Source organism: Asterias rubens, chromosome 6 (genome assembly GCF_902459465.1).
Source record: "Asterias rubens chromosome 6, eAstRub1.3, whole genome shotgun sequence".
Classification (NCBI taxonomy): domain Eukaryota; kingdom Metazoa; phylum Echinodermata; class Asteroidea; order Forcipulatida; family Asteriidae; genus Asterias; species Asterias rubens.
The window spans coordinates 17,993,199-18,115,759 of record NC_047067.1 but is presented as its reverse complement, the minus strand read 5'-3'; the positions used below and the strand labels follow the sequence as shown (position 1 = coordinate 18,115,759).

General features: G+C 39.1%; 2 protein-coding genes and 1 long non-coding RNA gene across 5 annotated transcripts; 2 read left to right on the top strand and 1 right to left on the bottom strand.

The window, feature by feature from the left end:
- The first annotated feature begins 35,366 nt into the window (after window positions 1-35,366).
- On the top strand, window positions 35,367-46,594 carry LOC117291533. The gene is made up of 3 exons (XR_004519161.1): window positions 35,367-35,386; window positions 40,011-40,013; window positions 45,991-46,594. It is a non-coding gene; the product is annotated as an uncharacterized LOC117291533 (long non-coding RNA).
- Window positions 39,612-44,222, top strand: LOC117291532. 2 transcript variants are annotated; one of them, XM_033773311.1, is made up of 4 exons: window positions 39,612-39,694; window positions 41,183-41,352; window positions 42,026-42,219; window positions 42,812-44,222. In XM_033773311.1, exons 2-4 carry the CDS (start codon window positions 41,203-41,205, stop codon window positions 44,100-44,102), a joined length of 1,635 nt encoding a protein of 544 aa, XP_033629202.1. In that variant the 5' UTR covers window positions 39,612-39,694; window positions 41,183-41,202; the 3' UTR covers window positions 44,103-44,222. The 2 variants fall into 2 exon arrangements, with proteins under 2 accessions (XP_033629202.1, XP_033629203.1); XM_033773312.1 differs by lacking the exon at window positions 39,612-39,694 and adding an exon at window positions 39,701-39,814.
- A 5,530-nt stretch (window positions 46,595-52,124) lies between the features above and the next one.
- LOC117291921 (disco-interacting protein 2 homolog C-like) lies at window positions 52,125-114,506 on the bottom strand. 2 transcript variants are annotated; one of them, XM_033773927.1, is made up of 38 exons: window positions 114,315-114,506; window positions 102,502-102,573; window positions 99,798-99,887; window positions 96,744-96,863; window positions 87,086-87,289; window positions 85,697-85,807; window positions 84,162-84,278; window positions 82,272-82,345; window positions 80,610-80,733; window positions 79,966-80,057; window positions 79,208-79,318; window positions 77,923-78,046; window positions 77,373-77,476; window positions 76,267-76,434; window positions 75,086-75,179; window positions 74,468-74,587; window positions 73,433-73,547; window positions 73,072-73,211; window positions 72,521-72,657; window positions 71,223-71,303; window positions 70,588-70,715; window positions 69,864-69,948; window positions 68,922-69,020; window positions 68,132-68,223; window positions 67,508-67,661; window positions 66,414-66,494; window positions 65,259-65,424; window positions 63,624-63,763; window positions 62,426-62,587; window positions 61,737-61,867; window positions 61,374-61,465; window positions 60,551-60,627; window positions 59,003-59,173; window positions 58,201-58,320; window positions 56,812-56,886; window positions 56,146-56,320; window positions 54,767-54,890; window positions 52,125-54,576 (listed from the first exon to the last, which is right to left on the bottom strand). In XM_033773927.1, exons 1-38 carry the CDS (start codon window positions 114,382-114,384, stop codon window positions 54,324-54,326), a joined length of 4,593 nt encoding a protein of 1,530 aa, XP_033629818.1. In that variant the 5' UTR covers window positions 114,385-114,506; the 3' UTR covers window positions 52,125-54,323. The 2 variants fall into 2 exon arrangements, with proteins under 2 accessions (XP_033629818.1, XP_033629819.1); XM_033773928.1 differs by lacking the exons at window positions 96,744-96,863; window positions 99,798-99,887; window positions 102,502-102,573; window positions 114,315-114,506 and adding an exon at window positions 87,768-87,775.
- Between the last annotated feature and the right edge of the window lie 8,055 nt (window positions 114,507-122,561).

The following is a 122,561-nucleotide window of genomic DNA, read 5'->3' as shown; positions in this document are numbered from 1 at the left end:
CAAGTCCGGCGGTCTTGTGTTTTTAAACTCTAAAGAAAATATGTCTCTGCTGTGTTATAACAAAAAAAAGATAAAAAAGAGGTTCAAATGTTGTCTTTGGGTCTGATAAATATCTTTTATTTCTGTTGAGTATTAAAGTGCCCTATACTCAAAAGACAAATGAGATCAATCTTTTACAAAATTGATTTTATGTTATGGTTACATTCACTGTATAGTCTTTTCTCAATGTGATGCTTGCTATAGTGCTATTCACACGACAGAAATTTTACCTGGGTCCCTTACTTAATGTTCGCATGGTTGTAAAAAAAAAGAAGTAATAATCGAGTATTGACCAATCACAACCCATTGTACAACCAACAGTCCGACACAATAAAGTCTGACATGCGTGGGCGTATGCTTGACGCGCGCGACAGAGTTGTGCTGAATGGCATATGGAGAGGCTCACATGTTCTGGCTCACATGTGCGCCGTGGGCGGAGCCTAATGGATCGGTGTACTGTTGCCCTTTCACACAAGGGCACATTTTGTATCATTTAACAACCATGCTACAATTTAGCAATTGACCCTTGCTAAATTGCTCCCATGTGAAAGGGGCTGAAGTGCACCAGAAACACCAGGGTCCTTAACCACTACTTTTCGTAGATAAGTATTCTAGGTTCTCCTACTAATTATGCACTACCAATCCAACATGTACATGAAGTACAATGAACCTACATTACAGGTTAATTAATGTCCCATCCAAAGGACAATGCAATTACAGGTTAATTAATGTCCCATCCAAAGGACAATGCAATTATGGTAAGTATCTTTCTGAAGGACACACGTGCCATAACTGGAATTCGAACTTGCACTCTGCTGATCAGAAACACCAGAGCACGAATCCAGTGCTCTTAACCACTTTGCCCACTGCATGTTAATGTACAATGTACACACCATGTACACATGTACCTTTATCAGAGATGTCAAGTCCAGAGGCCAGCTATGCGTGAGATTTTTCAAAGCTCAACGACCATAGTAAACCATAGTGTGACTAACTCTGATCGAACCCGCGTTAGTCAACGATAGTTGGACCAGTCTAGTCAACTATTCGCGACCATCCAATCGAGGCTGGTCGAGATTGGTCGCATCGTTGGTTACCAATAGCAATTTGTCATATCACAGTGTGCTACAGGCAGAGAGGACCAGTTATTTTTTAAAATAGCTGAAAAGAAGTGTTCATGTCATAGAGCTATGGTTCACGGTCATCTTTTTCACAAGCGGTCGCTAGAAACTGACTAGAGTGGTTCGCACTTTTATTTCAGCGCGCATGCGCTTCGTACATCCTGAACTATAACCACAAGTCAACGATTGTACCCTGATCGAACTTGCTCCAAGATGCCCTTAGCAATTCCCTAAACAAGAGTAGTTGCCGTAGCTGTTGCCGCCAATTTGGATACAGTCTAACAAACATGTACACTGTAGTGTACTGTACAATACCATATGTTTACGTGGAGTCTACCTCCATGGTAACAATGTCAACAAGGAACACAGACATGAAAGACAGCATCAGTCATTGTTCATGAACCAATTAGCCATTTTGAGGTACATGTATGGTGGACCATGGAGGAATGGGAGGACATACATTTAACACTACTTGCTATTAGGTATGGGTAAAATAGTCTGTACATGGTGTCATGTACCCAAACCAAACAGTTCTCTCCATTACATGTAGTGTCCATGATCGGGGGCCAATTTCATAGAGCTGCTAAGCACAAAAAATTGCTTAGCATGACATTTCTCCCTTGACAAAAACAGGAACGCCAACCAAATTGCCATGTGATTTTCAGGACAAGCAAACAACAGCTGAACACCAATAAGAAGCAACATGCAACAAATGGAAATTTGGTTGGTAATCCTGTTTTTATCAAGGAAGAAATTTCATGCTAAGCAAATTGTTGTGCGTAGCAGCTCTATGAAATTGGGCCCATGCATACCAAGAAGGTTGAAGGGAGACTTGTTGTCACACTACACATGTACATGAATGTACATGTAGGTGGCAGCAAACTCACCAGGTAAACCCATTGTTCTGGGAAATGTGTTCAGAACAACGTAAACAATGGAAATTAACCCGTTAAGTCTGCTGCCACCTAGTGTTCCAAAGTCTCCCACTGTAACGCTTCGACAGATTGTATGATTGTATTCATACCAGGGTTTGCCCTCAACTTTTTCCGTGAGTTACCAGAGAGATCAGAACAACCAGATTCATGCGAATGTCAATGCACATGTCAATGCGAAACAAATTTGAAGTCACAAATTTGCAACAAATATTTCGCATCTGTTGACTCTTGCTGAACAGGGACATTCGCTGTGAACACAGCCCTGTTACGTCAAAGTTTGTATCGCACTCCCAAGAAGCATAAACCAGGCTTTAGCTTGTCATTCCACTGTCTGTCAGCTTTTTCATTGGTCTAAAATTCCCTTTCAACACTGTGGGACTACATCATACATGTACATGTAGTCATTCGAAATAATACTAGACTTCTGGCCTGAAGCTTTTTATAAGGAATCTGAAAGGACACAATTTTGTGCTAGAGGGGCGTTTGTTCTTTCATTATTCTCTTGCAACTTCGATGACCAATAGAGTTCAAGTTTCCTTAGATTTGCTATTGTATGCCTATCTTGGGATATAATACCAAGTGAGAATACTTGTCTTTGACAATTGCCAAAAGTGTCCGTTTCCTCTAAGGGAGAAACTGCATCCCACTTTACACTACGAATTCCCATATAAAATTGTGAAATAACCCAATTATTCTCTGAAACAAAAACGTTTCACAATTTAGCAATTATCACCAACATTAACTTTGTGTAGAGATTGTACTTTGTGTGAGATTGTTATGGTGGGAGGGATGAGTGGTTTGAAGTACCCTATTGGCCTAGACAGCATGATGGATGTATTGTGTGTAGCACATAATGGACGCCAATTTCATGGCTCTGATTACAGCAGAGTTGTGCACGTACCAGATTTATTCTTCGCTTAAAGGGAACGCATACTTTTTTTAGGACGGACTGTTTAACTGTTTTTGTTTGTTTGTTTGTTTGTTTGTTTATTTATTACTATTAATATTTTTTTTTGAATGATCTTCCAATCAAGGGAACTTGGCAAACTCCCACAAAGGGATATAAACACCAAGCTGGCAACAGCCAATCTCTCTCATGAAAACATTGGTTTAGCGTCTATGATTATGAATTACACAAAATTAAGAAATTGTGATTCAGTAACTAGACGACAATATTTATTCTAGTCATTAAGAAGTCAGTAATTAGCTGGGGGATTCGAACCCACAACATGTATGTGTTCATTTTATGAGGTGGCAGTATTTTTATAAGAAAATGCCTAAAATACGGAGTGGTTATGTTGACGCAGGAAGATTTATAAATGGTACTTGAAATACACAATCTGTGAAAAGACAGTAACATTTCCATTTGGGGGGCGTGATAAAATGTGATATATTCCATAACCACATTACATTGTCCTTCGAAGTGAAATGATTCTTAAAATGCTTATGGAAAGCTGCTGTACTTCTATTCCAAACTAAAACCAAGTAAGTATTTGCCATTTATTTTAATCTTAATTATAAAAAATAAACTAGCCTTTAGGGGCTAGCGCCTAATTTCTGCGTCAGCTGTGTAAGCAAATACTGCTTTAGAAATCAAGTTTAAAAAAATGCTTACATACTTGCTCTACAGTATCTGTTTTACATTATAAGCACATGTTCAAATGCTTATAGATAAACAGCTGGATGAAATTTGCACCCAGGGCAAACAAGTGAGCCGCACTTCCCATTATTTCTTCCCTGCACCTGGGAGGAAGTTTATGGCCAGCTGAGTAGTTTTCCCCCCAGATATTTTGCATATTGTTCCATAGCTTTTACTGAACCCCCTAGGGGGTGCGTGTCACCACGGATGAAACCTGTCTTGGCATTCTGCATATTTCCCGCCCACAGAAATTGTTTGTTTTTCATCTTTAAATCCCTCAAAATATTTTCCCAAACTTCCTGATCCACTTGTCTCGCCCCAAAAAAAAAACAAATCTCCCAGAAGCACTTTACAGAACTCCCTCAATCTACGAGGCATCGCAATCTTAAAGAAGTCATAAAATCCGTAGATCTTTATCGCTTGCGTTTTCTGATCCTTTTTTTTTTTGCGAGCAATGACTCCGTCCTCCCCCCCCCCCCCCCCCCGGTTTTCTCCCTTGACTCATCCATGATGAGTAAATGTACGCCGGAGGTGTTGGCGTAGACTGCTTTTGGGCTCGTCTGTCCCTGATTATAATGTAGACTTTGTTAGAGGAGGGGGGGGGGGGAGGAGGTTGTAAGGGGTGATACTCTACCACAACACTATGAATAATAACTGGGTGCCTAGGGCTTCAAGTGACTGCATCAGCTGACTCCTCCTACTCATTAAAGACACTGGACACTATTGGTAATTGTCAAAGACCAGTCTTCTCACTTGCTGTATCTCAACATATGCATCAAATAACAAACCTGTGAAAATTTGAGCTCAATTGGTCATCCAAGTTGCGAGATAATAATGAAAGAAAAAACAAACGAAGTTGTGTGCGTTTAGATAGTTGATTTCGAGACCTCAAGTTCTAAATCAGAGTTCGTGGAAAACTACTTCTTTCTCGAAAACTATGTCACTTCAGAGGGAGCCGTTTCTCACAATGTTTTATACCATCAACCTCTCCCCATTACTCGTCACCAAGTAAGGTTTTATGCTAATAATTATTTTGAGTAATTACCAATAGTGTCAACTGCCTTTAACAGGAATACAGAGATAAATGATCCGCTGTGTATTAATACTCACTAAATTAATTAAAGAGACAACTTTTTCCACAGTGTACAAACTAGACTATAATTTCAACAACAACAAAACAACATATGATTTATGGCATTAAATGGTGAGGTATTTGGTTTGCGGCAACACCATGTGTGTATATCTACTTGCCAGGTAAAGTTTGTTCTTTAGCAAAACAGCAATGATCCAAATACTTTCTTTAACCAGGGCTTAGGTTTGGGGGGGGGGGGTATCCAGGGCTGCAGGGGTTGTGTAGCTCAACCAATTTTTCTTGGACCAGAATTTATTTCACAAGACCAAAATCAAAATTAGTTGAACAAACACTCAGAGTTCAATCTGTCTCATTTGTCATTGTAGTCCGGTTCTTGGATAAACAACAGAGTTGAAAGGTATTGAACAGCCCTGTATAACCATTGCCAGCCGTTCTGAAAAATATTTCCGCATGAAATGATCCCTTTCAGGTCTTTGTAAACAGCATGATGGATGAACGTGACCAATTAAAAATGTTGCCTGCCAGGTTTAAATAGTGTGTTTTAAAACAAAACACATGAGTATAGTGTTATTTCTCAAAGGATTGGCACTTCGGTCGATAAGTGTTTTTAGATTAAAGTTAGTATCAATGTCAGATATTTGTGTTGTTGTTCCGAAAAATCTTCCCAAAGCTTTGCATGTACGCACAATGTACAAGTAAAATACATCTCCACTGTGCAAACAGTCTCACACGTATCCAAAATGAGTAAACAAAAGTAATGAGAAAATATGTCCTTGGTGGGGGGGTCACATTCTAGCAACAAAACGCTAAAAGTAAAGCCCTATTTTTGTCAAAAGCCATTATTTTGCTACGAACAAACTTTTGTTACTGGGACAAAGGACAAAGAGTCAAAGAAGGGCATTAAGGCGTTTGTTTTTCTTTCGGGAAAACAAGAAAATTAAGAACATCGGATGGGTATTGGCTATGATGCATACAAACAAAACAAAAAATTTTGATTGGAAGTGTATTGCACATCTTTAAAAAATATTTGTACAAAAATTACGTCCTTGCACAGGCTTTATTAGATGGTTGCCATTGGTGTTCGTTGTTAAGAAAAAGGATATCAAGGTTTAATTAAGTTAATTAACTCAAATCTGTTTGTTTTCAATAAAGCATACAATATAGCCTTCTCACCAGTGAAAATTTGTATAAAGTTTGGACAGGTTTCGTACTCTTTCAGAAACATGTACAAGTTTATTTTGATTGCAGCAAATGAAAAAAGCAACAGCGCCTGTAAACACTTTATCCTCACAGAAATTTGCACTCGGAACTCACTTGGGGGAAATGCTTTCAGAATGAACTGCATAATCAGTTAGCTTTCGGAAACGAAATGAACTGAATAGGGGCCTACTTGTGTTTCTTTTAAAGGCAATGGACACTATTGGTAATTACTCAAAATAATTATTAGCATAAAACCTTTCTTGGTAACAAGTAATGGGGAGCTGTTGATAGTATAAAACATTGTGAGACTGAGAAACGGCTCCCTCTGAAGTAAGGTAGTTTTCGAGAGAGCAGTAATTTTCCACAAATTTGATTTCGAGACCACAGATTTAGAATTTGACGTCTCGAAATCATGAAAGCTCACAACTTCGTGTGACAAGGGTGTCTTTTTTTCTTTCATTATTATCTTGCAACTTAGACGACCGATTGATCTCAAATTTTCACAGGTTTGTTATTTTATGCATATTTTGAGCTACACCAAGTGAGAAGACTGGTCTTTGACAATTACCAATAGTGTCCAGTGTCTTTAACCACTTACCAAATCTGTACTTTGTCTCCAAACAGCCGTAATGATTTAGATAATTGTTCTCACACCTGGCCGTTTCTAGGGATCACCATATTAAAGGGTCACGTTGCGTCGGTCGAGTTGGTCAATAAAAAGCGTTTAAAACCATTGTTATAAAATGCATACATGTACATGTATGTTTTAGAAAGTTGTTTTAGAAGTAGAATATAATGATTCACACAAATATGCCTCAAAATTGCACGGTTTTCCTTACACGGTGTGAACTAAAACAGTACGCCATTTTGTTGAGTCAAATTTTTGACTCCACAACATGGCCGACCGTGTTAGTTCACAAAGTGAAATAAAAACTGTGAATTTCGCAGCATATTTGTGTGGATATTATATTCTACTTTTAAAACATCTTTCTTACCAAATGCATTTTATGACAAACGGTTTCAAATGCTTTTCAACGACCAACTCGCCCGATCCAAGGCAACGTGTCCCTTCAAGCTATTCTAAAGAGAGCTTTGGCATACGGCAGGAGCCTAGTGTTCCCCCCCCCCCCCTCATGTACAGGGCTCCAGTTCTCAAGAGACAGATAAAGGTTACTGCAAATTTCATCAACAGGGCTGACGGGCGGGGATGATTCCAGAAATTGACCGAGTTGGCTTGGAACGACCGACATCTGAGCAAATTATGCAGTTGTGCTTTTTGTTTTTAATTCAAAATCAAATCTAGGTCTACCGTTGCACACATTTGAAATTGTCTGCTGTAACAAGTATGTCTTTGTTTACAATGTCTTTTTATTTAGATTGAATAATATTGTGTTACTTTTATCAAACGTGTCTACTTGAGGTGTATGGCCTGTATGCCCGCAGGGACCAAGGCATTTTCTTTTTGGTGAAGGAAATTGTAAATTTCTAAGAGCATTTCAGGGCACCAAGAGAGCATGGAAGCAATCGCCTTCGTTGTTTCTGCTCGGTTTTAACAAACCAATTGGTTTTCTTTCATGAATTTCTTTACATGAATCGTTTTTCATAGGACATATCATATGAATATTTGAAATTCGAGATGAATTCGCCCAAAAGTTGCGATTTTAAAGTGAATATGTTCTCGGTCGTCCCTAAACCTTTCCTTACCAATATCTTACACATAAAACGCGTGCTTTACCAACAGTACTAATGGCCTACTGATGCTTACGAAAATCAATGGCGAATTACAGAAAAAAAGGCGGTTGGATAGTAAATATTTTCATCTCGGTCTCACCCCTCGGTCGAACTCGGTCAGCCATCTCCTTACCAATATCTTACAAATATATTACGAATACTTCTCAACGCTTGCCAATGCCTTTATGAACGTTGCCAACGCTTACGCACGCTTTACAAATGTTATCAATGCTTATGAAAATCGTAGGCGAATGACTGTCTTCGCAACATTCGCTGAAATTTAGAAACCGGTTTCTAAATTGACCGATCTTTGTAAGGGGGTAGGGAATAATTTGTGAACGTTTCAAACTTATTACCAACGCTTACGAAGACACAGTGAATGTTGCGAAGTTTGTGCGATTGTTAAATATTTTCGTTCGTAAGCACATTCGCTAGCATATTCTTCACAGTGTGAGAGTAGCATTACAGGATGTACAGAGACTGAAAAGCCAACCTACATGCATGGGTGCACTCCTAAGTGGCTTTTTATACACTAAGTAAGTACGTTATGCAGGAGTGTAGAGATAAAATATGGAAAGAGTCCAACCAGCATAAACAATGATACATCAATTTGATTAAACTTTAAGGAGTAGCAGTCTGTATCCATGAGCATCCAATCCAACCAGCCGGAAACACTGAGACTGCCCAGGGTACAGCAGAAAAACGCTGGATATTACACAGCTTGTTCACAATGCTAAATCATGGCCACAAGCCCCTAATGCAAATTTAGATCATGTGGCATTGTCATAAACACTCGACGGGCAAATCACTGCATGCGAGACGCTGTCGGTCGGTGAAGTGCACGATTTGCGGACGGGCTGACAAGAAACTAAAAAACCAAAATGGATTTTTTAATCAATTTGTCAGCAGCGAAGGGGAAGATGTTTACCCCATTTCCATTGAACACCTTGGTTTTTTTTCACATCGTAAATGAAATTAATTGAGAGAATTGCAACAGAGGAGAAGGTTCTTGAAGGAGACGGTAGAATCCCTTGTCGCTCAGAGTCCAAACGTTCTCTTCAAGACAAATTAGTCCATAATTACAAAAGATAACATCTACGCTCCGGGGGGGGGGGGGGGGGGGGGGGGGTTGTAAAGGAAACTTAACTGCTTACCAACACTACAACTTTCTATGCACACACAAGTTTTGCTTCGCAGAACTGGTTAACAGTTATTTTTTGTCCAGTAAAAAAAAAAAAAAAAAAAAAAGGTAATGATTTTATCCAGTAAATTTGCATCAAAAGAAATATTTTGACTGACAATTTGTTGTGAACACTGAATGCTAATGTTGAGTTGCAAGTGATAGCAACCGATCCATTTTATGTACACAGGCCTCTAATTAACCCACGGCACCCACATCAATTGCTATACGCCTTTCTTAATATTTATGCATGAGGTACGTCACAATGCTTATCCAAAACGAGGCGAAGGGCGCAGCCACTGCAAGTGATGGGGAACGTGCGCCCACAGCCTCCTTTTGGGTAAGAATTATGACGTTATACATAAATATTAAGAGAGGCGTATGGTGCCCTGGGCCCAATTTCATAAGTCTTTAAGCACAATAAACTTGCTTAGCACAGAAAAGTAATGCTTAACATAAACAGATTTATCTGGCAAAATTTACATTAAATTTACATTTTTGTGAGTGGTGCCTCACTCAATTTTTGCTTAGCTTTTGTCAAGCAGTATTTTCTGCTTAACAGCTTAATGAACTTGGGCCCTGTGCTTTTGCTGTGGTACCCTTTGCAAAGATCCAATTGATACAAATTTTTATTTTCCTCACAGAAGTGCTCCTTAGCAGAGGAAAATTGCTGTGCCCTTCAAGAAGGAAATTCAAGGCCAGCGTACATGCATTATTTAGTACTTTGCTACGCATAGCTTACTCGTACAAGGCTTATCATTCAGTCTACAATGTATATGTACTGGATTTTCCAAATCCAATTACACTGTACAGTAATAGCAATGTTTTCCAAACACCTGCCCTTCAATGTGCAGGAGGCATTCCAACTTAAGTTAGAAAGCGCCAAGATTTCGTTATGCCTTGATACATGAATGTATGAAGCATTTATTTTCTGGGTTTTTTTTTTTTGCTTATTGGGCATTTTGTTAAGTTTTCCTGTTAAAGTAAATCTACATGTGGTAATTAGTTGTGGCAGGTCGTGGCAGGTCGTGACCGAGCGGTCAAGCACACTGGACACAAACTCTGGTGTTTCTGATCAGCAGAGTGTGGGTTCGAGTCCCGGTCTTGACACTTGTGTCCCTAAGCAAGACACCATTATTGCTCCCTCCTTCGGATGGGGCATAAAGCCGTTGGTCCCGTGAGTTGTCTAATGCACAAAAAACAAACCTACAGGGGTTTGCCACGATGCTTATGGCAGTGAATGCTGAATAACAAAAGCACATTGTAAACCATTATGAGGTACTACATAAATCGGTTTGATAATTCAAATATTTCAAAAGTCTTCAAATGTTTTTCTTCGTTCAAGCTAAGTTAGTATCATATTGGTTCATACGGACTATATCAGCCTCAAGTATTATTATCTTAGAAGCATTATAAAATGCATTTTCAATAGTCATAATTCAAAAATAATTTGCTTTCATTCAATTTAACCACATATTTTCTTGTACAATGAAGATTGCTACATCTAGAGTGTGTGCAGACTGGCTGAATAGATTTTAGGCCTTTAATCTGGGAGTTAGGCAAGGTAGAGATTTAGTTAATGTATTGTGAAGTGCCATCCTATTTTGCAGAAACACAATTTTGTATTAATTTTCTAATTTTTAAGGTTTTTTTTTTTAAGGCGAGGAAGACACATCCTAACAATCAGACAGACTAAACGTCAAATCTAACACAGATCACACAACACCAACACAGATCACAGATCACCACAACACCACAAAACCAACCTCCTTATCTCGTTTGAACCACTTGGCAATGGATAAACTTCCCCGACGTTTCCCAAAATCAAAACTGGTCTTCCTCTTTCCGGCTGAGTCCATACTCGCTCGTCTCTTCTTTTCGCTGACTCCCGCCACCGCCTCCCCATCCATTTTCGTTTCTTTTGTTTCCCTTCAATTTGTAACTCCAAGACAGAGATGGAGATTCAAGAGTACCAAAAAGATGAAGAGCCCTTTTTCTTAGCTCTTGCCGTAAAAATATTTCTCCTTACGAAGGCTCAAGCGGATGATGCCGACCAAAATAGCTGCCATGAACACAGTAAGTGGCGATGTACCGGGTTCCCGTACACGTACTTGCACAGACATGAAGATGTATGCATGACAACTGTCTAGAATAGCCAGCACATTTACACGTACACACTCCGCTGCTGAGCTAGTGAGATGCCTTTCTCTCAATAAGTGTATTCCATGTGCAGTGCGGGGGAGAAGGAAAACGCACCGTGAGCAAAGGATATGCAGCCCTAGATGCTGTGCGGTCTCCTGGGATCGTAGATATCGATTACACACAATTGATACAATGTTATGAAACGTGAAGAGTCGGATATTGTTATTGGATATATGTATACAGGTCCGTATACTTCATTTTAGAATGGGCAAGGGCACCAAGGCATTTTTTAATTGGTGAAGGGTACCCTATGATGAGGAAATTGTTAATTTCTACTAGCATTTCAGGGGCACCAAGGCAATGATTAGGGGGCATGAATCGCCTTCATTCCTTCCGTGAAGTATCAGGCCTGGAAAGATGTATACAAACTACTGAGTAGTGACAACTCTATCCTAGTACGGGCCACAATGACTTGTTTGTCACATTAATCAATATCAAGACTTGGGAGTGCAAAACAGTCTGACACCTTAATAGTGTATGAGATTAAGTATTAATTAGTGTGAGTACACACAGGGAACAACACCAACATGGTGGCAGTATGATTAATACATTAATCCACAAGAAAACGTGGTATGTTTGTTCACATTGTTTGCAAAGTTTATGAGTATCGGGAATTTGCCGGTTCGAGCGCCGTTGTATTGTATGAGGATGAAACTGTCTGTCTACTTGACTATATTTATGACCTGATCAAAGTCCTTATTGTCTGAACTCTGGGTGACTCAGACTAATTTAATTAAAAAATCAAGTAGAACTGATGTTATCAATCACTGCGCTAAAAATAATAACCTAAACATCATCATAAATTCAGTTCTAAATGTAAAATGTGCAATGAGGCATGGTTGCAAACTAAATTTGTATTGAGAGGTCTGTTCTTGGTGTTTTTACTTATATTTTTTATTTGTGCATTAATATAATTAGTTTAGGAATTAATTAATAAATCGGGTTATTTTATTTCTCTTATCTTTTTAAATATTTCCTTATTTTTCTCTTCTTCTTATTTATTTATAGAAAATTGTAATTTATTTGTTAATTCTTTTTATTGTTTTTTGTATTACTTTTATTCTCATTATTTTGTATTTATTAATTTATTTATATATTATTATAATATATATATATTTTATTTTGGGGGGTGGGGTGTGGGGGCAGGACTATTAATGTTTCTTAATTTAACCACATTCCCACGTACTGCCCATCATGTGTATAAATACTGTATATAATGTACATAAGACCGGGCTAACCCGCAAAACGTGTCAAGCAATAACCCTTTCTCAACTTGCTCTGTGGGCTACATTGTGTACTGTTACTAAAAACTGTGCAACCTACACGTACTTGTTTTAAACTTGCTCACATTTCTTCTTTTTCAGGGTATTATTAACTCTTAAAAATGTGTTAATTTTTTTTTTTTAAATGTGTGAATGTTCTTTAATTTGATCATTCAGTTGGTTGATATCACTACCATGTTATTACATCAGAAAGATATCTTTATGGAAAAAATGCAACCAGTTATCCAAATCCAAATAGTTTTCTGCTGAACAACTTTACATGTAGCTTCACATTGTATGTGATCTCAATACATGTTAATGCACATTAATTTGTACATGATAGGCATTCATGTAAGGAAAACATCTTGGCAAAGGCCTACATAATGTTCCAGTTACTCTGTGCTCATCTGCTCATTACAGAAAGAAAGAAAAAAACGCTTTAAAAAATATACTAAAGTGGTTTGAATATCACTGCACGCAATTACTTTTTGTCTGCTGACATGCCCAAACCGCATATAATACGCAGTGTGTGGATAGAGGCGTCTACAGGGGCTTCATCAATTTCCTTGATAAAAAGCGGCATTGAATTACATCAATCCAAAACCAGTGTGTATACAAACTGGGAATCTAGAGGCACACTTCGAGAGCCGACCGCCATTTCTACACAAAATGCGTCCACGAGTCAGTCGGAGGGGAGGGGGGGGGGGGGGGTTCTGTTCGCACTTCACACTGATGTAAAGTTGAAGAGGGTATGGTTTGACAATGAATGATGCATTACTGTCTGATAATATTTTCTTTTTACAATTTTTGTTATCGACTTGGACGATGAATGCACTACACGTTCACGTAGCCTTTGATGAGGAACCGTTTGTGGTAAAAGACCCTTGGACGTTAAACTGTGGTACGGGGTGCAAGTCCCACTCAAACACAGGCCATACATGTAGTACTGGAGAGATGACTCTCTCCATACCAAACCCCCTCCCCTTAAAGGCAGTTGACACTATTGGTAATTACTTAAAATAATTATCAGCATAAAACCTCACTTGGTAACGAGTAATGGGGTAGAGGTTGATGGTATAAAACATTGTCAGAAATGGCTCCCTCTGAAGTGACGTAGTTTTTGAGAAAGAAGTAATTTTCCACGAATTTGATTTTGAAAAATCAAGCATCTCGAAGTCAAGCATATCTGAAAGCACACAACTTTGTGTGACAAGGGTATTTTTTCTTTCATAGTTATCTCGCAACTCCGATGACCAATCGAGCTCAAATTTTCACTGGTTTGTTATTTTATGCATATGTTGAGATACACCAAGTCAGAACACTAGTCTTTGACAACTACCAATAGTGTCCAGTGTCTTTAAAACTAGCAAGGGGGAATCCATAACATACATAGATAGGGTAGGGTTTATAGTTCAAATGCTTTGGCAGACCAGAAATATTTGTACAGGAGAAGCATCAATATGAGAGCGATAACAAAATCTACACAGTTTTTACTTGATCAAGCTCGAAGACAAAAGAGAAAGATTTACCTCAATTATTGATAGATTAATTTATATTATATATATATCAAATAATAAACCACAAGGGAAACTGACTGGGTACATTTTTAAATGATTTTGGATTGAACAAAGAAAAATTGACTAGAGCGGGATTTGAACCAGCGACCTCCGGTTTAACGTGCCGGCGCTCTACCAACTGAGCTATCTAGCCCTATGTTGGTGGTCTCCCAATTTTGTCAATATCTTTGTTCGGGGGTGCCTGTCAGAAGCCATTAAACCGCAAACTGCCGTGTAGCCAGGGATCACACCCGGGTAACGATACAACCTGTATATATATATATATATATATTTTTTTTGGGGGGGGGGTTCTTATTTTTGAATGCTTATTATTAAATACTCTAATGACCTGGTTTTATTTGTGTAAATGAACGTCGCCCGTCTGGTATAAATAAACTTAGGATCCCTCTCTAAAGTTCAAATTACATGCTCTCACAAAGGGCACTCTGTTAAAAAGTGCAATATCATCGGTCATAATTTGTTGCACCTCCACAGTCACTTCTATCAATAGTATAAAGCTATTGATATTTGAGCGATATCACATGCTACCTTTTGTGCAGTAATCCCCGGCCATCAGACTAGTAGGCGTAGTGCAGTTACAAACAGCTTATTAGCGTTATGCGCTTTTATCCCACAGCTTGTTATACCTGGCGGTGCGTACTTGAAGGCATTTTAGCCAGTCGGCCTCTCTACCCGTGACTGGCACGGACATCGGATGTGACTACAAACTGTGAAAGAGGAACTAGTCTGTGTTAATTTATATTCCTTTAGCATTATTATTAACGCCAGCACAGCATACATAAATGTTCAAGTACTGTACATGTACGTCTGCATTCTACACATGAGCACGTTAAAAACTAGCATACGGACTGATACTTCACAGAGGCAACAAAGGTGATCCCTCCATGCCCCCAGGTCATTGCCTTGGTGCCCTTGAAATGCTCCAGTAGAAATTTTTAATTTCCTCATAGGGTGCCCTTTATCAAGGAGAAAATGCTTGGTGCCCTTGCCCTTGCACTTTAACGACGACCGAGAACACGCGTGCACATTAGAAACTACAATTTGTTCCTTTAATATTATGTAAGAAAGTGAGCTTGCAGGTTACAGACTCTGGACACTATTGGTAATTGTCAACGATCAGGTTTTCTCACTTGGTGTATCTCAACATATGCATAAAATAACAAACCTGTGAAAATTTGAGCTCAATCAGTCGTCGAAGTTGCGAGATATAATGAAAGAAAAAACACCCTTGTCACACAAAGTTGTGTGCTTTCAGATGCTTGATTTCGAGACCTCAAATTCTAAATCTGAGGTCTCAAAATCAAATGCATGGAAAATTACTTCTGTCTCGAAAACTACGTTACTTCAGAGGGAGCCGTTTCTCACAATGTTTTATACTACCAACCTCTCCCCATTACTCATTTCCAATAATTATGCTAATAATATTTTGAGTAATTACAATAGTGTCCACTGCCTTTTAAGTTAAAGTTAGTGTTAACTCTCTGTTAACCACATATAAGTACGAAATGATACATTTTTGTCAGTAGTAAAGTTTCTTCGTTTGCACATCATGTGTGTAGAAGTGAATTACCCTTAATTGAACTATCAATTACTCTACTGAGATTCAGAGGCGTTAAAGGTTAGACCCATCCGAATGAATCAAGATGACTTGTCACTGACCATCTTTCAAGTGTTAGAGTGTTAATTCAGTAGTAATGTCGATGACTATATTATCCATTTTAAATGTTTCAACTCAATTGGTCGTTGAAGTTGCGAGATAATAATGGAAGAAAAAACACCCTTGTCACACAGAGCTACATCAAATGTGCTTTCAGTCGCTTGATTCCGAGACCTCAAAATCTTAATCTGAGGTCTCAAAGTAAAATTCAAATATTTTCGTGGAAAATTACTTCTTTTTCAAAAAATACGTTACTTCGGAGGGAGCCGTTTCTCACATTTTGTTTACAATCAACAGCTATTCATTGCTCGTTACCAACAAGTAAGTTTTATTATTTTGAGTAACTACCAATAGTGCCCAGTGCCATTAAAAGAGAAACCTTTGTAGATGCTCCAAATGGCAACATCAATTCTAGCATGGTGTATTGTTTACATCAATGACGTCAAAGGACAGGTTTTCTGCCTTCGGGAACGTCGTCGTAATGGAGGCTCCTCTTGACACATCCTGCAAAACCTTTCCGCCCGCACATTCTGTAAAAAAAATGTTCCCTCAAACATTCTGCGCAGGGATCACATTGCAAATACTTGTGGCAACAGAATCACATTCCGAGGTATTACAAGGCGTAATTATATACGGGGGAGAAAGCGTCAAACGGACCTCGCTGCCTCAGCTGAGATTCCTGCATTATGATTGGCGTGGGTGATATTTCACGGACGAGTTTAAAATAAAGATGAGGAAGGTTGACATCTTAGGATACTGACCTCATTAAAAGTACATGTAGGGGACTTATATTCACAAGGTTGATGCATGAAGCACTTTTTTTTGTTTTGTTTTTCAAAGCAGAAAGTATTACTCAACATATTTCTGCTGAAGATGTTTTGCAGTATTCTTCTTTCCTTTGTGACCTTGTTCTGGTCATCAATTTCTCATTGCCATACAAATTGCAAGACTGGAATTGGTACTGGGGGGGGGGGGGGTTGACAAGATGACCAGATTCGTTCTTGGGGGGTAGGGGGTATGATTAGCAAATATACTGTGTAACTGTAAATTACCACATTACAAAATTAGACAAAACTCTAATAATAAGTTCAAGTACGCAGTGCATGTCCCTGGTTAAAGTTACCTGGAAGTGGTATTTTGTCAAAATAAACCTTTTGTCACTAAAATATGTGTTTTGATGAGTGGAATAGGAATAAACAATTAACTAAGGTTAAAAAAAAATTGTTTCCATGTTATTTAAAGCCCGACCCGAGAGGGCGCTGTTCATGACGTCAATGGAGGCGCGATGAATCGCATGCAGTGCCAACACAAGAAAATGGCGCTTGGCGCAAGCTAAAACATGCCCTCAAATTGAAACACCTGATATTTTCACATTAGGCAAATGCTCCTTTAGGTTCGTTACGTCTTTCAGGTACTTTCTTCGACTTCCCCACTAGCTGGAAAATTTGTTGGGATGGCGTAATGTTTTAAAAAAGAACTTTTCTCTTCATGTCAAAATGTGCTGTGTATTCCAAAAGTGTTTGCTGCACAGCGCTGGAAAAGACGTCGGACTGGACCACTTTGCAAACTGACCCCCATCTTTGGTTGTTTTGCACATTGCCAGAAAAATGCCAGAAAAACTTTCGAAACCTTCGTTTTGAAACGTACAAACTCACGACTAGGACTTGAATGTACTTGCATGTACATGTACGTGTGTCCGATGTTCGGTCGAGGCAAAGTCTGCGTCGATTGATTTCACAAAAGGGGTAGGCGGAGTCACCCCCACACAACTTTTTTTTTTTTTTTTTTTTACATATAAATCGTTACAAACAATTACTCAAAAAATTATTTTATTGTTCAGGAACATTCAAGAAAATTCTATTTCCAGGTGACTTTAAAAGGTGGCTCTGAAATTTGTTGACGTTTTTGATACAAAGTTTCTAGTGAAAACACTGAGGAATAGGCTATCAAAAGTGCTGTATAAATGACCAGACTGCCATGTGCTTTGGGAAGAGGGGGGAGGGGAGGGGCCTCTGGTTAGCAAAAAAAAACGCTTAATTTCTTGTAAACAAATTAATTGACAAATGGACTGACTTCATGGAGATAGATTTATATAAAAAAAACATATATAAAATTAAAAAAAATTATTACTTTTCTTTTTTTAATTTGTTTTGTTACTGCTTGTTGGCAAACAGGAAGCAACTGCGCATTGACTGTTTGATATAAAAGGTCTCTAAATGCAAAATGAGGGAGTTCAGTATTGTTTTTGCCCACAGAGGAATGTTAAAGTAATACGTTCAAGTCTGCAGTGCAGGTATCTGTCCCTTGTGAAATGGCGGCTCTGAAATTTCTTGACGTATTTATTTATATAAAGTTTCCGATAATGCACACTGAGGAATAGGTTCATGCATTATGAATAAGACACGATATACGAATGGTAAGAATCAAAGAATGAAAGCTTTCAACCTAAAAGCTTGTGGATTGTAAAAAAACACACAGCAGCATCACTCCTCTAAAAAAACATTAGGATTAGGATGAAATATTGGATGAAATATTGTCAAGTTGAGAGGTTGAGAGTAAAGCATTGTTTTTGTGTCCATTATATGAACAGCCGTTTCAAAACCACTAATTATCTCAATTATTTCAATGTAATTTACTGCAGGTAAATTAACAATTGCTGTGTCAATAAGGAAATCAACGTGTGGTGAAGAGGTTTTCAACTAGTGGTTACATCCCAACGAGGCCTGGTTCTTGATAATTTTACCATGACGAAGTCGAGGTAAATTATCAAGAACCAGGCCTCGGCGGGTTTAAACCACCAGTTGAAAATCGATTCAACACACTTTGACTCCCATTCATAATATACCTTTTCGGTCAAAAACATCAACACTGTTTGGTCAAAAAGTAAAATAAATGCAAAAATTATAATTGTTCAATGATTTCTTTCAACACAACACCCCTCCAGCTATGAAATGGTAAAGCCCTCCGCCGCCCTCGGGTAAACAACTCCTTATAAGGGAATGCTGTGCACGTCGTGCGTATCGCGTGATGTGGCACAACTGTTCCAGCCGTTGCCCTCGACCAATAGGAATGAAGAAACTGTCTTATAAGAACAGGTTCAAGTATGCATGTCACGCCCATGTTTCAACACTTTTTACTGGTGTTATATCATCCGTTCAAACAACCCCTCGTGATGCCCTCTTGACCAATCAGAATGGATAAACTGTCTTAGGTATTTATGAATGATGAATAAAAAAGTGCTTGAGTTAGTCAAATACAAGATCTGCAAAGAATTACTCATATTTATCGGTTGTTCATTTGGTGTCTCTGGAACAAATAGTGTACCTATGATTGTGACTGTGTGCACTTTTCTGTGTGAAGATGCTACAGGTACAAGTACATGTACAACCCACCAACTTGTATAGTGAATTGCCGAAAATAAAAATAAGCACAAACATGTAACGTGCATAAATAGACCAATCCATTCGGCTCCGCCCACAACACACGTGTGTGCAAGAACACGTGAGACTCTCCAATGCCTTTCTGCACAACTCTGTCGCGCGCGCCAAGCAAACGCGCACGCATGTCGGACTTGATTTGTCGGACCTTCGTTGCGTTGTGATTGGTCAATACGAAATGGGGCAGAGCTAAATGGATCAGCCTATTCCCTGGCCAAAAAAATTACCTTTTAATTTGAGTTTCAATGGTTGTTCGGTTGATTCTGTTATTAAAAACTAAATATAATGACTTCACTTGTTCAAAAAAGATGATGCATTAAATCAGTACAAAAAGCCCCGTCAAGTACTCCTACAATGTACTTTACTTTATTCACCGCAGCTATATGTGTGAGCGAGCAGAGATGACGTACATTCACATAAACCCCATGTACATGTACGTCAATTAAAAGGTGAGAATGGTCGGAGAGAAACACACAAAGAAAAAAAGGAAGAAACAAAACCGGAGACCTCCATGCCGTAATCTCCGATTGAAAAAATCCTTCCTTTCTACATGATCTCTCTGTGGTCAAACACTGTACAAAGGAAATTATAAATGCTGTTAACAAAAAAAAAGGAGATGCATTAGCTGCTTTGAGGTCACAAAACACAGTGTGAGAAAATTCCTGTCGGCTCGTCACGTGCTGAGCTTGCCTTCCACCAGGGACTGTATGTTTACTGCACATGGTATTCTTCATTCCACCAGTCATGTGTACACGGTTGACTTCTGCTTCACGCACTCCTTCGTAAGTAGAGATAATGGTACATTTTGGGTTTTTTTTCAGGGTAATTTGTCGGGTTAATGGTTAGAAATTCCAGGATTCTGTTTCTACAACTATCTACATGTAAGTGTTGAATGATTGTTGATAAGGGTTTAGAGTGAGTTACTTGGGTTTGTTATGGTTTGTACAATAGGCTTGGGTATAATACTGTACTATGTAGTACCAACCCTTAATTTTCAATTTACTTCAAGTACTGCAAGTGGATACTGAAATGCTGACTATGTGCATGTCCATTACTCCATATGAGCAAGAATAAAGCAGTGCACCAGTCACGTTATGTAAGCAAAGTGCAATATATATTGCCTGGTAACCCATTTCTACTACTAACAGACTAAGCAAAAGTTGTCTGTGCTTAAAGCAAATTGTCAAGCTTAATTGTTTTAATGAAGATTGTTATTACTCACAGGTTGTGTCACAATGCAAGAATTTGTTTTTACACCTTTGTATGATTTTAAAGGCCTACATGTACATGTACAAAATGCATACTGTAATGGGTGCATGCGTGTCGTCCAAAATATCTTGACCATTTTGTAAACAAGTCAACTCAAATATTAGTGATATGGTATTTTGGCAAGTTGCCTTATTCTGGTAAGCAAAATTCTGTTGTGCTTCCATATATAGCTGTTTTTTTGGTAGGCCTATGTATTCCTCAAGCTGTTCTGAAAAAAAGGGAATCATTGTGAAACAACGCTCGTTCCACTGAACTGGTCAAATCATGGCAGTAGAAAAGACTGGTCATTGAAGTGATTCGCCCTGGCAAGCAATAAATAATCCACACTATCTGTGTCATGTGCAATGGACCATCTTATTGCATCTTACTGCCAAATGAGCACAGATCAATCATCTGTAACACTCAGGTTGGGAAGGGGGGGAGCGTGTGCTAGGTACTGAACCCTAACCCATGGTGCGGGGAATGTGTACATGTATACACTGAGACCGCGTTCTCACTGGATCCACAATTGCGCGATCGGGATCCCGCAACAACATTTGTTGCAGACGTGAAATCGCGGTCGCGTTCCCACTTGAGTATGATCGCGCATTGATCCCCCTTTTTGGGAACGAAAGTGGGTTCAAAAGAACACTGTTTCGCTAGCAAATTGCGGGGTCTGATCGCCCTTTGCGTTCCCACTAGACTTTTGATCGCCCATTAATCCACAAGGGCGATCAGACCCCACTCTAATCCTACTCCCGAGGAGGATCAAAATTGCACAGTCAGATCCTGATCGCCCTCGCGTTCCCAAAGGAGCTTATTTCTCTTTGATCACCCTTTGATCGCCCTTTTGGGGTCTTGATCGCCCTTTTCTCGAATTGGGAGATCAATGCGGGGTCCAGTGGGAACAGGGTTTGAGGCTCCTATAGGTGCCTAATGACCCATATCATGGCCATAAATTGAGGTCAAATCAGCCATCGATTTCACCAAACTCTTCCTAGAAACTTAGGATTAATCATAGGATTTAGGATGAGTTAAGTTCCGTATCTGAAGACGTAGGGCGCAATGAACCCATCCTAAGTTAGGACCGATTTTACGTCCTAAGTCATAATAGTATTAATGCTAGCGTTTTGTGAAACCGCATGTAGGTCACACAGGGTCTCTGAAGTGAAAGACTAAGATTGAGATTTCAAAAGAAAGTTCAGGTTTTACAGACCATGCAAACCTTGTTAACAAAAAGAGTGATACATTCCAAGTCAATTACTGGCAGGTGAGATATGTGTAGAACACTTGTAATTATGGTATAAAGTTTTGTATCACAATTCTACATAAATTCAAGATTTCAAGTTTTGAGAAAAAGTTTTGAGATGTGCCCTATTCTATTATCAAGTATTGGTAAAAATCAGACAATGCAATCCCACTAAAAGAAAGTTATGAGTATGTTTCCATTGAGCTCAAAAGGTGCCTGCAGGAAGTCTGGGTTTTAATGGCTTTTTTGTAAATGTCCATATCAAAAAGATATTAAAAACTTCTATCAATTTTTGTCTGAAACATCATCAATAAAAAAAACTCATATCAGTACTCAGACTCCAGAAAATTGTTTCCATACATGAACAACTGTTCTACGTATTCTGCGATGTCGCAAATATTTGCCAGCGGTAATACTTGCCATGTCGCAAATTTCCTTGCAAACACTGTTGCAAATAAATTGCCATGTTACAAATGTTCACAAATATTTGCATAGTTGCGATGGCGCAAATATTATCACAACTTCAAGCAGATGTACTGTAGTTGCGATATGTGATCTCCCTTGCTGGTCAACATAGAAGACCCCATAACTCACCTATTATCGCTTTTTGGGTTGTCATGATATCAAAATGAGGTTGACTTTTTTCCCTCTATAAAAAACACACTTTTTTCCCCATTATTTTTCACTACAACATGACCAACGTGAATTTGACATAATTTGTCCATTTATATTGGTTTTGATTTCGAAAACCAGCATTAGGAGATTTAATTTACTCAACACAGATTACTTCTAACATGTCTAACGCTGGACCATATCACACAAAACCAAATCATTATCAATGACGGTTTTGAAAATATCAAAATATCATGACAAAGACAATTTTTTCGGAACTAGACAATATCTTCAGAAGTAATTTACTTCTCTGATAACCCCAGCTCTGAACATCCAATGTATGATTTGATGGACAATTTGATGGACAATCCAAAAGGGCATAGTGTCGTACACAGGGTTATGGATTTAATAAATTCCAGAATCCCACACATTTCGTTTGTGTGTATGTTGGTTAAAACAAGTGTGAACTGAATGTGTACATAAATGCACATTCTCTACAGAGATTCATGTTTATTGGCATTTGGAGAGATGTCGTCTCAAGTGCTTAAAGGTGTCTTACACCTGGTTCAGACAGACAGACAGGCACCCAAGAGTCATGCCAAGTCAAATTATTGAATTTAGTATTTACTAAGTTTGACGTCTGCTTCTGTAAGCGTTGATTCTTTGCTTACGGTAAGCAGAGCCATGAAATTGGGCACAGGTTTGCTCATTGTCTCTTGTCTTATTGTCCGGTCTTTGCCACAACAGCTGCACTAAATACCTCGATGCAATTGGCCTCCCGAAAAACAGGTTAAATGCCACCAAAAAAAGGGCGTCCCTAAAACAAACAGGGTAAATGCAAAAAAAACAGGGCTTTATACACAGTCTCACATCACTATTTAATTCCACCACCCCACAACCCTGCTTTCATCAGTCAATTTCATCCTTCAGCGTAGGCCTACTTCAACGCTCAAATTAATCAAGTATTTCAGCCCACCCCCTCACCTATCTACATAGTACATGTAGATCTAGTCATCCTACGTACATGTACATGTAGTCTGGTTCTAGGGTAGTTCTATTTTATTGGACCAGTTATATTTTGTCTTCCTACCTTGTACCACGTTTCTAAATGCTACATAAATGATTAATTTTCTATTATCCTTTTAAGGAATTGGGTACTTTTTGTAACACAAAACACAATGTCCACAGATTTACATTAAACTTACACCGTTTGAAGATAATGACAGTAGAAAGCATACCTTAAAATATAACTTGCTGAGGTGCTGTAGTTTTTGAGAAATGAGTAAAACAATGTCAAAAAGTACATAGACCCTTTAATTGGCACTTATGCTGTTGGATGTTGTATGCAGAGAACTGTTGTATTGCTTACTTATAAAAACCTACCTTTTTGTTCTATTGTTCAATTTCTCTAGATACTGTTTTCGTAGAAATTGAAAAAAAAAACAGCAAATAGTTCAAACTTATTTAATAAAATTGGCAAGGATATAAATAACAACTAATTTTAGTTTGAAAGCTTACTAGAACCATTATACCGTTGAAATGAAGTCATATTCAAGAAATCTTATCTGAAACCTACAATGTACATTGTACAACTGTACAAAGAAATGCATCGTCAGCAAATTTTGTTTGTTAGAACCAAAAATTTGAAAAAATGCATTATTTGTTTTTCACAGGACAGACATAAAAGTCTGAGATCCAATGAACTCCAAAATCTATTTTTTTTTTTTTTTTTTTTTTTTTTTTTTTTTTTTTTTTTTTTTTTTGGGGGTATTGAAAGGGTGATACAGATGCCACACCCCTGAAAACTATACCTTTACCCCCTGCATGGTGGACTATGCACTAACCATTTCCATAATGTCAACATTAACACACGCTATTTTTCCCTGATTATGGATTTTCGAGGGGCCCTAATTTGTCTAAAGGTTGGCAATACTTCAAAGCAATGACTTCAACGTTCGATGATTGTTGCAGGCAAGCAGTTTGGATGATGTATGTAAGTGGCTTACAGCGGTCTTGATATTTGTTGCCAGGATATGCACACGTATGTTTTTTTATTTGTTTTAATTTAACTCCAATGAACCTTGTATTATGCGAGATGCATACTGTGCATGCTATTAATTAGCATCGAGTGTAGGGAAAAGTCTCAAAAATATTTGCACAGTAAAAGCAATATTTCTTTCAGGTCTGTTTGCAGTCCTTGACATACATGTAGCAGAAAAGTCCTCACTAAAATGTATGTGGGAAATTAAAATATCTACAGAGTACATTTAGGGGGCACCAAGTCAATGACCATGGGCATGGGGGCAATTGAAGATATCAGGCCTGATATTTAAGCCCTTTTCACAATGTATCCTTTATCCCTGTGGAATAGAGCCCCGGGGAGGCCCCAGGAGTTTTTCAACCCCAGGGTTATCCTGGCGCACTTTCACACTGTCCCAGCCCAAGTCCCTATTACACAGGGTTCCGGTGGCATGTTTCAACAACATCCAGGGGTTTTACACCTTACCACTACTGCCTACTCCAGAGCATGGGTGGCTTTTCCCCGGGTAAATCCATGGTAAAGCGATCCAAGTGCAAGAGTGAAAGGCCCAGACTCTTGAAACTAACACCGGAACACAGGCCCGAGGTCAGTGATTTTAGCTTTGGGCCAGTAAACTTGGGATTGGACAAGTCCGGTTGTTCCTCACATACATGTATGTTTACTAATACGTACATTTAATATCTTTAAATTGGTGAATCTTTCAATTATGTTGAGAATTGAAGCATACTTAAATACCATATAAACAAAATTGATGAGATATTTTGGGGGGCTAAGTTCAAATGTGTAATGTATTTTAAAATGTGTAGAAAGTTTTCTCTCATTATATTCTGGCGTTTTAAAATAAATGATGGTCCAGTAAATATTTCAAGCTGAAAAGGAAGGAGGTTTGATCTTGGATGTTTCCTAAACAAACGATCTCCTCTCTGACAAATAAGTCATTTATTAACCTTACTTTACTGAGCACTGTGAGTTCAACTGTCTATTAAACAAAAAGCTATTAGCTAAGTTGTTTGGTTTGATCAGCAGTCACAGGTAATCAGTGGTGCAATTAATAACCAGCGATCAAGCAGGTTAGCGGAGTTTGAGGGACAAAAAGACAAAGCTTCATTTCAAAATAATTCAGAGAGAGTCATCTCTCTGAATAGATTATCCATTCTGAGGATTTGACACACAATACCGGCCAGGTGTATACCTGAAGATACACAAGTTCAACGTACACACTATATTGTACATAAATTTCCTTCCAGTACCCCGTTTTTAGAGCTGCTTTACCAATCACAAAAGGTAGCTTAAATCACAACAAAATTATGCTAGGACCAGCTGGTCAGAAGGAGTTTAACCATTTAGCATTTAACAGACAAACAAACAAACAAACTTGTACAAAGTGCGACTGGTATTCTGCTAACTTATGTTTAGCAGACAATTGATTTGATAAGCAATATTTTCTGCTTTTAAGCGACTCTGTGAAAATGGGCCCAGGTCTCCAAAACATCACTACAACATCAAAAACCAAAATGGCACATTTCAAATCCATATTTCCGATTAATGACATCATCTGAAGCGTATTTACATGTATGCCGCCTCTGTCAGAAGAACTGAATGAATGATACGTCAACGCAATTAACTTAGTCTGATTCAAGCACTTTTGAAAAGGTTATAATTGTGTAAGGCGAGTAAGCATCACTTTACATTTGTTTGTAATTTAAAAACGCTCACAAAGTCACCGCTCACAAAGTACTGGTCCTTTCTCACTAAGTGCAAATCACTGAAATTGACAAATGGCCTCTTTTAAGAAAGCTTTATTGGGGGGGGTGTTCATACATGTATATATAGGTGACAAAATGGATGCGAAGATAGGTTTCAGTCCGAGAGACAAACACACAGAAATTACTCATTGACTCATCTTTGAATGTAGTCTGTTTTTGTTTGTATGACCCGTGATAGATCGTACAGCATGCAGGACGTGCTATCAGATCTTTTTGAGCGATGTCGTCGATGAGCGTTTCTTTGAAATTTAAAGGCAATTTACGTATTCTTTCTCTACTGGGGTAGGAAAAAAAAAAAACCTGGAACTCCGGTAATTTAATTAGTGAAACTTACACCAATTATCGCATGGGTTGTGTATCTGTGCAATCAAAATAACCTGGGCTATATTTAAAATAAAAAAAACCTTTAAACAAAACTTGCATACATAACACAAGGCAAAAGGACAAATTCACCATGATGAAGATCGCTGTAACCCTCAAAATGGAAACCAAGGATGAATTATAAATCTAGATGAACTGCTCGTATACATATTTTTTTTCCTGACCCTCTTCAAAGAAATCCTTGGAAATCGCTGACTAAAAGTAGAACCTGTAATAAATCATGTGCTAGCGATCTGTTTGACATTAAAAGCCTTTAAGTGATGTGTCACCATTTTGCTTTGGTGTGGTGGTTTTTTTATTTAAAAAAAAAACCAGGAAATACATAAATCACTATGCTGACACTTTGGTAGATTTGTATTTGTGGAATTCTCTTGACAAAAAAATACTTTCTTAATTTTGGTTTCAACCTTTTTCGGTTTGTGTATCAATTTTAACAGATTTAAAAGTAGCAGTGTAAAAAAGTAACCCAAAATTTGACATGACAATAAAGTATGGTTGCATGTAAACTGACATATAGTCTATCACTTTGTTAAAAAGAAAAATATCAAATTATTTTTTGCTAACAAAACAGTTGCTGGCAGTGTAAGCACTTTATGTAATACACCATACATTTAAACTGACAAACCTGTAAAAAAAAAAAATCTAAATTCGTGGAAAATTACTTCTTTCTCAAAAACTACGTTACTGCAGAGGGAGCCATTTCTCACAATGTTTTAGACTATCAACAGCTCCCCATTACTCGTTGCCAAGTAGGGTTTTATGCGAATAATTATTTTGAGTAATTCAAAATTTGAATCAACTACGTAAACGACATTGGACACTTTAAAATAGTGTCAGGCATAGTAAATGTACTTCATGGAGGCAACAGACAGACACAGAAACTCAAATTTCTTTTTATACCCCAGGGAAAAACTATTTTCCACTTCAGACATGTCGGAGTTGAAAGCATCAATCCTCAATGAATGAATTCTCTTGTACAGCTCAGAGCAAAATGCTACACAAAATGTATCAGATGCAACTCAATATTAGAATTTAAAGTGCACAAAACATTCAGTCTACATTATAGCCCCAAATATTTTGCTAGAAATGCAAAATTTCTGGACAAAATCAATCCCTGGGCCTGTATGTCATGTTCAAAGTAAAATGAAGTCAAACCATGGTTCATTATTTAAGCTTAAAGGCAGTGGACACTATTGGTAATTACTCAAAATAACTATTAGCATAAAACCTTTCTTGGTGACGAGTAATGTGGAGAGGTTGATGGTATAAAACATTGTGAGAAACGGCTCCCTCTGAAGTGCCATAGTTTTCGAGAAAGAAGTAATTTTCCACGAATTTGATTTCAAGACCTCAAGTTTAGAACTTGAGGTCTCGAAATCAACCATCTAAACGCACACAACTTCGTGTGACAAGGGTGTTGTTTTCTTTCATTATTATCTCTCAAGTTCGATGACCGATTGAGCTCAAATTTTCACAGGGTTGTTATTATATGCATATGTTGAGATACACCAACTGTGAAGGATAGTCTACCAATAGAAGGAATAAAAGAATAATAGAAGGATAATTACCAATAGTGTCCGCTACCTTTAAAGGAACATTACAGAATTAGTTTTGCTAGCCAAAAAGTTGCTGGAAGTGTAAGCACCTTATATAATCCACCATATACATAAACTGACAAACCTGTAGAAGTTTTGAGATCAATCGCCCATCTGGGTCACGAGAAAATAGTGTAAAACCGATTACAAATTTTGCATTGCATCGATGCCAAAACAAACATGAATAAAACGCTCGCTGAGCGATAAACTCCAAACGCGAACTTAGATTTTATATTGCTCATCAAATATGAAATTTCAGACAGAAATATTTCAAGGGATGTTTTCCATTATCATCATCATTAGACCGTGTAAGTTTTATGTAAATCTGTGATCTTCACGATTTTTGTTTCATACCAATTATGTAACGTTCCTTTAAATGTACATTACACAGTGTATTTGATTAATTTGTGTTTACATCCAGTGGAGTCATGAATATTTGTGTGCATTTTCTTTCAAACCATCGGGTTTGTGCATGTAAATTACATTTCACATTACCAACACTAACTCCCCTTCAATGCAGCCCAATAATCCCATGAAGCTGGAGTCACAATCATGGGTAATATGTATAGCGCCCTCAAGCAATGCCAATGGCTTACTCTGTGAATGGTGAGCACTTGTCCTTGCTTATACAGTAGCGCAGCACGTACACACGGTACACACACACACACTGATGACTGTTCTCCATGGTATGACTGAAGCCCCCTGTTGATCTGCAACCACTGACAGTTTTGAGCACTCCCCGACCTGACCTACATACACATTCACACACGTGGAACTCCACATGCACAAATTTATAATGCAGACAGTGGCAGCGGCACTGAAAAGCAATCGGTCAACCACATCACAGAGCAAGGGTCAAATGAATGGATGAATTTTCTTCAGTAAATAAACAAATGTTTTACTGTTTGTCTTAAGAAATAATGAAGAGTTACTACAAGTTTATGCATGTACATGTAAGCAAAGATTGTCCTCAGTGCGTGCTACATGTACATGTACATAATGTATACACAAATGTAGGTTTATTGCGCCGATACTAATGTCTACATGGTTTACGTGTACAGTCATGATACATTGAATGTACTACATGTATTTGTATTCGGATTACAATGTAAGTGTCTCCGATGTAATTCCAAACATTATGTCAAGCTTTCACATATGAATTAACCATACGTATTAGTTTGCAGCAGAGTTTAATGGTACGTTTACCAAAATACCGTTATTTACCATTACTTTGATGAATTTCAAATTCTACATAAAAATAGTGAAACTAAATCCTGTCTCGAAACGAGGAAATCAGTTGAAACAATAGAGCAAGGACGCTGCCTTGCTCTATGACTGAAACAACAAGCAATTACTTTGGGTTCAAGGTGGAGTGGCTTGGATAATATCCCCTTCCCCCCCCCCCCCCCCCCCCCCGAAATAATTAGCATTTGGAAATAACCATTCACTTTACAAACTGTTTCTTAAAGCCATTGGACACTTTCGGTAAACAGTATTTTCGACTCGCCCACACTTCGTGTAGCACAATTTATATATAAAATAACAAACCTGTGAAAAATTTAGGATCAATCGGTCATCAGAGTCGGGAGAAAATAACGGGGAAGCCCACCCTTACAGCCCACAATTACCAATAGTGTCCACTGTCTTTAATGTTTTCTCAAAAAGTAAAGCATTTCATGGAATAATATTTGAAGAGAAGTCTTTCACCATTACCTTCTGTAAGCCCTGTAAGTTATTTGTAAATCTGTGAACTTTTTTTTTTTCTGTTCCGAAAGTGTATAATGGCTTTAAAGAATAGACTGGTACACACAAAATATGTCTAATTATGTAAGATTTATAAAAGTGTTCAATTTGGGAAGTTTTATAAAAGAAATTAGTCATGAGCAAAAAACTAGGTTTCAAGCCAAATTGTTCTATACTGACATTGCTGAATGTGCGTCGGTGCAATACAGCAAGGATAACAGTTACAACGACAGATTCATACTGTTTAGCATCGCAGATTACATTTATTCTCAGAAAATTAAGCCCAATCTGACGTCTTTTGGTCTACTGGTAGTAAATCCCTTGCCCTCCCTAAGTGCTGTATGACTCGGATAAACAGACTAAGAGCCTTTTCTATTGCCTCCCTCAGGTTCGGAGCGACGTGCAATCATGGTTTTAGCCACGGGGTTGTCTGGATACGACGGAAGTGGAAAGGCTCCCATTTATGGATGTTTTCTACTTAAAAGGTTCTAGTTTATCCACTTCTTTTCTCTTCCACCTTTTTCCATACATTAATAAACATGATAAAGCGCCACTCCAGGCGCGAACATCAAGATCGAAGCTCATTAGACTGGGTATAAATAATTTGCATAGGTTGGGATACACTAAAGCCTAATTTCACAGAGCTGCTTTTAAAAGCACAAAAGTAGCTAAGCACAACGAAATTATGCTTACCAGAATAAGCTTACCAGCCAAAACAACATGTCTCGTGTACAATCTGTGACTGGTATCCTGCTTACTTTTGCTAAGCAGAGCATTTTCAAGCACTATTTTCTGCTTAAGTGGCTCTATGAAATTGGGCCAAGGTGATGACTGGTCGTTGACAAATTTTGCCAAAAGTGTGTCCATTTAAAGTGCATTCGAGGTAATAATAATAATAATAATAATAATAATAATAATAATAATAATAATAATAATAATAATAATAATAATAATAATAATAATAATAATAATAATAATAATAATAATAATAATAATAATAATAATAATAAATCACTCTTGTAGAGCGCATTCCGTCAAAGACAGACCCCATTGCGCTGTACAGGCATGATAACAAACATACAAAGAAAACTACTTAAACTACATTAATGTATACAACTATAGGCAAAGGAAAATACACCAATGTGAGATAGCTTATAATGCACCAATTTGTGTGCACTGTGCATGTAAAAAGATTCGGAAGTAGACTGTCACACCATGCAGAATATAATGTACAGAAACAAAACATCTTTCACAAGAATTTTGGTTTCTAAGAGTAAAATTGATTACCGTGCAATAATAGACAATTATTTCCATTTCAACGACAAGTATGATGCGATGTAATTTTTGTCACATGGAATTTTAAATGTTGTTGGCATTTAGCGAATCTGTTATCAAATGAAGAATATAGTTTTTATTGCAGTGGGCAATGTGACTTAACTAGCCATAATCAGCCCAGTAGCAGGAGGAAAAATAACTTCTACTCGAACAGGCTCAAATTTCTAACTGGAAAATTCAAGGGGCACCAAGGCAATGACCAAGGGCATGGAGGGAAATGCCTGTTTCCTCCATGGCGTTTCAGGCCTGCATATTGTACACATAGAAGTGTTTTTTAAATTAAGCACCAACCTTGCCTACAGACATTATTCACAAAACATGATCGGGGGATGGAGCCTACGTATGCTTCCTTGAACTTTGGAAGCACCTCGCCTGCTATTGCTCTTTTCACTAGAGCAGTGTTGCTATCAACATAAGATTATTAAAAGATATAAAACTTCGTTGAAGATGCAGGGAAGGAAAATTATAACCGCCAGCTGCTTGACAAAAATGAGATCGTCTTGAATATTAGTTTTCCATTATCCTTACACCGATGTGCGTTAGCACTGTATACTCAGTACTTTCCCAGAGTTCTGTGAACAAAATCACAGGCATATTCCTCAGGTTGGATTTGAACCCACAACCTTTGCAATTCTAGAGCAGTGTCGTACCAACTAGACAACCGAGATTGCCCAGTAGCTAGAGGCAGATCGAATCCTTTGTTTAAGCAGCGGGTACTGCAACAATTTACTTGTCTTGAACTTTGTGATATACATGTAGAGATGAAGAGGTAACATACCTTGTACACCGGAAACATGATGGCGGTTCTTTAGTACTACAATAATAATGCTGTATGAAGGTAATGATGACACTTATGACCTCTGCGTGTCGTGTCCAGCGTTGTTACCCGAGGGTTACGAGTCTTTGTCCGTGGGTCACACTACTGGCTCAATGTTACCTGCCCATATCCAAATGTGTACTGCTTGGGTGTTGAATAATGTCCTGTGATATTCAAATCATAAAAGCTTATAAATTAGAGAAAAGAAAAACACGTATAGAGTGAACGACACTGTCCACTATGACCAGGTCTTTGTTGTTATCACAATCCTGATTTAGTACAACGCTTTATATCTTTTACTAGATTACCTGACTAAGTCTGGGGGTCGCAGGGAAATATCCATGTCAAAGGTTCAGATCAAAGACCATAGAGATTTGGTTGCAAATAGAGTAAATCTTTTATCTGTACTACCGCCCATTGGGGGAATCACTTACATTATTGGGTTCAACTAAAGGACACAGACATGATGTCAATGTGCACACGTTCTCGGTGGTATCATTGTACAGTGTAGGTGTAAGTAGTTTTATCATAGAGTGAGTACTGGTCATTGCTCTACTGTACACGCTCAATGGTTTATATTCATTTTGCTGAGTGGTGAATGTGAAAAACCTATGGAACAAATTCAAGACATTGCTTCACACAAACTTTCCACAATCCCGATCTTTTTTTGTTTTGCTTGATGTATAATTTATAAATTCAATCTTTGCTTTTATCTATAGGGGTCTTCCATACGCGCACATGTAAAATGTGACCTTCATTGTATTGAAAATCTGTCTATAATATTTTATTTTGATTTTATGACTTTTATTCTGTACACCGAATACATGTTGTAGTATACATGTTATGGTTGTTTTTGCTGTTTTTATTGTAATTCTTGTTTGTGTGTTGTATTTTGGTGTGTGATCGAGGCAAAGGTCACATATATTGGGCCTGTGTGCTTGATGTTTGTGCAATAAAAAAAACTGAACTAAACTAGACTTGTGTAAATTATGAATTCAAGTACAAGTTGTATGTCATTCCAGAAAATGATTTCACTCAGCAATTTGGCATAGCGAAATATTTAGACTTAACATGTTTGTGCACACTGAATGCTAAAGAAGCAAATGATGTTTTTTGGGAAGTACAAGTACATTGTACATACCTACAATCTATTGACCCCTTGCACGCGCGTCGCACGCGCGTCACACGCAGCGACAGATGCCACACTAACCATGTTGGTGGTCAATAGGTTTACGTGTAAGCGCCGCATCGCCTAAAAATGCGCTTTTCTCTGAATACCACATGTTGACATTGACCACCAAAATGGCGCATCCAAGATTATTCTGATGATGACGTCAGGTGAAATGGGTCAATGCTTCATCTATAGTAGTAACTGATTTGTTTTGTGTAACAGGGCCTATTTTGCAATGCTATACAAGTGAAATGGTTCACTGAATCCGAATACTGAACATGTGTTTCAATTTACATTTTATGAACAATATTGCATGCATTCACTAATTAACTTTTGTACTTAGGCCTAGATACACTGTACATTGCTGCGATATCTCCAGCAGTGGAATTCCTCCCCCTCTCTCTCTCTACAACACACTCATTTTAGAATCCATTTTCTGGGAAACAACTGAAGGAAATATTTCAGCAACTTCTACTTTCAATGTCCATGAATAATAAGATCAAATCGGTTTCACTCAGCTCGCAATCCTGCATTAATTAATGTATTTATAATAAACCTGCTTGAAACACAATCAGCCTTTATAATCAATGTTAATTTATTAATGCAAACTATTCTATTCGATTGACGCATAAGATGGTAATCTTTACATGTAAATGCAGTTTCCTGTCTAAAACACGGATAAATCTCTTACAGACTTCCTTCAACTAATGTTTGATCTACATGATACAAGTTTAACTCTAAAATGAAGATTATAATAATTATAATAATAATTTGGGGGGCTAATCGTCCTTACTCGCAGCTAAGAGCTGAATTGCGAAGGACGCGGCTACAACGTGTTCGTGAAGCAGGCATGCAAGGGCGCATTCAGCTGCCAGCCACATCAACCCATTATGACCACGGAGCACAGCCAAGATCGAAAGTGTTTGATTTTTTCCTGAGGGAGGAAAACCGGATTGTCTGGAAAACCCTCGTGGCACAGCAGAGAACCAACGCACAACTCAACTCACATATGGCCCCGACCGGGAATTGAACCAGGGTCACCTTGGTGAGAGGCGAGCGCTTTATGCACAAGCCAACCGTGCCACCCTACCAAGATTCAACCTGGTAGTGTGTTTGTGTTTTAAAGGCGGTGGACACTATTGGTAATTCAAAATAATTATTGGCATAGTGAGAAGACTGGTCTTTGACAATACCAATAGTGTCCTGTGTCTTTGAAACAAGAACCGACTGTATTAACAGCCCCGATTGAAGGATTGCAAAGACTAAAGGCCCGGTCTCACTGCAGCGATAACGATAACGATCACGACGCAAAGAGAACGCGTTCTATTGGTTGAATTGCTCCACGCAGAATACGTACACGCTCATTCAACCAATAGACTGCATTCTTTTTGCGTCGTTATCGTTATCGTTATCGCTGCAGTGGGACCGGGCCTTAAGGCTAGTTGGTCTATTAATAATAGCTTATCACTGGGTCAGATGTCAGACCATCCAATCTAAGCCAAGTCTAAACAGTTTGGGCATGGAGTGACAAAAAAGGAGAAGAGGAAATAGAAGGATTAGGGTTGCCTCTTCTGTTAGGGTTTTAAAAACATTGGACACTTTTTGTAATTGTCAAAGACCAGTATTCTCACTTGGTGTCACACCAAGTGAGAATACTGGTCTTTGACAATTACCAATAGTGTCCAATGTTTTGTCTCAACATACGCATCAAATAACAAACCTGTGAAAATTTGAGCTTGATTGGTCGACCGGAGTTGTGAGATAACTATTTGTATGAAAGAAAAAACACGAAGATGTGTGCTTTCAGATGCTTGATTTCGAGACCTCAAATTCTAAATCTGAGGTCTCCAAATCAAATTCGTGGAAAATTACTTCCTTCTTGAAAACTACGTTACTTCAATGTTGTATACTATCAACAGCTCTCCATTACTCGTTACCAAGTAAGGTTGGTATGCTAACAATCACTTTGAGTAATTCACAAAAGTGTCCACTGCTTTTGAACTGCTACACCGTTAAAGAGGTCGGTTTTTATAAAGAGTACATTTTGAAGTCCCTAATCTCGTTTCTGCGTTGTGTTTGTTTTGCTGTCCTCTCATAACAACGTTCTTATAAAGAAGTAATTTGGCCAGTCCCAGTGACCTTGTTATGACGAGACTCGACTGTACAAGTAAGAATGAGAGAACGCTAAATGATTTAAGTAAACATTTTCTAATCATGTTGACATATGACTTAATAACCACACATCAGATAAATGGATCAGAGCAGAGGCATCACTAACAGCTTTGACTTATGAGTCCTTGCTCTGTGGTTTAACATACTCAACTCCGACCTTTGTAACACTTTCAAATTTCAAAGGTACTTCAATTAAAAAACCCAGTACAACCAGTTTAGAAATATAATTAGGAGAAAACATGGTGTTTACAGATTCTGAAGGTTTCAACTAGTATATTATACAATGTACCATGTACCAAAATGATGGTACAATTCAGAACACATCGCGCAATTCCAAGAACAAGTGGTCGTGTATTGATCATCTAAAAATATGTTGTTCATAAATAATAAACACTTGTTGACTTTTCAGATGGTTGGTTGTGGACTTTAGATGAGTGGCGAAAGGAGTTATAAATATCAGCTTGAATTTTTTTTTGCCTGAATAATTTGCATTTCTAATGTCATATTTTCGTTTAAACAACAATTTACACACAGATCCTAGCCAAAGATTGGTGGAACAGGCGTCAAACGTCATTCATTGTTTTGCCATGTATTTGCTGCGGCGACACTCAAAAATTAAATGTTGAATAGGCTCGTCCAATATGAAAAGATATTGAACGCTTCGTTTCTAAAATAATTCTATCCCAACTGTTTTCCAAAACAGGCAAGGATGTGTCGTGGGCCCCATGTTGGGTTCTACCGCGATTGGAGTCGGGGGATAAGTAATAATTAGAATCTGTTCAGTGAATATATGTATATATACAAAATTTCAAAAAATATGACAGAACTTGGTAGTGTATGGATAACTAATTAAATGTTGTAAAATTAAACAAATTTTCGAAAAAGGAAGTTTGGTAAGGAAGAATATCTGGGAAGTCACAACTTAATTAATCACAATGCAAAAATCAAGTTTACATTTTGAATGACAAATGATTAAATTATTTATCAGGTGTTTGTTTGGTTTTAAAATTGATTGATTGAAAATTTAATTCAAATAATTTTGAGATTGCTCATTATGTGATTATTTGTTTAAATCTGTACACTCACTGTGTTTTAAGTTTAATTTAAAGTACTCAAGTCAAATTTCACAGTGCATGCTGTGTGTCTCGAATCAAATCGCAGCCAGACCAGAATTTTAGTCTGTGGTTGTTGTGGGGTATTTACTGTTTCAATCCACAAATAATTAAAATACCTACAAAAATACTCATTACAAATACAACAGAACAATAGAATAGAAAACAGACACATGTTCAGAACAGAACATATGATTCATCATGAACCGCATATCAAATGCACATTTAAATGGACGTCACAACCATAATATGACGTGCTAACAAAAGAGCCATAAGGTTAAGTACATACAATGTAGTCATGTACACACAGAGAGCAGTGCAGAGTAGCAATTAATACGTAACCAACGATTGGTCATGCACAAATCGATTGCCAACGTTAAACTGGCCTCTTACGGACATGCCGGACTTTGTGTTCGTTGGACTTTTCTCCACTCCATTTTCTATCTTCCCCGAGTCGTGATACACGACCACATAAATTTATAATAAACTATACACATTCACAGAAAGTTCACAATAATTGTAGGTACAGAATAAAAATATTACCGGAGGAAAATATGTCATAAAATCACCTTGTAGTATATTCCACTTAGAAGAAGCCGGCACATGTCGAGTTTCGCCACGATCACGTATGTTGTAATGCACGCACGCCGGCCGGTGTGAAGCGTCAGGGTGCAAGACTATTCAGTAGTCTGGTACCCCAAAACGTGCTTTTCTTATGCGGATTTCGAAACCGCAATGCTGGCCGAGGAGTTTCCGGTGCCGTCGCGTGACAACAATGGATTAATTGAAAACAAAAGCACAAAGACACAATGGACGAATAAAGTTATTTTTTAAAGTAATAAGTTTAGAAAGTGCGCAGTCAGAAATTAAAAGTGATTGACGGCAGTTGTTAAACCATGTTTTTACTAAACAGGGAAATACTTTTTTTTATAAACTCACGGTAGATTTTCTTTTTCTACCATTCTTAAGTTTCCCAAAGTCCAGCCGTTCCCGCTTCGAAGGAGATAGTTCTGTATGGCATCAAAGAGTGTAGGGGGTGCAAGTTGGATTTTTCAAAATAAAAATAAAATATAAAAAATTAAATTATTTGTGTTTATTTTGTTGTTACTTTATGGACTCTTTGGTACATTTTATTGGATGGAAATCATGCACCGGGGATAAAGAATGGTTTGACCCATAAACATACATCGATGTCTGATTAGCACTGTATTCCAAGCTCTGTGGAAAAAACACAGGCACGGTTGGGATTCGAACCAACAACCTTTGCAAGCAGTGTCTTATTATAACCAGATTGCCCAGATTGATTGTGACTGTGCAGATTCCCAATAAACGCCAGGCTGACACACCAGTAAAGTATCTGCAACTTACATACATCGGTTTAACGCCTAGGCCATTATTATGAATATGAATAGCACAAATCAAGATTCAGTAACTATAATAGACGACAATACTTAAATTCTATAGTTATTTTTAAACTCAGGGGATAGCTGTTTAGGATTGTAACCCCTTTGCAAGTCCTGCAGGCAAGCTACTGGACCACGGTGGTTTTTAAAGTTAGAAAACTGTGCCCAGGAAAGTTTTGACTCCAAAGGTTCCCCCTTTGTATATTCTGGGAATCTTGATTTGAATCCCGGGCTCCGATCCAACCAGAGTATCTCTGTCTCAATAGCGGATTTAGTTTATTTTTAGCCCTACTAACCCGATTTCTGTCCAATTCATAGATGAATTACTTATACAAAATATTGCTTATCAATAATTTCCGCTGAGCAGAAGTGAGCATGCAGCAGGTTTGTTAGTCACAAATTGTACATTATTGTGACGTAGTTTGGCTGGTAACCTTAACTATTCTGGTAAGCAGGGTATTATAAGCAGCTCTATTGAAATTGGGCGGGGAGGTATTTCCTCTCACTTTGGGAGAGGGGGTTAAAAAAACTCCGGACCCGGTGTTCGCTGGCTTATCAAGACACCTTTGTTTCATGAACACCATTTTTAAAGTTGGAGTGACATTGTGCATGCCATGACATTTCATGGCAGGCAAGATTGGACCTACATGCTTGTTTGTCATCGTAGGGGGAAAAATCCATAGAAAATAAAATATTAATATTTACGAAGTTTACTATATCCACATAGCTGGCAGGTCATTGCAGGTCTCCGTGACAATTTAAAAGGTGCCTAATGTATAATCTATAGCCAATCGTGAATATTATGCCATATTATTGTTTCAAACTATACCATGTTGTGCAGGCAAGATACGACACTTTGAGACTTGTCATAAAAATCCACAAAAGTGTAAGTTAGAACAAACCATCAAACCATTATAATGTTCTCAGTAGTAGGAATAGCCATCATGACGACAACTGGCCCTACTCATCTTAACGGGTCATCCCTAGCCATAGCCAGCCGGCCACCATTCCAAATTTCATGAGGCTTCTATAAGCACATACATTTGGTGAGCATGAAATTTCTTCAGTGACAAAACTTACAGGATTTGGTTGGTAATCCGGTTTTCATCAAGGCAACAATTTCTTGCTAAGCAAATTGTTGTGCTTAAGGAGGAGCTCTATGAAATTGGGCCCTCGGGTGACCCAGTCCGGTGCGTCCTGGGATTTATCCTTCGACCCATCTCATCTGCCAGTTTGTGAAGACGCCGTTCACCATGTCATTAAGAAGGGGGGAAAATGGCTTAGAAAGGAATATCCGATAACTCGCCAACTGTTAGTATTAAGTGCCCGAGACGCGGAACGAATCTTGCTACAGAAAAAAAAAAGTTTCTTAGGCTACAAGCGGGGGCGGGGACATGAGGGCATACACATGGAAAGTTCATTTTGGGAGCTCGGAGGAAACAGCGGTTTCATTGTTAATTCTTGCTCATTTTTTGTTTATAGACATGCTATTCAGATATCTTTCAAAGTGACTGTTATATCAAACACTCCTCCACGTTTTCTTCGGTCCACACTCGACTTATAATCACTCTTGAATGTTCCGATTCCCGTGCAAGTTTTGGGTCAATCAAAAGCAGCTCTAGTATTTCCCCGCCTAACATAATTATCTCAATTTCGTCACAGATCATTCGGACTCAAAGACTATAATAGTTTGGGTAAATAACATGCCGAAATAATTAACAAACAAACCAAAAAGTGGGGGTAGGCCTACGTCATGAAATAGAAATCCCAGAAAGAAAGATGACATTAGGTAAAGTAAAAGCATCAGTGAGATTGGCCTAAACACCTTGAGTCAACTTCAGGCGTTTTCATCAGGCAGCAATCTGTAACCCACCAATAGAGGGCGCGCCACTTCCAGCGTGGACCACCAAAATCACGACGACGCTGAACGTTCTTCGAACTCGAACACAGACCTAACTTGTGTACGTACGCATACGGTGAGTTTCTGTTGTGATAATTTACTTGCAGATAGATGCATAAATAGGGCAAATGAATGGATATTTTGAGTTATCAAGATTAATCCGCGAATTTAATTGGGATCATTCCTGTTATCATGGGTGAGTTTATTCGTTTAAATTAAGTGGAGGAAAACATTGTGACTTGACTTTTGCTCGTCCTTGCATTTGGATTTTGGCAGATGATACAGAACATGATCATATGCAATTGCAAAAACATTTTGACCAAACGGGGTCATGAGGTTAGCCGTTGCAGTGAAACGGGGACCGAATACCAAAACAGGGTTAACTGTAGAAGAAGGTGTACTCTACTTACTGTCAGTCACTTAACCATAATGCTGACAAGTGATATATAATTTAGTGATAGACTTTTGAGAGTCCTGGTCATGAGACTTCTTTTGAGTGAGCAAGAATACCAATTTCATTACCAACCAGTAATTCATTGCTTTGTCCTTTCAAAGTTTCACTTCAGAATGTTCAGATGGGACAAAAAAGGCTGGGGTATTTTGTTAGAGTTAGAGCAAGCAGAGCACAATTTCATGGCTCTGCTTACGGATAACATTCCGTATGGCGCCACCACTTTTTCACAAAAAAGGATACCTCATTGAGGTAAATTAGATACTATATTATTTCATATCGAATGAAAAAGTGGTGGCGCCATACGGAAACTTTTCCCTGCTTACCATTACGTCAAGCGTGATCACGGGTGAGGAGGATTTTTGCTTGTACGCGTGTGCGTACTAGACGTTTGACTCTCTTGACCTGCTTACGGCATTGCTACACTAACACAGCTAGTGTAGAAACTGGGCGCTCACCAAGCGAAGAATGATGACCGCAAGTGCAAAATTTGGCGGTAGACAGAGCCATGAAATTGGGCCCTAATGTTATTAAAGTGGTAGACTGTACTCCTATGAATTGATGAATGTGATATTCTACACATGTTCTAGTACGGTACAGGACTCCATCCAATCATTTAGGCTTGCAGCCCTTCCGGAGATCTGGGTAATGGGTCCGCAAGTGTACTACAGATTTCTCTAGTTTCTCCCTCCAATGTACAGTGTGTATAATGTTCATTTTGTCTTGTCCTACACTTTTATTGCACCACTGGTCACGGCGTCATGCACAGCACATCATCCCAGTTTAGCTTTTACCAGCTGTAAAGGGATTACTTCTTAAAGTATCAAGTGTCAAGTACTAGCCCTAGCATTTGTAACTTGTAGTCGTAACCTATTAATAAGATAACAAAATAAAGAATTTTAAGATCAGTATTGGTAAAGTAGTGGGCAGAAATAAACCCAGAACATCATGGAACAGGTTTAAATCATGGAAGAGTATTTCTGGTTCATGCGACATCAGCAAGCACTTGGTTAATAGAGGTGAATCAAAAGTGAAAATTGGATGGGGGACATGAACAATTAGTTACATAGTTTTTAAAATAGTTGAATTGTATCTCTTTTGTTTCTACCCTAGATTGACACTGATCATCAGTCATGTCTGCCAAACACTGCTCGGTGCCTCACTGTGTCTCAAATAGAAAGCGATCTGCGGCTAACATCAGCTTTCATATGTTCCCTAAAGATGAGGATCTACGAGAGGAATGGGTCCTGAAAATCAAGAGCAATGAGGGATCGAGTTATAAGGTGAGGTGACTCCCACCTACATGTACCCAATGATTGAGTCCTAATCAGCACTGATCACTATCTTGTGTCTGAGACCAGTCTCACCAAATCACTCATCTTGTGGTGAGTCTGAGACCAGTCTCACCAAATCACTCATCTTGTGGCGAGTCTGAGACCAGTCTCACCAAATCACTCATCTTGTGGTGAGTCTGAGACCAGTCTCACCAAATCACTCATCTTGTGGTGAGTCTGAGACCAGTCACACCAAATCACTCATCTTGTGGTGAGTCTGAGACCAGTCTCACCCCAATCAGAGCACCGCAACTCAAGCTCTGACCTATGCAAGGGAGTGTGGGTTGGGGAGTCGTGACACTTGTGTCCTTAAAAGCAAGACACATAACCACTGCTTCGTCCTTCGGATGGGACGCAAAGCTGTAGGTCCCGTGTGTTGTTATAACAATTATCAACGCACGTTAAAGACCCCAGTACACACTTATCACAAAGCGAAGGGTTCACCCCGGTGTGTCTGGCAGTGCGACTATCTTCAGTTATGAAGTCTGCACTAGAATGGAAGAAGAAGAAGAAGATTCAGTTCTGTGAAGCAGTTTAAGTTCCACTTTGACTCTAGAAACTTCAAACTGACAAAATCTGAGAAGCATCTGGTCTTAACTCTGTTGATTATTTCGTTAAACAGGAGATATCAGAAACCGGCTTTGTATGCTCTAAGCACTTCAAGAAGGAAGATTTTGCCTGGAGTGCTGCCGGGACGAGGAAAAGGCTGAAACGAGGAACAGTTCCATCCAAGTTCCCCTGGCAGAACAAACAAAAAGCTGCGGCTGTCGCTGGCAATATCACACAAATATCATCAGTCGCTAGCAACGGATTAAGGTATTGATTTTTAGTTTCAGACCAGCTCTAAGCCTTGGTGCAAGATGCAGACATTTTTATTTTCTTAAGGAAGTGTAGTAGTTCATTCTTGGGAATCAATGAAAAACCCTCTCCCGTAGTTTGTTTCCAAGATGCAAAGTATTTTGATCAGTATGCTCTGACCGTCTTCAGGAAAAGGCGTTGAGTGGTAAACCCTACTCGAAAGAGACTTACACATAGTGCTACCCCAAACATTTGCTCGGCCCCAGCGGCCAGTCTATCCAGGACCGCTGAGATGGGCTAATCGCTTGAACAGATTCTTGTTCAGGAAGTACGTCATGTATGCAGTGCATAGAAATATTGTCCAGTTCAGAGTGTGATGCATAATGGGACTGCGCATTATTAAACCAATGACAGTGCATGATACGTTTGCCCATTCCAGCGCCTTTGGTTAAAGCAAGGCGCTGGGGACGAGCGAACCCCAAACATCACCCAGTAAGAGTCCAGGTAACGCCTCTCATCAGAACCACACAATTCTGTTCCTTGCATTTACATGTATGAACCATAATTATAAAGAAAGTATTTGTATTTTTTGAATATTCTTCTGTTACAGAAATGGTGCTACTGCCACAGAACCTCAGAGCATCACAAGAGAGAGGGAAGAGTTACAGAACAATACAAAAGAGAGGGTAGAGTTACAGATTAATAAAAAGGAGATGGTAGAGGCTCAGAACAGTACAACGGATTGGGTGGAGGTCCATAACAATACAAAGGAGTGGGTACAAGCACATATCAATGCAAAGGAGAGGTTAGAAGCAGAGAGCAATGTAAGGGACAGGGAACAAGTGCTTGCTCTTCAGGACAGAGTCGTAAAACTCCAAGCCAAAATTGAAAGAAAGGACAGAGATTTTTCAAGGAAGTTTACCGAGTGCGAGCTCCTGACACAACGGTTGTCCGTCGAACGCTTCGGACTGAACCGATTCTGCCGAAACGATGCTATGATTCAATTCTACACGGGGTTTCCAAGCTATACTCAGTTTATCGCGTTCTTCCTAAGCGTCAAGCCGAGTGATGACAAAGAGTCTGCGTACCATACCATATTACACAGCAGCCCCGTTTCGGGTCCCATGAAGGATTTGCAGCTAGTGGATGAACTTTTCATGTTTATGTGTTGCCTTCATGCAGGCTTACTGCTAGAGGATCTCGCAGACCGTTTCAATATAAACATATCTCTGGTGCATCGAACCATAGTAACATGGTGCAACTATCTGTACCTTCTCCTGTCTCAGTTGCCGGTCTGGCTGAGTCGAGAAGCAATGTCGGCCTCAACGCCAGTCTGTTTTAAAGAGCTCCACCCGAACACGAGAGTAATAATCGACTTCACAGAGTTGAAAGCAGAAACTCCTGAACTGTTGAATCCAGAAATTGGCAGTGTGAGTAAATCCTGGTGTGGGATATCAACGCTTAGAGGTCTGTTGGGTCTTGCTCCCAGCGGTGCCGTCGTCTTTCTTTCAGAGCTGTACGTTGGACCGGTGTCGGACGCACATGTACTAACAGAGAGTGGGATCTTGAAACTGCTAGACCACGGCGACAGCGTTATGGCTAACGTAGGAGACGGTGAAATATCTCAGTTAATAGAAGCTGACAATGCTACTCTAACGGAACCACTGTTCTGTGGAAATACTGAAAACGATTTACCACCGAGAGAAGAGACGGACGATACACGACAGGACTTTGAGGAGATGGACTTTGCTCTCCGACAGTACCTTAAGAACATCATCTGGGAGGTTAAGAGGAGCCGTTTATTCGGCGGCGTAATTCCATGCAATCTGTCTGGTCACATTCAACAACTTTGGACAGTCAATTGTTTGCTTTGCAATTTCAGAGAGCCTGTGGTTATATGAGTTTGCGAGATAAATCTAGAGACATGGGAAGTGGGTGCAGGGATCGATTTCATAAAGCTGGTTAGCAGAAAACATTGCTTGACAAATTTATTGCTAAGCAAAAATTGAGTGGGGCACCAGTCACAACAAGGTTAACTTAATGTAATTTTGGCTGGAGCTTGTTTCTGTTAAGCAATAATTTTTCTTTGCTTAGCAAGTTTTTGTGCTTATAGGCTTTATGAAATTTGACCCAGTTGAAGAGGAAAGGGTGCAAGTGGGGGAGGGGAAAATGGGTGCTTGTTTAGATGGCTTTACAGTCAATCTGTTTGGAAATTGTTAATTAATGTAAACCAATGCAATGCCAACTTTCGTATTTTTTCTTAAAGCCCAGAAAGTAGCTAAGCTCAACAAAATTATTACACCTACATGTACACGTACCATAATAATGTTACCAGCCAAAATATCAATTGCAGTATGTACTGTTCGTGACAGGTATTCTGCTTATGATTGATTAATATCAAATTTGTCAGCAATAGTTAAAATTTTACTTTTCAGGCTAATGTTACCAGCCAACATACCATATCGGACATACAGCCTATGACTGGTTTCCTGCTTCTTCTCGTTTAGCAGCAATTTTTTGTAAGCAGTATTTTCTGCTCATGCAGTACTATTAAATTGGGCCCTTATCATTTGTGACCCCTGCAAAACGCGAAGACAAATGTCAGTCATTTTAGATGCACTTAATGAATACATTCTCACCGATTACAATTTTCTGGGTTTTTTTTTTAAGTTAAAATTTGTCAAGATTAAATGAAATAAAAGTAACCCAGCATAAAGAAAAGAATTCTTTTGTCATACTGTTCTTTGCTTTTAATTCATCCAATTTAAACATAATTGTAACATATTTTGTTTTTGATGTTGTTATAACTACATGCATTATTACTTTGTTAATTGCTTAAATACAATGAATCTATCTCTATACGAAACATTGCAGATATTTTTTAGCTTAAATCTTAAACAACTACGTTAACCATACGCCCATCATTTAAACCTGTATACAATTTATACAATAATCCAACAAAAAAATGGGGAAAAAAGCCATAAGCAAAATCTTTGATATCAAATTTATAATTTTCTGCAGATAATACAAACAATCCTGGTGAGACAACTGAAACTGCAAATCCAACAAGGTTATTTTTAAAGCAAGCTCAATTTTTAAAGCGTACAAAATTATTATAAAAAAAAAAGAAAAAGACAATCTCTTCAGCTATATTACTGTTGAAAAAATCCATACAGTCAAAACACAGTAAAATACATGTACACACTCATTAAACATGAATTAACTTTTTAAATCTTCGTCGAATATTTACTTCGAATTAATATTTTGTTTGTACAATATGAAAATTTGTAAGCTCATTAATAGTTAACTTCCGACAATTTTTAAATTCTGCTCTCAAACTACGCTTAATTTAACTGTCAATAATCCAAGGCTGGCTCTTTATTTATGTGCAATAACTCGAACAAGTAGCTATGTACCCCAAACAGAAACAAAGAAAAAAGTTATTGAATTGTACAAAGTAAAATTGAGGTCACAAAACACTTCCGAGTTTCGAATCGAACCCATTTTAAGACTGGATCCTTTATCCACAAAACTGATTTACAAACCTACCTACCAAACCTACTTCTGGGCACATACTCTTTGGGTTAAAGCCTTGACAGGCCCTATCCTTCTTTCTAGTTCAATAATAAGAGCAAGGCATTGGATTCCATTATGTAGGGCACCTCTTCTACGGGAACATTGCACAGGGTAACAAGACAATGACCAGGGGCATGAAGACCTCTGTTGCCCCCAGATAGTGTACGTACATATGTATAGAATTTCTGGCTGTACTAATGTGACCCACTTTAGGAAAACAGTTTTCAATTTCAAAGAAGGAAAACAGTTTCCAATTTCAAAGAGAGATTTACCTATTGACTCCTTGCACGCACGCCACACGTGGCACACAACGCTCACCATTTTGGTGTTCAGTACGTTTACGTATAAACGCTGCATCGCCTAAAATGTGCACTTCACTGTATAACGCAGTTACATTGCCCACCAGTATGGCGGTTCCAAGATTATTCTGATGATGACGTCGGGTGAATTGGGTCAATACGTTGAGTGCCAAATTTTGGCGGTACAATTGCCTAGTTCCCAATGATAAAACTCTAGTTAAGAGAGCGCAATCCAACCTCCAGAGACATACACAGGTTCCAGGTAAAGTAACCCATTTTGGGCTAAAGTACCCAATTCTGGGTGTGGTATCCCGGTCTGGATAAAGCCCTGTGTAAAGGGAAATAGCCCTGTACATGTAACCCATTTCTGAGTTTAGGAACCAAGTTTTGGCTAGAGTAGTTGGGGTAAAATAGACATTTCTTCACAGTTTCTGGGCCCACCTAGTCTTGAAGTCAAGACAGTAATTGTTAAGCGCGGTGTGTAGTTACAGCGCGGTGTGTAGTTACAGCGCGGTATAGCTACGGGGACGATACACACACCCTCGATCCCAGTATGTGTGTGCGGGTCAATGCAAGCGCTACCTACGACCGTTGCATGTGTTTAATCACACTGTGACTGTTGCATGAACGGCAGACAAATAGGCAGCGCCTAACGACTTGTCATCAAGTCTAGGGCCCGCCATACAACTCAACTACCCTCTACGCGCACTCTCTCTACCTTTGCAGTTACCTTAGATTGAACAACATACTGCACAGTACATAAAACAATACATCATACATATTATATAAATACATGTTAATCAACTTTACAGAATAATTTGGGGTTGAACAAAAAAAGAGAAAACTTTACAGACGTATTAACATTGGCCAACGTAAAAACAAAAGCCCCAAAAGTTGAAAGCAAAACTAACAATGACAAAAAACAAACTCTTTAAACATGTGTTCTAATTATCACTTTGATATTATACATATTTCAAGGTAACTAGAGTCAATTTAACAAGACCTCCATGATGACAGCACTGGGTCAACTCACAAAGGCCTAAGACTTATCTTAAAGTGTGAATTAATCTTGTATAAGTGTTTTATCTAGTGTCGTCATATACTGGATCTGTGTAAAAACAAACGGTTTTGTGTACTTCCGTGATAGTTATATCGAGAAATTATACTTTTTAAATTTGGTTCCCTCCAAGATCAATGTTTTTCACTAACACAATGACACATGGGTTAACCTACACTTTACTCGTGAATAGCTTAACACTTGGTGTATTCTACAGCAAAATTGACATGCAATTTGAATTAAAAACAAAACAAAAACACAGCCTCCCTCCAAAAAAAACACACAATAGATGGATTGCACATATGTCATCGACCGCCATGTTTGATGATAAACAATAGAAAAGTGTCGCGTGTACATGCTGTGCACAACTCTCAGCCAGTGAAAGGATTTCACTCTTGCACGTTTCATCAAAGATGGTGGTCAATGACGTCACGTGCAATCCATCTATACAAGAAATCTATTTTGATTCGCATCACACATGTACCTAACATAGTCATGTAACAATTCACACCACTAAATCTCCCCTTTCCATTTCAACAAGTACAATTGCATAGCAAACTACTTTCAAACTGGCCTCAAAACATTGAATATAAAATACATACATACACAATCGCTGCAATAGTTTATTTGACTTTGAATAAAAAATAACCGCTCCATCTAATGACACTTATCTCTGCTTAGAAACGCTGCAAACCGCTTTACATTAAACAAATCCTTCGCTGGTATTTTTTGAAATTGATTATTTTTAAAAGAAGCAATCCATTACATGCTAGTACAGCTTACAGGTTCATTGTCATCCAAACTACCTCAGTTGGGGCTATGCACATACCATGATTGGAATTGTCGTGGCCGAGTGGTTAAGAGCACCAAAATCAAACTCTGGTGTTTCTTATCAGCAGAGTGTGGGTTTGAGCCCCAGTCATGACACTGTCAGGACGTTAAGCTGTTGGTTTCCTGTGTTGTTAACGCTCATAAAAGAACCCATTGCACTTATCGAAAAGAGAAAGAGAAGGGGTCGCCCCGGTGTTTCTGGCTGTGATTGCTGTATGGGTCTCAGAATTCATAAGCTAGCGCCTTGAGTACCTTGCTGGTAGATACATGCACTAATGATACTATTATCTCCCCATCGGGATATTGATGGTTCCCAGTCGAGAAAAAATTTGTATTCAACACCTCATGGTTGATATGAACAAATCTACACCAATCAAGGTATAGCATCACCCCTTATCTCCATTCAGGTCCTCAATTGAGATACATTTGCATGACAATTACGCCTGCACTTTTTAAATATTTAATACTTATTATTTTTAGTGTACAAATTAACAACATGGTCACAGCTATATACAAGACAGACTGCCGTTTCATCAATTTCTTTTTTCACTTTAAACCTGGAAGAATTCTTTTAACCGTAAAATATTTCAACTGTAATTAGTTAGCACCTCAAACTCTAAGCATGTTTACCCCAAGCTTACTACGTCCAACCTATGTCCATTCATCAATCATAAACCTGCTAAAAAGATTTAATGGCTAAGTAAATATAAAAGCAGGGAACCATAACTGTTAAATATCGGCTGATCACCAGTTTCTACCAAGCAAGTGTTCAGCGAACTAAACGAGTTTGAAACCTGGGGTCGATTTCAAAAAGAGTTAGGACTTAGGACTAGTCCTAGGAGATATTAAAAACTTGAAGACTCTGGACACTATTGGTAATTGTCAAAGACCAGTCGTCTCACTTGGTGTATCTCAACATATCAAAAAAAATAACAAACCTGTGAAAATTTGAGCTCAACTGGTGGGCAAAGTTGCGAGATAACTATGAAAGAAAAAACATGCTTGTCACACGAAGTTGTGTTCTTTCAGGTGCTCGATTTAGGTCTCTAAATCAAATTCGCGGAAAATTACTTCTTTCTCAAAAACTACGTTACTTCAGAGGGAGCTATTCCTCACATTGTTTTATACATACTATCAACATCTCCCACTTACTCATTACCAAGTACGGTTTTATGCCAACAATTAATTTGAGTATTTACCAATAGTGTCCACTGCCTTTAAGAAGGCTAGTCCTAAGTTAGGACGAGTAACTCGTCCTAACTCAACATAAGACTAGTCTTAACTCTTTGTGAAATCCACCACCCCTGGCTCCCGTACGGAGAACAATAACTCAATAAATACAAAATAATTACAATCCATAGCAAGAAATCTTCCATTAAAGCAATCCCCAAGCATTTTTGTAAAACCCTAGAAAATATTTTCCAGTGGTTTCCTCGACTGTTCCCTAAGCTCTTAAAGAGACCCCAGACTAAAAAACCTTTAAAAAACTTCCAAGTTATTGAATACTAACAAAAATGAACACACACATACAGGGGTGGATTTCACAAAGGTAGTCCTAACTTAGGACTAGTCCTAGGCAATGCTAAGAGATAAGACCAGTCCTAAGTTAGGACCAGTAACTCATCCTAACTTAGGACCAGTCCTATCTCTTAGCATTGCCTAGGACTAGTCCTAAGTTAGGACTACCTTTGTGAAATCCACCCCAGGATGCCGCTTGAGCATTGTGCAATGATTCTTGTGAAAACAAAGGGCCTCTCAAGAACAAACAGGGAATATTGAGAGTAATTCAGCATTATTGAAGTGAGTTAACGATAACTATTTGAAATCAATGACAAACTGAACAGCTTTCTCATGGTGTGTCAAAAAACACCATTATAAGCCTAGACTTCTCACAGTCTTTCACAAGTGTATTTCCGCAGGCTGGTGAATGCAAAGCAAACTGGAAATAAACAAATTCAAGGCAAAGGGCTGCCTCAAGTTTAACTATGCTGTGTTTGGACTCGTTGAGTTCTGGATGAGGTACTTACATGTAGGTTCAATTTGCATTAATGAAACTTCAATTTAATTTATTTCATGGCCGTTATTGCAATCTTGGAGGTCAATGCAATCAACTATGGGACCACTACACATGGAATTATTTCCAAACTTTAAGAGATAAATAACTTCAATTTTCATAATTGTTATTACATAAAGTAAGTGCTTATAAACCCCCATATCTATCCTAACAAATACTGTATTTCTCTAGTATATCTCACACAAGCTGAAAAGGCACATGTAAATCTTTGTTTTATGTCCTTCTAGATGTGTACATCTACATCAGTGTAAAAAAAGTGCTGCATGCTGTAAACGCATCATTATATTCCGTTGTTTTTGACTGTAAAAGCAGCAGCACTTCACAGAATGTACGTGCACATGTACTTTGGTATAGTTAAAATTCAAAGACGGACGTTGTTAATTGAACAATTTCCTACAAATGACCTAATTATTATTATCTTGACAAAGTTTCATTTCATTTTTGTCTTTCTTTACATATATTGAAAATTATCTTTACAAGATTTTCTATCGTGCTACTGTAAACTTCTCTTGGGTATAATTAGAAAATTTAAAATGCAAAACTTCTGCATGATTTTTGTTTTTCTTTGAATCCTGCATTTCACAGGCACACTGCCAAAATAGACTGATCCATTAGGCTCCCCCCCCCCCCCACGGCGCACGTGTGAGCAAGAACATGTAAGCCTCTCTGCCGCGCGCGCCAAGCATACGCGCACTCATGTCAAACTATATTTTGTCAGACTTTTGGTGGCGCAATGGGTTGTGATTGGTCAAAACGCAATGGGCAGAGCTTAATGGATCGGTCTATTCAACACAATCTGACAACAAATGTGTGTGGACTATTCTCAGTTATGTGTCTGTTACAAATGTAAAATATTTCACAACCACCATTAATGTTGTTTTCTTGTTACATAATTACGAATTCGAAACCTCATCAAGTTTTCATAACTGTACATCAATTTCAATGGCGAACTGTGATTCACACACTTCATTTTGTTAAATCAAATTTTGACAGCAACATTTATAGAGCTGAAGAATTGTTCTTAATTCTTCACAGTAAAGATCCTAGCTCATTGGAACATAATCCTGGCCAGTCTTTCGGCAAAAAAATTTACACAGCTACCACGTACCATTTTGTAGCTCTGAGCTGAAAAAGTTTCTCTAAACCAAGCAATCTGCTTTTAATTTATCTCGATTAGGGTAGTTTTCATACTCCCTCTCACAATTCAGGCTTAACAGTTCATTGGCGCCATCCACAAATTCTACTGCATCAAAAATAACATATCTTTTCAAAGTAGTGTATTTTTCACAAATGAAAGACCAAATACGTAGAGCACCGGAAATGAATAATCGATATAAAAGTTTAGTACACTGATACACCACTCAGCAACCTTATTTGCAGGGTCAAGTTTAATCTGAGGTCATTCTACTCTATCACTGATAAAATATTATTTGTATATTGGAAGTTCTTAAAAACAATAAGTGAATCCTATTAGAAAAAATGCTACACTCTGATAAATTCTTAATATTTATAACTCCAACATTATTGATAACATGTTCAAATAATATTGAAAAAGATGTACATTCTAGGCGCCGCAATCCAGGAGGCTTTTGGAAATTTAAAAAAAATTCTTATTTTAGACTACAGCCGTGATGCCATTGAATTTTTTCGATTCCACACGAAAAGTTACTGTGACTGGCTTTAGTGTCATTCTACCGTCCGTTCCCACCTGGACTAATATTCTGCAAAGTTTGCATAGCATGTTACAGCATGGTTGCAGTAGGTTTACAGCGCGACGCTGTTCCCCATTGGACTTTTTGGCAGCCCTTTTAAGTTACGGTGGCTGCATGGAAGTCTTCAGCGACCTCTTTTGGACTGTAAGTTTTACATCACGACCGTGTTTGACAGGGAGGACAGTTTACCATGCGTCCCCATCATGCCCATTGAATTTAATTTTGTCATTCTACAGAAAAGTTGCGGTACTTTGACAAAAAGTCTCATGGGAACACGGCTAAAGACTGATTTAGAGATTGGCTGGTGAGGATACCGCAGTGTAAGCAAAATGGATGTTGGGAGGCCGGGGGTTTGGAGGGGGGGGGGGGGGGGGTTGATGAAAGTAGGTAGATGCAGGGCCACTAAAATGACCGCCACCGCCACTGTGTGTAGCCAACGCTTAACTCATCGACATGCTAGACAAAAACTTCACAGGCAAATATTCATGCAAGTCATAATTCCATAATACAATGATACAGGCTGAGATGAAAAATATTACATCATCAAGTATGAGTGAACTACTTTACAAGATTTTCATATAACAGACAAATGCGGACAGTAAATTGGACAAAAACGAACACATACATGTATTATTTTAGATTTCTGTCCCCCTTCCTACTTACTACACCAGCGAAACAACTTCTACATTTATTTAAATCATACTAATATATCATATATATATATATGTATTAGTATTTGTTATTAAATTATTTAACTGATTGACTTGGTGAGTGATTTACTTAAAGGAGCACTCCAACCCCAAGCATTGTGATTCCCAAAGCCTCGTTTCAATTTGTTTGAATACTCTATTAACACAGTAGGACCAGATTTCCTACCACTTCTATCCACACACAAGTCCCTTTAACCAAACTGAGGAGGCTCAGGAGGTACAAACGGGAAAATCGAATTAGCCGATTGGAACTGCTTACCAACCAAAAGGACCTATGGTACATGTATAAATGCAAACCATTGTTAATGGCCTGACGTTTTGACCCTAGCGCAGTCTTTCTCGAAGGCTAAATGACAACACAACACACATGAAGATGTACATAATTATAAACTGGTCTTCATTCTCCTGAAGACGAGAAGAGTATACTGTTCGAAACGTTGAGACCAAACCGGCTCTTTCCAGAGCCACCACTCCCTCAAAAGAGATTTTACACATCGTTGTACCCTTAAGTCTACTATTCATATTCATATTTATAGTTAATCTTATAAACTGGTTGGTTTCTTACGTGAATTTTAGCACATTAATCCGGAGGTCAGAGGTTCACATACTGTTGTAGTAAATTTTTGTTGGTTTATCTCAAAATTTAGCGAATTCAAGAACAGCGCAGGCAATTTAGACTCTCAATTGAAAGTTTTTTGTCTCAGTATGAAACCTGGACCATGAAGGAAAGAGTTTCAAGATCGCCTTCAGAACATCTCATGGCGGGAGCACAAGACCAAAGAACAGATCTACGGAGATATTCCACCAATCTCTACTACTGTTGCTCAACGCAGAGACCGCTTCGCAGGTCACTGCTTTCGCGCTAAAGAGCAGGTCATGCCTGATGTGTTATATTGGAGACTGCCATGCTCTTATTGAGAACCTCGACCACTCAACTACATCGACATGATCGGTAGAGATACGGAGTCTGAAATCGTGGACATTCCAAACATGATGAGGGATAAACACCTTTGGCGTGACGTTGTGAATGGAATCTTGGTTGCGACCGCTAAATGATGATGATTGTCTCAATATAAGATCGGAATCAGCCACATTATTTTATCCGTTTTATCATTGAAAGAAAGAGCAGATTATTATTCTGTAACCGTTCCAGCGGGCAAACAATGGACCCGAAGAACAAGTTTGTTAAATGAAATATGTTCCTGCACAGAAATCCCATTTCCTTGGATTTCAGCCGATGGAGCTAAATGGAAAAAACTCATAAGTTAAAGTTAAAAAAACCTAGAATAATTTGTTTTGAATACAGTATTTTTGATGACACCCTGTTTCACCACAACTCCTTTTTCTTTCGAAAGATATATAATTGTCATAAAGATGAGCGACTTTATTCCGTGTGATATCAAGGGTGGAATAACTACATGTATACTGGCTGAAGGACTGCTCCGAGTAACAATGTTGGCAAATTCTCTGACAATGACAATCATAACATACAGCATACCAGGAATCAATTGTGGTTAAAAGAAACAACGGAAACCTGTTTATCAACCTTAGTCACTGGTGTCTAAAAATGCCATTTAAGACCCTTGGGGTGCAACTACCTCACGGTTATTTTCTACAAAATATAGAGAAAGCAGGGAAGGAACATAGTCTGGTACCCCGTCATGTGGGTTCAGGTTGTGCTTTTCCATCATGTTCGTGAGACAGGATACATGACAAAGATGGCTGCTGAAAGTCTGAACACATAAAACCTTAAAATATACGGCTGCAGAGTTGCCAGCTGCTGCCCTACCAATAGAGGGCACCCTTTATACAAACCACCATATTGGATTTCTACACAAGGTTTGTGGCGGTGTTGTTTCTGATTTACATATTGTAAGCCACGTAGATTGGATCCAACTGATCAGCCAGGAATCCGTCCCTCAGATGCATCCGTTGCTTCTCCCCCCTTGAGTTGATTGGTATGACCCCAGGGTCCACCATGACCACCACGCCGACGATAAGGTAGTGTTCCTCAAGGACTGCGTTGGTTACCAGGGGAACGAGGTCCAGGGCCTCAGACTCTTTGCCGTCTAGCTCAACAACGACGACCAGCAAGTTGGTCCACGTGAAGACAGCGCTGGAGAGAGAAACAAGGACCCAGTGTTAAGCATCAGAAAAACAAAACAAAAAATAAATAAACAAAAAAAAGTAGATTTTTAATGTACAAAATTAAAGCAAGATAAAAAGACAGTTGTGAGAATTTTTGTAAGCTCTTCAAAAAGTGACAACTGCAAAAAAGCGAAAGCGTTTGGGGGTTTATCATTTACCATTCGCAGACATTCTTGTGACACCTGAGGACCGTGTTCTCGATATCGATTGGATGATATCTCATACCACGCATCATTAACGTCTCGTCCAGAGATCCAACCACGAACAAGGCATCATGGCGATCTGGTATAACATTGGAAAGAAAAAAAATTAAAGATAAGTCTCAATCTGATGCTCACTGATTAAATAATGTCATTATAGTATAATCATAGTAATAATAATACAATATTTATAGAATGCCTTGTTCATAAATACCTCAGACAGTTTCGCTACTCCTATTGGTGGAGAGCGCGTCACGTGGGTGTGTATAAACCTTTGTTTATGACAAGTAAAAAGTGTTAATTCATGGGCGTGACGCGCGACCTTGCACCTGTTCTTATTAGACAGTTTCTTCGTTCCTATTGGTCGAAAGCAACGGCTGAAACAGTTGTGCCACATCACGTGCGACGCGCACAGCATTCCCTTATAAGGAGTTGTTTACCTGAGGGCGGCGGAGGGCTTTACCATTTCATAGCTGGAGGGGTGTTGTGTTGAAAGAAATCATTTAACAATTATAATTTTTGCATTTATTTTACTTTTTGACGAAAAAGTGTTGATGTTTTTGACTGAATAGGTATTTATGAATGGGAATCAAAGTGTGTTGAATCGGTTTTCAACTAGTGGTTTAAACCCGCCGAGGCCTGGCTCTTTATAATTTACCTTGACTTCGTCTCGGTAAAATTATCACGAACCAGGCCTCGTTGGGATTAAACCACTAGTTGAAAACCTTTTCACCACACATTGATTCCCTTACTCAAGCTCCACAAGAAATTTCATAGATAAAAACAGTAACAGATACAAGAGACACAAGACAAGTCAATCAAAATCTAAAAGTAAAAATTACTCAAAGCCTAAAATTACAGGTTCCTGAAAAAAGTTTTTTAAAACTCAGCCAAGAGACAAGCTACAAAATACAATAGTAAAAGTATGTGTGGGGAGAAGTTACCAGCACACACAGTACCAGCAGTTCAGTCCCCAAAGAATTACTTCTACTTGAAATACTGTCAGAGAGTCAAAAGTCAAGAAAATAGCATATTAATAATATGAAGAAGTTAAAAACACAAGAAATCGATGTGTGGGGAGAAGTTACCAGCACACACAGTACCAGCAGTTCAGTCCCCAAAGAATTACTTCTACTTGAAATACTGTCAGAGAGTCAAAAGTCAAGAAAATAGCATATTAATAATACGAAGAAGTTAAAAACACAAGAAATCGAAATAACCGAGTACATGAACATAACCAAAAGACCTGGCAAAGTATACACTGTTGTGTTTCCTTTTTACTAAGCCTGCTACTAGACTATCACTTCAAGGTAGGCGAGTATCAGCAATGAACTAACCTCCGTCAGCCTGGGTCAGCTCTGTCCTTTTGATGAAACCCAGGTACCCCGTTCTAGCGAACGTTGTATGGGTGTCTCCGGTCAAGAGTCTGGCATCAAAATGATCATTGCGTAGAGAATCATCTCCGTAGATTGTGTAGTAGCCACATGAGTTGTGCGGGCTGTTCACCCAAATCTATAGGAAACAGAGGGGGGTTAAGAGTATAGAGTAAAACAACACATGGTAACACAGTCTTGGGTTAGATCTCACCCGAGTAGCTTGTGGTTTTTTCTTTTTTTTCATCTCAGAAATCCATGAGCATACAGTGCGTACCACCTATGGTTAAACCAATATCATATGTTTGACCATTACACCTTTGACTACACAATAAAAATAACCGAGTCAGTTCAATGAAGAATTGTTGCTACGAAAGCTCACGCAAATTTGTATGCACATAAATGGTCTGTAATTGCAAACACTACCTTACCGGTTTTACCTTTTGACGGCACACAACAGTAATTTGTTAAATAATAAGTTATTAAAGAGAAACAAGTCGTGCAAGTTTTAACAAAGAAAATGTTTCAATGATTACTCAGCGCTGCATCACAATGTGTGACACTCACTCATTTGAGTATGGAGTTGTGCGAGTTCTAAGCAGTGGAAAGTTACTCAGTGAGTTGTCTTACCTCACCGAGGTGCGAGTCAGCACACTGACCCATGGTATCAGGATGAGCAATGACCACCTTCACCCCTGGCAGGATCTAGAACCCACACAAACAAAATAAATACTCACGTTAGTGTCTCGTTCAACAAATTACTCACTGTATTGTCTAGTTAAAGAAGTACTCGTGTAAGAACTCATGTTAATATCTAGTTAAGTCTAGTTTAACCTGTTCATGTTAAGCCTAGTTTAACCTGCTCATGTTAAGCCTAGTTTAACCTGCTCATGTTAAGCCTAGTTTAACCTGCTCATGTTAAGCCTAGTTTAACCTGCTCATGTTAAGCCTAGTTTAACCTGTTCATGTTAAGCCTAGTTTAACAAAAATACATGTTCAACAAAATACTCACCATAAAGCTTAGTTCAAGAAAAACTCATGTTAATGTCCAAGTTCAACAAAATACTCACACGTTTGTCTAGTTCAAAGAAATACTCATGTTAAAATCTAGTTGAAGAAAATACTCAAGATAAAACTAAGCCTAGTTTAACAAAAATACTCATGTTAATGACTAGTTCAACAAAATAATCACATTATTGTCAAGTTCAAGAAACACTCATGTTAATATCTAGTTAAAGAAAATACTCAAATTGAAGTAAACCTAAGCCTAGTTTAACAAAAATACTCATGTTGATGACTAGTTCAACAAAAAATACTCAAGCTTATGTCTAGTTCAAGAAGTACTCATGTAATATCTAGTTCAACAAATTACTCTTGGTAATGTCTAGTTCAACAAAATACTCACGTTAAAGTCTAATTAAATTAATAATCCCTCATGTGTAAGGTTAGCATAAGGGTGTGACAACATGGGTAAACTTGACAAAGTCAGAACCACAAGGCAAGGTTTCAAGCAACACCAAACAAGACACACACTTCAAATTTACATTTCAATAATGCCCCCCAAAAATGCTTAAATTATTTTGGGCACATTAAAGACAATATTAATGAGTCCTTATTGGGATGTCATCTTGCCACCATCCCAGCAGTAAAACACTGATGAAACATGAGAAATGCACAGCTTCTTACACACAATACACAGGATAGTAAAGAACTCTGGAAAGTACTGAGTATACAGTGCTTATGTGAGGGTAACAACAAACTAGACATGATTGAACACCAAGCTGTTTCGTCAAAAACTTTTTCCAAGATTCCTCAACTCGACATGAAAATCTGCTGTTTTCCAAGCAGTTTTGACATACATGTACATCATGTATGAAGCTTGTTTAAAAAGGAATTTAGATTATACCATGTTCCGCTAATTATATTCTTCATTCCTTGATGCATCAAGGTGGTTTTGAAGCAACCCTTACATCAGTACAAGTCAAGAGAAATCACACGCCTGATATTCATTTTCCTTACCTTGCCGGACTCCATGAGACAGACACTTTGTGGGCTGCCCTTCTCAACGATGGTCACCCTGTCATTACGAAGAGCCCTCATGTCACAGTATACTTGTGTAGGATCAGGACTAGACGCACCCTGAACAGACAAACAAGTCAAAATATTACAGAACCTGTAATAGTATTTTAGTAGAGTGTCCCGGCCGAGCGGTTAAGAGCATCAAATTCAAGTTCTGGTGGTTTAGTCACCGGAGTGTGGGTTCCGACCCCAGTCTTGGCACTTGCATCCTTGAGCAAGAAACTTTGCTATAATTGCTTCTATTCACCCAGGGTTTTAAATGGGTACCTGCGAGGGTAGAGGTTGATATTGTGAATGAAAAAGCCTTCGGAGCGCCACGGCAGCTTGGGGCTGTATACTCCCCAGGGAGCTGAGAAAGATTAAAGGGATGTTTATCGGCCCAATGACCAGGGGACTAATGTAAAGCGCATTGATAAGGTTTATTGTGAAATGCGCTATATAAGAATTATATAATATTATAACCATGAGACATTAAACAGTTTGGCTTTTCATAACTTGTCCCCCAAAAAAGCATTATATTCTCACAGTCCCTGTCAGGTGCCAATGTCATAAAGCTGCTTAAGCAGACAATGGTGCTTCAATTCTATGCTAAGCATAAGTAAGCAAGAAACCAGTCACAGAGGGGTACAGAATACATGGTGTTTTGGCTGGTAAACCTGCTCCTGCTTAGGTAAGATTTTCAGTGCTTACTTTTTTTGCCCTTGAGACCTGTTCTAATATTTTTCACAGTGAAAAGCCTTACCTGTAACCCAATGGCTACGTTGACTCTACAACCGAAGGAGGTGCTGACTGCCCTGGCGGACAGCCCAAGACTTCTGAAGAGCTTGGAGAAGGAGTTTGCCAATGAGATTCTTGGCCTCTCCTCGGCTACGATGACGCAGGTTCTCACTGCTGATAGGTTGATTCCTTTAGCCTGGGGTATTAATAATAGTAATAATTATAAAGACAATTGTAAAGTGCCTACTGCAAAAAGACTCTAAGGCCGTATCCGAATTGGCGGCTACGGCTACGACTACGGCTGGATCGCCGCGTCATCATGCACTGAAGTATAGGACCCCCTTAGCAACACCCCTGGCAACGGTCGTATCCACAGCCATAGCCACCAATTCGGACACGGCCTTAGCACACAAAGAGAACAATAAAATATACAATGAGTGAAAGATACAACTACAAATAAGATGATTACAAATAAGCAGCTTCAAAACAAATGTGTTTTTAGCAGAGACAATTGATATTCAATCAAAACAAATGTTTCCTTAAATTTAGTGGACACTATTGGTAATTACTCAAAATAATCATTAGCATAAAACCTTTCTTGGTGACAAGTAATGGGGAGAGGTTGATGGTATAATACATTGTGGGAAACGGCTCCTTCTGAAGTGACATAGTTTTCGAGAAAGAAGTAATTTTCCACGAATTTGATTTTGAGACCTCACATTTAGAATGTGAGGTCTAGAAATCAAGCATCTAAATGCACGCAACTTCGTGTGACAAGGGTGTTTTTTCTTTCATTATTATCTCGCAACTTCGACGACCAATCAAGCTCAAATTTTCACAGGTTTGTTATTTTATGCATATGTTGAGATACACAAAGTGAGAAGACTGGTCTTTGACAATTAACAATAGTGTCAAGTGTCTTTAAACCTAAACATAAAAGTATTATAAAGGATTTGTAGGGTTGACAAAGTAGCCGCAGGAAGTGACCATGTTTTGTGTGATCAGCAATGTACATGAAATAACAACCCAGTGAAAACGTAGGCTTAATCCGTTGTGTGAATCAGGAGAATTTTCAGCATGAAAACACATTGTCCTAAATTTGTCGTTAATATAAGAGGGAAATAATTCCATTACTCCATAATCAGTAAGATTTCAGACTGAAATTAAACACTATCCACCAGTCCTAAATAATACCTTTAAACGGATCAAATGGATTGGCTGTAATAAAAGCCCACCAGAACCCCTGTTAGCATACTTCCGCCAACCTGGGCAGTAAGGGACGTAATCATGCTTAATGGCCAAAATGTTCCACAACGTGGCGCTCTCATATGTGGCCGCGCACTTTGTCTCGCAAAGAAACTTAACTTTCCTTCTCTTACTCTGAACAACACGACAACCTGCATGGTGCAACCAGTTAATTTTATTCTCATTTTGTTTTCTTATTTTGTCAACTTCTTTCATTGCTTGTTTTTGTGTGTGTGTGTAGAGCAGCGCCATGAGCACCGCTTCAGCAGATACCGGGGCTATAAAAGTTTCCATTATTATGAATAAAATTACAAAGAGAATCACATACCTTGAGAGCTCCAGTGGCCTGGCCCAGTCCCTTGGTGCAGAGTTCCAAGACGGAGTACGAACAGAATGTGTCTCTCACTGCAAGAAAGCCACAAGCAAACATCAATCAATAACTTTATTAATTTTGGTTTTTACCCATACACCGATGTGTGTTAGCACTGTATACTCAGTACTTTCCCGAGTCCAGTGAAAAAATATCACAGGCATGTTACTCGGGTGGGATTCGAACCCATGACTTAACATCTCTTAAATCAAGAAATCATCAAATTAGGCATTTGTGGAGCGCCGTCATTCTAGTTTGAATTATTATGAACTCTTAGCAGTGAAGAAAAGTTAACGACAAAAGACATCACATAATTTCAATATAAATAATTTAGTGCAATGGACTAAATGTTAACGGATTGGAAAAGAAAGGTCTTAAGCTAGTTTTGGAAGATCTGTAAGGGGTCAAGTGTATGGAGTTGATAGGGAAGATCATTCAATAGCTTTGGAACAAAAAACAAAGCTTTTATCACCTCATGAAGAATGAGATCTAGAAAGGTTCAAAGGCAGTGGACATTATTGGTAATTACTCAAAGTAATTGTTAGTATAATAACTTACTTGGTAATGAGTAATGGAGTGCTGTTGATAGTTTCAATATTGTGAGAAACGGCTCCCTCTGAAGTTACATAGTTTTTGAATCAAGTTTCAAAGATTTGTTATTTTTTGCATATTTTCAGATATGACAATTACAAAGTGTTTCTAGTGCCTTTATCATAGACAATCCATGGAGTAAATGAAAAAAGAGTAAGCATGGGTGTGATTGAGGTTTAGGGAAACCTACCTTTGTACTGACTGAGGGCCGTCAACCACAACGATGGATTTGTCTCAATCTCTGATGGCGGGATTAGAATAGACTGGTGTCCTGAATACACACTGTCATGACAAAAATAAATAAAAATTAATAGGTACAGTTAGTTAAAAAATAAACATAATAAAGGAGTTTGCTTAGCAGTATTTTCTGCAAAACAGCTTTATAAAATTGGGCTCAGATTTTGCCGCCTTGACTTGTCTGTGCCAAGGACATTTTTATTTAAAATTCCCATAAACGTTTATACGTTTTCTGTGGTTCTTCGATTCAACCACATGTCACCGCTTGTTTAATTCTACATTGGTATCTCATGCATTGGGCTTGGGCCTATCTTACCTGCTGAGGACCCATAGGACAAAGCCCAGTCCGCTGTATGGATCCAAACACAGGCAAACAACCCTAGATGGGTACAGCTCACACGCTAGCTTCTGGGAACGACAAACTGCACTCGCCGAGGCATGAGACATCTATTCAAGGACAACAAAAAAACATTGGCACTTTTAAACACACAAAAACACCTGTCAATCACTGATACACAAAATATTACTGAACCATAAGTAAAGGTATTTATTAATTCTTGTTGAGAAGCCAAGGACTCTCAGAAAAGCAAACCCAGTAACTGATACTAGTCAAGAGCACCAAGGAGAGAAGACCAAGTGAGAAGTTTCAGATTTAGTTGTGTGAGGAAAACCCCAGAGAAATACGACAGGGAAAACCCCAAATCCTTGCTCTATCATGCCCTTCGCCGTTCCTCTTTGTGCCATCTTCTAGAAAAGAACCTCTTTGGTATGAATGGCAGATGGAGTAAGGCAAGAGTTTAACATTTAAATTTGGGTTTGGGGTTGGCAGGATTTGAACTTCTTTGGTAAGAATGGTAATTGGAGTAAGGAAAGAATTTTAAGCTAAATTTGTAAACGGACTGAAAGCCATCCATTTGATGGATGTATCTATCCGAGCAAAATGTGTCAAGATTTGTACCCACAAAAACAAATAGATTAAAGAATCAATTGCACTATCACACTCACCTTGACACCAGCGAGCATCCCTGTGGTAGAGACACTGAAGTCTAAGTAACACATCATCTCAGCAGTGGGTGCTCTATAGACACCAGTCAGCTTCTTCTTAGGGAGGTCATCCGTATCAAGGAGGAGGGGCCACGTCTTGACGTCTACTGTACCTGTTGCTTCCTAAAGGTTGGGTGAGGAATCGCGAAATTAAACAGGGTGAGTCTCACATTGGATAGTTAGAAGACATAATGTAGAGTTTTAACATTAAAGTGGTTAAAGACAGTGGACACCAGACCTTCGTTTTTTGAGGAGCACGATCGCGCTCGCGCTCCCACCGCGCTCCCACCGCGCTCCGGGGCTGTCTTCAGGTGCGCGATCGACAGCGCTCCTCCTCGATCATACAGTGGGTTTTATTTATAACACAAAAGCAGATTTCACGCCAGTCGTTGTTACTTTGCGTGCAACAATAAATAAAAGAAACATTGAACGCTAGAGGTCGCTTTGGAACGATGCACTAGCGTGATATTAAACGCCCTCTATTGGTAAAATCTACGCGAACCAGCAAAAAATGCATTGAACGTTCCATAGAACGCTCCGGGGATCACTTCGGGAGTCATAGTTTTAACCATAGCACTCGAAGCAGTCAATATTTGTATAATAGTGATAACATAATAATGTAATGTAATGAGTACACAAAGATTGCACAATAATGGTGCTTTCCGAATGCATAGAATAGATCGTACATGTGCAACCTTTGACACTATAAAACATACAGGGGTGGTATTTATCAGGAACAAACGTAACTTTCATATGAAAGCTCACATATTCTTAAGTTCTATAACAGTACCACTCCTCCAAAGCATTTATTTAATAGTTTTCTTCTTGGTCTATGTACCTGACTCAATAGACCGTATTGAATATGACGTCACCGTTTAAATATTTGCCCTACAAGATGGCGTCTGCGAGCGTGTGCAATGTGTGTGCGTGCTTGTGTCGTAGAAATCACAACCGGGAACACTGCGTGCTGCGTGTTTCTTTGATGTACGCGTGTAGACGCGCATACTGTTTGACCTACAAGATGGCGAATTTCCTAGCAAAAAAAGGGGTTGTTCAATACGGTCTACAGTCTCCAAATTACAGCGAGTTCAGAACTCAGCAGCCAGATTGACCACAAGATCCAAACCCTTTGACAATAATTCACAAACTGACTTCTCACCTTGGATTTCAGAAGCTTGAGGATGGCTGCTGTTGAAAGAACCGCTATGGACTTACTGACCTCCACAATCATCCGCACAGTAGGCAGAGTTGTTACAAGGTTCTGAGGGTGGGGAGGGCGTACAGTCACTGGAACAGCACCTGAGAAAAGTACATACAACAAAAATATAACTCTAGTTACTGGTTGCTTATTCACAGACATCACTTACAGCACCTGGGGAAAGTATAAAAACAAAGATATAACTCTAGTTACTGGTTGCTTATTCACAGACATCACTTACAGCACCTGGGGAAAGTATAAAAACAAAGATATAACTCTAGTTACTGGTTGCTTATTCACATAAATCACTTACAGCACCTGGGGAAAGTATAAAAACAAAGATATAACTCTAGTTACTGGTTGCTTATTCACATAAATCACTTACAGCACCTTGGGAAAGTATAAAAACAAAGATATAACTCTAGTTACTGGTTGCTTATTCACATAAATCACTTACAGCACCTGGGGAAAGTATAAAAAACAAAGATATAACTCTAGTTACTGGTTGCTTATTCACATAAATCACTTACAGCACCTGGGGAAAGTATAAAAACAAAGATATAACTCTAGTTACTGGTTGCTTATTCACATAAATCACTTACAGCACCTGGGGAAAGTATAAAAACAAAGATATAACTCTAGTTACTGGTTGCTTATTCACATAAATCACTTACAGCACCTGGGGAAAGTATAAAAACAAAGATATAACTCTAGTTACTGGTTGCTTATTCACATAAATCACTTACAGCACCTGGGGAAAGTATAAAAACAAAGATATAACTCTAGTTACTGGTTGCTTATTCACATAAATCACTTACAGCACCTGGGGAAAGTATAAAAACAAAGATATAACTCTAGTTACTGGTTGCTTATTCACATACATCACTTACAGCACCCGGGGAAAGTATAAAAACAAAGATATAACTCTAGTTATTCACAGACATCACTTACAGCACCTGGGGAAAGTATCAAAAGAAAGATATAACTCTAGTTACTGGTTGCTTATTCACATACATCACTTACAGCACCTGGGGAAAGTATCAAAACAAAGATATAACTCTAGTTACTGGTTGCTTATTCACATACATCACTTACAGCACCCGGGGAAAGTATAAAAACAAAGATATAACTCTAGTTATTCACAGACATCACTTACAGCACCTGGGGAAAGTATCAAAAGAAAGATATAACTCTAGTTAATTGGTAATTACTCAAAATAATTGTTAGCATAAAACCTCACTTGGTAACGAGCAATGGAGAGCTGTTGATAGTATTAAACAATGTGAGAAACAGCTCCCTCTGAAGTAACGTTGTTTTTGAGAAAGAAGTAATTTCTCACTAAAATATTTGAATTGAATTTGAGACCTCGGCTGAGGTCTCAAATTCAAGCAATTGAAAGCACACAACTTGTGCTACAAGGGTGTTTTTTTTCTTCTATTATCCTCTTGCAACTTCAAAGACCAATTGAGCTCAAATTTTCACAGGTTTGTTATTTTATGCATATGTTGAGATACACCAAGTGAGAATACTGGTCTTTGACAATTACCACAGGTGTGCATGAATCAAACTATTGCGTTTGAGATTGATTTTTCTTACCAATATAAAGGCAGCCGTAGAATGCCACAATGAGATCCATCCCTGGTGGGAAGATCAAGGCTACATGGTCGCCGGTATTCACCCGGCCTTTTTCCTGGAGTAGCGCCCCTACCCTCTCAGCCTTCTTATTTAACTGACTGCAGGTCAGAGCCAGCGAGACAGCACCCTGGTTGAAAACATGAATCAGAATCCAGAATTAAAAGAACAATAAATCTGGGCTACATAGTTCTAATCAGGCCTATGTGCCTCATTTCATTAGGCTCCCTCCCCTAGAAGTCAAGGGGAGGTTTGTTCATTGGCCAATCGTGTGCGCCTCGTTAAAAAACCAAGGACTCTTAGAAAAGCAAACTTAAAAGAACACGTTGCCTTGGATCGGTCAAGTTGGTCTTTGAAAAGCTTATGTAACCGTTTGTTATAGAATGCATATGATTAGAAAGATATTTTAAGTAGAATATAATGATACACACAAGTATCACTCCAAATTGCGTGGTTTTCCTTTTACCTCGTCGACAAACACGAACTCCCATAAATGGCCGACCGTGTTAGTTCGCAAAGTAAAAGGAAAACCGTGCAATTTTGAGGCAAATGTGTGTGGATGATTGTATTCTACTTTTTAAACATCTTTCTAACCATATGCATTTTATAGTATTTTATAATGCTTTTCAAAGACCAACTCGACCGATCCAAGGCAACGTGTTCCTTTAATCACTCTACTAGCCAATAACTCATTGGAGGGAAGACAGGGAAGGAAGTTTCAGTTTTAGATGTGGGAGGAAAACCCCAGAGAATTATTCCAGGGAAAACCCACGCAGTCAGGTAGGGACTGAAAACCCAATCTACAAAGTGCCCCTGTCCTAGGGAAATCCGCCGGAGATTCTGTCCCCCATACAGAGAATTAATGTGAGCTAAAGGAGAATGTTTCAAAAGAGGGCGCTATAATATCAGAAGTAGTTTGTACACTTCAAAATCTTCTGCCTCACCCCCAGCAAGATTCGTACGGTGATCCTGGAGTTGGAAGGTGAGGAAAGATGCCACAAGGACAACCCGGTCTCTGCACAATGCAGTGTAATCAAACAACCCTGAAAGTTGTTTTATAATCAAGGACAACACCATGCATTTTCTCCAGCCTAATGGGACACAACATCAAGTACTTACCTTGTTGTTCAAGAGTGTGTAGAGGACATGATCAGGAGTACTCTGTGCCCGCCATTTTAAGACCTCTGACAAGAACTGATACTACAACACAATCAGACAGAAAGAAAGAGAGTGAGTGTGAGGGGAATCAAACTTCAGTTCAAAGTGAATGTTAATATTTTTTTAGTACAAACTAAACTTGATTTTTGGGGCTGAACAAGGATTGACTAGAGTGAGATTCGAACCAACGACCTCCGGATTAACGTGCCGGCGCTCTACCAACTGAGCTATCTAGCCCTATGTTGGCGGTGTCCCAATTTTGTCAAAAAAATAAACTTGGGAGATTGGCTTTCCAAGTGTAAAGCCACAATCATGGATACACATTTTCTTTCCTCATTTTGTGAACAATAGTTTGAAAACCACTGACGTACATGTAGCAGTTATCTCAATGTTGCTTATACATCAATTACAATTGCTGTGTCAATGATGAATTCAAAATTCTTGAGTTTGTCGAATACAAGATCTGCAAAGAGTTACTCAATATTTACATTTGGTATCTTTGTTACGGGATTCGAACCCACACTCCGATGACTTAAAGGCGGTGGACACTATTGGTAATTACTCAAAATAGTTATTAGCATAAAACCTTTCTTGGTGACGAGTAATGGGGAGAGGTTGATGGTATAAAACATTGTGAGAAACAGCTCCCTCTGAAGTGCCATAGTTTTCGAGAAAGAAGTAATTTTCCACGAATTTGATTTCGAGACCTCAAGTTTAGAACTTGAGGTCGAAATCAAGCATCAGATAGCATAGAACTTTGTGTGACAAGGTTTTTTTTTCTTTCATTATTATCTTGCAACTTCGACGACCGATTGAGCTCAAATTTTCACAGGTTTGCTATTTTTTGCATATGTTGAGATACACCAACTGTAAAGACTAGTCTTTGACAATTACCAATAGTGTCCACTGTCTTTAACCACCAGAACTTGAATTTGATGCTCTACACCGCTCCGCTACGACACCCTATGGCGGTCAGAGTTCATTGATAAGATCCAACAGAAGATGCTCTGGTTTGATCACAACTCCCCTGCAACCTTTAATCTCATCTTTTTTACCTTTTTGCCAGCATCACTCTCATCATCCAGTGTGCCGATCTCCCGCCCAGCTGCCCCAGCGATTCTAGACCCAGCAACCAGGTTGCCCATCATGACGGAGGCTGGACCGATGTCACCTGGCTTTGTTCTTGGCTTTGGAAGATTGGTCACACACCTAAAATCCCCCAAAGAATAAACCAAGAAATAAATTATTCACCGATGTCAAAACACAGTTACTGATATTCTCATTTCTCTAATGAAAATTCCACCATAATCTTTTCATTCATATTGTAGCGAATTTGTTGCTTGTTTTAAGCTCACAACATTTTGAGATTTGAATAAGTATGTGCCGGTCGCAAGGTTGCATGTGTAACTGACCCTTTCTGGAAAACGGTTACACTTTTACAAAAATATACCAAAGAATAACCCACAAAAGTAAATTATTCACTTTGTTTTCTCAATTGACAATTCCACCATAATCTTGGACATTGTGTTTTGTGTTACAAAAAGTACCCAAATCCTTTAAAGAAGGCTTTTCAACATTTACATGCACAAAAATTATTCCTGGTTCTTTTGTGTGATTTTGTTACGGTTTTAAAATAAAAGAGAGACAGATGGTCAGTAGACGCAGAAGAAGAGACTTACGTATGTGGGCACATCAAGACGTTAGTAGGATGCAACGATCCTTCAAGGAATCGCTGTTTTGTATCTGACAGATGAATCCCTCCAAGTGGGGTCTAGAAAGTCAAGATAAGAACAACTTTAATCAATCAAATGCAATATAGCGCAATCAACGTTATAAATTGTACATTTTTTTATATTAATATATCTATTTATTCAACTAAACACATCCAATAGCATAATTAGCGTCAATAACAGGATGGATAAAAAACAAAAAGAAATTCAGTTTTAGAAGTTGGAGGAAAAACACAAATGGGGAAAACCCATACAATCAGGTAGGGACTGAAAACCAGTTGGGTCTACGAGTTGAAAGGCTGGGAAAGAAACCACTAACCCATTTAATCCCCCAATTCTGTCTGTATCAATTATTAAGCTTCTGATTCTGTTTGAATCATCCCAAATCTGATGGCCTTTAGTGTACCTTCTAGTGTACCAAATGTTATTGGACTTGAAGCAAGCTAAAGAATTCTCCATCCCTTTAGTCACTTAGTGCATGGTCGGCTTTCGGGGGTCTGTGCCACACCAGTTACCAGTAATACAGCCCCCAAATTTCTTATAAATGCTAGAGATTCCCAGCAAAACGTTTGGAAACAATAACAACTGGGGAGAATATTTCATCTAGGATTGATAAAGGTAAACTTTGAACCACACTCAAGCACTCCACTTTTACTTCAAGCAAAAACTTTGTGTCTTTTCCCCAAAAATATTTAACACCAAAATAGAGACTATTTTGATTCAGCTCAATTATTCCTACCTTGGGTAGTGAGTTTGGCGGTACCAATGCTAGACAGTAGACTCCCACTTGATGGATGCTGTCAATGGCTTGTAATACACGACTCATCCATTGGAAACACTATAAACGGACAAGGCAAATAAATCACTTGTTACATTCATTTCCAAAATCACAGCTTCGCCTTAGACTCTGGCTGAGGCTTAAAATACAATTCATTAATACCTCAGACAGTTTAGCTATTCCTATTGGTGGAGAGCGCGTCACGTGGGTGTGTATAAACCTTTGTCTATGACTGGTAAAAAGTATTAATTCATAGGCGTGACACGCGACCTTGCACCTGTTCTTTTAAGACAGTTTCTTCATTCCTATTAGTCGAGAGCAATGGCTGAAACAACTATGACATTTTTACAAGTAAAACACTTTCAAATGTTTGATCTTGAAGACCCAAACAATTTCAAAAGAGACATTAGGCAAAATAGATGTGCTAGTTTTGGGCCAAAGGGAAAATGAGGTTGGTTACATGACAGTATCATCACGTCAGAGCAAAAACGTTGTGTCACCCAAAATAGCATTTACGTTATATGCAAGTGTCAAACATCAGATTTCCCTTGAAATAATCATATGAAGTTTTAGCATGAAGCATTTTTACACTGACACAACAATATACAAGGTAGAATACTAGGATACCTGCCGTCGATTTCACAAAGAGTTAGGACTCGTCTTATCTCGAGTTAGGACGAGTAACTCGTCTTAACTTAGGATTAATCTTAAGGTCTGCATGCTACAGTGCAGGGTTGGGACTCGTCCTAAGTCCTAAGATTAATCCTAAGTTAGGAAGAGTTTTGTGAAATCGTCAGTCAGGGCCCAATTTCATAAAGCTTTTAAGCAAAACAAACTGCTTGACAAATTTCAAAAGGCATAAAGAGAATTGAGAACATGCTAAGAAATCCGTTGTCTGCATACCTCTTCCTCGGATGCCTCAGGTCTCTGCTCAGCTATGATAATAACTCTCTCATCCCTCAACACCTTAATGGAGAACACAGCAATTCTACAAAAGTACAAAAAGATTTAAACAGATATTAGTAATGGCAGGCATGATATTTGACGCTTGGGGGAAAAAAGTACAACAATGTCTTCCTGAAATGGGGTTTGCTGGTCTGGGTCCCCTTATGCTAGACCCAGTGCCTCTCAGATGTTACAATTTAGGAGGTTTACAGACTCTCCATCTCCAGAAAGACAAAACTACTGGTTTGGACACAACAAACTCTCTTTGCTACTCTGATAGTACAGTTACTATTTAGCTTATGAGCCTATTTTCTGTACCGTCCGCCCGGGTAATAGTTAAATGGCAGGACAGTTCTTTTCAGAACTGAGAAGTCTCCTGAACCCCCGAACAATCTACTCCGCGGTAGTAGAATAAAGAAAGACAGTTCTCTAAGAACATACTCTCCCTGGTAAGAAAATACACACATGGTGCTACCGCAAATCCAATATATATTAAACTCTCTTTGGTTACCACTTTACTTCTTTCAAGAAAATTTAAAGGCTTAGGAAGATTTGAGAAAAATCTGAAATCAGCAAAAAAATCCCCTTAGAATTCACGACCACGTGCAACTATTTTCTTGGCGAGTAGAACTTCCACGTCTGTAGAGCAAGAATTGTGAAATCTTAATGTCTCGGACTTTACCTCCCTCTGAAGATGAATTTCATTGGTTCCACTGCCAGAACCGTAGCGATGATGTCATCAGTGTTGTGTCTCCTCCCTCCACAAATCATCAGGCCGTCCACCTTGCCACACACAAACACCAAGCCACCCTGAAAACACACAACATCAATCATCAGTTGTTTTCTCTTGAGCCACAAAAAAATAAATGAAAAACTAGGTTGGCTTTATGGTTTCTTACCTGCCTCTCACCTCTGTAGATCTTGGCAAAACAGCCCAAATAGTTTTTTATTATTATACCAATTCCTTTACAAGGTGCTGTGGCGCAATATGCTGCCGATCAGACCGGGGCAAACCCCTCCTCTTTTCGATAAGTGCACTGGGTTCATTTAGGTACATTACACAACACACAGGACATACGGCTTTACATCCAATCGGAAGGATGCAGCAAAATATGTTAAGTGCCTCGCTTAAAAGGACACAAGAGTCACGACCTGGACTCAAACCCAAACTCAACTGATCAGAAACACCAGAGCTTGAGTCCAGTACTCTTATCTGCTCGGCCACGACACACCACAACAATAATAATTTTTGAAGAATTAAGAAACCTGAAACGGTTCGAGCGAGAAGAGCAAGGAGTTGTAAATAGATCAACCTACCGGTCCAAGGAATCCTAGCAGACCTGTTTTCACAAAATGTTCACTGCTGACTTCCTGTCCATCTTCATCTAATGGGATGACCTGAAGACAAAAGTGATAAGATGATGCAATAAAGATATTGAACTGAACTGAAAAGATCAATCTTAATAGACCTTATTAAAGTATTTATTTTTATGCAAGTTGCCAGACACACCAGGCCTAAAGCCCACTTCAAGGTGTGGGCTACACTTTAATTTTTTCCAGAGGCCGTTGCCACCTACTCCTGGTGCTGAAACAGGGTTACCCCCTTTACAGTCCATACTGATGTAAGCTTTGGTATCATCCATCAGAAGCCTGGCTGGTAGAGCAGAAAGCACTACCTCCCCGACTTTACGAAGCAATCATGGTTAAGTGTCTTGCTTAAGGACACAAGTGTCACGACCGGGACTCGAACCCACACGCTGCTAACCAAACACCAGAGCTTGAATCCGGTGCTCTTAACCGCTAAGCCATGACACGCCATTAAGCATTTTCTGCTTCAGCAGTTCTACGACATTGGACCCCGTTGTTCAACGTTGTCACTGCAGGCCAATCAACATAGCCATTGTCAAAGTCGCTTGTTTCAGATGTAGCCTTAGTCTGTTATTTTTGCCATACATTGATAGGAGTAAAGTCCGGTTCGTACTTCATGAAAATGCGAATCTAAATTTTACATTATCAATTCACAACAAACGATTCACTCAACTTGAAATAAGCCCAACTCTTGCCAAACACTCGCTTTGATACAGAAATCTGCTTTGAATTCACATAAAGTATGAACCAGGCTTGACACTTGTTCCCCTCCTAGTTGCATAGATTTAAAGTGACACATTGCCTTGGATAGGACGAGTTGGTCTATAAAAATTGATTGTTATAAAATGCATATGGTTAGAAAGATGTTGTAAAAGTAGAATACAATGATCCACACAAATATGCCTCGAAATTGAATGGTTTTCCTTTTACTTTGCGAACTAACACGGTCGGCCATTTATGGGAGTCAAAAATTTGACTCCCATAAATGGCCGACTGTGTTAGTCGACGATGTAAAATGAAAACCACGCAATTTCGAGGCAAACTCGTGTGGATCATTGTATTCTACTTTTACATCATCTTTCTACCCATATGCATTTTGTAATAAACGGTTACAAACGCTTTTTATAGACCAACTCGTCCGATCCAAGGCAACATGTCCCTTTAATTTCACTGTCATTTCTGGTTGGATTTGATCCAGAGACCTTCAGTATTCTAGAGCAGTTGTCTGAACCACCAGGCCAACTTACATTGAATGTAGCATTCGTCTTCCCTTTCAGACCCCAGTAGGATGCGCCGACAGCTTCCGACGCCACACACAGTTCTCCTATTTCATCTGTTTTGCACAATACTGGTGGCCCTTCCACCTTCACTACAACCATGGCAGCTGAAAATAACAATCATATCAGAATTTAATATTACGGTTAACCCCATTACTGTCTAACCATTCAATCTCATCCACTTTGACTTTGAATGTGATAAACTACGCTAGCCTAGAAAATAAACTAAATTGAATAAGCATGCGATACAGCACAAAGCACAAACTAGTTGTACGTAATGTATGCTGGTTTAGGGGCCATTTATTCGCTAGTTTCCAAAACCGGTCTTTTATCACCCGTTACTACATCCACATGTGATAGGGTCTTGCCCATTCAGAGTCTGGAAACTGTCCAAGGTATTTATTAATGATAAATGAACTATGCCAGCCTGTACTCAGTCAGCCCTCCTACTGTCTGCCCATTCTATCTTGTTTTAAACCAAGCTGGAAACATTTGAAAAAATTAATGATGGATCTACTCACATCCAGGCATGACCACGCCGACATCCTGCAGTGTTAACGATGTTAACTTGTCGTCTGTATCAACGCGTACAACACCATAGCTCAGTCCAGCCATGGACAACACACCTCGACCAGACGCTGTACTTCCCGTCTTGCCTGGCCTAAAGAGGGAAGACAAAATTCATCACATTCTTTTGAATCATGCTGGGGTTTTACAAAAATAACTGCATTCTTCTATGGACCCTTTCAAGACATCGCATGTGGCTACTCTTTGCCATGGTCACCGGTAGTCAAATTGCATGTATACAAATTATGGCAAGCACAACAACAGGTGAGCTTTAATCTATTCTACTAAACCTCAACTTATGGCAAACTGTCTTACCTTCTAAGAGACACAGTGAGGGCTTCTGCAGCGCATGCACACGGACACATGACTTCTGGCTTCAAACCTCTACTCTGGAAGGTACTTAGGAAGGCGTCACATGATGATAATGACCCTGAGTAAACAACACCAACAACAATAACAACAACAGCAATATGTGTAAAAAGTGTCTACGAAGTAGCAACGCTACTTTTGAAGGTGCTGGGGATGGATGTCACAGGATGACTTGTGGTGTGTCGTGGCCGAGTGGCCTAGTTCACCGGACCTAAGCTTTGGTGTTGTCAGCAGCAGATTGTAGGTGCAATACTCGGTCATGACACTTGTGCTCTTGAGCAAGGCCATTACTCCTTTCTGTTAGAAGGGTAGTGCGTTCTGCTCTAACAGCCACGCTCCAAGTGCATGATACCCATGCCTACATCCTTGCGGACTGTGAAGGGGTAACCCTGTTTCAGCCCCAGGAGAAAGTGACAAAGTGCCCCTTCAGGGGCAGTTGACTTGGGTCGATAGCCCAGATCAGTTTAGTGTAGTCCGACCTTGTGATGTTAGACTGAAGAGGAATATCAATGGGCCATATTTTTGACCGTGTGAGGGCGCTCTCAATCACTTCCGGGGGTATATTCATTCATACCCAAAACAGTTTTTAAAGATTGGAACACATTACCACCACAGACATCTAATCCATCACAGACAATAAGACTTTTAAAGGAGCCGTTATAATCCACCTCTAAAGCAAATTGAAACTACGGCGCAACAAAAGTGACAGAACGCCTATTAATTTGTGCAGGGCGAATTGAAAGTACCCCTGGAAGTGATAAAAATACTATTTATAGCGCCCTCGCGCTGTCAAAAATAAGGGGCATTCCTACCTTCAGTTTCCCCAGAGTTATTTGCATCCTTAACATTTTCTCCCTGCAGTCCCTTAACCAAGAGTGTTTTTTTAGCCTTGTTCGGGGCAAACTTGCACAAGAAAAATAAATTCTCTCGTGTGCCCTCATGCCAGGGTCAGTTGAGGAGATATTTTGGAAGATTACTTACATGGGTTAGCTCCGTCGGCTACCAGCAGCATCCGAAGATTACTTAGACTGATGTCTTTATGCTCCTTCTGTGCCATTAGACCCCAGTGCATGTCTCGAGACTTCACTATGGCCAGTGTCGCTGCAATCAACAGACAAACAACAAAACCACATTAACTTCCCAAAGTATGGGTTATGACGCACTAGTAAGACAAATCAGTAAGACAAGTACATGTATATGTGGTAACATCTTAAGAAAATGGGAAGTAAACATTTCATGCTTTGTTGTTTAAAAGAAGTTATATCCCAAAACCACATACTCCCCCCCCACCCCCAAATAAAACCCCAAACCAACCAACCCCCCAAAAAACACACTAAACACACACACGCATCTCTGTGTTGAAGTCACTGTGTGGACATTTTTCTGTTTTTTTTTTGTTCTATACATTTTAGGAAGATCCTATTCCTCAGCACTGTAAATAACACTGTGTGGACGTGTGTAAGTCCACATTATGTGGTCCTCTTTTCTTATCAGGTTCACCACACTTCGTACGTGGCGCTAAAACATAAAAAACGCACACACAAAAATACGCAAAACCACACCAACACCACTAATTAAAACTACCACCAAAATGCCTACCTTTATATTTAGTGACCATGTGCATCCAAGATGCTGGATTGACTTTCATCAGTGAGTATGGTACGAAGATGACATGCATGCCGTTAAATACACTCTGAAAAAGAGCAACAGTAAAACGATATTTGCTGATCATTATTTTCACAACTTGTGTCATTTCTCCCCACAGGAAAGGTTTTATCACAATACAATATATTATTCATAAATTTGGGTTAAAGACACTGGACACTATTGGTAATTGTCAAAGACCAGTCTTCTCACTACGTATATATCAACATATACACAATATAACAAACCTGTGAAAATTTGAGCTCGATTGGTTGAGAATAAAACACCCTTGTCACACGAAGTTGTGTGCTTTCAGATGCTTGAATTCGAGACCTCAAATTCTAAACTTGAGGTCTCGAAATCAAATTCGTGTAAAATTACTTCTTTCTCGAAAACTACGTCACTTCAGAGGGAGCCGTTTCTCACAATGTTTTATACTATCAACCTCTCCCCAATACCAAGTGAGGTTTTATGCTGATAATTACAATATTTTGAGTAATTACCAATAGTGTCCTCTGCCTTTAAACAAACAGAAATTAACTAGAGAGGAACTTCAACCTGCGACCTCTGGATTATTGGCCAGCGCTCTACCAACTGAGCTAACTAGCCCCTTGATGGCTGTCTCCGTATTTTGTCAATATCTTTGTTCGGGGTGCCAGTCAGAAGCCATCCATCCTGTAACTGCTTTATAGCCAGGAATCACATTGATATTACACAATAGACCCCTTGGGTATGATGTCACGCCCTTACTGAGGCCAAAAAGCGTTCTCACTAAAGGCCAGTTCATAATTCCTGCGAATGCGATGCGAATTTGACAGGAATTTGACGTCACAACTCTGTTTTTGCTGCGATACTCGCAAAAGAGTTGAGCTCAACTCAACCCCTGCAAATTATTGTTTACAACTTTGTGACGTCAACATTCGTATCGCATTCGCAGGAGGTATTTACCAGGCTTAAGGCCAAAAATGACCCTTAATGAGGGCAAAGGAGACAAATCATTGGACGATACATGTAGCTGTTCTTTGTGTGCAAAAACGTGCGCGAGACCTCAGCATCCCTGTAGCATTTTGCATTTCGGGATTAATAGGGGTCTCTAGACAGATCTTCAAAACGAAAGAACCACCAGTATAACTTACCGCCAGTACACTGTGCCATAACCCAACATCTCTCTTAAAGTCTAACACGTTAACCATAGTCTCCAACTCAGAGTAGTTACACGCTACCGTCAGTGTACGGCATTGATACAGCATGGCTTTGCGAGTCACTGTAACTCCCATCACGCTACCATCCTTGTCCGTTGTGTACTGGAAACAAAAAACATAACCATTTAAATTTCAAGAACGCAGAAACATACAGATTTTGTCTGTCATCTTTTGATGTCTTGTGGATACCCATGCTCCCAAAAGTCTACTCTGAAACAAATTCTGGAGTGTCATTATGAGAAGAAATTTGGGAGCCCATTGCTGACAAAAAGCTCTCAAACTAGGTTCTTAGAAAAGAAAATATGTTGAAATGATGGCACTTCCACCTTTTGGTAACCACTGGAGTCATAGATTGCAAAGAGCTTCTGAAAACAGTATCCTCAGCGATACAGAAGTAGATCAAAGAGCAGGATTTTTCTTTACATCTAAAGAAAATAAGAACTTTTCCCTTCATCAGGCTCGTACCAAAACATCCGCGAGATTTGACCCACTTCTATTCACACAAAGTATGTCAAAGTAAAGGCTATGTCCAGATATAACATTTTCTAGTGTTCTCTATGTTAACTTAGCATTCCAATTTCTAAAACCCACCCGAATTTCTGTTTCATTTTATATTTGTTGACACTTTAACTGAATTTGTTTTATTAAATAAAGGAACAATACTAGCGATGTCTAAGCCTTTAAAACTAATGGTCTCTAAAAGGTTAATAGACCGATCCAGTAGGCTCCGCCCACGACGCACGTGTGAGCAAGAACACGTGAGCCTCTCCAATGCCTTTCTGCACAACTCTGCCGCGCGCACCAAGCATACGCCCACGCATGTCGGACCTTATTTTTCGGACATCCGTTGCGTTGTGATTGGTCAATACGACAGTCAGAAGCCATACAACTTGTAATTGCCATACAGCCAGGGATCGCACCCAAGTTTGGGATACAACCTGGGAATCAGTAGCAGAGGGATAACCTTAAAGGGATGTTACTTTTTATTTGAAATATCAAGTAGCAACCTAAAGAGGGAAACTGCTAGGAGTAATTCTCACCTCTATATATGCTGGTGCATCGTCGGCCATCCTTGGCGGTAGCTGCCAGTCCTTTGACGGCTTGCTCAGGTGATCTATGACTTGCCAGTTGAGTTTAGGCCATCCTGGGGAAAGGGTTGGGTCAAAAGAATTTGCTTTTAATATAAGGAGATGAGATTCATGTTCAGTGAGCGATCAAATTGTGATGTTTTTTTTTTGCAAGGTTTTCAATTGTGCTTTCGGAATACATAACATAGATCGAACATGTACGACTTTGGCACTGAAAGAGTTAAGTATGTTTTGGAACAATAGTAAATAGTGGCTTCTTATATAGCGCGCATATCTTTCACAAGGCACTTACACAAATCGTTGTCCCAAAATGTTTACCAAAAGGGAGAATATTGAATTGTAAAACAATATGATCATGCTCTTTGGAATAGCGCTATACAAGCACTGTACTTTAATATTCTCATTATCATAGCAGTGCCAGCCCGTACCAACTGCCTGGCAATTTAAAAAAAAGTTTTAGGGTACGTGGTTGACACCAAGTGACGCAATTTGACACACATACCTTTAAACCTGATAATTTCACCCTGCTGTGTCTTGGGTAGTTCTTTGAGACATACACTTGATGTCAACGCTACTGTGATACCACAGCTCCCGAGCAAGAAACCGATCTGTTGGCTGCCTGCATCCTGTTAAATACCAATAAGATTTAAGTTACGGTTACAGCTTGTCGTAAACGCCAACTTTATACTTTATAAAACTGAAGTTTGTGATGTTAAATTATTTAGCCGGAAAAAATGATGATGTTCATTCCAAATTTCCTTAATGTTGAAATAAATTGACAGATAAAAAATGGGATCTTCCTTTTAGACTTGCATGCAGAAAATTATTTCACCAGTGAAATTATCTTTCAAGAGACCCAGTTTTACAGCAGCTTGTTATTCGCAGCCAACTACGTTAGAAATACCGGGGCATTCCCCTTCTCTTGACGTCAAGTGTACTGGGTACTTCTCAGCTCTCTAGGGAGAATATCTGGTTGAACTTGTACATGCCCTAATACTGCTGATGCGTACAGGCAACGACTCCGCTCATCAGCTGATCAGACCCGGCTTTCCGTTCCTAGAACTAGACGGAAAGCTGGGGATAGCTCGTTCTCCATAGCTGCCCCTCGCCTATGGAATGAGCTCCCTGCGGGTCTGCGAGAGATCTCGTTGCCGGTGTTCAAAAGCCTCCTCAAGACATTTCTGTTTCCCCACCCATTCTAGTCTCACCAAAAGTGCTCTGTTCTCCGTAGAGAGCTATATAAATGCTTCGTATTAGTATTATTATTAATACAGCCTAGTGCTCCAAAGGTTTTTTTTTAAACACCTTCCCAATCTCTACGTGTGCAGGCATCCATTTATACCCCTGGGTGAATCTTTGTCTAGCACACAAGTATCATGACCAGGATTTGAACCCACACCCCAACAACTTAACCACAAGAGAGTCCGGTGTACTAGACCGTTCGACCATGACATGCTATGACTTGACAAATGAAAGTTTTTTAATTTCTTTTTTATATATATATTTTTTATGCAAGTCGCCAGACACACAAGGCCTGAAGGCCACTTCAAGGTTTGGGCTGCAATCTACTATTTTTTTCAGGGCCCTTTGCCACCTACTCCTGGGACTGAAACAGGGTTACCTCTTTACAGACCATACGGACATGTAGGCTTGGGTATCATCCATCAAAAGCCTGGCCGGTACAGCAGAAAGCACTTCCTCCCCAACTTGAAGAAAGTTATAGATTATGCACTTTCTGGTCCCCAGTGGTTTTTGAGACCTGTGGAAGGATACAGAAGATGCCTTACCTTTCTAGACAGTGGAACATCAATAGCGACAGGTACCACACCAGCAAAAAGACACCCATAAAAAGCTGTCATAAAACCTGCAGCATCTGAATTAGGAAAGACCAGGGCTACCTGCATTCGGCAAAAGACAACAAAAAACACTTTGATAAAATCAGAAAATTGGCACATCAAAGGCACTGGACACTATTGGTAATTACTCAAAACAACTGTAGCCTTAAATCTTTGGTAACGAGCAATGGAGAGCTGTTGATAGTATGAAACATTGTGAGAACTGGCTTCCTCAGAAGTAACATAGTTTTTTTTTTGAGAAAGAGATAATTTCTCACTCAAATATTAAAAGACTTCAGGCCTGAAGTGTTTTACAGGCATTTAAGAGCACACAAATTTGTGCAGCAAGGGTGCTTTTTTCTTTCACAATTCTCTTGCAACTTCGATGACCAATTAAGTCAATTTTTTCACAGATTAATTATTTTATGCATATGTTGGGATACAATAAGTGAGATTAAAGGTTTGACACCAAATGTTCCCAGTGCCTTTAAAAAGAAATGTTTGAATAGAAGTCTGTGACAAACCCAAATATCACATGGCTGCTGATCAAATTGTTGCCAAGCAAAAAGACCCCGCCCCCCCCCACAAAAAAAACCCAGGTGATCAACCAAAATGGTACATGATGTACGCATAGCAGGTTCCCTGCTAATTTCAGCTAAGCAAGGAAATTAGCTAAGCAAGTTTGTCTCAGTTAAGATTATGGTGCTTACCCTGTCGCCTGGTTTGAGTTGTTGTTCACCTTTGCCTCCGATCTTGTAGAGTAATAAGAAGGCAAGCTTGTTCGCTCTAGTCAGCAACTTGCCTGCACGGAAATAAACCAGTAAACCAATGAGCAGAAGCCACAAACATTAAATACATCAAAACACAGACAGACAAAATCTGGAGACTGATGTCTTTGCGTCAAACTCTCTCAGTTAGCTAAGCCACCAGGGCCCAGCTTCATAAAGCCCATAAACACCTTAAATCTTGCTTAGTTGAATAAGGTTACCAGCCAACATTCCATAAACGTTATACTGTTGCCACCGGTGCCCCACTCATTTCTTGCCCAGCCAATAAATTGGCTGAGAAGCATTTTCTGCTAAACAGTTTTATGAACTTGGGCTCTGATCGATAACAACACAGGCATGATTGTTGGTCCTTGGAAACAAAAGTAGGAATATTTTATCCAGTACAATGGCTGACCTCCTTTTTCAAATGGTAGAGGCTTTGATAGACATTTCAGGCTATTTATCAGGAACTTTTCTGATTTTTTGAAGAACAAGTAAATTTGAAATCAGACTTAAGTAGTACAAATATTATCCCTGACTACAACAACAGCAACAACAGTAGCGATGACAACAACAACAGCAATTACCATATGTCAGAGTGCAGTTGACTTTTCCGTTAGCGTCCAACGATGTGACAACGTTGGACTTCTGGTGAGCGGTGCCGTAGCGCTGTAAGCCCGATTCTAAATTCCTGGGCAAGCCTGTGGGTATCTGTTAAAAAAACCAATTAAATGATTATATTAATTAGTTTTCTTTTAAAAATTTGTGTTAAATTCATTTGGCTGTTGAGTGCTTGAAAAAGCACATGGGAAAAGTTTTGTAAAAATGATTTAAGACAAGTATCTCATCTGTTTTTACACTTGAGTGTGGAGAGGATTCGACTTCAAAGTGCTGCAAATGAAACAATAATCAAAGGGAGGGGTGGGGGTTGCTGTTCCAGTAAGGTTTTTCTTGGTGAGGTTGGTTTATGCACAATTATTTTGCGCTTTAAACAGCTTTATTTGTGGCAACGTGTGGCTTTGAATAGCAAAGGCTACTCATCATGTTCCATGTGTCGTTGAGCTAGACACATTAAGTCATCCGTAAAGAGATGCCCCCATTAGACCGCGTTTACACTAGATCCAGAAAGGTGGATTGACATTCTGCATCTGTTTACCACCGCAGATCATGATCCAGTGTCGCTTTTACACCAGTGCTTAATCCGGCTCCGATCACACTTTTGAACAGGATGTTAAATGGCACTGACCTCACCGCTCCTCGGAAAGAGCTCAAGGGTCACGATTTTAGCGCGCCATATTTTCTTCAAGGTACATGTACATCAACAAAGATAAATGACGGAGCGATCTGTAATTATTGGCGAAAACGAAAAGTATTATGTGAAGATTCTTGTACTCGGCAGGAGCGTCGAGTAAATCAGTCTGGCACCACTTCAGTTGTAGCAATTGATCAGAAATCTTATTGTAATGTCGTTCAGGGAACCCGACAAAACCTAGTTTTCGTACCCAAACGTTTGTACATGTGCTCGATCTCGTTATATGGTAACGTTGCAAATCATTTGTTCGAACGCAATTATGAGAACGTGTGTACAACTTCTTAAATGAGATTGTTGGGATAAGTTCACTCTCGAAAATCATTTGATTTACTCCTAAAACGTGTAAATGTTTCAGACAAAAATGACAATGGAGGTAGAATAGATAGCAACTTGAACCAAATACAGCAACAAAGCAAGCTCCGAAGGTAGCAATGTATGTATTTAGGGACGCTGAAAACAACAAATCATTTCACACACGCACAGTCCATGCGCACTGTGCATGCCATCCATCACAACAACGAAGACGCTCACAAATAATATACGACATAGAGAAAAGCGGGCCACTCCTAACGACACCGGAAATGGCCTCCTCGAATTGCCGTGTCTAATCCACCTTTGCGTTAACACTTGTATTTGAATCCACATTGCCGGACCTTAATCCACCAATTGCCGGATTCAACCCTCCTCGAAAGGTGGATTGAAATTGCTGGATACGGACCCGGGTCTGGCCCGGCATTTTTGCGTTTACACTAGCCGTTAATCCACCTTGCCCAGCTTTCGGGATCTAGTGTAAACAGGGTCTAGCTGCATCTCCCCCCCCCTATTGAACAGGGGAGGTTTACTGTTACATGGCCAAAGCATTTTGACAGGGATTGTAGGAATAAAATATCATTGTAACATGCACCCTAAAAGAAAATACATTTGAATTCTGACTTACACTGAGTTGTTCTCCGATTGCTGGAGTGATGATGTTGCCCTCAGGTTTAGGTGCGTTGGGGTCTGTCTCTGTAACTAAAATAATACAAAGATTGTGTTGTTTGTCAAATAATAATAATAGTATCGAAGTCTTATATAGCGCACGTATCTACCAAACAAGGTACTCAAGGCGCTGAGTAATATACAAACTTTCAGAAGTGATGAATTTGCAGTGATGAATTTTTAGACCTAATTAGTTAGCACCTTATAAGGGTTTACAAGGTGCTACGGCGCATTAAGCAGCCACAGCCAGGAACACCAAGGCGAACCCCTTCTCTTTTCGATAAGTGCACTGGGTTCTTTTACATGCGTTACACAACACATGGGACCAACGGCTTTACGTCCCATCCGAAGGACGAAGCAATGGTCAAGTGTCTTGCTTAAGGACACAAGTGTCATGGCGGGGGATTCGAACCCACACTCTGCTGATCAGAAACACCAGAGTTGGAATTCAGTGATCCTAACCGCTCGGCCCCGACACAAGGGCAAATTGGACAGCACTTTTCCAACTGTAAAACTTGCTTAGCACAGAGAATCTGGATCAGCAGAATCAGGGTAAATTTGTACAAAACTGTTAAGCGGAACAACCTATAGCTGCTTAGCAAACAAGTCTTTGTATGTAATGTGAATCTAAACATAACATGCATGGACTTTTCATACTCCTGGAAACATTTTCCAGCGAGACGAAAAACCATTCAACTGCATGGGTTTTGTATGGTGGCACAACTATGCACAGAACTAAACTGTTTACATGTACATGTACACGTGTGTATTGTTAAGATGCATTTACAACATGGTATTGATACTAAATTGCAGATGGGTATAGTTAATCTCTCATTCAAAACCACAGTGGATGATGTGGAATGCCCAAACAGTAGGAGGGTTGACTGTGAACTGTTAAGAAGCATTCGCAACGTGATAAAATCACTGGACTCAAGCTCTGGTGTTTCTCATCAGCGGAGTGTGGGTTCGAGTCCTGGTTGTGACACAAGTGTCCTCAAGCAAACACTTAACAATTATTGCTGTTTCCTTTGGATGGGGCATAAAGCTGTAGGTCCAGTGTGTCATGTAATGCACGTAAAAGAACCCCGTGCACTTATCATAAAGAGAAGGGGTTCGCCCCGGTGTTCCTGGTTTGATTGGCTGCATATTGCACCTTGTCACAAAAACCATTACATGGTGCTGTGTAAAGGAGTAGGTCTCATACTTCAAAATGTATCTCTTGTGAGCAGAGTTGGTTCTGAAAAGAACCGGTCGTTAACCACCAACATCACAGAACCAACACAACTCAACAGAGATTTTCAAATGGTGTTATCACAAAGCTTTCCTACGTTAAAATACTTCCAGTCCACCATGCAAAGTTTCAAATCCTACTTCAAACTAAGTCTCATTAAAGGGTGTATGTACTTTTTGGAGGACAAAAAACACAATGTCCACAGATTTACATTAAACTTACACATTTTGAAGATAATGATAGTAGAAAGCTTCCCTGAAAATATAACTAACTGAGGTTGTGTAGTTTTTTAGAAATGAGTAAAACAAGTCACACAATAATTTTCGCATCAGGAAGATGAAAATTATTTTAGCATGTAAAATCCCATTAACTAGTTATGATATTACACCATAACCATAGCATAACTGGTTAATACGTTTTTACATGCTAAAACTGAGACGAAAATTATTTGTTTTACTCGTTTCTCAAAAACTACAGCACCTCAGTAAGTACAATTTCAAGGGAACCTTTCTACTATCATAATCTTCAAACTGTGTAAGTTTAATGTAAATCTGTGGACATTGTGTTTTGTGTTAGGAAAAAGTACACAAACCCTTTAAAACTAAGTCCCATTAATACCTTGTAGCTCGTCGTCATCCTCTTGGAAGAATTCCTGTAGAGGTTTCTTCTTTGGTCTCTTCAGAGTGTTGAGAAGTTGTTGGATCTTGGCCGACACTTTGCTGTTCGGCATTTGCACTACACAATCGAAAAGACCATTTTTATGAGAAGTTAAATCAAGAGCATATTACAGCACTTAAATGGCTCACAATCCTATGACATTAGAACAAAATTGCAATCAAAACCTTGCACACAGTTTGTTATATCAAAATTTGCCTTTTTAATTCAAGAAAGTGTGATGCAATCTAGCAAAATGAGTCCCTTGTTGGAAATACCCTTTTGGATAAACAAGACAAAACAGGCAAACAATGAAAACAAACAGAATGTTTTTGTAATTTAAATGCCAAAATATATCTTATTTTATATTGACACCATCCGTCCTGATAAGCATTATCAAACATGGGTTACATTTAGCATTGAAAGAAATGTGTCAATATATGTTCAATAAGCAACTCATCTTTAAAGCCATTGGACACTTTCGGTAAACAGTATTGTCCAAAGGCTCACACTTCGTGTATCACAACTTCTATATAAAATAACAAACCTGTGAAAATTTAGGCTCAATCGGTCATCTGAGTCGAGAGAAAATAACGGGAAAACCCACCCTTATTTCCGCACGTATCGCCGTTTTATGACATGTGTTTAAAATAAATCTGTAATTCTCGATAACAAGAATTGATATTGTTTTAATGTTTTCTCAAAAAGTAAAAGCATTTCATGGATTAATATTTCAAGAGAAGTCTTTCACCATTACCTTCTGTAAACCCTGTAAATTATTTGTAAATCTGTGAACTTTTATTTTTGTTTCTGTTCCGAAAGTGTATTATGGCTTTAAACCCCTTTATCTCAGTTTCATTCTCTCACATCTCTTGGTGTTTCTACTTTCACAACTCTGTAACCACACATGGGTACAACATACATAACATGGGTCGTAGCAGCATTAAAGCATGGATTGTGCACTTTTCAAAAGAGCCCCCCCCCCCCCCCCCCCCCCATCCACCACAAAAACCCTCCCCAATACGAGTTGACACACAGTTTTTGGTTCATCGCAAATGTAAAAGTAGATGCTTGTTGTTTAGGCCAAATAAAAAATACCAGTTGATCGTCCCCTCACTCATCCGTTTTTGAGGCCGCATCCTTTTTGAAAATATTTTTTATTTTACATTTTTGTGTTGAAAAAGACACATTTTCTGTGTATTTCTCATTAAATTTACTAATCTTTTAAGAACTTGTAAACATAAAGTAAGCGCTGATTAAAAAACTGAAGAACTGGTGGCCGGAATGAATTAAAATACTTGACGGCCACCCTCGAAAGAAATAAAAAATGAAAAGGCCCTCATCCTCCTCCTTTTAGAAAAACCCGGACGATCAACTGGTGTTTTTGTTGTACTTGGTCTTAGGTAACCTTACTACATGTACATGTACAAGTCTCGGGTATCGTAACTGTTTAAAAATATCAATGGTTGGTTTTTTAAGCCGGACCAGAAATAACATACCTTCAATTTCATCTTCATCTTCATCTTCATCGATGGATCGGCCAGCCATGTACCCAGAACTGGTTGTCACGTCAGGAGGGGGCTGAGATGCCTGCATCGATAAACCTGACACTGGGTATAAATGGGTATGAAAATTGGGATAAATGAATGGGTACAACAGAAACCACATCAGGAGGGGGCTGAGATGCCTGCATCGATAAACCTGACACTGGGTATGAAGATTAGGGTCAATGAATGGGTACGACAGAAACCACATCAGGAGGGGGCTGAGATGCCTGCATCGATAAACCTGACACTGGGTATGAAGATTAGGGTCAATGAATGGGTACGACAGAAACCACATCAGGAGGGGGCTGAGATGCCTGCATCGATAAACCTGACACTGGGTATGAAGATTAGGGTCAATGAATGGGTACAACAGAAACCACATCAGGAGGGGGCTGAGATGCCTGCATCGATAAACCTGACACAGGGTATGAAGATTAGGGTCAATGAATGGGTACAACAGAAACCACATCAGGAGGGGGCTGAGATGCCTGCATCGATAAACCTGACACAGGGTATGAAGATTAGGGTCAATGAATGGGTACAACAGAAACCACATCAGGAGGGGGCTGAGATGGCTGCATCGATAAACCTGACACAGGGTACAGATGGGTATGAAGATTAGGGTCAATGAATCGGTACAACAGAAACCAAATCAGGAGGGGGCTGAGATGCCTGCATCGATAAACCTGACACTGGGTATAAATGGGTATGAAAATTGGGGTCGATGAATGGGTTCAAGAGAAACCACATCATGAGGGGGCTGAGATATGGTGGTGGATGACACGTTGTGAAATCCTATAGACCAATCCGACGCGCACCTGGTGCGCAAGTGTTGAGCACCGCGCGCCATTTGCTGCGGTGTCATCAATGCCTAGATTGTGCACAAACAGACACCGCAGTTGGTAATTTTCAATAGAGGGCGCTCCTAATTTTGTTACGTCGGATTGGTCTATAGAGAGTTGAGATTCCTCCAAGAATTACATAACTGGGACACAAGACAAAATTGATGAAAGTAAAAACTGATTTGGGGTTGAACAGAGACAAATTGACTAGAGCGGGACTTGAACCAATGACTCCGGATTAACATGCCGGTGCTCTACCAACTGAGCTATCTCTAGAGCCCTATGTTGGCAGTCTCCCTAAGAACAACAAATATAACAGAGAATAGATATCCTTGGTAAACTAACTGTTGCTGGCGACGACCAACCCATGATTAGAAGTAGCAACCTCAGGAGTAATGTGCCGGTGCTCTATTAACTGAGCTATCTACATGTAGCTCTATATTGGCGGTCTCCCTAAAACTAAAAACTAAAAGGACACAGAAATCTTTGGTAAACTCACTGTTGCTAGCCACGTCGAGCCCTCTTGCCCCTCCACGGCTGATATGACCATTAGCAGCTTGTCGATTGACCATCTCACTAAAGCCTGGCTCCATACCAGGGAGGCGGAAACTGCCCACCGATAACGGACGACTGCCACCTTTGAGTTCGCCGAGACGGTTGAGGGAGGACGAGGAGGAACGAGAATCATCGTCCGTGTCGGAATCTGTTAGAAATAATGAAAATAATAACATTTTATTCATGTATGGCCGAGCAGTTTAGAGAATCGGATTCAAGTTTTGGTAGTTTATTCATCTGGGTTCGAAACACGGTCATGGCTTTTGTCATTGAGCCTTATATGGTAAAAATGGGTACTTGAGAGGGTAAACGCTGATATTGTGTTTGCCCCCCCCCCCCCCCCCCCATTTTAATACCATGAACTCCATACATGTATCTAATTTTGTCTACATGTTCTAGACTACATACTCTATGTCACCAGTGACATCACATGTTTACAATTTGTACACATGGAAGAAGACTTGACGTTTATGATGACTGTTACGATTACAAAATTGTTGCAATTTCTATTGGAAGAAAGAGCGTGCAGCCCAATATTATAAGCATGAATCTTGTGTTTTTTGTGTGTACAATTCCCAATTTGATGTGTTTTAAATTATGATAAGAAAATCTAAATTTCCCATGACCTGAGTAGTACCAGTGTCCTGCCAGCCAGAAAATACCCTGGATGTACAAGGTCATCTTGTAAAGAGGTCGATTGTATGTGACCTACTTTAACACCCTGTTTTTCAAATTACAGCAAAACTAGACTCCCATCATGATATAAGTGACATTAATATGTACATGTATGTACATGTATGGGATGCTCCAAACTTGACCAATATTAACAAGGCATATTAAAGTCAACTTGGGACATTTGAAGCTGAGCTGTAAAATGGATTTGCTGGAAATTGCATTTCCTGCAGACAAGACATCGCTCAGGGAATGCTCATACCATGTTGATTGGTGCTCTACCTATTACATTGTACATGTACATGTAGGCTACACGTACATCCTACAAGTACCAGCTTGTGGACAAAAGGGTCCAATGGACAAATTCAATTTACCCTGTGAATGTAAACTGTGCCTCAATCATACAGGGATGTATTGTACTACACTGAGGCAGTATTATAGACAATGCCTACACAACCACTTATAAATAAGTGTATCATGGAGCTAATAATGTAGTACATGTAACATAGAGAAATTGATGTATGTACATTACATGCAGGCTACATGTGGTGTTTTATTTTTAACATTAATTTAATTCAACTCAACAATTATTTTCACAACTCATTTAGTTCGGCAAAAACATTTATTTACTGACCCAAAAGTTCACATTATTTCCGGTTATTAACGGATGAGATTTTTGGAGCCATCACATGTATGTACCTACAATGTACATGCACCAGTATCACACACCATACAATGTTCATGTACAACGTGCACACACATTGTAGCATGCAAGTACGTATGGTTGCACTTTAAACTACAATGCACGTTACACAGTGGGCCTACATGTACATGTGCAGGGGCCTACGCCTAGATGCAAATAATAAATCATTTATGATAAAAATGAAACGTGTCCATAAATATATTTTGATTTGCCAAGTTATTTCAGGTCACATGACACACAAAGCCGACAGTGGCCCATCTGCCATGTTGGTTTTGGATCTAGATCAAAGGTGTTTATGGTTTGCACCAGGCGTTCTGTCTCATTGCCTATAAATGATACGTCATTGGCACGTTTGAGTGAGCACGGCGTTGAACTGAACAAGAATGCCTAGTGAAGCTTGCGGTCAAATCAAAGTGGCATATCATTTCTAATGATTATGCATGTTGCATGTACTTTTTTCCTCAGGTTTCAAGTTCACGTACAGTACACTCATTGTACACTACATACATGATCTCTATCCTACACAGCTAGGAATAAAGGCTATGGACACTACTGGTAATTGCCAAAAATAATTATCAGCATAAAACCTAACTTGGTAACGAGTAATGGAGAGCTGTTGATAGTATAAAGCATTGTGAGAAACGGCTCTCTGAAGTGATGTAGTTTTCGAGAAAGAAGTAATTTTCCATGAATTTTTCCATGGCATAATGCGCCACAAGTACATGGTGCTGTAAAGGGATACATGTAGGTCTCACACTTCAAAATGTAGCTTCACATGTACATGTACCATGCAGAAAAAATGCTGTGCGCTTTGATGCGCCCCTTTAGGGATGTGAAAAAGCGCTTTATAAGTTAACCAAGTATTATTAAGATAATCAATGTGTGGTGAAGAGGTTTTCAACTAGTGGTTTAATCCCAACGAGGCCTGGTTCTTGAAATTTCGAGGTAAATTATCAAGAACCAGGCCTCAGCGGGTGACACTTGTGTCCTTAAGCAAGACACTTAACCATTGCTTCGTCCTTCGGATGGGACGTAAAGCCGTTGGTCCCATGTGTTGTGTAACGCATGTAAAAGAACCCAGTGCACTTTTCGAAAAGAGAAGGGGTTCGCCCCGGTGTTCCTGGCTGTAGCACCTTGTAAACCCTTATAAGGTGCTAAATAATTGGGTCTCAGAATTAATCACTGCAATAACCTATCCTTCTGAAAGTTTGTATATACTCAGCGCCTCGAGTACCTTGTTTGGTAGATACGTGCGCTATATAAGACTTCGATATTATATTAATTATTACATTTAACAGCATAACCAAACCGAGGCTGTGTGGGAATATAGTCTAACCCCTTCACCCAGAATCAGAATCCATACTATGTGTTGCATACAAGGAACATGACCAGCAAGATAAAGGTGAACTGTATGCTCAGTATGTACACTGTACATACATGTATAAAGTACACATGAGCCAGTGCAGCAATGTGCACATGTTGATAACCACTTTATTTCCCACCAAACTGACTAAGGGGAAATTGACAAGACCTTGGGAACGAGAGAAGAAAAAAATGGACCGAAACATGATTGACAAAAAGCAAGGATGGGCTTCCAACCAGATTCCTCATGTGCCAGTACTGCATGCTAGACAAAGACCACTATGAACATAAGTTTAAAAAAGCAGTGTTGACACTATTGGTAATTACTCAAAATAATTATTAAAACCTTACTTGGTTACAAGTAATGGGGAGAGGTTGATAGTACAAAATAATGTGAGAAACGGCTCCCTCTGAAGTGACGTAGTTCTCGAGCAAGTAATAATTTTCAAAAATTTTGATTTCGAGACCTCAGATCTAGAATTTGAGGTCTCGAAACCAAGCATCTGAAAACGCACACATTTGCACAAAATAACAAACCTTGTTGCATGAAGTTGTGTGCTTTCAGATGCTTGATTTCAAGACCTCAAAATCTAATTCTGAAATTTAAAAATCAAATTCGTGGTAAATTACTTCTTTCTCGAAAACTACATGTACGTCACTTCAGAGGGAGCCGTTTCTCACAATGTTTTGTACTATCAACAGCTCTCCATTGCTCATTACCAAGTAAGGTTACCTACATGTAGTAAGGTTTTATGCTAATAATTATTTTGAGTAATTACCAGTAGTGTCCATTGCCTTTAAAAGTGTTTATGGAAGAAATACATTGTGCAAGTGTACAGTATTAAAAAGTATGCAGCACTTAGGTTTACAGAATTGACTGTAAACAAAATAACATAACGTCACTGTGTTTACATGTAGAAAACAAGGTTAAAGGGAAGGTACACGTTTGGTAATTACTCAAAACAAATATTAACTTAAAAACTAACTTGGTAACTAGCATGGAGAGCTGTTGATAGTATAAAACATTGTGGGAAACGACTCCCTTTGAAGTAATGTAGTTTTTGAAAATGAGGTAATTTCTCACTAAAATAATAAAAGACTTCTAACTAGAAGTCTTTTATTCCTATCTGAAAGCACACAAATTCGTCCAACAATGTAGTTTTTTCTTTGATCATTTTCTCCTAACTCTGATGACCAATTGAGTTCATTGAGTTCAAATTTTCGCAGGTTTGTTATTTTATGCATATGGTGAGATACAATACATGAAGTGAGAACACTGGTCTTTGACAATTACCAATAGTGTACATTCCCTTTTAATACATGTAAGCATAGCTCTCTGTCCCTAGATAACATGGCAACACTTCAAAACAACAACAAATGAACAAGGACAGGACAGACAGGACAAAACAAACAACCAGTGAGACTGGTTACATTGCATGAATCAGTTTAATAATCTACATAGGGATGTCCAGGTCATTCAAATTGAGTTGTCTATCAACAGAGCAAGACCAAACATGTAGGGACGTGATTATAAATGTGTTGATTGCCCTTTCCTGTGTGGAGCATTCTTTGTACATGTACCAACTTGTTGCCCCTTCATGCGGGAAAATATAGAAAAGTTCACATGCCCTTTTGACCTGTGACACTGACAGATTGTAAAATGCTAGATGGTGGAAAACAAAATATTGTTCAGTTCTTTGTACAATGTACTATGTACGCCAGGGTTCTCATTGCCCAAGTTAGGATGATACACACAAATTGTGAGCTAATTAAAATTAAGAAACAATCAAAAAGTTGGTTTAAGATTTTAAAGGCAGTGGACACAATTGGTAATTACTCAAAATAATTATTAGCACAAAACCTTACTTGGTAACAAGTAATGGGGAGAGGTTGGTAGTATAAAACATTGTGAGAAACGGCTCCCTCTGAAGTGACGTAGTTTTCGAGAAAGAAGTAATTTTCATCGAATTGTATTTCGAGACCTCAGATTTAGAATTTGAGGTCTGGAAATCAAGCATCTGAAAGCCCACAACTCCGTGTGACATGGGTGTTTTTTCTTTCATTATTATCTCACTTTTTTGATGACCGATTGAGCTCAAATTTCCACAGTTTTGTTATTTTATGCATATGTTGAGATACAGCAAGTGAGAAGCCTGGTCGTTGACAATAACCAATAGTGTCCAGTGTCTTAAAACAAAAATTAAAAATAAAGGAAACATTTAAAAGATTGCACATTTTGGGAGCTTTTGAAATCAAGCATAAAGATCACGTAAAGAAGATTCCAAGGACATTATTTTGATCCAGGGTGCCGTGGTCATACTTGCATAGTCTGTGTCTAGAATTAATTAATTAATTAACTTGGGAGGCTAATCATCCTTATTGCCAGCTGAAAAGCTGAATTGCGAAGGACATGGCTACAATGCACCAAGGCATGCAAGGGCGCATTAGGCAGCCAGCCACATAAACCCATATAAATGACCAAAGAGCACAGCGAGAGAGTTAAAGGCACTGGACACTATTGGTAATACTCAAAATAATTGTTAGCATAAAAACTTACTTGGTAACATTCAAGCAATGGAGAGCTGTTGATAGTATAAAAAGTTGTGAGAAACGGCTCCCTCTGAAGTAATTTAGTTTTTGAAAAAGAAGTAATCCAGTTTCGATCTCAGAATTAGATTTTGAGGTCCCAAAATCAAGCACACAACTTCGTGTGACAAGGGTGTATTTTCAACGACCAATTGAGTTCAAATTTTCAAAGGTTTGTTATTTTGTGCATATAATGTTGAGATACACCAAGTGAGAAGACTGGTCTTTGACATTACCAATAGTGTCCAGTGTATTAAATACGTGCAGAAGCCCTTGTGGCATAACACCAACGAACAAGTACATAATTAAGCCTTAGCAGGGAATCGCACCAGTGCCACTGTGGTGAGAGGAAAGTGCATCCTAGCCACTCATGCTAACTGAGTTTTGATCAAAACCTCAGGAGAACCCTGTAAGGGGTTTCAACGAAAGAAACAAACCCCAAAACCCCTAAAACACAATCCCTAAACAAACAAACAAACAAACAAACAAACAAACAAACAAACAAACAAACAAACAAACAAACAAACAAACAAACAAACAAACAAAACACACAAAATCTGCTAGAAGAATAGATACGTGTATGTGTATCTTGCAGTACTGGCCCTTGGGAATAGACAGTGAAGGGTTGAGATGATCTGACAAAACATGTGCTAGCCTACTAGTAGTACTAGTATACATACATTGTATTATGCGTAAAGGAGCACACTAAAGGGACAACAAAGTTAGAAACCTTTTGTAGGACTGGTGCAGAAAACCCCCAATAAAATTGGTTATTATTATTATTATTAAAATATATAAAATCCACAATAATTAATACTGTACATATGTACATGTACCTAAAATGCATGCCTTCTCTCTGTACACTGTTGCACTTGTCTTGACAAATTTTAACCAGTTAAGTGACACAGTGGTGAGTGGTGCTTAAAACATCCTACAGCAAAATCAAACATGGCTCTAAACTTCTGAAGGAAAAACAAAAATCCCACAACTTTCTTTGCCTGCTGTTACACATATTACTGCAAACTTTAACTAAATAATCACTTTGTCAATCTTATACAGACCAAGGTTTCAATAACATAACACATAAAAAAGTCTCACCTTCTTCCAACAGCAGAGGAAGCCACGGATTATCATCCATTGTTCCGTCACGTCTCAATTATAAATTTTGTTTCTTTAAAAAAAATACCCACAGTGACCTGTACTTGAACGTCCCTTCCGAAGTTCCACAAGTACACGTAAACCCATCCGCCACAAGGACCCAAGCACAAGTGCAAAGACACAATCTACTAGCTTTTCAACAAACCCTTGCTCTATGAACAAACCAAGCATCTAAAATGTATCTCCAGAAAAGGAAAAAACCTGTTTGAAACTCACTAGAAATACTTAAAAAGCAGAAAATGAAAACACGAAGCTTGATTTGACCCCTGTGGTCGGGGTGAGCTTCCGAGTCCAGGGGTGCGTGTACAGACAGAGATTGGGAGGGAGGGGAAGGGGGGACATGAAGCACAGATGAGGTTATCAGAGACTTCAGGAAGCTGAGGTCTGGCTAAGGGTGGTGATGATTAAATATATTATAGAAGACAGTATAAAGGGGGGGTATGTGGAAGTTGTTTGAGAGTGTGGAACAAGGTCATGTGTCAAGCTCTTTCATTCTATTAAATGGGAGTATCGTTTGCAGGCCTGATACTTCACGGAGGCAACGAAGGCGATTGCCTCCGTTGCCCCTTGCCATTGCCTTGGTGCCCTTGAAATGCTCCAGTAGAAATTTACAATTTCCTCATAGGGTGCCCTTTGCCAAAGAGTAAATGCCTTGGTGCCCTTGACCTTACAAAAACGAAGCATACAGGCCTGCGTTTGACTTTGAAATTTAACTAAAAATCTAATTATTTCTACACACGTATGAATTGTTCCTTAAATACCAGAGTCTCCTACATGTAGGTAGACTACAATAGACCTTATCGCAAATACCAATGCGCAAGCGCAGACTGTTGAATGAGGTGCATTGTGGGATATATATGGATCAAATTTGGATACCAGCTAGACCACAATGCACCTAATTCCAAGCTTTACGCGCGCGCCCCGGTATTTGCGAAAAGGTCTATTGGTGTAACTGTGTACACATGTGTACATAATGTACATGTCCGTGATTTGCGACTATGTATGGCAGGTACATGTACTTCATACATGTGTATGACTTCAGACTTTAATTTTAACGCTTAAATTTACGTGTTACTAGTTCGTCAAAGAAATTTGAACAAACTAAATTCTTATGAATGACTCTGAACTTGGTATAATTAGATCTTTAGTACACACCTGACCACGCATTGTGAAGACTACCATGTACAATGAAAATGTTAACTGTGCTTTATGCGTACAAATTCCATGCGCATCACGCAAGAGTTTTGATGACTTCCTTGCATGATTGGTCGATTAACCACTTGGACGGCTGCGTTTGAAAAAAAATACATAATGCTTGACGCGGTTTGAAGCCAAACCCAAATTGCCTGCAAAGATAGCATCATGATCTATCTACGTGTAATGTCCGAACAGGATAATTATACAATATTAATACACTATGTCATACAGTACATCCGGGCTCGAATTTACCGCTGGACCGCAGGCCGGAGGCCTATAGTTTTAGTGTCGAGCCAGTAAACTAATGACTGGACAAGTCCAGTAGTCACTTGTGTTTTTATTCAAATGTTGAACTTCAGTCTGATACCATTTCAGTTGATTGTTGAAGAATAATTTCCATTTATATACATTTAATACAAAATGAGATAAATCCTCTCTGGTAGTGCTTTTTCAAATCCAAAGACTTCAATTGTTAAACATAGGCATTTTTTATTCTCATTTCAATCCTGTTAACCAAAATTACGGAAAACATTTTGAGCAATACAAATCCTGCAGTCTTGTGAGTCCCCCCCCCCCCCCCCACCCCTCCACCACCACAATTTTGAGCCCTGTCATGCCAGGGGTGGATTTCACAAAGGTAGTCCTAACTTAGGACTAGTCCGAGGCAGTGCTAAGAGATAGGACCAGTCCTAAGTTAGGACCAGTAACTCATCCTACATGTAACTTAGGACTGGTCCTATCTCTTAGAATTGCCTAGGAATAGTCCTGAATCCACCCCTGTACATGTAGGTCTATTCAGCTTTATGCATGGTCAACACCTTATTACAAGAAAGGCACACCAGGTTGATTTATACATCCTCATTTAACTGGGTCATAAATCAGCAATATATGCAAGCAATATTGCCATTTTGGCGACCGGCCGACTTTCATCATACACAGAAACCACATAAACATAGTGTTCAAATAAAGATCGCAATCAACAACATGCTTCCTGTATCACCACCGGGGTGATGACCTCATCATAACATAAAGGTATCATTATTTCACAGGCCTGAAATTACAAAGAGGTCACGCAGAGGACAAGGCGTCTGTTGCCCTGGTCATGGCCTTGGTGCCCTTCAAAGTTTCTCGTAGACATGAATATTTTGCAATGGAAGTGCCCTTTGCTACAGAAACAGGCCTTGCCCTCCTCTCAAAGCCTGATACTGTAATCATAGGTTAGTTTCAAGAAACAATTTCTACTCTGGTTCGGAAAGGGCCAACTGTTTGATCCATACATTCTTTTAATAAACTTTCTGAAATAAACTTTTAACTGTGACCGAAGGACCTACTTTGGACTCTCAAAATGGTAGAACATTAACAGACAGTAGCTGCATGTGATGTCACTCCAAGGGATTAATAATGTAGGCCGTGTCCAATGACAAACCGTGGTCCAGTGGTTAGACTACAGGACTTGCAATCACAAGGTTGTGGGTTCGAATCCTACCCAGCTAACCGTGGTCCAGTGGTTAGACTACAGGACTTGCAATCACAAGGTCGTGGGTTCGAATCCCCCAGCTAACCACTGATTTCACAATGATTAGAATAAATATTGTCGTCTACTTACTAAATCACAATTTCTTGATTTCTGCAGTTCATACTCATAGACGTTAAACCAATGTTTGTATGAGTGAGATTGGCTGTTGCCAGCTTGGCGTTTATATCCCCCTATCCCCATGTGAGAGTTCCCTTGATGGAAAAATTATCTAAACAAACCCCATTGGCTACCATTTTGGGAGTCAAGCTACATGAATACATGGTGCACGTCTTACCTGCGCACACCATCTAACTTGCGTATCCCTGCAGAGTAAAACACTGAGGATGGAATTCCAAAACAAGATTTGTTGTTGGTTAAGACGTCAGATTTTACAAAGCTTGCACTTACCTGGTGGAGTTTCAATGGGGACCACATTGGTGTGGAAAGACTGTCGTTTAGAAGGCATGGGCAACATCTCCCGCTCTCTGTGTCTGGACAGGGCTGCTTTGACTGCCTCTTCACGGACATCTGCAGTAAGAAAATCATAATACAACACATTAAGCATTAACAATGATTAAGGAAATATTTTACTCCTGACCATAATCCTTACATGAATAGCCTTCAGTTAAGTTTTGAAGCGTTGGTTGAGAGGGCTCTTTGGGGTGCGACTACAAAACTAAAAAACCTAGGGCCAATGATCACCTGCGGGGTGTCGTGGCCGAGTGGATAAGATGCTTCTGTTCAGCAGAGTGTGGGTTCGAATCCAGGTCGTGCAACTTGTGTCCCTGAGCAAGAACACTTACAACTATAATTGCTTCTCTCCACCCAGGGGTAAATGGGTACCTACGAGGGCAGAGATGGTTCTTGTGATTGGTTTAGCCGAGTAGCGCATATATTGCACACAGGCTGTATACTCCCGATGGATCTGAGATGGTTTAAGGAATGATTTAAGGCCCAGTGACCAGGGGTAATAATGTCGGAAGCGCTTTGAGACACCCCTCGGGCATGAAAAGCGCTATATAAAAACGGTCTATTATTATTAGTACTATTATTACCTACATGTAGGGCCACTTCTTCAAGACAGTCCAAAGGAACAGAGATCATGACAAGTCACTACTTAAACCAGCTTCGAAATTCGTTTGAAAACCTATAATGCTAATTTTTTTTGCCATGTTTTGAAGAGTCAAGTTGAGTTTATTGGTGATGCATGTACAATGTACAGTACATACATACAGTACTTTCACACAAGAACAGTTTTGATTGTAAAGCATTTGTTTTAAAAGCAAAGATAAACAAGAATGTTGTTAGAAAAACATTTGTTTTCTTCTGTGGCATGTGATTATTTTTATTACCGTTTTCTTCTGATTAATGGTTACTTTAGATTCAAGAGTCTTTCAATATGACAACGGCAAACAGCCTATTGACCTTTTGGCACTGAGTTGACAAAACAGCTATGCTCCTCTAGTACATGTAAGGAGACTGTTGTGCACACTATGCACGTTCTGTATTGATAATGATCAATATGGGAAATTTACATGTATGACAGTACTTTCCTCATCCCTGGAACTACCTTGCGGTTAGAAAACGACTTTGAAGTCAACACAGGCCAAGAATTTCCCCCCCACAAAAACAAGAGTGTGGTTGGCGTCTATGAACGAATACTTACCCGTAGAGCCACTATATATCGCATTTTCCCTAACCAACAGGTTTGATTTGCTAAGAGTTTTACATACACACACAATAGCGCCCTCTCTCGTCCCATACTGCCCCGCGGTCTGGCCGCCATGTTATCTCCCTCTTTTCTCTTAGCACCGACGGGAGTAGACGTGTTTTTTCTGCTCCGATTATAAAGTGTTAAGTTTCAAAGTTTTACTATATATTTCCTGATAAGAAGTAGAGTGTTTTTTTTACTGGTCTTGGCCTTTGTTGTCCTTCAAAAAATTTCCCATCGACTTGCCCATGGAAGTGCCCATTGGAAAATGAAACGCGGCCTTGCCCTTTAAAAAATGAAACATGGCCTTGCCCTCTTAAAGATAAAATTCCAGGCCTGATGAAAGTTCATGAAGAGTACTTCGTTTCTAAGACTAAGACTAGAATGAGAGCCTTTGGATTTGACAAAGCATTCATTGAAATTATTTGAGTTGAATAATTTTAAAGGGACTGGACACCTTCGGTAGTTGTCAAAGACCAGTATTCTCACTTGGTGTATCCCAATGTATGCATAAAATAACAAACCTGTGAAAATTTCAGCTCAATCAGTCGTCGAAGTTGCGAGATAATAGTGGAAGAAAAAAAACCCAGCAACTAGCCTTTTGGCACTGAGCTGACGAAAAAGCTATTTACTCCAAGTAAGGAGACTGTTGTGTATAATATGCACGCTTCTGTGTTGATAATGATCAATATGGGAAATTTATACATGACGGTACTTTGCTCATCCTTGGAACTCCCTTGCGGTTAAAAAATGACTTTGAAGTCAACACAGGCCAAGAATGACAATGTACACTGAGTTTGTGGCAGTTGTTGCCTGGTCTTGGCCTCTGTTCCCCACCAAAAACTCAGCTGAGGTCTCAAATTCAATTCAAATTTTTCAGTGAGAAATTACTTCTTTCTCAAAAACTACGTTACTTCAGAGGGAGCCATTTCTCACAATGTTTTATACTATCAAAAGCTCTCCATTGCTTACGTACTAAGTAAGTTTTTACGCTTGACAAATATTTTGAGTAATTACCAATAGTGTCCAGTGCCTTTAAACAAATCTCCAAGTGAATCCCCCAAAATTTAAAGTCTACATACTTACAAACTCCCAATACTCCCAATGAAAAGATCCAAATGCGTAGATTTTGAAAAGAATAATCTTAACAAGGGGAAAGAATTTTAAAATATCAAGCACTGCAAGTATTTGTACAACGTTCAAAAAGAACCCTTCTGGACAGAATGATCTTTACCCTTTTGCTTTGTTTCAGGTTCAAGTTAAAGGTCTGGACATTTCCAAGCTTTTAGGATGGTCCCTTACAACCTATACCTGGGGCCAACTGACCTGGATTTTTCACAAATCACTGTGGAGAGCATGGGTCCCAGACAAGTTTCACACTTCCAGCCTTCATACAATAGGGTCAGGGACCCGCTGAAACTTTACAATCGCATGCTGAATTTTTAGTAAGTTTATATAACTTTTGTCTACATCCCAAAAGTATTCAATATTAATGACTACAGCCTGGATTTACACAGCCCTGTTGCCCTGGTCTTGGCCTCTGTGCCCCTTTCAAAAGTTTTCCGATGGAAATGGCCTTGCTCTCTCGCAGATGAAACTCAAGGCCTGATGACTTCAAATAATAAATGACCATCAACAGCAATTTGTTTTGGTAAAATAGGGCAATGGTAATACTTAGAAATAAGATTAGTATGTATACACAAAGATGTGCACATTTTTTCTGAAAATTTAAAAGTTTGTTCTGAACTTACCTGAGCGGTATCTGTTTTCTGGTTCATGATGCTCGTGCCGTCGACTTTTACCACTGCGATGTGAAACTGCGGCACTAGCCTGGTCTGCAACTTCAATAAGATATCAAAACAGTGGGTTCACTCACATGGTTGCTTACTAATTAACAAAATTGCTAAGCATGAAAACACCTTGCTCAGCAAGAAAACGGGACAGGTCTCAAAAACATAGCTGATTGTTTGAATTTTTGATTTTATGTGTGAATCATGATAAAAAATGTAACATTTTATAAACTACCAGTGCACTATGTAGAATCTTGCCTGCCAAGAATGCCCTGGAATGTACAAGGTCAGCCTTTTTTGTAAACAGTGTGACAGTCACTCTGTAGGCTACATGGTGTTGGTGATGTTGATTTATGATCATTCAGCAAGGGACCATACAGCTAATGACAACAAAAAGACTGAGCTTGTCTTTTAAAGGCAGTGGACGCTATTGGTAATTACTAAACATAATGATTATCATAAAACCTTTCTTAATTACGAGTAATGGGGAGAGTTGATAGTATAAAACATTATGAGAAACGGCTCCCTCTGAAGTGATGTAGTTTTCGAGAAAGAAGTAATTTTCCAATTCGATTTCGAGACCTCAGCTTTAGATTTGAGGTCTCGAAATCAAGCATCTGAAAGCACACAACTCCGCGTGACTAGGATGTTTTTTCTTTCATTATTATCTTGCAACTTGGACCAAGGCCTCCAGATTAACGTGCCGGTGTCCCGGGAAATTCAGTCTGGCGGAGATTCTGTCCCCCATATATATATGGAAAATTCACGTGGGTTGTAGGAGGTTGATTAAAAAAATAGTGCTATCAGAAGAAGTTTTCGCCGTATGGGGGACAGAATCTCTGGGAGGACAGATTCTCCTGCCATACATGTACCAGTGCTCTACCAACTGATCCATGTACACATAGGCCTACATTGAGACCAATTTAAGAACTGACTCCGCGTAAGTACAGTTTTTCACGATCCGATAAGCTTTTAAGTAGTTAGCTATGGTTAGTCCCAGCCTATTTTCTATACCATACGCCCGGGTAATAGTTAAAAAGCAGGACAGTTCTTTTCAGACCTGAGAAGTCTCCCGAACCCCCGCACATCTACTTGAGGTAATAGAATAAAGCAAGACAGTTCTCTAAGACCAAAATCTACCTGGCAAGTACATGTAGATACACACATGGTGTTACCGCAAACCAAATGTATTGATACCTCACCATGCATTGCCTCAAATCCTATACATAGGCCTACATGTTTCTACATCTATTGGGGGACAACCAACATAGCTACATGTAGATAGCTTAGTTGTTAGAGTGCCAGCATGTTCATCTGCCCGAAGGTCGTTGGTTCAAATCCCACTCCAGTCAAAATTTATTGTTCGTTTATAACTGAGAGTTTCAAATTTGAAAACTATCAAAGCAAAATTTGTGTCAGGCACTATGAGGTGACCAAAACCAATGGGAGACTTTCTGGGACGATAGAGGGCAGCAGACTTACCGGGTAAATCCATTGTTCTCAGAATTATGCGCATGTTCAGAACTACGTAAACAATGGAAATTTACCCGGTATGTCTGCTGCCACCTAGCGTTGGAAAGTCTCCTATTGAACCCAGTCCACACTTTGAGCATTCATCATGTATTCAAGACTCGACAGAATGACGCCTTGAAAGCTCCATCCATCGTACAATGTACAACAAGCAGCACAGTCATAGAGTTATATATAAGAACTAGAGGGCGCACTGGTGATGCTGCTTGCGCAAACGCGACGGGACCGCAAGATGACAAGCGCGCCATTCTGTACGCGCGCTGAATATGAAATACACGTTTGAGGTTTTTTTATTGAACGCTCACGTGATGCTGTTTTTTCAACTTACCAAATGGCCCCACAAACACACGCTGTGAGATGGCTGTTTTGTCAACATAGAAAATGGCCGCCTGCACGCATGCCGGGGCGCGTATATAGGCCAGTGCGCCCTCTACTTCTCATAACTCTATTAGCACAGTCAATCCACTGCACTCAATGTACATGATGCAATGCAAACAGCACATTAGCGTGATCGGAAAACTGGTAAACATTTGATGACAATTTGAGAATTAACCAAAACACTTCAAATACATGTAGCAGTGAAAGATCCATCTTTTACTAAACTAAAAAAAAAATCCTTTGCCCAGCCACACACAAAAAAACACAACCCAGCAACCAACGGTCATCCAGTTTTTTTTTTACATTTTGTAATGGACTTTCAACTGGCCCAGTTGGCTGCATACGAATACACAGTGCTTGGTCAGTGCATATTAGCTAGGGGCAATTGTCAAAGACCAGTCTTTTCACTTTGTGTATCTCAACATAACATAATAAACCTGTGAAAATTTGAGCTCAATTGGTCGTCAAAGTTTTGAGATAATAATGAAAGAAAAAAACACCCTTGTCACACAAACTTCTGTGCTTTCAGATGCTTGATTTCGAACCTCAAAATCTAATTCTGAGGTCTCGAAATCAAATTCGTGGAAAATTACTTATTTCTCAAAAACTATGTCACTTCAGAGGGAGCTTTTTCTCACAATGTTTTATACTATCAACCTCTCCCCATTACTCGTTACCAAGTGAGGTTTTATTCTAATAATTATTTTGAGTAATTACCAATAGTGTCCATTGCCTTTAATTAAATACACTAACTAACCTTCAAACTGCTGCAAAAAGGGCTCCAGCAGTTTGCTCTTCTTTTTCTCGTAGCCTTTTCGAGTAATATCTCCTGGAAAAGTAAACACAAAAACAATGGTCAAAAGAATACTAAATGTGTGGCACATGTACGTATGTTACATACAACAATTAATAAGGGAATCAATGTGTGGTGAAGAGGTTTTCAACTAGTGGTTTAATCCCAACGAGGCCTGGTTCTTGATCATTTTACCGAGACGAAGTCGAGGTAAATTATCAAGAACCAGGTCGCGGTGGGTTTAAACCACTAGTTGAAAACCGATTCAACACACTTTGATTCCCATTCATAAATACCTTTTCTGTAAAAAAACATCAACACTTTTTGGTAAAAAAAGTAAAATAAATGCAAAAATTATAACTCTTCAATGATTTCTTTCAAAACAACACCCCTCCAGCTATGAAATGGTAAGGCCCTTGGGTAAACAACTCCTTACAAGGAGATTGCTGTGTGCGTCGCGCGTATCGCGTGATGTGGCACAACTGTTCCAGCCGTTGCTCTCGACCAACAGGAATGAGGAAACTGTCTTATAAGCACAGGTGCAAGCTCGAGTGTCATGCCCATGTTTCAACACTTTTTACTGGTGTTATATCATCCATTCAAACACCCCCACGTGATGCCCTCTCAACCAATCAGAATGGATAAACTGTCTTAGGTATTTATGAATACAAACATAAAGGGTCACCCAGCAATAAGCTACATGTAGAAACAGTGTTTAATATGTACTGTGACCAGTCTGGCATTGGTCAAGTCAAAAGTTTTTATCTGAAATCAATTAAGCTTGTTATTTCAGGGAAATTGATTGCAACATGTGCTGCATATTGGCTTACAGTATTAAAAACACACAAACAATATAAGGGTGAATTTATGTTCATGTACAATGTCAGTATTCACAGTACTGCATCACACAAGCGCCAAAAGCCGGTGCTAGATAAATGGGTCACAGACAGGATAGGCCGATGCATTTTTCTGTACTCCATGAGCATGTATGTGATAACCAATTTATCTTCCGCTGACAGCAAACTTGACGTGCAGCTTAACATAGCGTAATGCGCAGAAATCCAGTACAATGTATATGGTCTGACGGTCCCTGCAAGCCGCAGTACTGGTCGCATCACACTGTTGCTGCGATAAATTGACCTATCAGAATTGAGGATTCCTGTTGCGTACAAAATAAAGTAATATGTAAACGATAAATGTGACAATAAATCCCCTACTTTCGGGCATAACTTATTTGCTAATCAAATAGGCCTTTTTGCTAGATAAGAAGATATCATTTTAAAGCCATCGGACACTTTCGGTAAACAGTATTGACCAAGGCCCACACTTTGTGTATCACAACTAATATATAAAATAACAAACCTGTGAAAATTTAGGCTCAATCGGTCATCGGAGTCAGGAGAAAATAACGGGAAAACCTACCCTTGTTTTTGCACGTTTCGCCGTGTCATGACATGTGTTTAAAATAAATCCGTAATTCTCGACATCGAGAATTGATATTGTTTTAATGTTTTCTCAAAAAGTAAAGCATTTCATGGAATAATATTTCAAGAGAAGTCTTTCACCATTACCTTCTGTAAACCCTGTATTAAGTGAATTTGTTTCCTTTTCTGTACCGAAAGTGTCCAATGCCTTTAAGTAAGTATTAAGTTTTTCTTCATTGCTGATGTTTTTGGTTGCCTTCACCTTTAACTGCAATTTCACTATTTCCGAGAAATGTCTGATTTTGGCATGGGGATTCAGTCGGGTCACACAATACACCTTTTCATCATGCTCCCTTTTAGTGCTTTACAACAAATTTTGTACGTGCAGGAACGACACATTGTAAAAACGAAGTGATGTACCTTACAATTGAACAATGTCAATGAGAAAAATAACAAATGCTTTTATTAGTTTGTCTTCATCTTTGTAAAAAACAAAGCAGTGATTGTACACAAATAGTACACGAACAAGCATGAACATGGTGCAGTGTATTTTTGTACAGGCTGGATGATGCCTCTACGACGAATACACCACAATACATTGTACATTAATGCAACAACTAATCAGCGTACGGTGAATGTAAGTGTACATGTATGTTTGTGTTTTGTCTATGTTTCTGACCAAGGTCAATTTAATGTACAGGTATGTAAGGCAATATGACGCACATTGTAAATTATGCAGTCTAAAAAGAACACCCCGTCGCCTACATGTTGTATTCGTACACCTGACAATAGAGAATGGAAAGTCGTTGGGGAGGAACCTTTTATATTTGACCTTAAGCGATAACCGTCCCGACAATACCACAAATACTGTGTCCATTATTGTCACGATCCCTTCACTGTACATACGTGTACCAGTTCTACAGACTAAATACAAGAAAGGGGTTCACTAATATTCCCATGTCTGTCTAGTCTATGGTCTGAGGAGAGTGGTTTCAACATGTCAATGAAAAACATAACCCAACTAAGAAATATAAGTTTAAAACATGTCAACAACATGCTTTTACTACTTAGTTTACAAGAGCTGCTTACACCTTTAAAAAAAACCAAGTAGGCCTATGGGTTTTATTAAGTAAAAGTACCGATAACATTGTTTCTTTTTTCTGTGATGCCAATTGGCACTTGAATATCTGAACTTGACATTTTGTTTTCAACTCTTTCAGTGACTGCTTTTTTGTATGTGTCTTGAAACTAAATCGCCAAACCAATATTTGTAGGAAGAAAGACTGGTAGGAAAAAAAAACCCAAAACAACAAACATGACACCCAATCATTCATGCACTGCAGTAAATGTATTGAGTTTTTAAACTGAATGGATTTTGGGAAAAACAAATACGTAGGCTAAACAAAAAATTATTCACTTTTGCATTCCTCGCTACTTACTACAAAGATATGAAAATCTTAGTGGTTGTGTGCAAACTACAAAGTTCAATGTATAAAGGCTATAGGCCTACAACTTGTTTTAGAGAGATCGGCTTTTACCAGGTTGGTATATAATTTACATGAAGCATAACCCCACAGGAGTTTTGTTCGATTACCATGACCTGGAAAGTTCACCAAAACAAGGTAAACAAACAAGGTAAACAAACAAACAAAACAAACAAACAAACAAACAAACAAACAAACAAACAAACAAACAAACAAACAAACAAACAAACAAACAAACAAACAAACATATCCACCCAAGCAAACAAACAAATGAACACTCGCACGCAAAATATTCCCTGGAACAGTTTTTTTCTTGTCTCAAATTCTGGGAAAGAAACTTCATGTACATCTAGTAGGGCATAGGAACTAAACACAACTTCTTATGTTGCCATTGGCAGTTCGTCACAACAACATCCCGGACAGGAACAAAATTAACAACTTCAAGATGGCTTACGCTGGCAGGGTTGTAAAGCAGAGCTCAAGGAAATAATATCTTAAAGCTTCTTCCCTTTGGATGAAATACCCTTTTAGTGTTACCAAATAAACGAGCAAGTCTTAAAATAGCCTACAGCAGTTTCTGCAGTGCCCTGTGCTTTTGCCGTAGTGCCCTTCGTAAAGTTCCAATACAAATTTATATTTTCCTTATAAAAATGTATGTGCCCCTCCATGAGTGAAGTTCAAGGCCAGTGTCACCATAGAAAACTTTGAAATGAATAACTGCACTACAACCCTTTTGTTTATTTTGCCAGTTAAATTTTACATAACTATGTACCAACTACCAATACAAATTTTAAAGACACTGGACACCTTTGGTAGTTGTCAAAGACCAGTCTTCTCACTTGGTGTATCTCAACGTATGCATAAAATAACAAACCTGTAAAAATTTCAGCTCAATTGGTTGTCGAAGTTGCGAGATAACTATGAAAGAAAAAAACAGGTCCTTGTCACAAGAAGTTGTGAGCTTTCAAATGCTTGATTTCGAGACCTCAAAATCTAGTTCTGAGGTCTCAAAACCAGACACGTGAAAAATTATTTCTTTCTCGAAAACTACGTCACTTCAGAGGGAGACGGGTCTCACAATGTTTTATACTGACTATCAGTGTCTCCCCATTACTCGTTAACAAGTGAGGTTTTATTTGAGTAATTACCAGGGCCCAATTTCATGGCTCTGCTTACCGTAAGCAGAGAATCGGCGCTTACGGAAGCAGGGAATTCTGTGCTTATGGCAAGCGTATTTCACGAGTAAGCGGCGATTTTTTACTTCTGCGCGTGCCTACTCCACGTCACTAGGCATTCTACGCTTACAAGGCTAGCGCAGAAATTCGGCGCTTGCACGTAAGCGGGGAATCGTGATCCTAAGCGCAGAATTCGGCGGTAAGCAGAGCCATGAAATTGGGCCCAGTAGTGTTCAGTGCCTTTAAAGCCAATATTGTCTCTCTTTTCTACCTCTTCTTTTGAATGATAATGAATGTACAGCCCCATGCAATCAGTTGAATTGCATACAATGGGAGATGGGGGGGGGGGTAATTTGAAGAACAATGACACATAATAAACTATGAAAATATTATGTACAAAATACTGAGGGCCATTGTTGATCTCGCATTTGTTTTATAGCACTACAGATTTAAGTGCTTTAAAAAAAAAAACCCAAAACAAATTTGTACCTGCATAAATATACACACTACACTCAGCCAAAGTTTGACTTTACTGTATTTGACATGTTTATGGCATTTGTAATTTGTCTTGACATACAAGTGAAGGCTGTACATCCCCATAAAAAAATAATATGTTCAGTGGACAACAACATCTTGTGTAATTGCAACATACATGTAGAGCAAGGCCTTGCTCTATGAATAAAAAGAGCTCTAAATTAACAAGATTATGGGCCCTCCTCATCCTGTGTTTTGAATGTTAATGCCATGACTGTGCATTCCGGGCAATAAACAATTCTGCACAATTAATGGGATAAAAATAACTTTGGCACAGGCCAAGAACTACATCAGAGTCAAGGCCGCAAAGGTCATGACCTTTTATCGGTTGCCCAGGGTCTGGAACTGGATGTCCACAATAGTCTCAAAGACATTAAGAGATTTGACTTCAAAGGTACCCCTTGGACACATTTGGTAAAAGCCAGTATTCTCACTTGGTGTATCCCTATGCCCCCCCCCCCTTAACAAAAATGTGTGAACATTTGGACTCAATTGGTCATCGAAGTTGCAAGAGAATACTGAAAGAAAAACACCATTCATTTGTGTGCTTTCAGATGCATAGTAAAAGGCCTTACGTATTTTAATATTTGAGTAAGAAGTTATACCTCTTTCTCAAAACTACATTACACATTATAGGCCTATGTTCCATTAAAATAGAGAAAGTCGTTTCTTACAAAAGTTTTATACTATCAACAGAGATGAAGCTATAGACCTGTAGTACATACTACTTAGTTTGCTTTTTGTTTTAAAAACAATTAAAAAACAAGAATGTTGGTTTGAGCATGTACATGTAGGCTATTCATCATGCTATTTATGCCAGCAATTAAGCTTGGGTGATATCACGATAACCATTTTGGAAACGATTTTGATATCGGATCAATTTGGTTATAATCAAAATATTGATATATCGCGATATATCGCGATATCGATTAAATATCGCAACATCGCGATGTATTTGCTAGCTGAGACATCTTGCACCCCATAGGTTATTGGAGTAAAACCAGAAGAATAGGTCATGAGAACACCTCTCTTATGCTATGACTGTCTCTTCAACAACTTTCACTTGGATAAAATAAATCGATATCGCCCAAGCTTACCAGCAATTTCACATTTCAATATCACTTTATTTATTACTGCAGATTGTATTCTGATGAGTAACAGTAACACTGTTCAAAAGTCACATACAGCAGTCAGACACCATTACACAGTACTAAACAAACATTTTGGCCTATATTCATGGTCATTACAACTTGAATGTTGTGTAAATATGATTCCATGCTTGAATATGCCGTAATGCAGTAATCAATACAATGTCGGTCATCGCCTCAACTGTAATGATTTTCCTTTCTGTTTTTCTTGCGATGCGAAAAGGCAGCGCCCGGCTCTAACCTCTGCTTTGTAAACATGTTTCTACATTTTGTGTACTGTACATGTACATGTACATGTACCTGTACATCATAAAATCTGTTTTAAAGGGTGTATGTACTTTTTGTAGGACGAAAACACAATGTCCACAGATTTACACTTAACTTACACAGTTTGCAGATAATGATAGTAGAATGCTTCCCTGGATATATTACGTACTGAGGTGCTGTAGTTTTGGGGAAATGATTAAAACAATGTCATGAAAAATAATTTTCGTCTCATAAGACGAAAATTATTTTAAGCATTTACAAACATATTTTCATGACATTGTTTTACTCATTTCTCAAAAACTACAGCACCTCAGTAAGTAATATTTGAAGGGAAGCTTTCCACTATCAAGATCTTCAAACACTGTAAGTTTAATGTAATCTACGGACATTTTGAAAAAGTAACCAATGTCAACATGTATCACAAAATGTAGACCAAAGACAACATGTACCATGTTGGAAAAGCCCTGCATGATACCGTACACTACACGTTTGTCTGTCCAAAACACGCTCCTGGGTTGAGACACATGCCAGATGTCATGTAGATGTCACACTAAAATGTTCCTCTCGGCCAGTATACATAAAGAGTGCTATGAATATTGAATAAAAATACAAAACAAATTGGCCATACAGTAATGTATAGTAAAAACACTCCTTCCAGAAGCTGCTAAATGTACATGTACATCACTACATGTAGTTACGAGACACAGAGGGAAGACAGCATAATAAGTGGCTAATAACCATGTTTATTTTACCATGATTCTACTAAACAAAACCATGGAGGTAGAAATGTCTGCCTCCATGGTAAACCTGTAAGCTGTACCAGTGTACACAAACAGAACACATTGTACAGTACCTCACAAATTTATGGGGTATTCTGTTTGTGTGCGTGCAAAACCAAAGACCCCTTCTGCCCTACAGTAATCAAATGAACAGTGTGTCTCCATGGACAGTTCACCCATTAACAGTGTGCTACAATACACTTAATCTTCCACCCTAATTTAAAAAAAACCATAAACCTTGAAAATACAAGTGGTCATGTCCAACAGTTTTATACATTTCCCCCAAGAATCTCAAGGTCGGACTCTTTTGCTGTAAACACATACACATTGTATACCTGCATCTGTGCATACATGTATACATAGTGTCAATACATGTACTCAAATGTACTTGACAGCAGTTTAAAAACATGTGAAAAGTCATCAGGTATGGTTGACTGGTTTCTCCGAAAACAATGGCAATATTATAATGTTGCAAGCATTGTAAATACTGGTCTACTGTGTTTGGTTTGTACAACACATTGTTAGTTTTATGTACATGTATGGTAGATGCATAGAATATACATGTACAATGTATGCTGAATGGAGAGTGCATGACTGTACACATGTATAACACAATATAGTGCAGGGCTGTATGCTTCGTTTTTGAAAGGGCAAGGGCACCAAGGCATTTTCTTCTTGGTAAAGGGCATCCTATGATGAAATCGCAAATTTGTACTGGAGCATTTCAAGGGCACCTTTGGGGCACGGAGGCAATCGCCTTCGTTGCCTCCGTGAAGTATCAGGCCTGATAGTTCACAGCGTTCATTCTTTTCTTACAAAAGTTAGACAATTGCAATTTTACCTGATTTTGTGTCAAAAGAAATCAGTTCAATTCAATTCCAAATAATACCCACACTGTACAAAATGCTTACCAGATTACCAGCCCACAGTACACCTTGAGCAAATAAAAGTGTTGGATGACTAACAGCTTTTGGCTTACAATTTACACTGTAGGGCAACAGTCAGAACACTTGTCATTGATAAATACTGATTGCTTGAATACTGTCAGGCTGTTCCGCTTAGTGTTTTGTGTTGGCGTTGATGTTTTGAGGACAAAGGGACATCTTCATGTGTCATGGATACAATACACTGCATGGAACATCCTTTGTTTTGATTGACTTAGTTTATGAACTGAGAGGTTAGAGTGTACATAGTTGGTGATTCATGTAGGACTGTAAGCAAGAAAAACTTTGGGGAAACAAATGCGTCTTTTCAACAAATCAACAATTTAAGTTTAGCAAAGAAGATTTATCATTCATAAAGAAAAACATCTTATTTGTATGAAAAAAAAATAAAGCTATTTTGTGAGCAGTGATTTGTTACTATTGAGAGAAATGCTTCATGAAGCCCCCTACTCTTTCTACTGTTTATCATTTGTGTTTGCCATTTCCTTTCAAACATGAGGCGTATGCCCACCTTGCCACTTCCAATGAATTCCTCACTCAGGTATCATGACAATATCTTTTAATTTCGCTGTGAAAGTTTGCAAAACAGAGTTCACGCTGATCCCTAACAGTTCATTTCATATGATTTAAGAGCTATTTTCTTGATCTTTTTCTATATTTGTTTGTGTGATATGGAATAATTGCGCTTTGCGTTAAGTATTGCTTTTTATCATCAATTTAAAATGTTTACCACTTCACACTCAGTTAACCAGCCAGGTGAAACATTCAGTGGTTTGTAATAGATACTAAAAGGGACACGTTGCCTTGAATCGGGCGAGTTGGTCTGTGAAAACCGTTTGTTATAAAAATGCAAAATATGGTTGGAAAGATGTTTTATAAAAGTAGAATAAACACAATATGCCTAATGCCTTGAAGTTTCAAAGTTTTCCTTATATGCCGTGAACTAACACATCACACGTCGCCATTTTGTGGAGTCAAATTTTTTACTTTGACAGTACACATAGAGGCCGAGCGTGTTGGTTCGCAAAATAAAAGGAAATCCACGCAATTTCGAGGCATATTTGTGTGGATCATATTCTACTTTTAAAACACCTTCCTAACCATCCATTTTATAACAATTAATGGTTTCAAACACTTTTCATAGACCAACTCGTCCGATCTAAGGCAACGTGTCTCTTTAGAGCCATTGGACACTTTCGGTATACAGTTTTGTCGAAAGGCCCTTATTCGTGCATCACAACTGATATAAAAAATAACAAACCTGTGAAAATTTAGGCTCAATTGGTCATCGCAGTCGGGAGAAAATAATGGGGAAAACCCACCCTTGTTTTCGCACGTTTCGCCGTGTCATGACATGTGTTTAACATAAATCCGTAATCCTCGACAACGAGAATTGATAATTGTTTTAATGTTTTCTCGAAAAGTAAAGCATTTCATGGAATAATATTTTAAGAGAAGTCTTTCACCATGACCTTCTGTAAACCCTGTAAGTTATTTGTAAATCTTTGATTTTTTTTTTTTCTGTGCCGAAAGTGTATAATGGCTTTAAAGTACATAGAGAGGTGAGGCAGTAAAGCAAAACATTCATATCAAGCAGAATATCTTAATGAAGGAAACACTTTACATGATTTGCGTAGTCATGAATCTCAGCAGTTTCTGCTAGCGTTACTTTCAGTTTCATAATAACAAAAAATTATAAGGTTTTCTATATTATTTGTGGCATGTTGCGGCTGAATGGTTAAAGCCATTATACATTTTCGGAACAGACAAAAAAATAATAGTTCACAGATTTACAAATAACTTACAGGGTTTACAGAAGGTAATAGTAAAAGACTTCTCTTGAAATATTATTCAATGAAATGCTTTACTTTTTGAGAAAACACTTAAACAATTATCAATTCTCGACATCGATAATTACGGATTTATTTTAAACACATGTCATGACACGGCGAAACGTGCGGAAACAAGGGTGGGTTTTCCCGTTATTTTCTCCCGACTTCGATGACCGATTGAACCTAAATTTTCACAGGTTTGTTACTTTATATAGTTGTGATACACGAAGTGTGGGCCTTTGGACAATACTGTTTACCGAACGTGTCCAATAGCTTTAAGAGCAAAGAACTCAAGCTCTGCTGGTGTGACTCCAGCTCTGCTGATGCAACTCCAGCTCTGCTGGCGCTTCTAATGACAGTGATCAGAGTGAGGGTTTGAGTCCCCTTCGTGGTACTTGTGTCCTTGTGTTCAAGATACTTGACCATGCTTTGTCTATCAGATGGGGCATTGAGGTCTCATGTATGTACAAGGACTGTTGGTAGTGCACATAAATGAAACCAGAACACATATTGTGGAAGAGTAGGGGTTAACCCTGGCGTTTCTGGTTCACACAGTAGCAATTTCTACCAGCCAGGCTTTCGGATTGATGATACCCAAGCCTACATCTGTATGGACTGTAAAAGGGGTAGCCCTGTTTCAGCCCTAGGAGAAGGTGGCAACAGCCTCTGGAAAAACTAATTGTAGCCTACACCTTGAAATGGGCTTCAGGCCTTGTGTGTCTGGTGCCTTGCAAAAAAAAAAATTTGCTGTCCCTTGTATACAGTTTCCTTAGGCATGCAAGCTACAGTGATTAAGTTCATGTATGAGGCATCTTTGGTTTCATTACCAGAAGTATAAATACTCCTGTTTCACAAAAAAACTGTCTGTATAAATGTGATAGGCACTGGTGGGATGTATGGAATGAGGTTCAGGGTAATACTATTATTGAATGTATAAATTTCTGTGCACATTGTCAAGTCAAACTTATTGCTGAGTGAGTACAGAAATAACCATGTTTGGACAGAAGTGTGTTATAGCCAGTCTAGGAGTACTGTTTTGAGTCCCCTCCAGTGAAAATTTTTGAGTAATTATTAAGTCTGCCTTTGGCTTTTCTTCCACTTCATTTAAAAAACCAATTGGGAAAAGCCAACCCCAAGAATCATGTTTAAAATTACCTTCAAACAACAGGCGTCTGCCAAGGTATCTCCACTTTAATTTTTATTGATAAACAGACCCTTTTACAGATTATGCGTCATGTTAAATCAGCCTCATGCACCTTGGTGTGTTGTTCATTTCGAATAGAATGTTTAAACATGAATCATAACTGCATGCGCTTCATGCAATGCTTCTTCAGTCGAGAAAAAAAAACAATGAAATTTACGAGCGATAAAATCTAATAAGTACAAACTTAAAGTCACAACTTTCTCATTTAAAAGTTTGGCTGTACATAATTTGGACCTTATCCAATTTAATCAATCAGTGTTCACATCAAACAGAGCTTAAATCTTAATCTGCAGAAAGCTTTGAAAACATTAATGGGAAAAAAGGAAGTGTTGAATTGAATCTGACCACCACTTTTTATGCACACGTTGAAAAAAAGCATTAATAATACACCCAGCACAAGGAAGACCAGAGAAAAAGACTGTGTTTTGTTTGGTTTAACGTTTTGTATTTTTTTCAGTGAGCAAAAAAAGTGACAGAAGAAAAACAAGAATGAGGAATTGGTCAAAACAAAATTGGGTAAAAAGAGTGTACAAAGTTAAGAATAATACCACATCATCAATGAACCATTTTATTTTTAAAACACAAGACACTCATGCAATTTAAACAAACCATAATGGCCAGTGTGAACACAATGGACTACAACAGTGTACTTTATGAGCATGATTTCCAATATTTAATAAAACATTAGACTAGGAAGTTACACAAATCTGCGTTAAGTTTGGGGTCAACTTTCAACGAGTCAAGCCGGCCGTCTCGAGTGTTAAAAATATGTAACGACTTGTTTTTCACAAATTTGTTTGCTCTTATTTATTGTTAACCTCTTCGAGGACCGATGAGTAACCATTAAGACATGCTGGAAACGACCACATGAACAATGCCTGTGTTGTTATCATTCGGCCATGATGGCTGCCGTGCATTGTTCACCAAGGAAAGGTTAATTTCTCAGGTAAACTGTTGAGTGAGTGTTTCGTGTTTTAAAATGTTACCTTCTTGAAGTTCTGCTTCGAGTTCAGACAACTTCACCCGAATATGGGCCGGTAGCTTTGACGGGTCCATCCTTCGTTCGAACACGGTTAATCTCGGTAAAGACTCCACATGAAAACAACAGAGCACCGGTTAAAAATACATCCTGGGTTGACGGGACCGCAGACTTTTTACTGTATCATTGCAATAACGTAGGCGCCGCCATCTTGAATACATTTAATGAGTGACGTCACAGGCTGGGTACGTAGGTTCACGCCTCGTCACGTGATCAAAATATAAGAAACTACTAACCAGTAAAAAATGACGTGCCAATAAACTTGTTCCAAGTCTTTATTTCAATAAATTAATTTTGGAGTAGTTTTTACGTACCCTAAAATGAAATTAAAGTATTTACAAGAATCCAGAGAAACAACGTTCTTCAAAGTTTCTAGACTTGTGTTGTTGACTTGTTTTTCTCTATAAATTAATATCACATTATTTAATTTATTTTGCATTTTCCAAATTCATCGAGTTTGTACAATTGAGAAGAGTATTATTTGTTCACAAATATAAAAAATATGACAAGCTTGATAAAGTTTGTTGGCCAGACAATGTGAAAAATAAACAAAATAGAGTTTATATAAGTTTTAAGATAAACTTCTTCAAATTAAAAAATTACATCCGCAAAGCAACTTCCATAGAAAAAACATTGTAAGATTTTGTCATGTTTCCAAACTGTCAATCACGCGGCCGGCGGAAGTAATGTGTGTGCAACAAGAGTGACTTATTGCGGCGTTGAGGGCGCTATATCAACTGGTGCGGTCTGAGTACAAAGTTGTTTTCTTCGATCAAATAATCACAATATTAAAGAATAACTGTATGGCTCTCTGATACTGTATATGAAACTGTGTGCTATTTTCTTCAGAGTAGTAAGTTACTTTACAAAAAAACATTTCAATCTTAGAAGCGTTGCTCGACTCCGTTTCAGACTGTGTATTCAAAACAAAGACTATTAATCCTGCGTGGACATTCCGCTCGATCCTCAGCAGCAACATCTACAAACTTGAACGATCACCCTTTCGATTGAAAGGTTATTTTTTACCGTATATATCTACATTTTATGATTAAAACAATCTAACGGCTCTACCAAAAAGGTGATTTTATTTGTTCCGAGCTTCATAAACATCTAATCAAATGACTATCGGGCACCTTGTGTGAGGGCGCTGTGACAGTTTAATGGTGCTGATGGATCTTTGAAATAACACTTTTGGTGATCTGTCATGAAGTTGAATTCCTTCAGAAGGGCAGGGAGTGGGAAGGTTTTTACTTGTCGAATGAGCTGCTCTAAAAAGGTGGGTCGAGCAGCTAGGCTTGGGATGCAGCGGATTGGAACTGGGCCCAGTAATATCCACGTAACATGAAATACTAAAAACACAGTTAATCCCTGTAACCCGTTAAAATTGTCAACAATCTAAAGCCAGTTCTTGATTGGTTTCTACCAATAGAGGGCGCGCTAAGCCTTACATGGTTTCTGCTCATCCACAAGTTCTCATACGGTGCCACAGCCCATTCGCATTGGCGGCTTCTGCTATGGCTACGACTGTTGCGAAGTGGTTGCTAAGCCCGTTCTATAATTTCAACGCAGCTGTAGCCGTAGCAGCAGGCTGCTAATTAGAAGTCAAGTCATTCACTGACCACCTTTCAGGCCCTGAGATAGACCTATACCACAGAAATGGGTTGGCACAAAAGGGTCTTAGATTATTGAAACTTTCTTATGTAAATTATATGAATTTGTAGCTTTTGTTTCACCAATAATTAAATTCCAGTAATTTGACGTATGGCAGGAGTTTCAAGACTTTGTCCAGAAGTGGTGAGTTCGGCACCAAATCATCACTCATAAGGAATGAATACACAAGAGGTTTTAACCTTGTGGAAAATGCACACTCATGAGTGTGACTGAATCCCTCTAGACCGAAACGTGTAACAAGATGAGCAGTCACTGGCTATAAGACACTTTGCTTGCTTGACGAGACATGACCCAACTTAGGAATAGCTGCTTATGCACAAAAAGTACTCTCTTAAAGGCAGTGGACACTGTTGGTAATTGTCAAAGACTAGCCTTCACAGTTGGTGTATCTCAACATTATGCATAAAATAACAAACCTGTGAAAATTTGAGCTCAATCGGTCGTCGAGTTTGCGAGATAATAATGAAAGAAAAAACACCCTTGTTACACGAAGTTGTGTGCATTCAGATGCTTGATTTTTCTTGACATCAAATTCTAAACCTGAGGTCTTGAAATCAAATTCGTGGAAAATTACTTCTTTCTCAAAAACTACGTCATTTCAGAGGGAGCAAATTCTCACGATGGTTTTTACTATCAACCTCTCTCCATTAAGCCCAGTTCATACTTCATGCGAACGCGAATGCGAAGCGAATTTGACGTGAATTTGACGCCACACCCTCCTTTCGCAGCGATATTCACAAGGGAGTAGAGCAGAGGGCAACTGCTGCGAATTGTTCGTTGCGAATTAACTTTTGTGACGTCAAGATTCGCTTCGCATTCGCATTCGCAGGAAGTATGAACCGGGCTTTACTCGTTACCAATTAAGGTTTTATGCTAATAATTATTTTGACTAATTACCAATAGTGTCCACTGCCTTTAATGCAAAAGAGTGAAAAACCACTAGTTCAACTCAGAGTGAAGTTCGTTCAAATTTCACTCATAACAGTGATTCAGATTGACTTTCACTCTCAAAAGAACGAAAATGTCACCACTCGGACAAGAGGGTGAAATTTTCACTATTTTACATTGAGAGAGTGTAGCTGAGCCCAACAATGTGCTTATCGGAATAAGGTTATCAAAAATGTAGCGAGTACACGTTTTGGCTGGTATCATGCTCATTTTTACTAGCAAGCAGATTTTTTTTTGAGCAATTTTTGTCTCTGTGCTCTTTGACATGGACCCAACTTAAAGCTACTTTTGCACAGAATAGGATTACCAGCCAAGCTACATGTACCGTGCAGCGCCGTACACATTTTGACTGGTGTCCTGCTCATTTTTTGCAGCAGGAAATTGTTGGGCAATTTGTTCCCTGTGCTCGATTTCACAAAGCACTATTTTTAAAGAGTTGCCAATGACTATAGTGCTATAAATTGTGACATTGGACTTTGATCAGCAGTTAAAATTGTAACATATTCAAACCCAAGCACTGTACTGCCTTTTAAGGGGCAGAGGGAGGTCGGCAATTGGGCTCAACAGGTCCCGGAGCAAAGATACACGTGAGATGGGGGGGGGGGGGGGGTAGTGGGAGTACTGTCATAACGTACATACTCGTCCCATTATTCTATCTTGACATTTAACCCTGTGTAGTAAAGCACGATGTCTGGATTGCAAATCAGTCTTAATCCGTGATTTCCACTGCTGATTATAGACCCATGAGTGATGTCAGAAGACCGACTATAAAGGGTGTGTGTGACTTAATATTCGTGCTAGCCAAGGCGCACGCGGGACCCCCAGATGTCAAGCACGACCCCAGATATCACGCACGAAAAAGGACCAGCACTTTGCCGCTCGCGTTGGTCTTTTTTCGTCCGTGACATCTAGGGGTGCCGCCGCCGCGTGCGCCGTTAATCAGGGCTATAATCGTGTGTGCCCAATCCTTTACAGGTCCACCAAAAGTATTCTACATCACGACGGGAGAAAACAGAGATTTGTGGCCGGTTTTACAAAAAAGCAAATCTTTTCTTCGAGAAAACCGCCGCGGCGCCTCAAAATTAGAGTGTTCAATATGGATAGTTATTGGACGCTTAGCAGCGCCGTTTCCAGAATATTCGTTCCCCTCCCGTTTATCCATATTTAAACGAGGTAAGATCGGGTTGCAGCGGACAAGATTGGTGTCACGAAGTCGCGCACTTTATTTTGAAGTGATTTTTGATATGAAGTGTGGTGTGACAAGTTTATGTGTCTATTTTGTGTTGATTGTGTTTTTTCCCCATAATGACAATGATCTCTGGTGAGTTGTACAAAACAAAATAATATTGAATACATTTTGTGCGTGCAGTATCACAGATGTAATGGGGCTCTCATAATTATATTCAGCATCAACGTAATTCATGCATCAATAGCCGAGGTTTAAGTCCGAATCCAAGACTACCTCCACGGTGAGGTAATGTCCACTTATGAAAGGAACCCGACTATTATACACATTGACTGGCAATGCATCAATAGCCGAGGTTTAAGTCCGAATCCAAGACTATCTCCACGGTGAGGTAAAGTCCACTTATGACAGGAACCCGACTATTATACACATTGACTGGCAATGAGGTTACTAGTGTACGTCTATTCCCCCGAGGGACTTTGAGTGACCAAAAGAGGGACCTATTTCCCGAGGCGGAAGGCCGAGGGAAATAGGCCCCTCTTCCGGTCACTAAAATGCCCAAAGGGGGAATAGACGTACACTAGTTACCGAATTATGCCAGTCAATATGTGTTTTATAACACACCTTGGTCTTAAATGTGAAATAAGAACATAAATCTGGAAAAGAAATGAAGTTTTTGTGGTTTCTGTTCATGGTTCACGTCAAGAAGGGGCGCTGTATTACCAGGCACTATTTTCAAAGACTAGTGCCCGGCGGGCACTATTCATGCAAAACCGCACGCGCGATTACTATAGACTATAGTTCAAGTGACCGGCCGTGTATCAGCCAACCAGAATACAGAAACAAGAGTTGTGTTATAATACTTCATATTCATGTTTCGTAACACTATTAACTTGAACTGAAACAGTTATAGATGATAAACCAATCCCTATCAATCGTCACATGACGACAAAGGTCATTTACCCTTTTCGAAAGCAATGCTTCGTCGTGAGCCTCGGATTATAGGCCAAGTCAGAAGCTATGAAAAGGTGCGCTTTCGGTACCATACAGACGGAGCCTAAGCTGGAGCCTAAGCCGGACCCTAAGCCAGAGCAAGAGCCAAAACCCTGGTTTCGAAAAGGACGACCTGCACAGCTAGCATGGAGTAACGTAATGATCTATACTTATTGCAGTGTCAAGTAAGTAAACTAGCCTCCCTGCACCCCGAAATGATTTCCGGCTTGAATTCAAGGTTGAAAGAAGAGTAGAACAGAGAAAGATAGTATTGGGATCGAGGGAATCCCAAATAACCCGTGCACGAGGTCGACTGATGTCTGGTCTATTTATACATCATTTTGTATAAGTCAGCAAAATGGGCGGGTCCGGTTAGGCAAAAGAAGGTAGAGTGCTCGAGGGAAACCACGCGGGAATAAACTCGAGAAGAGACATTTCCTGAGGAGGGGGGGGGGGGGGGTACCATGGATAAATTTACATAAAAAGAGGGAGAGGCATAAACCCCGTGGACCCCTTAGCACTCGTTACATTTTAAAAACTCATCAAGGGCTTCACAAGAGTACTGAACAAGAAAAGTTTGAAGTATATTGTTAACTTACTCACCATCTATATTTTCCTCTGTCGTGTAATCTGTTTGTCTAGTCTGTCTTGTGTTTTCTTTCTTCTGTATAGTATTTTATGTTGTTTGTCTGTCCATAGGTTAAGGCACAAAAGCCTCTGCTTCACCCTAACCTAATTGTTGTCCTACTTTAAAAGCTTCCTAATATATAACTATCTAAATCATTGTAAACTTTCATATCCCAAGATACTAAGTAATACTGTAAACTACTCATAATTTGAATATAATTAAAAAAAAAATTGTTATGTGTAAGTGTACATGAAGGGCAGCAATGAAATAAATGTGTGCAAATACAAAATACAATACAAGAGTAATAACTCTTATATCCCAATGCAAATTTAACATCTAGTAAAACTATTTAGGGTTAAATAAGAAAACAGAAAGAGACGGGTGTTCCTGATGCTGATGGGAATGTAGACTTGACTCAAGTCCCAATCCCGTGCCATCCCCAGGAAACTACTGTTTTGTGAAGCTCTGCATTCCCCAGCCTGTTCCGCATTCACGGGACCACATGTTGACGGCGAGCGTGCGCTGTATACGTACTGTATGCTACGGGTTGTTTCATAGTAGTTGGGTTGATAGCTTTAATAGAGGGACCTCTCACACGAGAATGGGACTTGAATCAAGTCTAATGGGAACGGTGTTCCAAAGTTTGGCGCAAGCTTTTGGAAATGACCTTTTTTGGAAATGTGTAGGAAGAATTATACGTCATCACTCTTACAGTTTATTATAGCTTTGCTGTTTAATCCAAGGACGGCTGCAGCACTTAATATAGGTATAGGCCTATAATATAATTTCGCGCTTCTGTCATGACATATTAATGCTAGCTCAGAAAAGGGTTGTGAAAAAGCTGTCACATCTTGTTCTCTTCAAAATATACAAAGAAAATGCCACCATAACCATCATAATCTCCGAGTTTCTGATGAAGGGGTTGTAAAAATAGAGTTGGCGGCAAGTTTCAACAACAAAACATTGAATTTCAGATCAAGCTCATTGTATCCTTTGGAAATGATTACTTCATTGCATCAACATTCAACAGTCAAAATTAATTATTGGATTTTAACTGTTTATCATTAACTGGTCAAATAAAATCATTCAGATTTATCCAAGAGTGAGATATTGTAAACCATTCACTAGTTGTATTTGACTTTAAAATCTTTGACGTCTATAAATCATAGAAGGACTGAATCGAACCTAAATTGAGAAGAGCGAAATCATGGTGTGCATGAACCAGGAATTGAATGCAAGGGTATGCTATAAAAATAGACCCATTTTGAAATAATAAGGGGAAAAGGTGCAAATTTGAACGCGTGTTTTTGTTTAGGGTCATTTCCATGTATGACCCCTATAACAGAGAGAGTTATCCTGATCATTCCAGTGTATTTCATAGCAGGCAAGATGCTACACATGGCATCATAACAGCCGTTTAATCGTAGTGGTAACCACTAAATCAGCACATTTTCTGCTGAATAGATAATTTCAAAACGTGAGGTCATTCTTCATATCAAAAGTTGATAACACATCGTTACAATCACGATCAAATAGATTTGATAGAATTTTTATAGTAAAAAATAATATTCGGTTCTTATATAGTGCTTTATACACCATGTCTCAAAGCGCTTCCAACATTATTACCCTGATCAATGGGCCATTTCATTCCTAACACCATCTCAGCTCCCTGGGAGTATACAGCCTGTGCAGCCAAGTATGTAGCCCACTAAGCTAAACCAACCACAAGAACCATCTCAGCCCTCACAGAGGTACCCATTTACCCCTGGGTGGAGAGAAGCAACTATAGTAAAGTGTCTTGCTCAAGTGTCACGACCAGGATTGGAACCCACACCCTGCTGATCAGGCAGAGCTTGAGTTCGGTGCTCTTATCCGCTCGGCCACGATACCCACAAGAACTGTTTCGCTGTTGTCTGCGGGAACTTAAGGCTATGTGACTTTACAGGTTATGGTCTACAGCGTGACATCCGGACTAATGGATTTTACCGAGTACCGAAGTAGAAGGGGGAGGGGAGGGGAAACTCATCAAGTCGATTGTTCACCGTCAAGTATAGTTTCCGGATAACAGACCGGTAATCTTTTAATTGAGCTGTTGGGTTACTTTACAGCAAATCTTCAAGACGAGGTGCGTACGAATGTCAAAAATGTCAAAGTCTACCCAAAAAGTTGAAATAAGGCAGGGTCTTGAAACACTTTGCGTACCACATAGTGCACTATGTGATTTTCACGTGTATTGAAGATTAGTATATTCCTTAAAGGCACTGGACACTATTGGTAATTGCCAAAGACGAGTCTTCTCACTTAGTGTATCTCACTAAACAAAATATGCATAAACAAAAAAAATCTGAGAAAATTTGACCCAACTGATCGTCAAGATTGCGAGAGAATAATAGAAGAAAAAACACCTTTGTCACAAAAGTTGTGTGCTTTCTTCAGATGCCTTGATTTCGAAACCTCAGCTGAGGTCTCGATTTTTAATTTTTTGTTATAACTATCAACAGCTCTCCATTGCTCGTTGCCAAGTACGTTTGTATGCTATAAAATATTTTGAGTAATTACCAATAGTGTCCAGTGCCTTTAAGTGCATAGAATAAGGGATGTCTACAGATGGGGTGTAAGTGTTTTTTTTTTTTTTTTTTTTTTTTGGGGGGGGCCTTAAATGTTTGTGAACCCATTTTTTGTCATTCACCTATCATTTGGATAATACTAATGGCATTATGACAGCTCTCTGAGAAATTTAATGTTCAGCACAGTACTAATTATTTTTA

Coding starts and splice junctions, on each gene's coding strand:
- LOC117291921 (XM_033773927.1), bottom strand. CDS start 114,384: ATGGACCCGTCAAAGCTACCGGCCCATATTCGGGTGAAGTTGTCTGAA. Junction 61,466..61,736: donor GTCCTATGGGTCCTCAGCAG/GTAAGATAGGCC, acceptor TTGTCATGACAG/TGTGTATTCAGGACACCAGT. Junction 59,174..60,550: donor AGGCCACTGGAGCTCTCAAG/GTATGTGATTCT, acceptor TTAATACCCCAG/GCTAAAGGAATCAACCTATC.
- LOC117291532 (XM_033773311.1), top strand. CDS start 41,203: ATGTCTGCCAAACACTGCTCGGTGCCTCACTGTGTCTCAAATAGAAAG. Junction 41,353..42,025: donor ATGAGGGATCGAGTTATAAG/GTGAGGTGACTC, acceptor TTCGTTAAACAG/GAGATATCAGAAACCGGCTT. Junction 42,220..42,811: donor GTCGCTAGCAACGGATTAAG/GTATTGATTTTT, acceptor CTTCTGTTACAG/AAATGGTGCTACTGCCACAG.